Source organism: Lygodium microphyllum, chromosome 20 (genome assembly GCF_053477565.2).
Source record: "Lygodium microphyllum isolate KBCC chromosome 20, Lygodium_microphyllum_v1.1.10, whole genome shotgun sequence".
NCBI lineage: Eukaryota > Viridiplantae > Streptophyta > Polypodiopsida > Schizaeales > Lygodiaceae > Lygodium > Lygodium microphyllum.
Window position 1 is genome coordinate 121,274,378 of NC_141154.1, and position 144,179 is coordinate 121,418,556.

The 144,179-nt window shown below is 41.8% G+C and overlaps 1 protein-coding gene across 5 annotated transcripts; it reads right to left on the reverse strand.

The window, feature by feature from the left end:
* Positions 1–31,032: 31,032 nt before the first annotated feature.
* Positions 31,033–107,045, reverse strand: LOC148019326 (Pyridoxal-5'-phosphate-dependent enzyme family protein). Of its 5 annotated transcripts, XM_087660936.1 has the most exons (9): positions 106,916–107,045; positions 61,912–61,957; positions 33,920–34,018; positions 33,479–33,793; positions 33,323–33,365; positions 32,862–33,179; positions 32,620–32,746; positions 31,987–32,163; positions 31,033–31,850 (listed from the first exon to the last, which is right to left on the reverse strand). In XM_087660936.1, exons 1-9 carry the CDS (start codon positions 106,951–106,953, stop codon positions 31,631–31,633), a joined length of 1,383 nt encoding a protein of 460 aa, XP_087517062.1. In that variant the 5' UTR covers positions 106,954–107,045; the 3' UTR covers positions 31,033–31,630. The 5 variants fall into 5 exon arrangements, with proteins under 5 accessions (XP_087517062.1, XP_087517063.1, XP_087517061.1 ...); XM_087660937.1 differs by lacking the exon at positions 106,916–107,045 and having other exon boundaries at positions 33,920–34,106; positions 61,912–61,940; XM_087660935.1 differs by lacking the exons at positions 61,912–61,957; positions 106,916–107,045 and adding an exon at positions 34,221–34,336 and having other exon boundaries at positions 33,920–34,106.
* Between the last annotated feature and the right edge of the window lie 37,134 nt (positions 107,046–144,179).

Sequence of the window (144,179 nt, forward strand, 5' to 3'; positions counted from 1 at the left end):
TAACACGAAGTAAAATGGAGCAGTAGAAAGAGGTTGAAAAAGTCATACCTGAGCATGTTATGGAGGATGCACCTCAAGAGAAGAAATAAGGGAAGAAAAGGGGCAAGCAGCCCCGTTACAGGTTACAATAGGATCTTGAGACTACCACAAACCTTAAAAAGGTATTGGAAGATTGCATACTTGGCAGTAGAGTGGAATTCACACTTGGCAAAGTTCTTGGAATCGCGAAGCGTGAATTTCATGATGCAATCATTGATATGTTGAAATGAAAAAGACGATTTGATGGTGAACTGTTGTAAGCATTGATGTAGGTTGACAAAGACATAGAGAAACAACTTCAAAGGAAATATGATGATGCATGTAATGTTGATTTGGAGCAGGCTGATATTGAAAATGGGTTAAATGGAAGTGTAGACAGCAAGCTTGTGGCTGAAATTGGTCTTATGGGCAACAGTAAGCATAGAGAGAAAGCTATGTATAATGGGATGTCCATCAACAAGTACATGAAGAAGAAGATGCTCATTTTATTCTAAGTAGTCATTATTCATGAACACATTGGGCTTGTGCTACAATAGAGACAATTATTAAAGTAGGAGAAAGAGAGACGCCTTGCATAGCTCTCTTGGATCATGGTTCCAAAATCAATTTTATGGCATGCAGCTTGTATAAGAATGGAGGTTGGACGATTGATGTAGATCCGGGATGGCACATATGGGCAGCAAACAATTCATTAAGGGATCTTTATGCAACTTGTCAGAATGTACTCGTGACTATTGGAGATGTTAGGGATAAATATCATTTTTTTGTGTAGGATTCATATAGTTATCCGGTGATTTTGGGGCATCCCTATATTTTAAAATCAAGGCTAGAAACAAAAGCCTTCGACGATGCTTCTTCATATGCTTGGGTTTGGAGTAAAGGCAATACAATGGTGGTACATTTTCTCACTATTTGTGTGAATCATCCCCACAAGATAGGCTACAAGATAATCCCATGCCACCTAATGCACGAGAGTTTAAGGGTTTTTAGATAGCATTGTTGTAAGTGAAGGCTATGCTAGTGCCTCTAGGAAGATAATTATGCCTCCAAGAAGGGGGGAAATTGTGTTTGTGTCTGAATTGCAGGAATGGATAGAATGTAGTTTGATAGTTTTAAGAATATTTCAGCCATATGCAAGGCTGAAAAGAAATATATAAGATGAGCTGAAAAAGAGTTGAAGACATATGGTTTGATGGCTATAGATGAAGATATTTCAGGGTTGTTTTCAGGGCTGTTTAATGTTGATACAGTGGCTGAAATTTTTACAGCAATTAATGTTGAAAATAGGGTAGAAAAAGAGGTTGTTTATGTTGACACTTTAGATATGTATGAAGTAATTCAAGAGTTTGTTGAGCATGGATGCTATGGGCTGCAATATGGGTTGCAAAACAGGGCTAAAGCAAGGATGGATACAAAGTACAAAATAATTGCAAAAGTGTCTCAACAGCCTAGTTTACGGGATCCCCATGGAGTAGGACATAAATTTACATATGAAACTTTACAAGAGCTGAAAATTGGTGATACAAGCTTTCTTTTGCATGCAGAAAGAGCTTGTTTTTTGCAAATGTTGGCAAGGCATGGGAAAGCCTTTGCATTTCAACCAGATGAAATTGGATGTGTTGACCCAACCATAGTTGCACCTATGGTGATCTTTACAATACCTCATGTGCCATGGAATTTAAAGCCTATTCCAGTACCTCGAGCATATTTGCCTAAGCTGCTAGAGCTTTTGAATGAGAAGATTAGGATGCAGATTTTGGAGCCCTCTTCAACTTCATATTTGAATGGGTGGTTTACTGTTCCAAAGAAGAATGGTTCTTTGAGGTTTATACAGGATTTACAACTAGTTAATAAGGTCACCATAAGGAATGTTGGATTAGGCCCAATAGTGGATGAATTTGCAGAAGTATTTGCAAGCAATGTAATTTACTCTATGGGAAATTTATATTCACGATATGATCAGTTCCAGCTTGCATTGGAAAGCCGGGATATCACTGCCATGAAGACACCGCTTGGATTGGTTAGGATGTGTATGCTTCCACAAGAAGCAACCAATTCAGTGGCACATATGATGAATACTATGCATAAAGCCTTAAGGGAGTATATCCCTCAGTTGACTTTACCCTTTCTTGATGGTGTGCCGCGATCAAAGGATGTGATATCTATGAGAAGAATGAAGAGTTGAATGAGCATGGATGTAGAAGATTTGTGGCTGATCATATTGTTGATTGTGATGGGATTTTGAGCCATCTTGAAGAAGTGCATTTGACTCTGTCAAGAGAAAAGTCCATTTTTGGAGTGGAGGAAGTATTAGTTGTTGGGCACATGTGTGGACCATATGGAAGAAAGCCCTCACCAATAAAGATTGATGCCATAAGTAGGATGCGGGAGACATGTTTGAATATATCTTAGGTAAGAATATTTTTGGGTGCATGTGTCTTTTACTTGATATGGATTCTGCATTTTTCTCGTTTGGCTGAAAGTTTATATCAACTCTTGAGAAAAGGGCTGAAGTTTTGGTGGGGTAAATAGCATACAAAGGTAGTTCAAAAGTTAAAGAGCTTATTGATTTCAGCCCCAACACTAAAGAGAGCAAATTATGAGAATGGAAAGCCTATTATTCTCACCGTGGATACAAGCCCAATTGGCATTGGTTAATGGGCAGTGGGTCAGGATGATGCTGATGGGAATAGGTATGCATTCGGTTTGGAGCAAAGATCCTCAATGAATGGCAACGGCAGTATTCTCAAGTCAAAAGAGAGCTTTGGGGTGTAGTGATAGCCCTTAAGTGTGATAGGGAGTATTTTATGGGAGCTCATGTGGTGGTAGAGAGACTGATTGTCTACCTCCATTGGGCATGATAGTAAATTGCTCAACTCCCAATATTGCCATGTTACAGTGGATTGCATATATAAAGTCACTTAACCCTGATTTTCAGCATATTAGAGGTAGAGAAAACCCCGTGGCTAACATGCTTTCACAAGCAAGGTTTGAAGATGAAGAGGAGCTGATGAAAGATGAAGAGGACGATGTGATAGGTGTTGAAAATGACTTTATGACAACAAGGAATGAGTATGCATCTGTTGTTATTACAAGTACAATTGTTGTAATAGGGATTTCAGCATTAGTAAAAAAAGATCTTTTAGCCATGAAGAAGAGATGGACAGTAGGGAGAATGCATCATCAGTGTTATGCTTTAGTGGAGAACACAATTTTTGGAAGAGTTGTATGAGGATGAATGGCTAAAAATATACCAATATCTCAGTCTCATGGTGACAAAGAAGACTGAGTGGTATAAAACTGAATTCAAAAGGATTAAAAGAAAAGCTGATGTGTTTTTCTTGAAAGATGGATATTTATGGAACATGCAAAGAAAAAAAGAGGAGTTTCAGTACATGTACTGGGAGATACGGCTTCTCAACAACAGGTGATGCAGGAGTTTCATGAAAGTTTATGGGCTGGACATAGAGGAGTTTGGGGGCACATTTGCCAAGATCAAAGAGAAGTATTGGCAACAGAACATGTATAAAGATGTGGAGCATTATGTGGAATCATGCAGTGACTATCAGATGTATTCCATGGTAAAGCATAGAGATGGTTTGCAACCGACCTATCCATTGTCTATGCATTACAAATGGGTAGTTGATTTGGTTACTATGCCTGCAGGTTTATGGAATATTAGATATCTTGTGCTTGCACGAGAAGACTTGACAAATCAAGTGGAAGGTTGAGCTATTAATACAAAGACTACTCAATTAGTTTGCAAGTTCTTATTAGAATAAGTCTTTTGCAGGTATGGTTGCGTTGGTAAAGTGATTGCAAATAGAGGATAATTGGATGCAGATGAGGCTCATGGCTTCTTTTCACGATTGGGTATCAAGTTGGCTTTAACTTTAGCCTACAATCCTGAAGAAAATGGAAAAAGTGAAAGAGGTCATCAGCCTATCATTAAGGCATTAGCAAAGTCATGCAAGGGGGGGGAGGATGAAAGAGTGGCCAAGAATGTTACCCTTTGCTTTATGGACTGATAGGACCACTCATAGTGCAGTTATAGGGTATATACATGTTGAATTAATATATGGACAACAGCCAATCATGCCTATTGAGGAGACTTTTACTACTTGGAGTGTTCTACCATGGGAAGAGGGTTTGAATAGAGAAGAGTTGCTGGTCCTACACATTAGACAGTTAGAAAGAAGGCTTGAAGACATTGAGGTAGCCATGAAAAAACTGAAGACTACAAGGATCAAGAACAAGAAGAGGTTTAACAAAAGCAACAAAGACTTTAACCATGAGCTAAACAAGGGGACTAGGTGCTGGTTTATGCCAACAGCTTGGAAAATCAAGATAGTGCCCGTCAAAAGACGGCAAAGCGATGGTTTGGTCCATATGTGGTAAGGTTTGTTTTTGACAATGCTAGCTATGCATTAAATAAGATGGAAGGGATAGCTCTAAGGATTCCAGTGGTGGCTAGAAAACGTATCAACCTCTTTAAACGTAGAGAGTCTTCAGCATATGAGTTGAAGGAGTTGGATATTAAGCATGAACATGAGAATATGGAAGAAAAAGAGGTAGAAGATAAAGACATTGACATGGCAGAGGATACTTCTTCTGACACTGCCAATTCATAAGACTTTGGCACATTTCAGAGGTTGTGCAGGTTAAGAGAGGGTGCATGTCGTGCCGCTACGTGGCCAGTGTGAAAAACTCTAGAGTGCATCGTCATTTGGCTTTCTTATTGATCTAAAGAGTCAATGCCATATTAGTCATTAGAATCAATGTCTATAGTGCTGTGGATCGTTCAAAAATACTAGATTTTTGGATAAGTTTATCCTATTTTAGATATTATTTCTTGTAAATATCTAAAAGTTGTAGAAAAATTCAAGAATAGGATGACATGCAAAAAAAGAGACTTTCAATCATTTTTTGGGGGATTTTATGCAAAAAGAAGGATTTGCAAAATCATACGATACACGATCACAATTTACATGTAGAAAATAGCACTCCAAACTGGGAGAAGAAGGAGTGATCTGGGAGAATTCTGACCAAGTGTCTTGGTATTTTACCCCCCTTTCAGATCCCACAGAAGCATCAAATTGGCAGTCAGGGTAGTAGAGAAGAAACTACTATTTGATGCACATTTTTTGTCTACAAGGGATTTATCTTCTTAGGATGTAGAAATAAATTGACAGGTTTCACCTCTATGAGTATTTTTCTACATCTTCTATTTCTTCGTCGAATCCCTTCTCTTTCGTCTACTCCTCTCCCTGAATCTCCCTTTACCCTACTATCTCTTACCTTAGTGGTAGACTTTCGACCCAAACACTCTGACACTATGGCATCTCCTCCATGCCCTTAGGATATCCAATCGGTTGATGGTGTATATTGCCTCAAAATTCTGATCGCACTTCTTCCCAATCTTTCCCAAGGCATGCTCATACCTAGTGAGCCACTTCTCCATGGATGCATGATGCAACATACAAAAACGATTCACTTTCTCCTCCATTGCATCATCCATCATTTTTTCTACCCCATTTTCAACCATCACATCTTTGGTCAGTCTATCATCGTCCTTCATTAGCGACCATAGCATACTGTTGTCTGAATCCACCATTGGTAGTATTGTGAAATATGCTCTAATGCCTCTAACACCAACCAACCTTCAGCCATGCTACCTTCTAGCTAAGCTCATTGTCGCACAAATCCCTTCAGGATTTTCATAAAGCACTCCAAGAAAAACATATATCGTGTATGGATGGGTCCCACAATCTCCACTTCATCTATGAGATGCACCAAGAGGTAAGTTTATATTGTGAGCATGCTGGTGGGTAGGTACTTCTCAAATAGACAGACCGTCTTCACTGTTCCCCGCCTTGTGGATTCAATAGAGGATGTTTTGATCTCCTTCTATGAGATCCATTGCACTAAATTCAACAACTTGTAAATAGCCTCGTGTATTTCTAGAGTGAGGCATCCCGCAATCGTGATCAATAGTACAAATTGCCACAAAACAAAGAAGCATTGAGAACACTGACTAGACACTAAATAGAAAAATACGCAGGCTACTTGCAACCAAGGTTAAGACAAACCTGACATATCTTATGCTAATCATGGGATTTTAGCCCTGATAAAACTATTCATCTTTAGAGAAAGTGAACCTGAGGGAATGCATCATACCTGTCGGGGTGCGGATAGACCAGATAATTTGCTTCACAATGCATTTTTCTTTAGTGGACAGGACCCAAGGAGCACGAGGTAGTTGTTGCAAGCGACCATTAATGCTCAACTGTAGCCAAAGCGCCTCCATCTTGCCTACCTCCTTCAAATCCATTTGTGCCCCTGTAGTGTCTCTCTTTCCTGTGATGTGGTCCCACAATAAGCAGCCCACATTCTTGAAAATATGCATGGGATCTAACAAATGGTTGATCTATAAGTGGGTCCAATACTACAACTCATAGAAAACCGAGAACCGTCGCATTCCATTTGGATATGACTCCTTATGGAACATTTTTAACTTGTATTAACTTTGGGCATTTATTCGTGCTAGAGATTGTCCAAGAAAACCTTCCCTCAGTTCATGACCCTCTAGCAAGAAAGCAGTGTGTCCTTGATATACCACCTTCTTCATGGTTCGTGACCTTCGATAGTCTAACTGTGGCCCACAGAATGGACATGCATGATAACCTGAGGTAACCAGACCTACCACAACACCCATGTTTAGTCAACACAAACTTGAACGAGCTAAGTTAGATATCACCTACAAGAACAGAAGCCCACTTACTTGAGCACTCCCCGAATCTCGAAAAGTCATGCATGGTCCACATGAGAATGGCTTGTATATTAGCAGACTATCAACTATCGTGCTTGCTCATGTCTTCCACAGCAACCCCCTCTCATCCCACAAAATCTTGATTTCATTAACTAATTGGATGGAGGTAGTTGTCCATATTCTTTACTTTGTAACGCCCAGGAATGAGCAAGCTAAGGATCAAGTGTCCTTTCTTCGTAGAAAGCCATGGCAGGATGTAGTAGTTAACAAGGACTATAGGCCACACACTGTAATAAGTTGAGCGGAGACCAAATGGATTCACACCATCCATAACAAGACCAAGCCAAAGATTCATTGGCTCTTATGCAAAGCATGGAAAGGTGGAGTCAATGTAGCTCCATGTACATGAATCTGCTGATATTCGTTGGACTCCATTTGTGGATCTATTCTGCACATGCCACGTTGTCAAGCTCGCCATGTCCGATGTAGGAAACATGTGACGTATACGTGATATAAGTGAAAAGTGTGTAAGAACTTTATGAGGGATGGTTTTCCCTTGTAAGTCTTGTCGATACCTATGAGCACCACACTTTGGACATTTCTCCATAGTCTTGTAGTCTCCTCGAAAGAGCACATAATCGTTGACACATGCATGGATATTGTTGCAGTCCATGCCAAGCTTTCATAATACTAGTTGCGCATCATCATGGGGTTCACGCATCATGTCTCCAGGTGGTAATATATGATACTTTAGCAACTTGAAAAAAAATTAGAAGATGCCTTGGAAAAGCACAATAAGTGTTTTTAATAATGGAATCAAAAAAATCAATGGAGAGTAGAATGTATCTGAAGAACTCAATCACACACATCACTCCACCCGTACTTTACCTACACACTTAGGAGTACAAGTAGCATCTTCAAGTGAGATGCTCAGCACATATCATATAATGGTATGAACACTTCCTCTCTCAGTGGATTAGATGACTCGGCATCCATGGGCATCAATGCATCAATCATTGCCTCCATCTAGGCTCCAAAATTGGAGGAAGGTTTGAAAGGCTGATTGTCTCCTCTAGTATTGAGGGTGTAGACTGAGTCGTGCCCTCCAATTGGTATATCGTCTTAGATACTCCATCCATCACATGCCCACGAACTCTTCTAACTTGCCACAATAGGTGCATTCCTTGGGATGAGACATCACCTCCCTATACTACAAATTTTACTTTGCGAATGTAAAGCATGATGGATACACACTTTTCTTACCGTTCACTCAAAGTTTGAGATCGCCTAATCAATAATCTCCAATTGAAACTCATCGAAGCATCATACTTCGTATTCTATAGTGCTGAGATGGCAAGCTCAACACGTGCAGACATTGATGATGGACCGCCTGGCTAGATGAGTCCGTGCATCTATACTTAGCACGTTGTGGGAGCTTTCGCTCAACCGCCAAGACCCTCGGACCGCTTATTGTTTCAAGCGTTCCGAGCCGAGCACTAATGGCTACCTCTCACATAGCCGACGCGCCATCCATATCTACGGGTGTAGTGAGCTTACCTTGATGCCGTTCGAGTTACCTCCTCTCCCGCGCACTCCGATAGCTCCACGATCCAAGTGCAAGCTTCAAGCAAGCTCCATCCTCAAGCTCCAAGCTCCAAGCTCCATTGCCGCGAGCAAGACAAGACAAGAGAAGAGAAGAGAAGAAGAGAGGAGACGATGGAGAGCTTCTCCTCCTCGGTCCCTCACCCTCACACACTCACTCCCTCACACTCTCACACTCCCTCTCTCAAGCACAAGCTCAAGTAAGCAAGAACAAGAAGAAGAAGAAGTACAGGAGAGCTACTTTTGGCCACACACAAGAATGAGCTTCTCTTTCACTTTTCAACTTTATATACAAAACCCTAATTCCCTTTGGGCGGTCATCCCCTTTTCCCCTTTTTACATGGCTGGCCGTAGCCTAGGCCCTTTTTCCCATTGTCCTTCTATCTTCCTAGCTTCCTTTCCACTGCCCATCTACATTTACAAATTGCACGGGTGAGAGCCCGGCGCTCTTTTACAAGATTTTAGGGTGCGTCTTTTTATTTTAAAATGCGTATTTCCCCTTTTGTATTTGCCTTGGCCTTTTAAGGTTGCCCTTGCGCTTTTGGCCTTTTCTCCTATTCTTTCTTCAGTTGGGCTACCTTTTTTCCGCCTTTTCCCTGCGTCTTTTTTATTTCCTTTTGCTTTCTTCGTGTTGGGGTTAACATTACCCCCCTCCTAGACGAGTGCCAGTCCCATGGCACTCACCGTCGTAGGTAGCAGGCTATAGCATGCACCGAAGATGTGGGTGACAAGGACGCCTGTGGTTTCCATGGAGGAGTGTTGGTGGTGGTGTGACAGAAGGTCCTGGGGGCCTGTTGGTAGCCAAGGTGGCTGGTGGAAGGTTGTTGGAGTTGGTGGTAGGGCTATTCTTTGTTGGGGATTGCATTGATGGCCAGCACAAGTGTTGGTTTGTTGGGGATTCTGCTCATGACGATTCATTGCGGGCTTATCGGATAGTAAGGGATAAGCATTTAGAGTTGGGTGTTGATGAAGATCGAATGACACTTTCTGTGGAGTCTTCAACACCTGCAATTTGAAAACCTCTCGTGTGGTCTCTCCCTAAGGGGTAGTGCTAGTCTTCTTATCGTGCACAAGACATATTTGATTCGTTTGGGAGACAGGTTGAATTCTAAGCAAGCTGAGAGTATTGTCCTGCACTTGAGGACCCAAACTGCGTATATACTTTGGTGCAAATATTAGGTGAGTGCTCATGCATACTTAGATATTACGTAATTAGAAGACTGTCGACCTGGTTCCTTGTATAGCAATGGGTTAGTGTAGCAAGGGGCTAAGTTGATGGAAAAATTTGTCGATGAAGATGGGAAAAGTACACTTGAATATTGCTTGAGACATCATTATGGTCTTGTCAAGGCCATGTAGCATAATTGAGCTCCTTGATGTCTAGCTCTTGGTAGCTAGTGACTACCTGTAGTGCTTGAAAAGTATGGTGTACTTTCCGTTGTCTTTCATGCCTTGCTTACCACTGTGGATTGTAATGGCATTGAGATGAGTGCAAAAGGATTGTGCAAGTGGTTCAGGGTGACAGGTCTAACCATAGGCGAGGCGAGCTCCCTAGGTATGTCCTGCCCTTAATGTGCCCTGAACAATTGTGGGGGATGTACAAAGGGCTAGGGGATTAGGGACGGAGCCAGCCGACCAAGGTCACTGGGCGTACCTAATTTGAGGACCCCTAGGTGCGGTGTTGTGATGGTGTGTTTTTTTTTTCTTTCTTTCTTGTTTCTTTTTTCTTTTTTCTTTTTTCTTTTTTCTTTTTTTTTCTTTCTTTATTTCTTTTCTTTTCCTTTCTTTTTCTCCTTTTTTTTTGTGTGAGAAAAGTGAATACAATCAATGCCATACATTGAGACTGTTAGCCTTTCATTTGGATTGAGAAATGTTGGGATCCAAAGGCTATGAAGAATGGATATTACAAAGATGATTGTGTCACCAGTGTTGATGCTAGAGGAACTGTTGTTGAGATGAAGAGATACACTTGAGATTTTGCAAACCTCTTTGTAACATGTGAGACATGGAACAAGTGAGGTAGCACTTGGAGTGAGCTATGCATGGACAAGGGCAGAGCATCTTGCGAATTGAATCTTGGATGATGAAGAGACGTTCACCCTTGTTGAGAGCGTGGCTCCTGCCCGAACATAGAGTTGGCCAAGAAGGAGGAGGTAATCGATGATTATGCCTTGGCCATGCTCACTTGCAATATGTGCTTTTTCTGCAAAGGTGTCCTTGGGTTCCTATCCAGTGGCATTTCCATCATGGCTTTTGTTTTTTGGTATCCTGTCACTTCCTCCATAATGGTTCTTTGTGGGGTTGGTGGTCTTGTGGTGACTTGGATATTAAACGCTTCTAGCCCTTGACCTGTGTCATTCTGCATCCACTTGTCACTTTGTGAGAGTATATGCTCGCTTGTGTTAAGTACATCGGACCAATGCAATCATGTTAAGACATAATTTTTCAGAATGCTATGATGCCTATCCCATTACTTGTTAAGGTCGCATACATTAACGGTAGGTGAAGGAAGTGTGTACAAGTGGGGATCTTGCCCCTTTACTCATTAAAAATAAAAAAGTTCTGGCATGATGACTTGCCAAGCTACTTGTACATCATAGGGGCTTAGTCGATAGGTACTACATCCTACCTACACCATCAGAGTTGTTGGTCAAGGCTTCCTAGGGTGGTAATGTGGGTTGCATGCCCTTCACTTGGAGGTGGGGATGGTCACACGGCTTTTAAATGCGTGATGAGAGGAGGACTTGAGGAGCTTAGCCTGTTAGACCCAACTCTTGTCCCTGCGCTTGACTATCATTGCTTGTGTGTGTTGATATTGTTTATACAAGGTGACATAAGAATCAGTGTTTATTTATATACATATCTATGAATCCATGTCAGTTCACGAGGATAAGAACCAAGTGTAGAACTCGGGGTTGTATCGGAGCGTGGCACACGCATCTAGTATTCGTCGCAGCTGACTTAATACTGATAGATATTTTGCCACGTCGAGTAGCATGGAACCTTGACCAAGTCTACTGGCAATATGTAACTCCTCCTCAGTGAGAACCTTATCAATCAAAGGGCCCTGTAGCCTAGTCCCAGCTAAGTCCGTACCCCGAATGTTAGTGAGCACTCGAAGGGAAGTTGGTGCTACGTAGGTTGGGTCTCTTTGAGACCGCCATTTGGCCAATCACTCTTCTGAGACCATCATGATCTGAGCCCCTAGTTCGGCCATTACAACGCGGCTTTCGCACCAACGCTGCTCAAATTGACTCTGGCCTGCTGACAGTCGCTTAAGTAGCTCTATGTCTACGAGATTCGGTCGGCAGAGCACTTCATTGAACGTGACGATTAAGCGCAGTTCGTCAGCCTCCTCGTCGGGGATGAGTCGCATCTGTTCATGCAGGAGCCTATCGTAGTGCTCGTTAAGATGTTCTTGTTCTTCCCATGATAGAGGAAAGGTCAAGTAATCTCCAAGCTGCTCCTTAGGGATCGTGCCCACATCCGCAAGGACGTAGACATGCGCGACCACTTTGAGCTTAGCATCCAACTCAGTTAAGCATTCTGTGATACTTCTATGTTCAACAAGGGCTTGCTCGGTTGCCATCTCATGCAAAGTCCTAAGATTTTCCTGGGGGCTCAGGTCTAGATGAAGATTGGTCAACGCTAGAATTTATTATGCTCTTGGGGTTCTCACGGTTCTCCTGAGGTTTTACTGCTATTTTGTCATGGTTCTCCTCGGATGTGACTGGTACAGATTGGTCACCCTGTTGTGACAGCGTTGTATCCACTCTTGCTTGATCAATGTGAGTTCTATTGTCAGTGGATAGAGTATTGCAAGTAACTTTTGATGGCAACGGTTGCTTTGGTTTTTCAGAGCACACGGATGTGTCTGAGGGTTCACCGCTATTAGGAGAGGCATCAATGGGTTCATTGGTGGATGGACTCGATGCTTTATTCATCAGCTCTCCAGCGCCCTTCGTCTCAATGTTCTTGGGGTCCACAACCACCTGCAACTGTTGTTGTTTTCGCTGTTTTCTCCTCTTTTTCTTGGTCAGTGCAGGTGCATCTAATGGCTCAGGACCTTGGGCTAGGTTGACCACTGATGTGCTTAGTTGAGCCTTAGCATTTCCCTTCTCTAGTGTGTCCTTATGGGACCTAGTTGTGGCCTGCAGAACAGCCTCGCTAGGTTGTGAGAGCACAACTGCCTCCCTCTTCGGAGAGTCTAGCTTTTCAACCAAGTCCCTTGCATTTAACTCCTCCGTCCTAGGCTTTAGGCACTTTGAAAGTGCTGGAGTTGTCAAGGGATTTGGTTGCGACACCTCCTCCATAGGTAAACTACTAAGGACACGTTCCACATAGGGTATTGTCACGGCCAAGGGCTATGACTGCTGTGATCCCTGATTGGAAGTAGTAGCAGCTAGTTTAGTGGGCTGGCTACCCTTGGTGGATTGCGGTGTCAAGTCCCTAGGGCAATCAGAAGTGGTTGTGTCTTTTGTTGGCCTTTGAGCACTCATCTGTGTAGATCGAACATGAGCTAATCTAGTCACATTAGGTGGCTCAGGCATATCCTTGGGTCGAGAGCTACAGATGGCATCATGCCCCACCTCTTTGATGGTTGGATGCTTAGATGGAGGTAGAGATTGGAATTGACCAGTCGCCCTTGACAACTGCTGTAGTGCTTCTTGTGTCTGTTTGGGAGAAGAGGGCGTAGGAGATCTGGGACTCCTAGGTGGATGTGGCACTAGCTGAATGATTTTCTCAAGGCTATTAGATGATTGTGCCATTTGCTTTGTTGAGCGAGTAGCCTTGCCATGAGCAATGTTGTGTCTATGATGTTTGTTCTCCCCTTGGGAAATCAAAGGCTCATTGGGCACTAATGGCTTTTGTGCACGCTCAATGGTTACATATGACATCTGCTTATTGAGCATGCTAGATTGAGGCTCTTTTTTTTGAACACTCATGTCCGATTTCTTACCTCGAGACCTAGAGTTTCTCTTAGATTTCCTCCTGTGCTTTGTTGCTTTTGATGCACTCTGGCCTTCAGTCGACCAGGGAGGTTTGGCAAGGGGTTTTGGCACCCAAATCCATCGGTTGCCTGCATAATACCCTTGAGCCCGAAGCAATGCCTTAGATATCCATCGTGGTGTTGTGCTGGCTCTCCATCGACTCCTCCTTCTATAAGGCTTGGGCTTCTTTTGGGGTCTTCTACGATATTTGTAAGTCCCAAGCCCGTCCTTGGCATTGTCTCTTGACCTTCTTGTTTCAGGCCTGGCCTCACTCACTGGTTCTCGTTGTTCGACCTGTGCTTGTATTAGTTTTTCCAACAAGTCCTTGCTCTCGTCAGTAGGGCCTGACTATTATGTCAGCACCTTCCTTGCCTTTCCCTTGAGGTTCCATGAGGTCACCCTTGCTAAAGGTGGTGACTATCCTCACACCCGGTAGTGTCAGGTGTATCCTCTGTGCTACATAGTCAGCCTCACATTTGGTCGCCCTTTTGAAGGGTCTTCCTAGGAGGGTTTCTTTCCTGCAACTAGCACTTTTTGGAGGAACATGGAATAGGATAGGCAAGCTTTCCGTTTCAATTGTCGCAAGGATTTTGCACTTCCCCATGAGTGCTTGTGGGTGTCCCCCATAAGGGCTAAGAGTTGCACTAGTCGATGTGAGCTCTGGTTGGCCTAGTAGGGTCCATGATTCATAGGTCAAGATGTTAAAATCTACTCCTTCATCAATCAGAGCATCGATAGTATGCTCTCTTTTCGCGGTGAGTTTGACCCTAAGATAAGCAGGTGGTACTATGTCTTCATCTTCCGGGTCCTGGCTTGTAAATTTAAGCCTTCTGACAGATGCCCTTGAGTTCTCGACGGCACGACCAGATGTGGATTCTCCACTGCTGTCTTGGATCGTCAGTGCAGTGCTATTCAAGGTACATCTCTCGTCAAGAGTGTCATGTCTAGTCATCTTCGCATTTGTAGCTTGCTGAAGTTGCATTTTGCTCTGACTAGACACGGTCTAAACACAATGTCTTTGTGTTCTCGTGGTGTGGCCTTTTTGCCCTTGATGGCTAGATTGGCCCATTGATGTTCTAGGGTCTCTGTTTCTCTCTGTTCGGGTATAGGCTTTTGGTTGCTCTATTGCAAGTGAGACTCCATGCTGGTGTAGAGCCATTACTTCACTAGGGTCCAATTTGGAAGACCTGTCACGCCATGCGTTTTCTCTCCAACCTACTCGGGGGAGGTGTGGAGGGGGCAGAGCCCCCTCTGCGGGGGTCTGGGGGGGCAGTTCCCCTCGGCCCGCAGGGCCGTTACGGTAAAAGCCATGCACAATTTGGAGGACCGTTTATAACCAAATTTTGAACTACGTGCTCTAAATTTTAGCCCAGTGATGGATCTATGATGTGCCTTTAGCTCTACGTAGCCTTTGGGGTCAATCTTGGGGTTTAGATGTGTCAAAATTTGTGTTCTACATACCTGTCCGATTTTGACAGTTTTCTGTCCGATTCTCAGATGTCCGATTTTCAGGAGTCCGATTATCAGAATCGGACGTCCGATTTTGGGTTCGTCCGATTGGCCCAGTGGTCCGATTTTGCTCACGTTCGATTCTGGGAATCGAATCGGACAAGGTGGTCCGATTCTGGCTGGTCCGAGTGTCTGAGTGTCCGAGTCGGACGGGTTGGTCCGATCGGACGGGGTTGGTCCGATCGGACGACAGTCCGAGTGTTCGAGTCCGAGCGTCTGAGTGGTCCGATTTTCAAAATCAGACGGGTTGGTCCGAGTGGTCCGATCGGACAGGATGGTTCGATCGGTCGGTTGTCCGGGAGTCCGATTATGGACTGGTCCGAGTGGTCCGACTACGCAGCCGACGGCCCGCGAGTTGCACGCGATGCCACTAGACTGACGTCTACTACACCGAATCGTCCAGCGCCTTCCAGATAGGTGCAAGACACTACAAGGGAATGCCAGACATGCCTGGAACCACTGTGGTGCTCGAATCGAATGGCACTCCAAGGATCTGTGCATCTATTTCCCTGTTTTAGCCTGTTATACAGCAACAGAGAACCCTACTGTTTGTTTCTCTTTTTCTTTGTTTTTTCCTATCCTAATGCATCCAAATCACAAAATAAATACCTATACTACTCCATTCCACAATCATAAATCTCAGAAAGAAAAAAACCTACTTGCCAAGGAGATCGAATACCATCTTCAACCCCCTCACTTCCTACCTATCTCAAGCACCAGTTCACGGAAACCCTTACTTTGATGCTCGATTCAAAGTGCGCAAGTGCTGAAGGCTTGAATCCCTTGGTCCTGGCAACGGAACCAAAATGTGGGAGCTTTCGCTCAACCGCCAAGACCCTCGGACCGCTTATTGTTTCAAGCGTTCCAAGCCGAGCACTAATGGCTACCTCTCACATAGCCGACGCGCCATCCATATCTACGGGTGTAGTGAGCTTACCTTGATGCCGTTCGAGTTACCTCCTCTCCCGCGCACTCCGGTAGCTCCACGATCCAAGTGCAAGCTTCAAGCAAGCTCCATCCTCAAGCTCCAAGCTCCAAGCTCCATTGCCGCGAGCAAGACAAGAGAAGAGAAGAGAAGAGAAGAAGAGAGGAGACGATGGAGAGCTTCTCCTCCTCGGTCCCTCACCCTCACACACTCACTCCCTCACACTCTCACTCTCCCTCTCTCATGCACAAGCTCAAGCAAGCAAGAACAAGAAGAAGAAGAAGAAGAGAGCTACTTTTGGCCACACACAAGAATGAGCTTCTCTTTCACTTTTCAACTTTATATACAAAACCCTAATTCCCTTTTGGGCGGTCATCCCCTTTTCCCCTTTTTACATGGCTGGCCGTAGCCTAGGCCCTTTTTCCCATTGTCCTTCTATCTTCCTAGCTTCCTTTCCACTGCCCATCTACATTTACAAATTGCACGGGTGAGAGCCCGGCGCTCTTTTACAAGATTTCAGGGTGCGCCTTTTTATTTTAAAATGCGTATTTCCCCTTTTGTATTTGCCTTGGCCTTTTAAGGTTGCCCTTGCGCTTTTGGCCTTTTCTCCTATTCTTTCTTCAGTCGGGCTACCTTTTTTCCGCCTTTGCCCTGCGTCTTTTTTATTTCCTTTTGCTTTCTTCATGTTGGGATTAACACACGTTGATGGTCATTATGATACTCACATGGCCACTGACTTATCACTTATTATATTTAGTTTGTTACACCTACCTACAACTGGCAAAGACATAGCGCCAGTCGATTAGTGTAGTCAGTTATACACTGTTTGACTTAGTAGGCCACTTTCCTTTATGTTGTATCTTATCTATACTTTATGTACATTGTATAGTGTGTGAAAGAAGAAGAAGAAACCAGCAAGAAAACGTTTTGGCCTCCATCTCTCTTCTTGTGTTCTTGAGTGAGCTTCCTCTTATGTATACAGTGTGTGTTTGGTGCAACAGCTCAAGCAAGTTCCCCCACCACGCAATTCTTGACATGGTATCAGAGCCACGCCACTGAGAGAGGCTGATTTCGAAGGCTGAAGTGAAGGAGAAGAAGCAAGGTTCAAGCAAGCAAGCAAGCAATGGGTAAGAAGCTCTCCCATTCTTCCACTCTCTCTCTCTTGGATAGTTCCTGTGGAGGCACCAAAAGCAGGGTCGAGCAAAAATCTCAGATTGCTATGAGATTTGGTGTGCGAGCAGATCACTGTATATTCTGCAATTAAGGCCTTCTGGACTTTTCCATAGTTATTTTGGGCATTTGAGGCCATTTCAGGCCCCGTTTTAGAGCCACAAGGTTGCGGACAGCAGTTTCAGGGTACACTATGATTTTGGTTGTACTGACCGAAAGTGGGTGCATAGGTTACAAATTGCGAATTTGTAATTTTTGAGGCGTTTGCAGGAAGCAAACATAAGTTTTATCTGCAAACAGGTTGCAGATTACATGTACTACTGAGCAGTCAGGGGAAAAAGTTGCTTGGTGTAGTACTGTGTACGTGTTGTGAAAGATTGCAGAAGACTAGCTTGCTGTGTTGTATCCTTGTTTGTAATAATGGCAGAGAATAGTGAAAATCCCATTATTGAGAAGCTCAATAAGAAAAACTACCCTTCATGGAAGTTTCGTGTGACGAACTTCCTCATTCGAAAGGGCCTTTATGAGTTTGTTTCAAGCGAAGAAAAGGAGCCATAACTGGGTATCCCTCCAACTGCAAATGAGTTAAAAGCATGGAAAGAGTGGAATGTGAAAGACAAAAAGGTGATGTACTAGTTATCTATAGTCATTGATAATACGATGTTGGGGCATATCAGGAATGCAGAAACTTCAAATGCAACTGGGATAATTTTTGAAAACATGTTTTCAGTAAATACAAAGGCACGAAAGATTCAACTAAAGCAAGAGTTGAATGCCTTGAAGAAAGGGAAAATGTCTGTCAATGAGTATGTGTTGAAGGTGAGGAGCATTGTAGATGCTTTAGCAGCGATTGATGCAATGCTAGATGATGATGATTTGGTTTCATCCACTTTGAGTGGCCTTAACAATGAGAAGGCATGGAAATCATTTGTTACTTCAGTATATGTACAGAAGCCATTTTTAGATTTTGATGAGTTGATCTCTCTCATGATTACTGAAGAGATCAATATGCAAGGTGCTTTGTCTGAAAGAAATTGTGAACATGTCCAAGCATTTTACTCGAGTTTAGGAAGGGGACGTGGTAGATCCTCTTCGAGAGGCCGTAGTATGGGACGTACTGGCGATAACCAGCAAAACAAGTTCAATCAGCAATTTGGTGAAATGCAGGTTTCTGGAGGCAGAGGAAACTTTAGAGGCAGGGCGAGCTCTAGAGAAAGAGGTGGATGGTAGAATAGAGGTTCTAGAAATTCTGCTATTGTTTGTCATTATTGTGGCAAAACAAGCCATATTGCAGCCCATTGCTATGCAAAGAAGGATGATATTCGTAGTGGTAAATTGCAGCAAGGAAACTATGCATCGTCTTCACGACAAAATAATGAAGATAAAAATGAGTGTTTGTTTGTTATGCAACATATGATGAATGCAGTTATAGGAAAGGGAACACATGATGATGTATGGTATGTCAATTCAGGTGCATCTAATCATATGACCAGTCATGTTGAATGGTTTGGAGAAATGCAAAACTTACAAAATCCAGGTTATGTGCAAACGGGTGATGATTCATGCCACCCAATTTCACACATTGGAAAGGTTCCCTTTTCCTTGTACGATGGCCAGACAAAGAGTCTGAGAGATGTATTACATGTGCCTTCAATTACAAAGAATCTAGTGTCTGTTGGCCAAATGGTAGAGCAGGGGTTGCAGGTCCGATTCAACGCAAAAGGTTGTTTTGTAGAAGACTTTAATGATAAGTGCAGGTTGGTCGCAAAAGGAAGTAGAGTTGGCCGAATGTTTACCATAGATGCTGGAATTCCTACAATAGATGTTGCTATGTATGCTAAAGGAAAAGGAGTAGTTGCAGATATTGAAATATAGCATAAACGTATTGGACATGCAAATGTGCAAAGGCTGAAATTAATGCAGTCCAGAGGATTGGTTACAGGGTTGCCTTCTTTTAGAGTTGCAGAATTGCATAAAGTCTGTGAAGCATGCCAGTTTGGTAAGCAGGCAAGACAACCCTTCTTGCATGACAGAGAAGTGAGTAGAAAAATACTTGATGTAGTGCATACAGATGTTTGGGGGCCTACACAGAATGTATCTCTTGGTGGCAGCAAATACTTTGTTACATTTATTGATGAATGTTCAAGGAAGTTATGGATACACTTCATGAAGGAAAAATTTGATGTATTTGAGCACTTCAAATCTTTTAAGGCAGCTGTTGAAACAGAAACGTGCTTAAAAGTAAAGTGCTTGAGATCAGATGGAGGGGGAGAGTACCTCTCTAATGAGTTTAGTGGCTTCTTGAGGACTCATGGGATAAAGAGGCAATTTACTTGCAGGTATACCCATAGCAAAATGGTGTTGCACAAAGAAAAAACATGCATATTGCAGAAGTTACACAGGCATTAATGGATGAAAAGAATATGCCCAAACATTTTTGGTCTAAGGTTGTCCATATTGCTATTTACATTATGAACAAAACTCCCACAGCTACAGTTCATGGGATGACTCCTGAAGAATGCTTTACTGGCAAGAAGCCTGATGTATCGCACTTGAAGGTATTTTCCTATGTTCCATACGTTCATGTGCCAGATGAGCTATGGAAGAAGCTTGATCCAAAGGCAGAAAAATGTGTTTTTATTGGATACTCTTTAGAGCAGAAAGGGTATCGTTGTTATAACCCTATCACATGTGAGTTCAGAGTGAGCAGGGATGTTATCTTTGATGAGATGGGCAGCTGGTATGCACCTATTGGTGATGTATTAGATGATGATAATGATCATGACAACTATGTGCAAAAAGAAAAACAAGAATCACAAAGTCTTAGTGGACCAGAAACATCATATGGTACTATACCTACAGTGAGCCCTTGGTCCGGGAGACTAAGGAGTAGTCCCACATCTTCACGTGGATCTATAAGTGTTGCGGGGAAGGACAAAGGAAAGAAGAAAGTGCTGGATGGTAATGATACATCTACCAGTCATTTGGGATTGGATGGAGATTCTAGTGGTTCGAAGAGTTTGGATGATGAGCTTGGCATTCCTTCAGTCAGGACGCCAGGTGTACAGAGAGCTCATAATAATGTAAAGGCTCCATTGAGTGATCCGGTGGTATGCAAATCTAGCACGGTCAGATACCCTATTAAAAGATTTGGTTTTGAAGGTTATGCAGCTCACCATTATGTTTATATGGTGAAACTAGTTGATGATGTTGAGCCCACTTGTTTTGAGGATGTTGTTGGTCATGCTCATTGGGATACAGCAATGGATGAGGAGATGGCTGCATTAGAAGCCAATTAGACTTGGGATTTAGTACCCTTATCTAAGGGTAAGAAAGCTATTGGCTGTAAGTGGGTTTACAAATTCAAGTATAATGCAAATGGTTCAGTTAGCATGTATAAGGCTAGGCTGGTTGCAAAAGGCTATGCTCAAACATATGGCATAGATTATGAAGAGACATTTAGTCTAGTTGCTAGGATGGCAACTGCTAGGTGTATGATTGCCTTGGCAACATCCAAAGGTTGGAGTTTGCAGCAAATGGATGTTAAGAATGTCTTCTTACATGGTGAATTGCAAGAAGAAGTATATATGGAGCAGCTAGCAGGTGATGAGAATTTAGAGCAGGTTAAAGAAGGTCCTCTATGGGCTAAAGCAAGCACCTAGATCATGGTCTGACAAGATTGGAGAGTATCTTGTCAATATTGGATTTTGTATTTCTGATGCTGATCACTCACTTTATGTGAGAAAGGGAGATGTAGGTTTGGTCATCATAGTCATCTGTGTGGATGACTTGATTATTACAGGTGACAGTGACAATGGGATTGCTGAAGTTGACTTCTTGAAGAAGAAGTTTGAGATAAAAGATTTGGGTGAGCTGAGATAGTTTCTTGGTATTGAGGTGATCACATGTGATGATGGTATATGGCTATCCCAAAGGCAGTATGGCTTGGATATGTTATCCAAGTATGGTGTGACAGCATGTAAGCCTCTTTCAGTACCATTGGAGCAAAATGTAAAGTTGAGTGCTGACATTGGGGATGAGGTAGAAGACCCTACTATGTTCAGGAGGATAGTAGGGAGTTTGATTTACATGACTATCACAAGGCCAAACTTGAGCTATGTTGCTAGCCTTGTCAGTCAGTTTATGCAGATGCCTAGAAAGCCTCATTTGGATGTAGTTAGACGTATATTGAGGTATGTGAAGTCCACTTTACATTATGGACTTTTTTATGATGCAGATAAGGACATACACAGATGTAGATTGGGCTGGTAGCATGTCAGACAGAAGATCTACAAATGGATTCATTTTTTCCCTTAGTAGTACAGCAGTTACATGGAGCAACAAAAAGCAACCTACAGTTGCTTTATCGAGTACAGAGGCTGAGTATAGAGGTGTTGCTATGGCAGCATGTGAGGTGGTATGGCTGCAAAAGTTATTAGGTGATTTGGACGTGCAAGGAGATGGTCCAATTGTCATTCATTGTGACAACATGAGCAGCATACAGCTAGCTAGGAATCCAGTGTTCCATTCTAGGACAAAACACATTGAGGTGCACTACCACTTTGTGAGAGAGAAGGTACTTGCAGGAGAGATTGACTTGGTATATGTCAGCACACAGGATCAGATAGCTGACATTTTCACAAAGGCATTGGGTGCAGAGAAGCTTCGGAAGTTCCGAAGCTTACATGGAGTTGCAGAGATAGAGTTGAGCTTGAGGGGGAGTGTTGAGATGGCAAACTCAACATGTGCGAACATTGATGATGGACCGCCTGGCTAGATGAGTCCGCACGTCTACACTTAGCATGTTGGTGGTCATTATGATACTCACATGACCATTGACTTATCACTTATTATATTTATTATGTTACACCTACCTACAGCTGGCAAAGACATAGCGCCAGTCGATTAGTGTAGTCAGTTATGCACTGTTTGACTTAGTAGGCCACTTTCCTTTATGTTGTATCTTATCTATACTTTGTGTACATTGTATAGTGTGTGAAAGAAGAAGAAGAAACCAGCAAGAAAACGTTTTGTCTTCCATCTCTCTTCTCGTGTTCTTGAGTGAGCTTCCTCTTGTGTATAGAGTGTGTGTTTGGTGCAACAGCTCAAGCAAGTCCCCCCACCGCGCGATTCTTGACATACAGACAAGCAACGCTTTTGTCTGATTGTCAGCTTATATTGAGAGCAAGGACACGCAACACGCTAATTAAGACTGGTGATCTTGGACATCACGACCATCATCTTGTCCATTTTTTCAACATTATGACAAAGAAAAGGTTTTTGTTCCTCTCAATGATAATCTTCCTTCGCTTTAATCTCTACTCCTCTTTCTCTCCCTTTCCCTTTATTTATTTTCCTCCCTCCATCTCTCTTTATCTATTCCTTTTCTCTCCATGTCTCTCTGTCTTTATCTATACCAACACCGTTATAGATGAGATAGATTATTTTGGAAGCTTGCAAAGTGTTATCTCAGTGGATTACCATTGGTTCTCCATGATCATATTCAATGTACAATGGTTCAAAGTGGTATTGGAAGAAGTTGGGGCAACTATTTGGCGAGGTCCATTTAGATTTTTGAAAATAGATTCCGAGAAAAGATAGATAGATCTGTGTGACATGTTTTCCCTATCGGTCCATTGTGAACAAGTGCATGACCTTTTTTTAAAAAAAAATTCATGGCATGAAACAATTAAAAAAATTTATTTACTCTCATATGTGATATTGAACATGTAATATTTTATCCAAATCCCCAACCACCTTGATGGTGGTATGTTGTGTGGTCAACTCCTCGGAGTGCGAGAGTGTATGATAAAAGCAATGTTCCCAGCGTAGACGAGGAGAGTATGTAGGTAGAGGGGTCGATATTGTGGAGGGTGGAGGCCGAAGAGGGCTTGGAGCATGTAGAGGAGGCAAACAACATGGGTAATGATGACAAAGAGACAGGAGGCGATGAATTCTTTAAGAATGAAGTGGACTCCTCCTTCTCTGATCACCTATCTATAGACCTTCCAGTGTATGTAGATTGTGCCAGGAGATTGACATGGGGCCATAGGCTGGGTCATATTTGCATTTTCCTACTCAATTCGTTGATGATTCGGTTTTAAGAACACTTTAGAATATATATTTTAATTAGTATCATTTTTTTCAAAGTTATACTATTGTGCTTTACCTAAATCTTTATATTGATTATGCTAACATTATTTCTGTATGTGCAGGTTACCTTTGATGATACTTGAAGAGCAGGATGAGTCAAGGGATGAGCGATGAGGAGTTGTAGGAGATATTTACATGTATGTCTCTCGATTAGATGACCCGATTTAGAGATATGGCAGACCAGGAACTATCTCCAACACCATCATGCCGTTCTATGAGATCTACTTTGGCACTCTCTGATGCTTCGGTTTTTAGTAGACGAAGTTGATGCTCTAGACACTCGGTACGGACAGAGGGAGTGGTTCTAGGGGGTGTTGCAAAGGTATGGATGCTATGAGCCCATGGTCAGTTCTAGATAGGGGTGCTACTCCTCACTCTCATAGAAGTTCCAGAGAGGGTGACTCAGGTGGGTGTTGTGGAGGCACCGATGCAATGTCTCTATCTCGTCATTCTAATGGATACTTGTCACCTCCAGGATTTTTCACACCTCTAAAGACATCTACTCCAGTGACTCTGGGTTTTTCACAGTCGTCCGCAGGTGGCACTCCTATGGGTGCTACTTTGAGAGATACTACCCCCATGGGTACACTAGTTATGCAGGGGTCTCCTAGTTATGCCCAAGAGCACTGTCATAGGTGGGAGAGGACACACCTTAGATGTACCCCAGAGGGGTATGGATACCTAGTAGATGACAGGACAGGTGGTGTGATCATGAACGATGAGAGGAGGGTGATGTCTCGTGTGAGAAAGTTGTATCAACAAGTTTTTAGGCACAACATCTTGGACCATTGAAAGAATATATCGGAGGGAAGCAAGAACACAAGGACTATATAGTGGTATCCTTGCACAAGAAGTTTTCGGTACTTACTACTGCAGAGAGGTTTTTCACTAGGTGGATGATGGAGTGTATGCATACATACATGTCACATAGACAATCGGACATATGCAAGGCACTCAAGAGTGGCACCTCAAAGCCCGAGTGGCTATATGCAGATGGTTGGTGGAGACTCAGGGAGGAGGCTACAGATTCTCCAAGACGATGGCGACAGCAATGAAAGATAGCAAGGGCACGATTGGAGGTAGGGATCATGCGTCATCTAGGGAGTGGTGGCCACAAGACTTATACTAATAATCATATTTCTAACAATTGTATTTTGTTTTCTTTGCAGCACTCCACAAACTGCGATCCCATAGGTTTGGAGACTCAATATACAAAGAGACACGGTCTCACTACGCTCATCGATAGATTGTACATGCGTGGCAGCCCAAAAAGTCAATTTTTCTTGTCCCTATTCACTATTTTTTTAAATGCATTATGTATGGTGGACTGATGTGTAGTTGTTCATTTTGTAAAGTCCGTTCAATGCTCCTTTGCATCAAGACAAGTGTTCTAATGGCGAGGATTTGTAGCTCGCACTTGGATTTGTGGAGCGCACACCCTCTTCTTTTTTGGTCTTGTGATCTGTGCAAGCATCTTCCATGTACTATTCCTTAGATGTACTTATCATCATTTGTATAAAATTGCATATTGTGATAATTACATATAGATTTTCATGTTTAGTTGGTTCTCCTCTCTCTCCATGGTTCCATGTAATGTCATGACTTGTCATCACTAATCTTGTACTTATTCTATGAATTATCAGTCTTATGGGTTCAAGTAGTTTTTGTACTCGTCTTGACAATCATTGCGTACCCAACATAAAATTGCTTTGGAGAATATTATACATCACATAGTGATATATGTGGCAAGGCAGCTTATTGCCTTGCCACAAAGAAAAAATCATATGTAACCGTCGCTATTAGCATCATTGATTTCTCTACACACATCACTATTGCCGTCGTCCCTATGCACATCACAAACCATCACTATTTGCATCACAAATGCAACTCAAATAGGGACACATATAGTGATGCAAATAGCAACGGTTTCTGCATCAATTTTGTAGAGACGTTTATACCAATACTTTTAGCGATGACGGGGGTAATTTTTTTTATGAATATTTGTGTCGCTTTGAACATTGGTATGAGGCCTGTATCTTGTAGTGTTATCATGCCCAAATTCTTAAATTGGTGATAGTATATAGGCCATGGATAGTGTGGACTAGTATCATCATGTCACATGGTCATTTGTTTTCAATGGTTATCCTAACTTCTAGATCACATGCTACAAGGTTTTACACACATCAATAACATTTAATTTTTCAAAGAAAACCTCCTTTTAACTTTTGTAAGTGTTTATCCACTTTACATAGCATTATTTCTATGTAGGTTTATGATAAGTGTGCTTTTGTTATATTATATCATAAAAAGGACAAATTAGGTAGCTTATAAATCAAAACTATGGGTTAATATTACACCCATATGATCTTTGCATTGATTCATAAAGAGATCAGAGATAGCATACAAAAGTAGATTATTAAAATTAGGTGGATGATAAATATAAACACATGTGACTATGTATTGACTCCTTATAGCTTAATTGGTGTATGAATCTATATTCCACCTACTATAGCTCTTTATAATTGTTGCACTTTGGGACATGTTGGACTCGCACATATTTTTAAGGCATTTTTTTCTATAACAGTAGCATTCCATGCCTTCGACGTCCAATAGTGTATCTCATTTTGTGTTGAACTTCGTCGTCCAATAGTTTTGATGAAAGTTTATATAGATTTGAGTGTTGGTGAGGATAAGTTGCTTAGGCACTATGGCATCCTCAAGAGAGGAACTAATACCTTAATCCAATGGTTAAGAATATGTGCATTGAAGTGGAACATAAGAAATAGGTACCAAAGGCATTATGAAGCACATACTTTTCAATTAGAAGATCAAAGGTGTGGAGATGGTAGCTCAAAGAAGAGAGTTTATAACGTGAAGAGTATGTGAGAAAAGAGGATGGAGGGCTAAGCACAAGAGAATATCATATTTTAGAAAAAACAATTGGTTGGAGGGTCTAAAGAGAAAGAAGATGTTGCTCGAGAGGCAACTTGGTGTTAGGGAGTAGATGGGATCCATTTCCTTATGGAGTAGCATGTCTACTTAGATGAGGAATTACTTCTTGGAATACCAAATTTTTTTTACTAAAGATCTCTCCACACCTCTTCTAACTTGTCCCAAAGCTCTCAAGTTGTCTCACTACAAAGGTAGCCATATAGATTGTATTCCACTCAAGAATGAATATACAAGGATAACCTCTAGTTACTCCTAGATAAGCTCATTTGGGTTTACAAATCTATCCTTACTTGTAACTACTTTCTACAAATGTTTGGAGGTAAATAAAAGAAAACAGCCAAGATCACCCTGAGATATGTCACATAGTGATGTTTCAATACTCTCTCTCTCTCTCTCTCTCTCTCTCTCTCTCTCTCTCTCTCTCTCTCTCTCTCTCTCTCTCTCTCTCTCTCTCTCTCTCTCTCTCTCTCTCTCTCTCTCTCTCTCTCTCTCTCTCTCTCTCTCTCTCTCTCTCTCTCTCTCTCTCTCTCTCTTAGAGAAGGAAATCCAAAGAAGGAAAGAGGTGGATCAGCAACTATAGAAGGAAATCAAAACAAGGTAGAAAAGAAATCAACAACATATGACATACGCCATCTTCTTAGTAGTTAATGAAGCTATATTGCAAAAGAAGATTGCATTCTATACAAATTTAGGAGGCCTTCTTAAGGGATGACATGAAGAAATATGAGAGGAACTAGCCAATGATTGAAGAGTGCCAAGGATGTCAAAGATATGTAGGCTGGAGAGCAAAATAAGGTCAATATTGAATGAAAATTTGTTCGAGTGGATGATACCATGGAACACCATCAGGTAGGGAAAGAATTAAGCAAATTTGAGGTTTGAAAGCATGGAAGAGAAAGGTGAAATATTAAAGCAATCAAAATGTTTAAGGAAACAAAATTATGGATCATAGATTACACTATCACAACTCACAACATGACCAAGTGAAATTGCAAAGATGAAGGCAACTCGAAAGGAGGGCAAATTGGCAATTTATCAAGGTGGTAGAGGAGTTCAAAAAGCCTAAGCATTGAGTTACTTTTTGGTCGTGATGTATTTAGTAACTTTGATAGCTTTAGTAGTTGGTTTCTTTTTTGTGCTAATGGCACCCTGGTTTAGTTTGTGTCAATGGCACCTTGAAGTGGATCACTAAAAACATTGATGTGTGTCTCTTTGTTCTATACATCTTTAAGGCATCTAAAAGGTCATTAACACAACTCTCTCTCTCTCTCTCTCTCTCTCTCTCTCTCTCTCTCTCTCTCTCTCTCTCTCTCTCTCTCTCTCTCTCTCTCTCTCTCTCTCTCTCTCTCTCTCTCTCTCTCTCTCTCTCTCTCTCTCTCTCTCTCTCTCTCTCTCTCTCTCTCTCTCTCTCTCTCTCCACACACACACAAAGTTCTAATGGTTGTCCCCCTCCTATTTTTTTCACGTTTACACTCTATCCTTGTTCCCTTTTGTATAAGATTGTGTTCACATGTACACACTCAGTACTTTCTAAAATCCCTATTTTTTCCACATTTACACTCTATCCATGTTCCCTTTTGTATAAGGGTTTGTTCACATGTACACATTGAGCACTTCCTAATCTCCCTAATCACCTCTCCCTACAGTGCAAGGACAACACCTAGGGGTGAGCATCAAACCTAAGCTATTGTCCCCCTCCCCCTATTTTTTTTTCACCTTTACACTGTATCCCTATTCCCTTTTGCATAAGGGTTTGTTTACGTGTACAATTCGTAATCTCCCTAATCACCTCTCCCTAGAGTGCAAGGGCAACTCCTAGAGGTAAGTGTTAGATCTAAGCTCTTGCCTCAATAGTGAGATGCAAAAACTCTTTCAATGATCTTGGCATCATTGCCTAAACCAAATTGAGAGCCACGCCCATGGGAGAAATATCTATGTCAATAAGTTTGGAACTGGGAAGTAGAGAATGTGGTTTTGAAAGACTCACTTACCAAAGTGCTTATGCACTTAATAGAGCTAGAGGAAGAGCTACAAATGTTGTTGCTACAACTAATGAGAAGATTGAAGATGAAACCAAGGAAATGATAACCAAAATATAAAAGAAGGTACAAAAGGAAATCGAAACAAGAAAGGAGGCAAATAAGCTAGGTACAACTAATGCTATCTTTTTAGAAGTTCATGAAGCTAAATTGTAAAGGATTCCATTCCATGCCCATTTTAGCGGCCTCCTTGACAAATAGCATGAATAAAACACAAGAACTATAGATTGCCAATGATATTCAAAGACATGCAAGCTAGAAATCAAACTAAGGCCAATTTTTGAGGAAAAAGGTTCAATTGGATGGTACCATGGAAAGTCACTAAGATAGCAAAAAATAAAGCAACTTTGGAGTTTTGAAAAAGCAAGATAGTGTTGAACTATTAAAGCAATTAAACTGTATCAAGGGAACCAAAATATGAATCCCAAATGAACCTACACCAACACAACTCAAAGAATAGCCAAGTGAAATCGAGAAGATGAAAGCAACTAGGAAGGAGGACAAATGGAGAATTCATTGAGGTGACAAAGCTATCATAGAGGAGGTAATACACAAGTGACTAGGCACATGCACCTTTATCTCCAACAAATTGACACCTTGATGGCTAATTTTTCCCCTTCTTTTCCTTTGACAGATATGGATTGTGGCTTCTGTTACTACTGCTAGGTTTCTAGCCTTCTATACTACAGACCTTGAAACCCCTTGCTCCTCAACTCAAGTGGTCACTCTAGTGCCATGGCTTGAGCAACCTCAATATTAGTTGTTATGTACCTAGGCTAAGTTGCTTGCTATTCTCCAACTAAGCTTGTCTCAAGGGGGGGCTTCAATTGTAGCTCTTTTAATAGGTGCTTTCTTGGTTTGGAGCTTCTACCATGTGGCACTAAGTCTTCTCACAGCCTCCTCTACCTCATGTTGCAATATTCTAATTTCCTCTTCCTCTTGCTCCTTCGAGGGTCCCTCCTCTAGAGTTTTAAGTGTGGATGGATAAAATCTCCTATATTGCTATGCATTACGATTGATGTGCTAATGATTTTGCTTGGATGTGATTCTTTGGTGACTTCTTGTATAATGGCTCTTAGTTCCCCACCGAATCCTACCAAAATGGCCTTGGTTGCTACCTTCCTCCTTTCTACCTCTCTACTTGCTACTGACATAGGTTCTGATTTATTGGACTCTGGTGTGCTAGAGCTCAATGCCTTTGCCACAATAAGGATGGTTTTTATGATGTAAGCATTGAGGTTTTTATTATTCATTGCCCTAACAGCCACACTTTCCAACATTGCGACCTAGTTCCAATGGCACCTAAATGGGTTTCTTCTTTTCGTGCCAATGGTCTCCAAATTGGGTTGTGACTAAAAATCTTATATTGTATCCCTTTGTCCTATATGCTTTTGAGGCATCTTAAAAAAACGTTAATACAACTTTGTCTTTCTTTTTCTCTTACACAAATGGAACTACTTAGCAAGCAATGGAAAACAATTGTATTATGCCAAATAGAGCCCTACAATGGGTCAACACTCCCTCACTTTGGTGCCATTCCAACACAATTCCATTGCATATTGAAGAGTTGGACTCAAACTAAGAGAGTGGGTGTGCGCGCGCATGCACGTACACGTGTGTGCACACGCACATGCTCACATGCAAGAGCAGTAGAATGGCTGGCAGCATATGGAGAGACCATTCATTGGTGATTATGATAGCCTGAATGACTTACAGCTATGCATGAGTTCCTCACGAGACCATTAGAACAGAGCTAGGTGCAGTGCTCGTGGTGACATAGGCTTTCTTTCAGGGGGTGACCTCGAAACATTGTTGGCTGCAGAGGGACACGCTGCCGGTATGGACAAATGAGCACGTGGCTGAGCTCAACGTATGTACAATCAGAGCAGAACCAGGTGATTAGAAAGAACATTGTACGACCACGCAGAGGACTCGGATGAACTGTGCAGCCACTTGGTAGGAAGATTCGCATATATATCTTCACGTATCAGAGGATGGTTTCATCAAATGGCCAGCACACATCGATGCCCATATTTCACATGGCCTTAGATGCACCATTGGTCAGCTCTGCACCTTGTCACACCAGCTGAGGTTAGAGACAGGGAGGTACAAATTTATAAGCCCAAGACCATATAGGCCAGCTATACAGAATTGGGGTCGAGTCAAAGCAGCACTGCACTCACAGAAGTATGGTGCACTATGAGATTAGAGCGAGATACCACTACCTCTTTCGGAGTGAGATACCACTGCCTCTTTCAGATCTTCTGTGACATAGGGAGATGCTTGATGCAGAGAGGAGCAGCCTCCTCGGATCCATCTAGATAGAGAGCATGGGCAGACTTCTTTTCTGCGGTGAGCAGCATGGCCAGCAACCCCCACCTCAAGCAGCAATATCCGTAAGCAAGGCAATATCTTCGTCACGAGGCATTGCTGTTGGAGCAAACCACAGCTTTCCACGTGGCGGGACACCCTAGCCCCTCTAGGAGATGACAATGTTGCCTTACCACCAAAAAATTTGGGCCATTTTTACCTGCCATAGAAGGTGCGGACTGAGAACCCTCACCCTTGACATGCCACCAACAAATTTGGGCCATTTTTACCTGCCATAGAAGGGGCAGACTGAGAACCCTCACCCAATCTTAACATGGTGGAGCAAATACTACAGCAGCTGGTGAGATGGATATTGGAGGCTACGTTGGCCTTGCAATGCCATCATTTTAGTCATTGAGAGAGGATTACATTAGATCTTTTTACTCAACAGTGGTTACTTTGCTTCATTGCTTTCATTTTCATTTTCATTTTATTTTCTTATCATAGTTTATCTAATTTCATAATGCCCTTTAGGTATGAACTACTTTTGTATACCTTATGGTGATATCTCATCACATTTGTATTACATGCTTGAGTCTCATATCTTGATTCTTACAAGCAATGACCAAAAAAAACAAGAGAGTGGACTCTCAAAAGAAACAATATAACCAATTCACGGAGGCTTATGCATGCCCCTAACTTATTTCATAGCATGTGGCTGATGGTTCCCCAAGCTGGCTTAGCTTTGAAGACTTCAATGCACAATGTACTCGTTTTGCCTTATAAAGATGCTTTTGAATAACACATGTTCCCAGAAAGGCCTCTTCAGCAGAAAATTCTCAAAATTGCAGACATGGCCTTTGATTGATACATAGGACCCTTCTTTTGGCATTTAACCAGGGTGGTCACCCTCACAAGTAGTCCAGATTGCTGGCTGTTGATACAGCGCCTTCACTTCCCCTAAGGTGGAGGAGCTTTCATATAAAAGACATTACATAGAATTGCCAGATCTACAACAGATGCTGGTGCAGAGTTGAACACAGCAGCTCTTGCTTGAATATCTGCAAGTGGAGATTTTGGTTACCCTTTAGACAGTCTACTTGCGATAGATTCTGAAGGGCACTAATTCCTTCCACATAAAGTTTCTAGAACTACCAATGCACATTCTGGTTTAGAAATCTGCTGGGAATCTTTGTGCAAGCCCAAACAAGCCCAATGTGCCCCCTGTATGGAGGACTACAACCATTTTATCTTCATCTTTTTGTTTGCTTATTGTAAGCTCGCTGGCAATTTCCCAAGCAGCGAGTGTGTAGATTGGATCTAGCAAAATGCCAGTTCCTTTTGCAATTCTCCGACAAGTCTCTATTTCTCCTCCAAAAACTTTTCCAAATCTGCATGCCACACAAGCCAACCAACACATGACGTGAGAAAGTTCACAAACAAGCAGTGTGCAGGTTTGTAGCAGGAGGCCCCCTACATGATGCAATAATGGACAACCCCTACTTGTACAAATGGTGGGGAGCTTACTTCCGGGGTCGTTGCCGCTCCACCCATTGGATGCACTTGTCAAGTCTCCCCACATCCAAGCCACAATGCCCTTTCTTTGCCAACATTTTGTTGAACTCATCCAATAACCGCCTCATTGTACAGGTGTAATCTTCTGGTGTGCCAGCCAGTGCAACACTGACAACTTCCCATGGCAGCCTGGAAAACAGTATAGCTCTTGTGACTAGGCAACGGTGTCATCCGAATCTATCAATTTATTCACCAGTCATCACATTATCACAACTCTTAGTGAAGTGCTGTACATCGAATCCATGACAGGTAACACCCAGGAGCCCAAAGAAAGTAGCAATCCTCTGCTCGAAAGCAAGCCATGTAGGATTTTGGAGTGTGTATGGCAGCAAAATGGAACTATGAGATAGCCCTCTCTTTGCACCAAATGACTGGTTCCATCAATTAATTGTCCATCTTAAACTGGTAGAAGCCATGAGTTTTGTTTATATTATTGATCTTGGGTGTTTTGTTCATATTATCAATCTTGGGTATATTAGGCATAAAAAAATCAAAGAACAGTGAATAGAACACAACTTGGGGCTTTCCCTATTTATGACACGAACTCCTAAACAGCAAAGTATCAGAAGGCAACAGACCACATACCCCAGTAACAAGATTCCAACAGCTAATCCAATGGCTGTTGTTCCAGTACCACTGTCAACAACAAGCTGCAACTTCTTGTTTTTACTGAAGCAGGACTGGGCTAAGTATTTTACTAGCCTTACCAATCCTGCATATAAAAATGTTGTCTCAGACAAATACTCTCAAGCCTACAATATTTATCCAAGCTTTTGAGATTCTTTCCAACAGTATGTTAAAATAAAAGGAATTTGCAAGAGTCTCACCTAGCAATGCCATACCATCACCTGCTCCCTCTCTGACTATTGCTACTTTCTTTGAGCTGTGAGAACAATTGTGAGCCCATTTCGAATTCGTATCATCAAGGTCAATCTGCATGTCTTGTAACCATAATACAGGTCCATTTTCAGCAATCTTCTCAGCATAGCTGCTAAGCATGGCTTCTCGATTGGCATACTCTAACCGCGAGGCATAGATAACATTACTGTACATCCCTGAGAGTAGATGGTAACCTGTTGGAACCGAAAGCTTCTCCCCTCGAAGCAAGGAGTGTGCACGAAGACCACGCTCAGCACATGCAACAGCTACACTCACAAGTCACCAAATAGTTTCCAGAATCAGCGCCATGCTTGTAAGACAACTTAACAAAGATTCTCTCACTCAAGACATGCTCTATGCACTGGAATAACTTCATGCTTGTAGGAATGCAGCTCATGTTTCTCCATACCCAGTGCTGCTGTATGTGCACTTTGACAGCCTCCACAAGTGACCTGAGTGAAGACAGCCATGCGATACCTGAATTTACAAATAGAATGATAAACCATGAACATTACAACCTCTTGTACAAGTGCAAGGAAAATGTAGTTCCAGAAGTTCTACTTACCACATCTGTCACTGATGTAGACTCAAGAAATGGTAATAAAGCATCTAGTTTCCTGAGTTTATTCCCTCCCATGAGTGGATGAAGTAAATCATCTCTGATTACATACATTTTACCATAATGTTTCATCCTCCCCTCAGCCTCCACAGGTTCTTTGCAATTGGAAAATTGAAGCCTCTCCAAACCACGCATACCCTCACTTTCAGGCCTCACAGAAACAAGAACTGGCTGTATATTTGTGTCAGGCCTTGTCAAAAACCATCTTCTTTGCAGAACTTGTTCACTGTATTCTGAATCCGTGTAGAGACTTCTTGATCCCTGTCATTTTTGCTGAATCAAAAATAGAATCCTCTCTATATATTGAAAACCAACTCAGAGTGATTGCTTTCTAATTACCAGACACAATCTGGAGGTAAATGGTTTCACATAAAAATAGTTCCAAACCTCAGAACACAATCTGAAATCAAGCATTTTCGGACATGCCAAACGCAAATAACCACTTGAAACAATACTTCTGCTGGGATAAAATATGCCGTATTCATGCTTCATGCCAAGAAAATAATGTAGCGGCCCTAGATCAGTGACCTTAAACTTTATCCTCAACTGGTACATATGATACAAGTCAATTTGGCTGCATGAAATCCATCATAACAGAAAGGATCATGAAACCATGAAGTAAATCAGAACCAAAATAATAAAGATTGGTGTCGTGCAGCCACAGTATAGGTCTCTCAGTATTCAGTACCTGCTCATTGTGCATGGCCCTTGGCCACAATCCAGCCTCGTACGTCTCCAAGGTATGACCAGAACAGAACTCCACTATGAAGATCCACTTCACACCAAGTGACAAATGAAATGATATTGATTTCTGTCCACCAAGACCCATGTGTGATTCCAAACAATGCAATCCAACTCCTCCCTAGCTTGTTCATACTCAGATTTAGATATATCTAAGCCTCCTATCATGTAGATAGGAACTTTACCTGCTGACCCAAGTTGTCAATGGCCAAATATACGTGGGTGAGGGTGCGGGGTGAGGAACACATCCTGCACATTGCCATTTGCTACTTCTCTCCCATGACGCCCAAATATACGTGGGTGAGGGTTCATCTTGCCAGGGGACTTCAATGCCCGGACATCTTGTCACAAGTATCCCGTTTTGATAGATCGGAGGTTACAAGAGCAGGACTTGGCAGAGTCAGGGATGGAGCATGCCTCACATGACGTTTGGGAATGCATGGAGTATGGGGGATACCTCATTGAGATGGGTTTGCACATGGACTAGCCATAATCAATAACCTAGCCAAGACACCCCTTATCAGATGCACTCACTTGAGTTGCTACCCTCACATGGTGATGCCAGCATGGTAGTCTATGTACTAGTCCCCCCATATTCACAACCTTACACTATCCCCCACCGCATTGGAGATGCAATGGACCGTGCCTACCTCTCATCTTCGGTTCACACAAGGGCAAGTCCACCATACACTTTGCAAGCACCGAAGATACTATTTTTCTAGAGATGGGTGGAGTATCTACTCAAGAGAGATCTTCAGATTACTATATGAAGTCAATCCCCACATTACAATACCTAAGCTCACATAGTCTCAATGAGACCTTACATGCAGAAGCAGGTACAGCCTTCCCCCATTCACAGCCCACACAGTCCCTCAAGGGTGATACTCCAAAACAGTTGGTATTGTTAGAAAATGGGCATAGAAACCCACTGTAAGCAAGGGAGTATAAGGGCAGATGGGTGTGAATAGCCATAAGGGCAGGGGAAACCCTAACCCTAGCTGGCAAAGGGCTATATAAACAGCCTATGGGTCACTATCACTTGTGAGAGAGTGTACCCAAGTTGTACTCTAAGCAACTTAGTAAGCAAGATTTCATTCTTGTACTTTGAGCTCTTCTCTCCCTCTTGTGCACACATTCTACTGCTGCAAACTCTGATTCTCAACATGGTATCAGAGCCATCTCTGATCCCCTCAGCTTCCCTCAGCATCAGTCATCACTAAGTGCACATTAGCTATCATTTTCTTCACTCTATCCTTCTTTCCTCCATAGCTGCCTGCAACCTACCTCCATTGGAGGACTTGAGGAGGACAAAGGAGGCCATATTAGCCTGAGACTTCTTCTGGAGATCTTTTCCCCACATCAGGGCGCAACTCCCTGTCAGCTCAAACACTGACATTGTCCACGTGTGAGGCCAGCATTGCCAACATTCAAAAAAACGGTGCAGTCTGGACAGGCACAAATCTCGGGCTGAATCGTGGGCAGCAGGCGACGCAATCCCAGCCACTATCATAGGGGTTTGATAGCCCCCCAAGTGGGCTATCCTCAGCTAAGAGGGCTCTGGGAAATTCCTCTTCTGCTGGCTGCTACAAGCCAAACCCTAACTGTGTTTTTTGGGCAGCCATAGCCAACAAGCTCCAAGCTTGACATTTTGGGTTTTTTACACTCTGAGCTTCATTAACAGTGATTCTAATCACTGAAGCAGAGTCTCTAAATCCTATTCCAGAGTCTAAAGCTCTTGGGCATGATTAACGGACATCACCAAGCATTGGGAAGCCAACTTCCAACCGGGTTCCATTCAAGCACTTCACTAAGCTTGACAATAGTGTTCTCTTAACACTAATCATAAATCATCAGTTGAATAGCTTGCTGGGCATTCACTAAAACCCAGTGAGTTTTTATTCATCTTCATGTATTGTTGTAAGGTTATGTGTAAAATGAACACATAGACCATTATGCACAAGAAGTGTATTGCATACCGTAAGTGACATTGTCTCAAGTACTTTGGTCAGTAAAATCAATAGCATGAGTGTCATCATACTCTCCTCGGAGTCATCAGCAAAACAAGCATTGAGATCATAGACAAACCGTGTCCAACACAAGCTTCATCCACTAAGCCGTACCACAAGGAGGAGCCTGAAGTCCAGTCTAGGTTTACTTCATTAAAACCTAAAAAGACTATTAAACCACGGAAGAAGTTTGCACATAAGAAAGGACCATCAAAGTCATACCTGGAAATATTGCACTTATATGATTTTCAGCCTTTCTCTTCATTGCAATTTTGACTTCACTTTGTCTAATTTGCTTCCGCATTTAGTGAAAGGTTTGTAAGGGACTAGACACTGCCCTTGTCTTAACAAGTGGTAAGACCTTTCCAATGACCACAACATATGCTGATGTCCGTCCTCAAATTCGAAAGTTTAATGGTAAGGATTTCCATCCATAGCAGGTACTAATAAAATACAAAATGATGGAGAGAGGGTATTGGCTCTTATTCAAGGCAGTACAGTTATAAACTCTGCAAATATGATTGATATAGAGGATGACCAACGAGCTCAAGCAATCATAATGCTACACTTAGATGAATCCCTGATTCATCATGTTGATCAACTAAACACTGCTAAAGAAAAATGGGATGAACTTGAAAAGCTCTATGGAGCCACTGGGAAGAATACTAAAATCTTCCTTAAAATTGAATTCTTTAGCTTGGAATATCATTCAGGAGAAGATTTGGGAAAATTCATTTCTCATATGAAGGGACTTATGGCAGAGCTTGCTTCTGTACAAGCTCCAATACTTGAAGAAGATGCTATTGCTATTCTCCTAAAAGCTATAAAACAGGTGTTTCCTACTCTTGTAACCACTCTCACCAACATTCCAGATCCTACTTTGGCAAGTACCATTCAATCCTGTTTGGATGAAGAAAAGAGGAACCACAAAGAAAGTAGCAACAGTCAGGCAACTTCAAATTCCCGTGAACAAGTATTGGTTCATACAGTTCTCACTAAATGTTCTTTCTGTAAGAAAAAAGGACATCTTGTAAACAACTGCTGGAAGAAGTATCCTGAGAAAATGAAATGTAACAAATGCAAGAAGACAGGGCATATAACAAGTAAATGCCCCAACACTCCTGAAATACCCAAAGAATTGGTGGCCAACTATGTCTCCAATTCATCTGAAGATCGACTGTTTTGACTATTTAAATCATCTACCTAAAACAACCTTGTAAGCCTGATTTATAAAGGCATCCAAAAAGGGGGGGATCTTTTACATGTCTTGTAATCCAATGCCACCCTGGCATTGAGGGGGGGTGTTAGAAAATGGGCATAGAAACCCACTGTAAGCAAGGGAGTATAAGGACAGATGGGTGTGAATAGCCCTAAGGGCAGGGGAAACCCTAACCCTAGCTGGCAAAGGGCTATATAAACAGCCTATGGGTCACTATCACTTGTGAGAGAGTGTACCCAAGTTGTACTCTAAGAAACTTAGTAAGCAAGATTTCATTCTTGTACTTTGAGCTCTTCTCTCCCTCTTGTGCACACATTCTACTGCTGCAAACTCTGATTCTCAACAGGTATGAAGGTAGCACTAGGATCTCCGACCCACAAACAAGCAAAGCTACTGTTTAGATGCCTCACATTGCAGAAGAAGAGAGCTTTCCTAGATCAATTGGAGACCCCGCCACACCTATCACATTTCCTACATGGACAATTATGCAACCAGCCTCAACATAGTATCAAATCAGCCCTAAAACCAGACTTCCTTTTAACAAAAGGTGGTGAAATCCTGAATTATACCGGTTATGGCAAGCAATTAACACATAAAATAAATATTAACTTGAAAATTCAACACTCTAGCACTTCAATCTAGATTAGCTCATGAAATTGAGATGAATCAATCCTTGCCTCGAACTCAAGAGATACGCCCTTGAGTTCCCAACTTCCTCTATTGACCGTGCCCTTTCTCTTACAACATTTGGAATATCTCGTTGTTCCCTTTAACTAGAAATCATAAATTCAATTTGCCCGTTGACTCCATAGGTAGGGAAGCTCAAAGTGAATCCTTTCCAATTGCATGCAAATCATAAAATTCAATTTTCCCATTGATTCCACAAGCAAGGAAGCACAAATTGAATCCTTTTCAATTGCATGCAAATCACCCCTCTTTATAGACCTCCAAAATCTCGCCCATTATGTTATCCACCAACCAAATTTATATCAGCAACCTTCCTCAATCATTAAGGCATGCATGCACACATCCAAACAAAATGCATGTACGCATCCGAAGACACCCATGCAGACCTAGACCTTGTTGGTTTCAGATCGAAGGCTAAATTCTTGAATTTCCATTGCCACATTACACATGCATGTAGCCAAGATAGAGAAAATAAGCATAAGAGTGAAATCTCTTATTTCCAGAACCAAAACAGTAACCAACATCAATTTCTACCCTAAAATAGTGACCAGCATTATAAATCTTCAATTTGACCCTTGATTCTAAACACTTTGGGAGCCAAATTAAGTCCTCATCAGTTGCGGTCACCCTTATTGCAAATGACCAAATCTCTTCAAATCTTCCTTAAACTTCACATTTGCAGCAAAAGATGACGTACCAACGAGACAGTAGGGTTTGCAAGGAGGAACAGAGAGTGGACTTGGCAAACACTGAGAATAGAAGGGAAGAGAGAAGAAACTCTGATGAATGGAATGATGAAGACTTGAATCATGGAGTGAATGTGATACAAGGAAATAAGGGTGTCGTAGCACAAGGAAGATGATGAAGACATCCACGAACTACGAACCGCAATTTCCTCCTAAAGGGATGTGAGGGTAGTGGAGAGGCTGTAGAGAAGAGGTGATAGACTAAATGAATCAACTGTGAGGAATGAATTGCTGGAGTGGCCTGTAAATAGGCACAACCAGTCTAGGATAGCGCCTCTTTTTGGGATTGCAAACCCTAAACGCAAAATGCAGAAATGCAAAAAACACAAACTGCGGGTGAAGGGTGAAGGGTTTTTCAACACCCCCTCTCAAGCCCAAAAAGGGGATCAAGAGAAGAGTGAGGTGCAAATGGAATGCTACATGCTGAAGAATGCTCATGCAGTAGGTGCCACTTGGATTGTCCCTTGTGGGAAAATTGTTCACTTGCCCAAGCGCCCCTAGTACAAAGATGATAAAAACATGCAATGCATAGAAGGAATGTCGGACTTTGTGTGGTGCCGAGAACCAGAAGGATATGCCCATACTTGATCTCAGAAGATGGCTCCATGCTGACCAAGGGACAAAGAAGATCCACCCTGTAATCTAAGAATACCATCTGAAAGGAGACCTTTAAAGATAGTCAGGAGACTGGATGAGCTATAGAACCCGAAACTCAACCTCGGGAGAGAAGCCACTAGCTCCGTGACTCCATGCTTGAAGGAATACAAACACCTAGTCAGCAAGTTGCTGCTAAAGATCCAAGGGCACCGATCTAGGTAGATCCTCTAGATCCTGGGTAGGAGTAGTGGAAATGACTGCTCAAAGGAGAGCCACTCCTCGGAAGTGAAAGGAGGTGGTGTGTGAAGAACTTCATGGTACATAGGGTCCCTCTCAAAATTGAAAGAAGTAGAAGTAGGAGCCCCCTCTGAAGCCGAAGAAGAATTGGAAGCCCCCTCTGAGGGCAAAGTAAAAAAATCCCCCTCTGAATCCCAGTCTGAGAGAAAAAGAAAATCCAACCACTCATGGCTCACGGACTGCGAAACATCTAAAGAAGGAAGTGCTGCCGGTTGTGCCGAAGAAGGTATCTGGGGCTCGAAAGAAAAAGCCAGAAAGCACCCAGAAATGGCCTCTTAAACCTGAGTGGAAGAGGGTGGGGAAGGAGACTCAGGATGAGCCAAGGGTGGGGAATAGTCGCAGGCTCTCAAGAGAGTGGACTGTGGAGGAGATGTGGGTCGTGGAAGCCACTGTACCCAGAAGTGGGTTGGGGAAACCTCCGCGCAGTGGGGTGGTCTCCAAGAGGGCTTATCACCTTGGAAGGTCTTAGAGCCTCCGTGTGCTTGAAAGGACTTAGTGCGCATCAGGTGCGGCTTATTGCCTTGAGCATAATACTCTGATAGCTAATGCACAAATCTCTGTGGCCCAGAAAGAAGAGGTGGCACAAGGAGCGCCTGGTGGAAGACGCATATACTCTAGAGGGGTGGGGAGCAAAGGTCGATGTCGACAGTCTTCGGAGGGATGACTATTCGTGCTGCAGTAGAAGCACCGAGTAATTTGGTCATCTGTTGGTAAAGAAGCCATGGATACCATTGTGTCTTGCTGAAGAAGGAAGAGATCAGCACAAACCATGAACCGCAATGTCCGCCTCAAGGGTTGGAAGGGCTGGAAGTGAGCTGCCAACAGCAGAAGGGTGTTGTAGCAGCCTGCAAACGCAGGTTGCAACAAACCAGGAGGAGCCGTAAGCAGTCTGGCTGAGCCGCCAGCAACAAAGAATAGCCACCAATAGCAAGGAGGAACCGCTAGTAGCAGAACGCCGAAGTAAAACATGGCACTAAAACGCAGCAATAAAATGCCGCAGTAGAACGCCGCAGTAAAACATCACAGTAGAACGTCATAGTAGAATGCCGCACTCAAACGCCATAGTAAAACACGACAGTAAAACGCAGCAAAGGGGAGGTGGAGGTGGAAGCAGTAGCCCTAAATGCAGGCTGGAAAACAACAAATGCAGGAGGGAGCAGTCGTCAATTAGAGTGTTGATGCAGCGGAAGAAGAAGAGAAGTGGATGCCAAACTTGCCACCGATCTTTGCCTTCACTGGAGTGGAGAATCTTTGCCACTGTTTGAGCAAATCTGGCTCTGATACCATGTCAAAAGATTACGTACTAATGAGACGGTAGGGTTTGCGGGGAGGAACGGAGAGTGGACTTGGCAAACACTGAGAATAGAAGGGAAGAGAGAAGAAACTCTAATGAATGGAATGATGAAGACCTGAATCATGGAGTGAATGTGATACAAGGGAACAAGGGTGCCATAGCACAAGGAAGATGATGAAGACAGCCACGAACCATGAACCAGAATGTCCTCTTGAAGGGGTGTGAGGGTAGTGGAGAGGCTGGAGGGAAGAGGCGACGGACTGAATGAATCAGCCGTGAGGAATGAATTGCTGGAGTGGCCTATAAATAGGCACAATTAGTCTAGGATAGTACCCCTTTTTGGGGCTGCAAACCCTAAACGCAAAACGCAGAAACACAAAAAACGCAGACTGTGGGTGAATGGTTTTTCAACACAATAATCCTTCATACATGGCTGAGATTCACTGGCATGCATTCCAAAACAGTCATCCAAACCCTAATTACTGCAGTAACTAGGTCTGAAACAGCAAATGAAGGCTGAAAAAATTCGAATTTTTAGGGGAGAAAGAGATGAGCAGCAAATTAGAGAGGATTCTCCAATTTTCTTGCAAGAGAAGCATGTGTCAGTCACCCTCTGTTTCCAACCCCAGAAAGTGTTGTGGATGATGTCACCTTGCAGAAATTAGGGTTTTCCTGCTGTCTAATCCTCCAAAGTCAGATTCAGCAGCTAATTGCTCCAGAATGTGGATCAGCTGCTGTATATTATTCCAAAACTGACCTCCATAGCCTTCTCCAGCCTTGCATGGCCCAAAAACCACAGCAAAATGAGGAAAAAAAGAGCTTAACATGGAAGTTACACTTGTATGTGGCCCAAAACTGACCCAGACTTCACACATTGGGAAATTTCCATTTTTGCTACGGCCTCCACATGCAAATTCGAGCTGAATAGAACTTTGGCCTTGCCCTCATTTAAAATAACATTAAATGCTACCCAATCTCACTTTTAAATTTTTACTCCTTTTGAACCTAAAAGTATTGAAACTTTTTACAAACCTTAGTCTAGGGCATTAAATCATTCAAATCCTAACCTCCATAACACCAAAATTCATTTCCAAGGGGCTATTCAATGTCCCTAACCAAGATCACACTCAAGTACCCCAAAAACACCTATCCATAACAACTTTTGCCAATGTCCCCCACTAGCACCAAACTAGGACTCACTTGTCATCGTAGACACACATTCAACGTAATACCACACATGTGCACAACTTAAGTGTCCAAAGAGCATTCAGTTAGAAATTCACGTCCTTGTGACAAAAACCCCCCCTTTAATCCTTGCAATCATCCCCCATTGCACTGCAGTGTGACAAAGCATGTGGAATCACTAGCAAAGCATGCAACACTATAATCAAACAACATGTACACTCATTATTTGACCCAACTAATGCTCATGGCATGCTGAAATTTCCAGCCAGCAAAACCAAGTTATAATTCACAAACATGAACCATAATTGTTGTCAGAACCATAAGAGATACATCCATTTACAAAAAACCAACACTGTTCTTGAAAGATAATGAGAGAATTAATCGATGCACAATGATACTCAACCACAAAATGAAAACCAATGTATTAATGAATGAATGAGAATAAAATACTCGAATGACCACAATGAATATTGCCACATTTAAGATGCTAGAGTTGCACACACTGTGCTTTTATAGGAAAACCTAAACCTAGAACTGTCTAACCATCATAAGAACCCCTAACCGTAGTGTCACTAGGATCCTAGAGCACTATGCGTAACGATTGTTTTAATAACGGTTTAAATACCTAGGAATCCCAGAACATGGATCAAAGGACATCAATGCGAGACCCATTAGCTGATCTACAAAATCCCCTCCATGGAATGGATTAACTAATCTAAAAACAATAACAAAATCCTAGAAAATAAAAATGAGATATATAGATCATGGTTATACAAATTCATCCAAGTGGATATAGCAACCTATGATAGTATAGAGTATGACAGATCATGGAACAAATGGAATCAAGTTAAAGACTTGCCCAAAAACCTAGAACTTTGGTCAAGGAAAAGCCTTCGTGAAGAGATATGCCAAGTTGTATTCTATGGATATGTAATACAACTGCACATCTCCAACTAACATCCATTCACAGACATAGTGATAATGAACATCTATATGCTTTGAACAAGCATGGAACACTAGGTTCTATGCAATGGCATGGTGCACATGGAGATTTGCAAGTAGTTTGCAAACCCAAACACAATCCACTATAGCTTTGTACTCAGCCTCATAACTTAAAGTAGCAAGTGTATTCTATTTCTTGTTGAACCAAGAAACAAGAGATATACCCAAGAGGAGCAATTGCCACTATGAGAGACACGGAAATTTGAATATCCAGCCTAAATCACTATCTAAATATCCATGCAAACAAGAATGAAGCATCAACCTTGTAGAAAAGGCTGAGGTGCCTTTGAGATATCAAAGCCATGATTCACTACCTACCAGTTAAATCTACACTATGAAGGGAGTGAGACATAGTCCTATGGGCAAAGGTGTCAATGATGAGGGAAAGAGCTGCTTTCTACGGAGGGAGCGAAACGTGGTCCTCTAGGCATTGAAAGATGAAGAGTAGCAATAGAGGGTGCACAAAGCAATCCTCAAGAATTATCAGAGATGACAGATATGCTGAAATCTCCCCAAGATGATGGCTGCTACCAAGCCAGTGCTGAGCAGCCAACTGAAGAAGAAAACACAAGAATATCTTATGAAGATCTCTCCGTGTAAGTGGCTACAGATAGGCAACTGCTGTGGGCAGCCCTTCAAGAGTGAAGAAAACACAAAAACGCAAGTATCTAATGTAGGGCCAATAAAGAGTGTGTAATCTATTGTAGACAGCCTGAAACTGCTGCAAATGCAACCTCCATAAATTGGCTAATGGCCAGAACTATTGCTTGGGTGCTAGGGTGGCAGAAGAGCCAGAAACACACAATAATGATGAAGATGATCCACTGTACCAGTCCAAGGAGGAGTGAAACCAGCAAACACAGCAATAGGAATGATGAAGAACAGGCTGCCAAGCTGAAAACGCAGCAATCTAGAGTGTCTAGAGCTAATGGCAATGTGAAGAAGACCTCTAGAAGGTGTCATGATCAGTTGGACAGCACCATGAACTGAGATATCTGCCAAGGTAGGGGCATGGACAACAATGGTAAGAGGGTTGAGGCTGAAGGTGTGATGGAGAAATGATGAAGAATGAATAAGAGAGTAAGTGAGGAGTGAAGTGGAGAATGGATGAATGCCCATGCCCTATTTATAGGCACACAAGCCATTGAACTCTCTCGGGTGGCACCCCAACTCTCTTGAGTGGCACCCACCGAAGTTTCTCGGGTGGTGCCCTAGCTCTCTCTAGTGGCATCACTAACTAATGATACAAATAAAGCCTTCTTAGGGCTGTAACTGAAAACCAAAATAGATCTCATCTTGTATAACATAGATAGATCAAGCATCCAACAGTCTGTTGATATAAGGTAGTGTCAAAGGATCCACTTGTAAGAGTGCGCAACGGAAGAGGAACACGAACACAAAGAGAAAGGAAAAGAGAGAGACAGCTGAAGAGGAGAGAGTGAAGTAATAATCTGCACTGAATCTAAAATGAATGCTGAATACATAAGGAGATAGAGAATAGATTGATCAGTCCCTACATGTAGCCCACAGTGTCAGTGAGGGCATCAGATCATGCTGAAGACGATGGCAGCACTGGAGATGGAGAAGTATGTTGGAGACAGAGTGTGCTCAACAACCTGTAGAAGAAGAATATGGTCTGCCCAGCCAAGTGATTGCTATAAATAGCAGAAAACCTACCAAACTAGCAGGCCTGCTGCCATAATGCCCGACCTGGTCTGGCCAACTGTATTTAATGCAGTAGGCAGCAATAAAATAATGTGAAAATGCTGACATAGCCACTGTGGGGGAAATCACAGCATCTTGGAGCAAAATTGATGACTGGCAGAGCAGCACTCACTGACATTTGATTGGCAAACACAAGAAATGCACACTAACTATGCACAGGGGGAATAAATGCACACAAAACTGGAAAAAAACATAGTTAGAGCTCCAATGTCTCCCTTAGACTCTGGCAGAGCTCACAACCAAGAGACGACAGACTAAACTACATAAACTAGGCAAGCTAATACCACTATCATCATCAAAAGTGAATCTAAAACCAGGCATGTGAAACCTCCTTGAGACTGATCATGGAATCCCTAGACTAGCAATGCTTGGGCTAGTTCCTAATTGAGATCCAAAGGCTACGCACAACATTACTCTAGTTGGGCACCCTGCAGATGAAGTAAATAGTCATTTCCAGGTAGCAACCACACACACTGCACCTACCCAGACAGGGCTGACAATCCAGAGAGCAAAGGAGATTAGAGTTGCATGCCAGTCAACTTTCAAGGGTGCAAGGGTACTAGACATAGAGGCTACACCACAAAGAGATAATGGAGATTCGTCAGCGACATAAGCACCACATGACCTCGAGCTAAGGATCCAGCCCAAATGCTACCTGTAACTTGCCCACCTAACGGCTGTCCAGGCACGTTTTTAGAAATCCATTGAGAAACGAGTTACGAATCTAAGCGTCGTTGCTCGGCACTCCCATGGAATGTTCCGGGGTTTTTTGCCTAGGGTTTCCCGAGTCTGCCTCGCAACGGAACATTTGCGGCCAAACCCACTAGGATCAACCTGAAATCTGGGTTCTTAGTTACCAAGGTCTCATAACAGCATTTTAGAATCAGATCCTAGACATCCTACTTTACGCAGAGATACCCACACCAAAGCAGACCCATCCCGCACTTGGTTCAAAGAGAATGGAAAACGAGAGGGATGCGCCGCTCAACCTCTCTACCCGTAGGGCATAGTCCCATTCCAATCCCCTAAAACAACATAAATGGGATTCTAACTTACTATTACCTAAAGATCATACGACCATAGAACTTTGTGAGAAGCCTCCCAGTTTTCTCGGACCACCCTTCCATAGGACGGACCCGTCGGGGGTTCCACCCATCCGCTTCCCTCAATAGGCGTTCTTTAGTTATCTAATTAGGTCCTATCACATTTACGTGTGACATTTAAAATCAGCTTCCTTAGTTAAGCCTTTTAGGGAACAGGGTTCGTTCATGTAACATACGGCACTGATATGAAAACAGCTCAAACAGGTTCCTTGAAAGCAAACTTTATATTAGCATTTTAACTGAGATACAAATCTTGTCCAAAAAGGACAATTCCCACAATCCATGAGTATGCATCTTATTTCTTTGAAGTTTCCGCCCTTGCACTAGTCAAGAGGTAACTGGTGGAGAGATATCAAGAAGTGTCGATGGGGAGAGAGGGTACTCTAGGCTTCGTCCAGGTAAGGAATTGTTCTTGGGCCTCTTCTCTCTCTCTCTCTCTCTCTCTTCCTCTCTTACTCTAGGTTCCCCTTCCCTCTCCCTCCCTCCCTCCCTCCCTCTCTCCCTCTCTCTCTCTCCTTCACTACCTCTCCCTCTCCTTCTCTCCACAATTTGGCAGCACCAATTGGCATGATCAAGCCGTCGTAATATTATTTACAAGGCGTCTTTGCTTCTTGTTGGCTGGGAATATTGAGGCGTCTTCTCGTGTCGGATTGCAGAATTGATTTAATGCGAGACTCAATATTACGTACGGTCACTTATATGATAACTTAACAAGTAATTTTTTAAAACATTTCAAGCCCGAATTTATTTCTTGATATGAAGTGTTATGGCGGGAAAATTACATCCTCTCCTCCTTAGAGGAATCGATATATCCTCATCTCAAAAAGAATTAGGGAAATTGTTTTTCTAGAGCTGTCTCTTCTATCCAGGTAGATCCTCCTTAGGATAGTCTTTCCATTGGATAAGATACTCTCTAATGTTTATGTTTCTCAAAGGTTCTCTTTTACATCTAGGATCTTATTAGGCTGGAGTTCAAGGGGTCCTTGACTAGGCATTACAATTTGCTGGTCATCAAGAATATGATCTTGATTTGCCACATAAGCTTTCAGAAGACTAACGTGGAATACATTGTGAACTTTCACATAATCAGAAAGTTGCAGTTTGTAGGCATTAGCTCCTAGGCATTTGAGAACCTTGTATGGTCCACAATACCTTAGACTCAACATTTTGAACTTTCCCAATGACAGAGAACTCTTCTTTGGGCGTACACGGATGAAAACCATGTCTCCCTCTTGGAAGATATGCTCTTGCCGTCTTAGATCAGCATAAGCTTTCTGGCGATCTTTGGCAGCTTGGATGTCTTGTCTAATAGTTTTGACTTGATCATCCATGTCTTCTAGCATTTTCTTAGAAGCCTCAACCTTTAGGATTGGATCAGATAAATTCAGTTGTATCAAACAATCTTGCCCATACAATGCTTGAAATGGAGTCATTTGAATACTCTGGTGATATGACGCATTGTAGAAAAATTCTACTAAGGGCAAATATTGTATCCACCTTGTCGATTCTCTCGAATAGTAAGCTCTCAATATATCTTCAATGACCTTATTAACCTGCTCTGTTTGACCATCAGTTTGGGGATGGTAAGCTGTGCTAACGCAAAGCTGGGTTCCAATTGCTTCAAATAGGCTTCTCCAAAAATGTGACGTAAACAAAGAGTTGCGGTCACTAACGATCCGTTTAGGCAATCCATGAAGCCTAAAGATTTCTTTCACAAACAATCGTGCAATATCTGAAGTTTTGTAGTTGATCTTGACTGGGATAACATGAGTGACCTTTGTCAGCATATCCACGATCACCATGATTGAATAATACCCTCCTTGAACAGAAGGTAAGCCAACTACGAAATCCATACTAATGAACTCCCATTTCATCAGTGAAATGTCAAGTGGCTAGAGCTTGCCTGGCATTTTAACACGCTCAGCTTTCACCTACTAGCAACTTAGACATTCAGTAACATATTTAAGTACATCATGTTTCAGCCTTTCCCAGAAGTAACTTTTCTTGACTGCATTAAGAGTTTTTGCATAGCCAGGGTGTCTTGAGAACGTGGAGTCATGGGCTTCCAATAATATCTTCTTTTTCAACATTTGATTGAGGGAAATGCAAAGCCTTGTTCTGAAATAGACAAGTCCATCATCCACAGTGAAATTTTGGTATTTGACTTTGAGCTTAGGATCAATGTCCTTAACTAGGATTTCTCTAAGCATTAGCTGATACTTAGGATCCTTATCTACCTCTTCTTTGGCTAGCTCAATGACTAGATTGCCAGGTACCGATATTATGGTAGCTAAAGTCTCTCCTTTAGATGGCTCTTCCATGATAAGTGCATTCAGAAAAGCTTTACTACTTAATGCATCAGCAATCACATTCTCTTTCCCAGGTCTGAACTTGATTTCAAAATCAAATTCTTGTAAGACCAATCCACCGACGCTGCCTCATGTTGAGGTCTGGTTGAGTAAATATCCATTTGAGACTTTTGTGGTCAGTGACCAAAGTAAACTTGCTTCCAAGCAGATAGTGTCGCCACAATTTGAGAGCATGGATTATAGCTAACAGCTCGAGATCATGGGTGGCGTAATTCCTTTCATGGATTTTCAATTTCCTTGAGGAATAGGCTATTGGATGACCTTGCTACATAAGCACACAACCTAGTGCAAGAGAACTTGAGTCTGTTACGACTTCAAACTCTTAACTTAAGTCAAGTAGCTTTAAAATGGGTGTTGTTACCAAACTTTTCTTGAGCTGCTCAAAACTGGTTTGCTCAATGGGCGTCTACACAATAGTAGTTTGCTTTTTCAGCAAATCAATGAGAGGTGAAGCTATTAAGGCGTAATTTTTATGAAAATACCATCCAATCAGTCCTAAGAAACTTCTCACTTCCTTAACTGTCGTTGGAGGTTGCCACTCTTGAACATCTCTAACTTTGGTTAAATCTACAAAGATTCCTTCAGTAGATACTATGAATCCGAGATATTCCATCTGTCTTTTGAAAAAGGCACACTTCTTTTTCTTCGCATAGAGCTTGTACGTCCTCATTGTGTCCAACACAATGCGCAATTGCAGCTCATGGTCTTCGTCTCTCTTGGAGTATGTTAGAATGTCATCAAAGAAGACTAGGACAAACTCATCAAGATAAGGTTGAAAAATATCTTGCATTAATCTTTTAAATGTAGCAAGGGCATTAGTCAAACCAAAAGACATTACAAAAAATTCAAAATAACCATATCTGGTATTGAAGGCAATTTTGGGGATATCTTCTTCCTTGATCCTTATTTGGTAATAACTAGATCGGAGATCAATCTTGGAAAAGATTCTCGTCCCTTGCAGCCTATCAAGTAGCTCGTCTATTCTTGGGATCGGATATTTATTCTTGATTGTTACCTGGTTTAGACCTCGGTAATCAATGCAAAGGTGGAGAGTTTTATCCTTTTTCTTTTGAAATAGTACTAGGGCTCCCCATGGCAAATTACTGGATCTGATGTATCCTTGATCCAATAACTGCTTGAGTTGCTCTTTTAACTCAATTGCTTTAGAGATAGACATTTTATACGGACTCTTAGCGATTGGAGCGGCTCCTGATTCAAGTCTAATCTTGTGATCAACTTCTCTTCGAGGTGGTAATTCAATCAACTCTTCTTGGAAGATGTCATCATATTCCTTCAGCCAATATGGCTCTTCCTCGTCTTGTTTATTCTACTCAACCTTATTTAATTTTATGAGATACACAGGTAATCCTTTTCTTAATCCTTTTATTATGCGAGATGATTTGGCTGGTTGAACCTTGGGTTTTCCTACCTCACCTTGGGTCATTATTGTTTCCCCCTTTAGGTTTTGAAAAGTCACCTGGCCTTTTCTACACTAAATATGTGCGTCATTGGGGATTAACCAGTCCATACCTAATAAACATTCGTAGGCCCCTAAATTCATGATCCAAATCCCATTTCAAAAAGATTACTTCCCGCGCTAAATGTCACTTTGCAAGTTTGTTGAGTAGACAGGATTTCTTTTCCATTAGCAAGTTCCACAAGTAACCTAGATGTAGGTATTGTGTCTATACCTAATTACACTTTGGTGGTATGAACGAGTGTCTGCTTCCACAGTGAATCAAAATTTCTAAAGGACTTACCTTGATATTCTGCTAGTGTTTGAATCACCGAAAATTGGCGATTTTGGCCTTTCTTATGGAGGGTGACGTGAACTAATGCCCTCTCCATATCAACTTCCATAGTTGGGTTTCCCTCTTCTTCAAGCTCTTTAAGAATTACATTAGATGCTTTTCCTTTTGCAATTGAAGCTTGATTCTGTCCTTGGCGAGGAATTGGGCCAAGCTTTGGACACTGTCTTTTAAAGTGGATTGGCTCATTACAATGGAAACACTTAAGTACTCCTGAATTACTTCCTGTACGTATGAAGTTCCGGACTGCTTTTTTTTTTTTCCCCTCTTTCCTTGACCAAGTGGACGCTGACCTTGGGCTCGCTTAACATAGCCCCATGAAGTTCCTTTGTTTTAATTCTAGAGCCTATTATTCCTTGGCTTTGACTGAATCTCCTAAACAAGAGATGCTGTGCAAATCAAAGCATCTTGTAGATCAATTGGCCGCATAGATTCAAGGCGTGTTCCGAGGAGCATTCAATCCGTGACAAAACTTAGATACCTACTGAGCAATAGTCGTGGAAGGTGCATATTTAAGCAGTGAGATAAACTTTGAGTAATATGCCTCCAAGCTCATTCCCAGTTGTCTTAAGTTAAAGAACTCATTCATTTTTAGTGTGCGATAAGCTCGTGGCAAATATCGACCACACACAGCTTCTTTCAGCTTTTTCCAGGTAATAGCTGTCTCAGTAAGTCCCAAATCTTTACACCACTATTTCCACCATAGGGGTGCCTCACTGGTCAATTTCAACTTGGCAATCATAGCTTGATTAGCAGGGGTAATTCCCACGGCAGTAAAGTAGTCCTCCATAGTCTCAATCCAAATCTCTGCCTCAGCTTCAACGTCTTTGCCCTTGCCATCAAATTCCGATGGCTTAACCTGCTTAAGGAGATACTTCTTCTTCTTAATTTCAATCGGACTAGCGTTAGTTGTATTACCCTTGGTTATCATAAGTTTCACGAATTAGTTTAGTGCTTTAAACTTTTCAACTTCGTTTCCACATTAATATATCTTACTAGTTTTATAAAACAATGATGGGCCAAAGAGCACAATATTTTTACAAAATCTAGCCGTTGTTATCTTTTATTATCAGTAGCCATATGCTATGATTTTTATAAGGGATATTTATAAGTGATAGATGTTTACAAGTAGAGATACATCAGCATCAATAGGATAGGTTGGATGCTATGTACAATTTCCAAAACAAGATATCATTATATCTTTCTTTTTCATGGATGGATATCAATTACATTCATGTAGAAGAAGGTAGGCCAATTACTGTCTATGTCTAGAAACCTATACTGTGAAAATGGCAGATCTAACAAACCATGGATACGGTAATCTTGATACTTGTGACATCCTTGGATTATAATCCTATTGCCTGGGATTACCTTCAGTACCTTATCATAGACATAACGGTCTAGACATATCTGCCGACCACTGGTAATCATAAGTGGATTCCTTCTGGACGGACAAAAGATAAAGGCCTCAAATACTTTTAAATTTTCCATCCATTCAAGGCGTTTTAGATTAGTCTACATGTTGAAAAATCAATCGGCCTCGATGTAACAATAATACTCATCCCAAAACCATCTTCTTTCGCGATTTACGGGGGATGGATCATATAGGTGATTCAGTATCCTCATCATTTCTCTTCTTCACTCGTCATCCGCAGAGTTCAACGCAAATGTGTACATTGCTTGAAAAACGAGGAACTAGTTCCAAGCTTCATTATTCTACCAAAGTTTATCCCTTAACAATCAATAGACTGATTATTACTTAGAACAATTAGTCTTAAAAACCATAGATATTTTTAATTTCAATTATACTCTGATACCACATGTCACATGCCTACCTAACAATTCCCTGGCAGCACATTTTAGTGGTCCATCAGGAAACTATCCTAGACAACTTCGCTCGGCACTCGCTCAAATGGATAGGGTCTATCGTCTAGGTTTCCCAGAGTCCACCCCATAATGGAAGATATCGGTCGTCCCCACGAGGATCAACCTACAAGCTCGAGGTCCTAATTTGACAACTAAGGTCTCGATGCATTAGCTAGCTCCACCATTGGAGGTGTCCCACAAGGGCTTCTTGTCCGACTAGAGCGATCATAGTTACCCTTGGTTCATGGAGTGCAACGCTTTTTTCTAGCAACTGGTTAGGATTCAGGGAACCTTAACAAAGTTCTAGCACAGCCACCATACCCTTCCCCTAAGATAATTTCTGATCAAGGTTTTAAGACCTGACCCTAGGTAAGTCAACGCTCGGCTCTACTTTTTCTAATTAATGTTTCATTCAATCTCTTGAAAGAAGCTCACAGCTTACCGAGACCACCTATCCGTAGGACGGATCCATCAAGGATCTCGCCCACCTACTTCCCACAAATGGTTTTCTTTAGTTTTCTAATTATCTATCATATTAAGTTATGACATATGAAAGCAGCTTTGTTAATTAACCCGTTATCATAGGTTCTTTCGCGTAATTTTACGATACAACACAAAGACAAAGAAAAACAATCTTTTGGCAAAACATATTTATTTATTATTTTGCAAAGTTATTTACAATGCTTTTCCCCTTCTGTCTACGCAAAAGATAAAACCTCTATTCATCGGAAAATCCCTTCTGTCTATACAGAAGAAAAAAAAACCCTCCAAGATTTTCGTCCCTTCAATAGTACCGGGAACTCCAGGATCCCATTCTAATTCTTGTGAGGATCAGGCAGTTCCTGTTAGATTTCATGGAAGCAGGAAAAAGAGCAACACGGAGTGAAGCAACATGCTTATACTCTCTATTCTTCTTCTTATTCATTTAGCACACACATAGTGCATATACAACCTAAGGTCATAAAGACCATTCACACTAGAAGTAACACCGACTTATTTAATACACCTAACTGATCTAGCCAGACTAGCTGTATCCAGCTCATGTCGGTCAAACACACATGTACGAGCTTGATATTCTAACACTCCCCCTCAAGCTCAATACAGCATATGTACTCCAAGCAGCTGTCTAAAACCACAAAACTTATCTTTACCCAAGGACTTGGTAAAGATATCCGCTACCTGTTCATCAGTCTTCACATGCATAAGATCAACTCGTCCTGCAAGAACCATCTCTCTGATGAAATGGTAGTGTACCTCTATGTGTTTCGTCCTGGCATGATAGATTGGATTCATAGCCAGGAGTACACTACTCAGATTGTCACATAGTAATTTCACTGGAGCATCTACCTGTATGTCCAAATCAGCCATAAGCTTGAGCAGCCATGAAATCTCGCATGCTGCCAATGCAGCACCCTGTACTCTGCCTCAGTACTCGACAAAGCAACCGTAGGCTGCTTCTTGCTGCTCCAGCTAATCATGCCACTACCAAATCCAAATGCATATCCACTCGTAGATCTACGATCATATGAGCAACCTGCCCAATCTGCATCCGTGTATCTAGTCAATATCAAGGGCTTATCTCTGACATAGAACAGCCCATACTCTACAGTGGACTTAACATATCTCATAATGCGTCTAGCTGCATCCAAGTGCGGCTTTCTAGGCTTCTGCATAAACTGGCTTATGAGCCCTACAGCATAGCTCAAGTCAGGCCTAGTTATGGTCAAGTAAATCAAACTGCCAACCATCTGCCTGTACATAGTCACATCCTCTACTTCAGCCCCAGTGTTCATGTCTAGCTTGACATTCTGATCAAGAGGTGTATCCAACTGTTTGCATTCAGCCATGCCATACTTCTTCAGCATCTCTATGGCATAGTGCTTCTGCATCAGCCATAATCCATTGTCAGCTGGAATTACCTCAATGCCTAAGAAATATTTCAGTTCTCCCAGGTCTTTCATGTCAAATTCAGATTTCAGCATCTTCATTACATGCTGTATGCCCAAGTCATCATCACCAATGATTATCAAATCATCAACGTATATGACCAGCACTACTAAACCACTGTCAGTCTTCTTTGTAAATAGGCTATGATCAGCCCTGCCAACAGCAAAACCCAATCTCTGCAAGTAGTTACTGATCCTAGCATGCCAAGCTCTCGGAGCCTGTTTCAGCCCGTACAATGCCTTTTTCAGCCTGCATACATAATGCTGAAAATCAGGGTGAACATACCCTTCCGGCTGAACCATATAGACATCCTCTGCTAGGTCACCGTTAAGAAATGCATTCTTAACGTACATCTGCTGCAATTTCCAGCATTTAGCAGCAGCCAAGGCAATCACAGTGCATATGGTTGCCATCTTGGCAACAGGGCTGAATGTTTCCTCATAATCAAGTCCATACTGTTGGGCATACCCCTTTGCAACCAGCCTGGCTTTGTATCTCTCCACACTGCCATCTGACTTGCATTTGATTTTGTAAACCCATTTGCAGCCAATGGTCTTTTTCCCTTCAGGCAGTGGTACTAAATCCCATGTTTTATTTTCAGCCAAGGCATTCATTTCTTCATCCATGGCTACACACCAATTCTCATCTTTCACTGCTTCAGCATATGTACTTGGTTCTTTGACCTCCATCACTTTTGTCATGTACGCATAAAGCTTTGCAAAGTAGCCACTGTATGTCAACCTGTCAACAGGGTATCTGACCCTCTGCGAGCGTCTAAGCTGTGGTGCACTACTCGATTCCCCTCTCTCATGAGGCGGAATATACCTGCTCTGCCTTGTGCCAGGCGTATAGACAGTCGGAATACCAAGTTCGCTGTCTAGAGTATCACTAGACTCATAGCCAGAAGTCATTCTGCCAGGTGTCATCATCCCAGATGCATCCTCAATAACTTTCTCTTTTCCTTTACTGTCCAAAACATCATGTCTCCCCCTCACTGACATATTGGTGACAGTGGACGGCGAGCTCCTCAATCTCCCTGTCCATGGGGATACTGTCTTACTACGAGGTCCTGTCATAACAATACTCTGCTGTAAATCAATTGTAGAGACATGAGTGGAAGGAGTATCCGCTGGCACTGCAACTGGTGATACATACCAAGAACCCATCTCATCAAAGATAACATCCCTGCTTACCAAAGTCTCCCTGGTAGAGGGATCATAGCATTTGTATGCCTTCTTCTCCTGCGAATATCCAATGAAAACACACTTATGTGCTTTGGGATCAAGCTTTTTCCTTTTCTCATCTGGAATATGCACATAAGCAAGACAGCCAAAGACTTTCATGTGACTTACATCTGGCTTATAGCCATACAACTTCTCAAACGGTGTCATATCATGAATGCCTGCAGTGGGAGTCCTATTCAAAATGTATACGGTTGTCATAACAGCCTCTGCCCAATAGTAAAGTGGCATATGCTTTTCATTCATCATAGCCCTAGCAGCTTCCATCAGAATTCTATTCTTCCTTTCAGCTACTCCGTTTTGCTGCGGAGTGTAGCTGCAGGTGAGCTGCCTACGAATGCCATTTTCAGCTAAGAACCCATCAAATTCATTTGATACATACTCCCCACCACTATCAGATCTCAAGGAAGAGATGTAGCATTCAAACTCCTTCTCAACCTATGCTTTAAATTGCTGAAAAACAGCAAAGACCTCATCTTTTGTTTTCAATATGTAAAGCCAGGTATATCGACTGTAGTCGTCAATGAAGGATACATAATATCTAGAACCTCCCATAGATACATTATGAGCTGGTCCCCCAAACATCAGAATGCACTAACTGCAATGGACGTGTACTCTGTCGTACATGCCTGATAAATGGCAATCGTGACTGCTTACCGAACTGGCAAGCCTCGCATACATGACCAATATCTGAATATTGGAACTTCGGCAACCCTGTAACCAGCTGTTTCTTTTGCATAATTTGCAGCCTTTGCAAATTGACATGCCCCACTCTCTTGTGCCATATTTCCAAATCCCTAACAGTGCCAGAACCATGGGCAAACATAGCTGAATTCAGCTTTGGCAAAGAAGCATCAAGAGTAAACATTCTGCCATTCCTGTGACCACGAGCTATCAACTTGCAGCCATTTCCAAATTCTTCAATAAAACAGCCATGCTTATTGAATCTAACCTGCAAGTTCTACTCCGTCATCTGACCAACAGATAACAAGTTCTTCGTAATTGAAGGGACATGCAATACATCATGCAAATTTTTCTTTCTGCCATTATGGACCACAAGAGGCACTTTGCCTTTATGCTCAATGCTATGCTGCGTGTCATCACCTGTGCATACATAGCCATGCTTTTCAACCACCATATCCGTAAACCAATCACCCTGAGGGGTCATGTGATTCGACGCCCCTGAATCAATGTACCACACTGCATCATCAGATGATTTTTCAGCAGCCTTATCTTTGACATACTGCATGGCAAACAGTCTATTACCAGAGTCATCTGCCTGACTGGACATAGCATAATGTCCATGCTGCTTGCCCTTCTGATTTCCCTGCTTCTTCCAGCAGTCCTTTGCAATATGCCCATACTTTTCGCAGTAGTGACAATCCTTATCTTTATTTGGATTATCTGACTGACGCTGCTGCTGCCATGAGCCTCTGCCATGAGAGTTAGATCTCCCCCTGCCTCGAAAGTTTCCACCACCTCTTGCATTTGATGACTGATGATTGCTATTACTATAGGATGCATTCTGCTGGCCTCCTCTGCCCGACCCATAGCCTCTACCATGGCTACCACGACCACGCTGATTCGAATAAAAAACTGCATCCTTATTCTTTGAGTTACTTGACCCTGTAGCTAAGCCAAGCTTCACCTCTTCATGAATCAATAATGTAACCAGCTCATTAGAGTCAGGCATCTCAGCCCGCACAAATACTGAAGTGTCAAAAGACTTGTACTCCGGACCCAAGCCATTTAAGGTCACTGCAACCATATCCTCATCTTCTACCTGTGAGCCAACAAATGCCAGCTGATCTGCTATGGTCTTAACCTCTGTGACATAATCTTGTATGGATCTGTTCTTCCTCTCCATGTTATTGAATTTCTGCTTCGGTTGTATCTTCCTTGCACTTGTAGTTGTGCCATAGTATTTGACCAATATATTCCATGCATCTGCTGGGGATTTACAGTTCATGATCTGCATCACCATAGCATCCGAGATACATAATGACAACCAATGTAAAACTCTGCGAGCTCTTTCCGTCCAAGCTCGATGCGCTCGTCTTTGATCAGCTGTAGGATTCCTATCTGGAACTTCAGGTTCAGCCTCAACACCTGTCACTAAGTCCCAGTATCCTTTGCCTATCAGAAAGTTCTCCATGCGGAACTTCCATATTGCATAATTGTTGCTATCAAGCTTTTCTCCCACAATCTGGGTTACATTATCAGTTCTATCAGCATTTGCCATGTTGTAAACCTTGCCTAACTACCTGCAAACCAAGATCTTCTTAACAGTTTAACTTCAGCCCGGAACTGTTTATGATAGTTTTCTGCAATTAATTGCAGTAAAAAACCAGGGTATTTCAGCCCACTAACAGTCCAAAACAGCTCACAACCAAGTGGCTTAACCTGTGAGTAAAACAATCAGTGCAAATACTATGTATTCACTTTGGTTTGAACTCCTGCAACCTCACTGCTAGGGTACATATATGCAGTCTGAAAACTGTAATTCTGTGAGTGACCAGCAGTGATTTCAAGCCCAAAACTGAGTAGTATACATGTCATACATGTCCCAAACTTCCATAGATTGCTGCTAGTATATGTGTCAAGCCATGCATAGGCATAGAACCTCAAAACAGTATATAACCAGCATATATAAATATCGTAAATAAATTCCCAGATTTCAAACAGCCAATGCACTCGCAACAGGGATTAATTTCACTCCCAAAAACCCATAAACCATTTGCATCACTTCCGTTTCCAATGCTCAAGCATTCAACAGTCATAGACCAAGTCTTCAAGTACCTATGGAACAAACCCAGCCAACTAGTTCTTCAGAAATAACCAATTTGTGCTTTATGTCTGCAAATTTTTTTTTCCAGTTTTCAGCCTATCACAGGCTCTCAGATCAGCCCATTCCAAGCTCCAAGTTTATGTCAAAATATCCAAGAAATATGACGTGTCTTCTACCAAGCATCAAGTGCTACATTCAAGTTCAATGTACATGCCAAAAAGCATCCAAAAATGCAGACTTCCCAAGTGTATAATGTCACTGTAAGTTCAATGACAGTTCAGCCCTGTGTATTCAGATCTGTACACCTCTATTACAGCTCCCACATGAGCTCCCACAAGAGCAATAGTAAGGTATACCCTTCAAGAACCTTCCTTGGTATGCATCCAAGCTCTATGCCACCTGACAAGTGCTATACTTCTTGAATCTCAGCCAATGAGAGCAGCCTGTTCATAGGCACAGTCCACACAGACTGTTCAGAGTATATTCAGATCAGATTTGCCCACTTGTTGATGCTCAATGGAGCTTTGGTGAGTCTCCAGACAAGCCACACTCTTGGTGATGCTCAATAGAGCCTTGGTGAGCAGTCCATGCGCTGAATCTCAGCCATGGAGTTCAGCCTGAAAACAGGCGCAAACACGCTGGCTGGGCAGATCTGTGCTGCTGCACATCTTGCTCATTACTATAATAATAATGCACTCATTGGTGCTCAATCAGTCCTTGGAAGACTCCTCAGCAAGCCACAGCTCCTGCTTCAAGCAATGAGGCTCCAATGCTTCACAGTACATACCTCTGTGTGACCATTGATGGAAATGACAGTCAGTCCTCTTCCTTTTCCAACTCTTCAGGTCACTCTTCAAGTCTTCTTCTTGAGTGCATTCCACCAATGAGCCCATTCATGGCTCTGATACCATGTTAGATTTCATGGAAGCAAGAAGAAGAGCAACACAGAGTGAAGCAACATGCTTACACTCTCTATTCTTCTTCTTATTCATTTAGCACACACATAGTGCATATACAACCTAAGGTCATAAAGACCATTCACACTAGAAGTAACATCAACTTATTTAATGCCCTAACTGATCTAGCCAAACTAGTTGTGTCCAGCTCATGTCGGTCAAACACACATGTACGAGCTTAATATTCTAACAGTTCCTAGGAGCGATCGAGAGATTTACGGCCAGAGCCCCCCTGGCACTCTCGCCTCCTCTTTCCTAACGGATTCCTCATCGAGTGACCTCTCGCTGTCGAGGCTAGTCCAAAGCTCCTCACGGTGGTATAAAACAATCCCCCTTGGAGCAGGGATTCGCGTCTAGCCGTAGGGGAGGCATAGCGCAATCTTTCCTCTTATTATCTTGATTATATATTTATAATTAGATCTAACTATTGGAAGCACAATCAATCTTTCCTACGCAACCATCAATACATGCACAAATCAAAAAAGAAACAGCAGCAAGTATTTTTAGCATAGGAAGCAACTCCATCCAATTCTAGGGTTTCTCTTTTAAAGTTCCACCTTATTCTTAGGGTTACGCTTTCTACTTGCAACTCTTTTTTCCGGATCTGCAAGTTATTTCGCCAATCTGAAGTCTATTTTATCCTTATGAAAACTTGGTATTTTCGCCCTAAAAGATAATATGGACATTTATACCTATGGCAGGCAATTTATGCACCACCCTGCCCTAACCGGCGCTTAGCAGGATTTCAAATGCTTTTCCAAGTCTGTTTAGATTTTAGAATTTGTATCGATAAATTCTTATCAATGTCCAATAAGACTTACAGACTTCCAATATTTATTTGATTTTCTGATACTGATAGTTTTAGGGTTGTCGAGTATTTCATAGTTATTTTTGCTTCAACATTCTCGATATTTTAGGTTAGATTTTCTTGCTGACTCATACGTGGGTCAACTCATGATATTGATGCTCTCGCTAATATAACCATTAATATTAACATTGCATGTATTTTCAATAAGAAAATAAATTTTATTTTATTCTACTCATATTCTAAGGTTTAATCGACGATGTCCCACCATTTATCGAGCTTTCAACATTATCTAGAAAGATCAATTTCCATTTAGCTATATCCTAAGTGCAATGCTCATTGTTTTTCTAAAAAAACTTTATTCTAAGCAATGCAAAAATCATAAGTGCAATTTTTCTTTCATCTTTCATGCATCGAATTATATTTTTACGCACCTAATTTATGCGCATCAAGTATATATTTTACTATGTAATTTTTTTAAAATTTAATACATTGATTATTTCATGATATTATCTAAATGATTTTATATAAACTATTATAAAATCCATATGCGTCTGTTTATCATTAGCAAAATAAAATAGAGATAGTCACTTTCAAGAAAAATTTATAAAATATTTCCTTCTCTAACACCGTCTACCTTTTTTCACTTATTATAATCACATGTATCATTAACAAAATAACAATAAATATCACGAAATAAACCATAATTACGATATCTCTCCGTAATGATAGGCATATATTCCTTTTTCAAGTGAAAGAGTCTTTTTACTGAATAGTTAATTATTGTATTACTTAGGCTATTTTTCTAAGCGACAGTTCATATGCATTTTCTTTAAAATGCATTTATAATCATTTAAAGCCAAATATAGCGATAAGCTTATAAAACATTAATTTTTTCCAAACCAACAAGATGTTACCTCTATCAGGTTTGTAGTAACGAGGGTTTCGCCAATTCCTACCACATCATTTTCTCCATCGGCCGCGTTTCTTACTTCTTTTACTTCAAATGGGCTTCTTGAATTTTTACGACCTCTTGGAGCCATGGATGTCAAGCAAAATCAACGTGATAGTTCAGGGAGAGTTGGTGGTCATCCACAAAAATATCACCAACATTTTGCTTAGCGATTGGCTATATGGAAGAAAGGCATAACAAGGGATAGAGAAAATGGAAATGAGGTAGAATAGTGGTATTTTCCTCCTTCAAGGCTTAAGCTAGAATGAAAAAGAGATGTAGAGAAATTTTTCCATCATTAGGAGGCCTTCCTTCTTGCTTTTTTTGTGAATGAGAGGGGGTGTATTTATAGCCATGAGAGGGAGCATACAGTTCACTCATTCTTTTGACTACTTGTCAAGAGCTAAGTAAGCTTTATAAAAAATACTTTTTGATTGCCTACCTGTTGGATGGTGACATGGGAATGATTTTAAAATGCTTTCTCTCCCTCCAGGCATAAAAAATGTTATGATTTTTTGTCTTTTTTTTTAAACGTCTTTTTTTTTCAAAACGACTTCATCTGGTGGTTTTTGGCCAAGTTACCTCATGCTCTCTCTTTTTTTTTCATAAAAGGACAAAAAAAAAAAAACCTCTCTCTCTCTCTCTCCCCCCCCCCCAAAAAAAAGGACATCATGTCAGCTAAATACCTATGTTCCTATTTTTTATTCAACATGTAAGGAGGCCAAATCCACAAAAGTCTATTCTAAACACTCAAAATGTCTAAACACTACCTATATGGTATAATAAAGAGTCACAAACATTGAGAATGCCCTCTCTAGAACCCAATCTGTTTTGATAACTACATAATGACTCAACCAGCCACAAATATAAATGTAATTTCATAAGGCCAAAATAGAAGCTCCCCTAAATGGCATAATGTGCATTTAATTAATATTGTAGCCTAGTTCTCATAGTTTTGAAGGATAACACAACCAACAAAAACTAAAATAGATAAAATAACCTCCTATCCATGCTCGAATAGCTGAGAATATAGTGAGAATGGCACCTTTGTTGCAATATATATCCATGACTTGTGATGATGCATTGAAAACCTACACACCAAAATGTACAATCTAAGATGAGAATATTTGTTTTCCTTTTGCAGTTTCTACATTGTATTAGGAGAGTAGAATTTAACAAAATTCAGTAAGCACCAAGGAGAAAGGAAAATGCAAGCAAACAAACAATCTATGAAAAGGAAGAATAAGTTGAGCGGGCATCCTCTTTCAACAAATGAACAATTGAGATTGATGAGCTAAAAATGCATTACATGCTGATTTGCCACAAAACAGCCCCAAAACAACCTTAATTCATCAAATTATCGAAATTTTCATTAAAAGAAACATGGTCCTAGAGAATGTTGGTGTCCCATAAGTCAAACCCTAATTTGGGAGGACCCTGCCATCTACAAATAGAGAGGCTGGCCACCACTCAGCCTCAATCTCATTTTTGTAGCTTGCGAGTGCCTTCTCTTTGCTGTCCACACCCCGTTCACACAACATAACTCAGTTTGAGCTGCTGCCGACTACTACCTATCATCAAGCACTTATTGTCTAACCTATTTGTTGTTGTTCACAAGCGTTTCCAGCCTTCCAACTTGCTGTCCAACTAGGCAACTGCAAACTGCACCTTCTCCAACTGCTGTTTGCTATCACATGGCCTGATTTCCTATGTTTGCAGCTTGTATGACCAGCCTGATTTGCATTTTGTTGTTCCTAGAACCACTTGACATGCCACACCATCATTCACATCTGTGTTTTCTGTTTCTAGAACCGCCTGATCTGCCACATCATCATTTCTGCTGTGTCTACCAGAATTGCTGCATCTCTAGGCTGCCACATTACTAGTACTTGATGTGTTTGCTGTCCATTTGCTCCAAATGCTCCTCTGTCGTCACTAATCCAGCCATCATAGAGCTGTGTTTGCTGCCAAACATATTCAAAGGCTGCCTGCTGCATTTCAGGATCTATCATAGTACAACACACTCTTCTCCTCATACTCTATTCACAAGTCCTTGGGACAAGGGAGTCTGGGGATCTGTTTTTACCTTGCCTAGTGTGTTTGCTACATGGAGCATTGTATCTATTCATTTATTATTCAGATTTTGTTTACTTCTGTGTTCATTGTCTCTGTGTTAACCCTAACCCTAACTATGTTTCTTTATCAATTTATTCATTTGTTGTATGATTGTGTTTGCATTCTGTTGTTGAGCATTTCTTTACGTGGTATCAACGCTAGATACTCATTGAAGAAACCTAGTCTCTTGATTGGAAAACTCTATCTTTAGAAACAAAAACAAAGGGAAAATAACATTGAACACTTCCACCCCAACTTAGTCTCCAAAGCAACCTTTGCTAAGAACCAAGCAGGAGTGGGTTCCACAACCTACCCTGTAAGAAGAAGGATGAAGATGCACCCTAGCTACAGGAGCTAGGGAGAAGCAGTCGCTATGGTGGCATTAAGAGAGTTGCAAGATCCACCTTGAGAGGAAAAGCCTCCATGCTTATAGAAGAGCAAGTCTCCAAAGAAGATGAAACCACAAAGAAACGGTGAGCAATCCATGTCTCCAGCCCAGAAAGGACCATTGCAAACATACATGTTAGGCCAAGATTGAAATATGAAACCTTGCAAAAGAGATTAGATTTTGCAAAATAGAGGTTCATAGTGAGATGCGTCAAAATAGAAGTAAAGGGAGAATCAATGAAGAAAAGAAGTAAAGACATGTCTAGATGTGTGAATGTGTGAGTGCAGCGGAAGAAAAGGAAAGGAGAATCCTAAAGCAAAGTAATGCAAAAACTAGCATTTAAACTCATAGAAGGTTGGTAATTGGTGGGAACAAAATGATGTGCAACATAAAGTGAAAGTATTTAGAAGGCTGATTGTTTAAAAAGTATGTAACCTAATCATCATCTGATTTCGGAGAGCAGTAGTGGCAAACTTGATAAGTAACCCCCTATATTGAAACTCAAGAAGTTTTCCCTACATCAATTTGACATTTATTGTAGCATTGTGAGCTCTCCATTGACAGATATGGTCAAGGTGAGCCAATTGAGGGTTTGGTATAGGCTCTCAACTAACTACTAGGTTCCAAAGATTCTGAGACTCTAGTACTTGTTGCATAAGGTTAGACCAAGTGGTACAATTTCACCCGTTAAAACAAGTCTTATTTGTAAAGGCATTCTTGGCCGTAGCAATTGGAGTATCAATGTTGAATGAGTAGGGTGGGTAGGGTGAATAGGATAGAGAGTGGAGTATACTTGGCAGGAACTACAAAGTACCCACCATGTATGTGAGGTGTCTGCACACTGGATCCATAAGTGGGTGTGGACTAATTGGGCATGGACATAGTAGCCTGAGGGGAGATAGCCACATTGTAAGCAAAGAATGAACATCCCTACTTTGAAGTGACGTATGGAGCATGTGATGGCACACCATAAGCAAAGGATGGATATCCCTACATCTGAGAGGGCGATGAAATAGGTGGTGTATGTCCAAGGGAAGTGAGGGGGCATCCAACACAGCAATCCCACAATAGATAGGTGTGCTCACTTGTGGATGTGTGTAAGGCGTAGTGTGAATGGGTGGATTCCCCCCTAATGATATACTAGGTTACAAAGTGGCAGCCACTTGTGGGTAGCTAATATGTGGTGTTGAAAAAAGACGCAATGTCAATGGGTGGGTTTCCCACTAATGATATACCAAGGTGCAGAGTGGTAGTCGCCTGTGGGTAGCCAATATGTGGTGTTGAAAAAAAATGTACTAGAAATGAAAATGGATGATCCTAATCCTATTGTGTTGGATACAGATGTGAAACGTAATCCTAAGCTATCGAAAGCAAATGAAAGAGAATCTAGAGAAAAGGGCAGGATGGCAAGGAATTATAAATCAGCCATATCAACTCCATGCTTAATAAACAGAGGATACAATGTCAAGTATACCTATGGATGCATGTATGTGTCTAGAGCCTCCTCTATTGAAGTTAATATAATTAAACCTTTCATGATCCATGTAAGATATGCTAGGGTTTGCACATAGGAAACATAGAAACTACGACCACAACTAACACAAAGACTTAGAGAATGATATGCAAAACTCAAACCTAAATGCAAAACACAAAGCTCAAAATGCAAAAATGCAAACACAAACAAAGAAGAAAAATAATGAATCAATGTTGTAAACGAAGGAAAGAATATACAAGATGCTCAAGGGCAAAGCTATCCAACAGCCAGTGGCTCTCATGGAAGCAAGCTAAGGGAGATGTAGATGTGTGTCATTCTTCAAAGACAGATATCCCGAGCACAATAACCACCAATCGAAGCGAAGGCTAATGAAGAAAAGTATTGAAAACACAAGAAGGATTTGATGTAGATGATGAAACCTCATCACCAATAGTTGTGGAAGGCTGGGCAATAGCTATAGACCATGTAGTGGCAATCATTGGGGGTTGGATAGCTAGTGGAAGAGGAAGGCTAATGAAGACAAGTATTGAAAACACAAGAAGAATTTGATGTAGATGATGAAACCTCATCACCAATAGTTGTGGAAGGCTGGGCAATAGCTATAGACCATGTAGTAGCAATCATTGGGGGTTGGATAGCTAGTGGAAGAGGGTTGATGGTTAAAACGTGCAAGACAAGGATAGGGCTGAATGGTAGGCAGCCTATCTATTTATAGATGTGGAAGGATCCTCTGAAATTAAGGTTTTGCAAGTGGGACATAGAAATTCTCTAGAATTGCTTTTTGTTTAATGAAACTTTTGGTAATTTACTATTTTGGGGCTGTTTTAAAGAGCTAATTAGAGGATAATGAACTTTTAGTTGAACATCCTCTCTCAGGCCCAAAATTGGAACCAAGAAGGGACTGGAAGAGAAGCTCAAACCCATTTTTACCCCAAGGCATCCCATCCTAAAGTAGTCAGGGCATCAGGAAAAGGGTGTATGTCGGCTATCCAATGGCTTACCAAGACTATAGAGGTGATGGTTATGTTACCAAGGGAGTCCAAGTAGTCACCCCAGACAAGACAGGGCATCGAACAAAGGGTGCTCGTCGGCTCCCCGATGGCCTACCACATTCTACAAAGGCAAATGGAACCACATTGAACTTCTTTTTCTTTCGGGTTTTTTTTTTTTGAATGAGAATAGATATGGTTTGCAGCCTTTCAAGTAACTCTGCCCCATGGAGAGAATGAAAAGAAGTGGTCAAATCCAACACATCACAAAACAAACAAGCTAAGCCAACCACTCAAGGGTGTCAATGACGAGGGAAAGGATAATGAAGAATGGTAAGGTGGTAGGAAGCTAGTAAAGAACCGCCAATGGAGACAACTCAAGATCCACTGAAGTGTGCTCTGCACAATGAGATGCATAGTTATGTGCTACATGATGAGAATCTACATGTAGCAAGTGCCACTTGGACAATATCCCTCATGGAAAATTTATTCACTCACCCAAGCACTCTTTACAAAGATTATGAAATTATACAATGCGAAGAATAAAGTATAATAGGAAAGGGAGGCGATGTTGAAGAAAACTACCATGAGAACCATGAAGATAACAATAAGGATGAAGCACCCCGACTAGAAAAACAAGGTAGAAGTCGCCACCATGATAGCATCAAAAGAGATGTTACGCGATCTATCTCGAGAGGAAAAGCCTCCATGCTGGTAGAAGAGCAAATCTTCTAGAAAGATGAAATCTTAATGTGAAGAAGCTAATTCCTACAACAAGCTAAAATACTGAAAATAAAAGAAATACACTAAAATGCCAAGAAAGCCATAACCAAGGTAGCTAGGCTGCCATGAATCATATTACTACTTGATACAATGGCTGAAAATCATTCATGAGAGACTGCAACATGATATCCTCCTCATGCTATGGAGGGGCATGGAACTCACCCCAATGCCATGGTGGCCAAAGAGTATACACCCTCAATGGATGGTGAAAGGTGGAAACCTCAAATAAGAAATGTTTATAATTGGCCAAAAGATGCTTGGCAAGTTACAACTTAGCCCCTTTATATCTAACCCTAGACCTAAGGCTAAATATTGGCTAAAGTATTAATTTGCTTTAGTACAAGCCATCCCAGCGTAAAAGAGCTTTGTCCTCAAAGCTAAAATTGGGACAAGATACAATGAAGATTACAAGAATAGCTTGAAACATATGGAGCCATGCTGAAATGAAACTTCAAGTTGAAAAAGATCATATAAGTCAATGAGAAAGAAACACAAATGCTGAAGAAACTACTGTAGATTGTCCAAACAAGCTGCAATACAATTTTGGCCAAGATTTCTCCCGCTTCCCAACAATCTTTTCGGGTTCGTAAATGATCAAACTATCTTCATCAAGGGAAGGTAGTTGTTCAAGAACTTGGATTTCAGGACCAACATACTTCTTAAATTGAGATGCATGAAAGACATTGTGGATACAAGTAGTTAAAGACAAATTAAATTGACATGTAAGATCCCCAACTTGCTTGATTATTTTGTATGGACCATAAAACCAATGGGAAATTTTATTATGCCCTTCGTTAAAAGAAGTATAATGAGATTTTGGAACCTTAAAGAATGCCCATTCACCTTTGTCAAATTCCACATGCCTTCATTTCTCATCCACATAGGATTTCATTGTCTCTTGAGCCTTTCTAATATTGTCCTTGCATTGCTTTATAAGAGCTTCCATTTTCTCTAACTCTTCACAAGCATGAGGATTCACATCATCATGAAACAACATGGAAGGCACTTGAGCTTTGTAACCGTACAATGCTTCGAAAGGAGACATTCCAATACTCATGTGATGAGTATTATTGTAGCAAAACTCTACAAGATGAAGCCAATGATCCCATGCATTTTGTATATCATGGCAAAAGTGTCGTAAATAGACCTCTAGCCATTTATTGACCTTTCAATTTGGCCGTTCGTTTGTGGATGATAAGTGGTCCTAGAAGTCAAAATAGTCCCCATAGAAGAGAACAAACTCTTCCAAAAGTTGCCCATAAATTTAGTGTCACGATCGAACACAATCTTCATTGGCATCCCATGAAGTTTAAAGACACTTTTCATAAATTGATCAACCACTTGCTTTACTACCTTTATTGGGATGAAATGGGCTGATTTGGTCAACCGGTCGACAACCACATAAATGCTATTCCACCCATGCTTCGTTGTAGACAATCCCATAATAAAATCCATGCTAATGTTAGTCCACTTTCCATGAGGAATAGGTAGTGATTGAAGCAATCCACTTGGTAGAAATATGGAATCCTTGTTTTGTTAACGTGGAAGATATCTCATGACATAATCTTTAGCATCCCTGCAAATTCCTTTCAAATGAAAAGCTCTTATGAATATTATCAAATGTCTTGAACAAACCATGATGACACGATAAAGGTGAAGAGTGCATCTCTAGCAAAATAAGATCTTTGAAAGATGAATGAGGAGTCAAATAGACCCATCCACGATACAAAAGAAGAGCATTATGCCACTCATAACTTGGATACTCTTCTACTTTTCCTTGCTGAAATTCTTTCATCATTTTGGATGCTTGCTCATCAAGCAAGTACTTTTCTTTAATGTCATGGATCCAATCTTTATACACAATGGAAATAGTGGAAATGGAACACGCCCACATTCTTGACAAGGCATCCGCTACCACTTTATCTTTTCTAACCATATATGATATCTCAAAGTCGTATCCGTGAAGAGTGGCCAATCATCTTCTTTGCTTGGGAGACAAATTTGGTTGCGAAAGAAAGTATTTCAGTACACAATGATTGCTTTTGACTTTAAAATGGCTACCATAGATATAGTGATGTCACTTTTTAATAGCATGCAATATTGCTAACATCTCTTGCTCATAAACATATAGTTGACATTTCTTGTCATCAAGCTTTCGGCTCTCATAAGCTATGACTCCATGATCTTGATATGAAACAGTCCTTACTCCTCTTCCATAAGCATCCACACATGATAAACTCCTTAGAGAAGTCTCGGCATGCAAGAATAGGTGTTGAAATTAGAAGAGATTTCAGCTCATTAAAGCTTTTGTCGCCTATGGAGTTCTAATAAAAAGCTTCGTTTTTAAGCCTATCCATTAATGAAGCCGCCATCTAAGTATAATTCTTGATGAACCTCCTATAAAAAGGAGAGAATCCAAGGGATCCTCTTAAAGATATTGAATTCGTAGGGGTAGACCATTCTTTGACACATTTCACCTTGTTTGGATCCACTCTAATTCCTTGCTCTCCCATAATATGGTCTAAGTATTCCACTTCATCTTCCATGAAAGAATACTTCGTCATCTTGGCAAAGATTATGTGTCTTCTTAGGGTATCAAAGATATCCCGTACATGCTTCAAATGCTCATCCTTGGACTCGCTATAGATCAGAATGTCATCAAAGAATACAAGGACTGTTTTGAACAAGAATGACTGTAATATTTTATTCATAAGGGCTTGAAAAGTAGCAGGTGCATTGGAAAGCCCGAAAGGCATAACCAAGAAGTGATATAATCCCCTTTCAGTCCGAAAGGCTATTTTAAACTCATCCCCTTCCTTCATTCAAATTTGATGGTAACTCGAATGAAGATCTATTTTGGTAAAGACTTTTGCATCCTTAAGCTTCTCCACGAGATCGTCAATGCAGGAAATAGGATGCCTATCCTTAACCGTTGACTTCTTCAAATCCCTATAATCAATGCACATGCGAAATGATCCAGTACTCGAAATCTGCAGATTTCAGCCAAGTAGCAAGATACATCCAACAGTGAGTGTCAAGGGGCAAGAGGATACCAAGATTTATCAAACCAATAACCTGTCAAGCAAGAGACATCTCATAGGTCTAGAAGTCATACATGTAATAGGTCTCGGGGTAAGAGAAGAGATCAAGCACAAGCACAACTAATAGAGCAAGAAGCTCAATGCATAACCATCCAAGATGCATACAAAACTAACAAACCTATGACAGAGATAGATGCCTATCCCAATAGGCGTATCAAATCAGCCCACTACAGACTAACTGCAGACATAAAGCTCTCAAGAGAGCAAATGCATGTAACTGTCCCACAAGCTCTCAAGAGACCAAATGCATGTAACTGTCCCACAAGCTCAAGCTCAAGAGAGCAAATGCATGTAATTGTCCCACAAGCTCAAGCTCAAGTGTAAGTAAAACTGTGTGTACATCCAAATATACTAAGAGACTCCCACTGGAAGTAACGTCAGATGCAAAGAGAGCAAGAAACACTCTAATACATCGAATACATAGCATCAAGCATGCCAAATCCTAGTAGGGTACATCCGGAGCATAAATCCCAAGCTATCTCAAACTCGTAAAGCATAAGCTTGAAAGCATTCAAAGAGCATGTAACTGTCAACCCAATGTAATGCCCAATAGGCCCAAAATGCTCAAATATATCTGAAAAAGAAGAAGCTCCAAGTAACTATCAAGCATGGGCAAACCAAGTGGCATCCATATTTAACCAAAGCATAAATGCAAGAAGCCTAAATATCAAGCAATGACAATAGGCATAGACTGGTCCAAAGCACGCCAACTGAAGCCAAATGCCAATGAAGGACGACCAAGTTGGAGCCTAATCCAAGCTCAAAAGCATTCCGGAACCAAAAAGAAGGATTTGACAATCTCCAAATACATCGGTATGATCATTCAAACCTCCAATGAGTGCCCCGTATCCAAGAACCAATGCATACACCAAGTAAATGAGCTTCAGTCTACTGTATTACAGCAGCATATTTAGTGTTAAATGAAGCTCAATCCGTGCCCAAATCAGCTCCAAATCAGTCCCAAAGCATAGACATAGCATCCTATAGCATCTGGGCATCACCGGGCATCAATAGGCATCAAACGGGCAATGCCAAGAAGCATCAAACAATAAATGTCAAGTGCTGTCCTATTTTGACAGTCCTGGGATTGTGTATACAGCAATGGCTGAAGGGGAAAGCACTCGAATTAATCACCGGGAGCCAAGAGCTAATGCCGGGGAGTCCAACAATGATCGGGAAGGTTTCCAAGAGTGTCGTGAAGCCAGGGAAGAAGCGGGAAATGTCAAGAGCAGGTTAGTCCAACCCCCTAAAAATGAGCCACATTTTGCACTAGCTGTTCTTGGGGGCAGGGGGGTCTTCAACAGTTCTCCGAAGCACTTGGCAATGTTGAGGGGGCTCCAATGCAGCCTTGGAAGATGCCAATGGAAGTCCGGAAGCTCGAGGAGGAGGTAGGAGATCAAAACATACCTGCAAATGAAGGTGCCATGGCTGTCATTGAAGCTCGGGTTGAAGCTCTTCAAATCCGGGCTGAAGAGAATTCCGGGCAATCTCCAATGCCTTTGCTCTCATACCAGTTGAAAGGGAAGTGGAACCCAAGAGGAAGAAGCTTGGCAGTGAGAGCTATGACGGATGGAAAGCAAGAGCAAGAGGGAGAGTGAAACTCAAAGTGGGAACTCCAACAACCACAATGTGTGGCCGGGCCTTCCTTTATTCAAACTGTCACTAAAAGAATAAAGAATAAGTGACTGTAATGGGCGCCCGCCACCTACAGTGTGTAGTGGCGGATACTGTCAGTATAATAATACACGGGCGGCTAGGCGGAGGCGCCTTTACCCCCAACAAACTACACTAGGTAGAGACGACTATTCATGCAAAAATCTACAGTAACCAACCACCAACTAGGTTTTATTATAAGATCATGTTGGGAATTGTGTTTTATTGTACTCTGGCATATTATAGAACGAACAATTGGCATAAAAGATTACGCTTGGTGCATACTGAAATCAAGGCCTTTATTGATTGTGTTTGTAGAGCATTAACTTTATGCACTAGCATTGGCATGCTTAAGAGGTAAAAGAAACTGAAAAATGGGTTATCGGGTACGAACGCTAATTCGACACTCTAGAACCAAGTACCGTTACGATGTCAAGCCCTATGAATGGGACGGTAAAGCATAGTCATCATTAGAAAGAAATCATACTTTTGCATCGCGAAATTTGTATAATTGGAAAGGTAGGTGTAAAGGCTTAAATCAAGTCCATGATGATCATGAGTTGCCACGAAATGATTAAATATCTATGGGTTGTTACAATATTAAGCCGAGTATTAGGTTTGATTTTTTTTTTGCGAGTGCATCTTAGGATTATAATATATAAATATACAAGACTATGCAAGACAATGGCATCCTATAAACCTTTAAAGAGAAGTAGCTCACATTTGCATTAGGCATGACGATTTCATGTTCCTCATACAAAGAAAAATAGAAGTCACTATTTGTGATTTGCATAAGTGCATTAAAATGAATTCCCAAGAATAGAAGAGCCGCATTGCATCATCAACTTAGAAAAGACTCGCATCTAGATTTGCGTGGCATCATGGACAGCTTCAATCGCACTACATGTTAGGGATCCATCTTAAAATATAGATATAAGATGCGCATATGAATTGGTAAACTTAATTGTTTGAGGCATTTCAATAAATGAAACCCTATATGATACATAAAGCTAGGGTTTAATTCGACTTAATTAGAATTTAATTGTAAAAGTCAAGTTATTGTTACAAACATAGGTTGACCTGAAGACAAGTGAACTACTCATTGGTCTCTATCCTACAACTAGCCACAATAAATCCAAAACACCCTTGGAGATATTACCTTTAACCATGATACAATTCGATGTCAATACAAGAAAACTTAAGTGTCGTATCCCTAAAACAAGAACCCTAGACTAAAGGCTAGCAAATAAGGGTAGCTACCACCAAAGACTAACAGATACAAATCCAATAGCGTAATTGCTCGCTCCTATCACATAGGAATGAGGTCAGAACAAGGGTATTCTCTATCCCTTAGGAGGTCATGGCAATTGTCACCAAGGCAAGAAAGACCCAAGAAGGGTGAACACTAAGCATTCAAAGATGGGAACTCCACCTTAGTAGATGTCCCAAGCACTCGCCTCCTTCACTATTGTTTGTGCTTGTAAATTTAGGAACACCGTCTGTGAAAGGATTGTATAACCCCAAACTCACAAGAAATTGGAATAATAAATCACGTTGAATTCATGGAGGGCGCGCCAAGCCACCCCTAGCTAGCCGTCAACCCTATCCAAGGGGGTTCTAAATAACCATGAGACGGGAGCGTGGACCAAACCTGCTAGGAGAGGTCTCTCTGTGGGTTAATTTGAGCGTACGAGGACGCTTGGATGCAAGTGGACTCTGGCTATAAATTCCCTTCCTCCAAGTCCTACTCAAATGATCTACGTGACTCCAAATAGATTCTCGAGGCCTTGTTATTGGTACAAGGAAGAGAATAAGACACATCCTCACAGATTGCGAGAATCGTCCTTTTTGGACAAGACTTGTATCTCAATTAAAATGCTAATATTAAGTTTACTTTTAAAGAACCTATCTGAATTGTTTTCGTGTCAGTGCCATAAGATTATGTGAACGAACCCTGTTTTCTAAAAAGGCTTAATTAAAGAAGCTAATTTTAAATGTCACACATAAATGTGGTAGGACCTAATTAGAAAACTAAAGAATGCCTATTGAGGGAAGCGGATGGGCGAAACACCCGACGGGTCTGTCCTACGGTAGGGTGGTCCCAAAAAACTGGGAGGCTTCTCACAAGGTTTTACCATTATTCAACCTTTACGTATTGTTAGGTTAGAACATAATTCATGCCGTTTTAGGGGACCAGAATGGGACTATGCCTTATGGGCAAAGAGGTTGAGTAGTGCATCCCTCTCGTTTTCCATTCTCTTTGAACCAAGTGTGACATGGGTCTGCTTCGGCTTGGGTATCTTTGCATAAAGTAAGATATCCAAGACCCGAATGTTGTCACGAGATCTTGACCACTAGGGACCCAAGTTTTAGGTCGATCCTAGTGGGTTCGACTACGAACGTTCCTTCACAAGGCGGACTTCAAAAACCCTAGGGGATAAACCTCGTAACTTTCCATGGGAGTGTCGGGCAACGTCGCTTAGATTAGTCTCCCGATGGACCGCTAAAAACGTGTCAGGACAACCGCTAGGCGGGCACGTTACAGTTGGTATCAGAGCCAACCAATGATTAAAATACTCGGGATAGGAATAAATCGGGAGGAGTAAAGTAATGTTTTCACTAGAAAATATTTTTTCTTTCACTCACTTGTGGATTGTTACTACTAACAAACCTACAAGGCATGGAGCAGGTTCCTCGTATTTCATATCATGTTCAGGACGGCTATGAGCTCCTCAAGTTATTGTAGACAACATGATGGGGAATTTTGGATCGACTCTACAACCCTTCATCGTTGTATGTGTAAAGGTGTTGGACTTGGAGCGCAGGTTACTACATAGATGTAAACCCACGCACCTATCTTCAAAACAATCTGAAAAGACTAAAATGGTTGGAAGACTTGAAGATCATCAAGTTATTCATCTTCCATGAGGCACATGTGAACTCAATCCTACACATCACACACTGGCAAGTAGAACAAAATTGCTATATCTATGAGGAGGTGGTTAAAGTCTTGCCAGCAGAGGTAAAATTAAAGTAATAGGGTAAAATGAACATCATGGCTATCAAAAACGGGGATTTCTTGAACTTTCCATGACTTACCGCTTCCTGAGAATCCATTCTCCCAATCAATATTACTATTCTGTCCCCGTAGCTGAATCCAATAGGTAATTATTAACCTGGCGTTGGCGTATCACTTGAAAAGAAAATCATCACAGTAAATCTCTATCTATTCCCGAATAATTGTACTTGAGGCTTATGCTTCTTTATGGATAAATAAGAATTTTATGTTCATTCGATTTATTGCATAGTAGGGATGGAAAATAATGTGCACATTGATTTAAGTTGTGTAGAGATGTGTAAATACAATCTTAACGCGAAGGTTTTAATTGATAACCAGATACAACCCCAAGCGCAGAACTAGAATCTTGTTTTCGCACTAAGTCCGGCAAAGGCACAAGAGAAGAAGTTTCTTCTCAAACAAATTAAACCACCGGAATTTGACGGAAAAGGGAAGACTATTGTAGCCGATACGGAAATATGGATTGAATCCATGGAGGACTATTTCAGTAGAGCAAGAACAGCACCTGTAAACCAGGCCATGATTGCCAAGCTCAAGCTCACCGGCGAAGTTAGGCTATGGTGGAAGCAATGATGTAAAGACCAAGCAATCACGGAAAGCACAATAACTTGGGATAAACTAAAGGAAGCAGTGTAGGGAAGGTGCATGCCACCTACGTACAAAACTCAGAAGATGAATGAGTTCTTTAAGTTGAAACAATTAGGCTTGTCTCTCGAGGCGTACTATTCGAGATTTGTCTCCTTTCTAAAATATGCCCTGATAATGAGTATTTCCCAACAGGTCTCAACGTTCTGTGATGGGCTAAACCCACCGATGGACACTCGATTGGACTCAATGCATCCTTTGGATTTACAAGATGCATTGATAAGAGCGGGACCTCTTGCCCAAGAAGTCCAGCCAGGAATAATAGACCTTGGTCTCACAAAGACCAGAATCCAGGAATGCTGAAAGCTCAAACTAAAAGGGTGCAAGGACAAATCAAGACCAAAGGAAGAAGCCGAGAATAAATGCAATCAGTGACTTTGACCCCACTCAAAGAAGTGATCAAAGCTTGCGATGTTTTCACTACAATGAACCTAGGCACTTCAAAAGGGAATGCCACAAGCTTGGCGAAAATCGCCGTCAAGGAAAATTCAGTGGCCAAGCCAGGTCTACCCATGGTTATGGCCCTACAATATTGGGAAGGACAAAAACTTCCAATATCACCACTAAGAGAATCAACAAAGAAGAAGAGCCGTCCATGGAAGTTGAGATTGAGAGGGCATCCGTTCATGCCGCTCTCCACAAAAAGGGCCTGAATCGCCAATTCTCAGTGATCCAAACACCATCGGATTACCAAGGTAAGAAATTCAAAACCGTGATTGACTATGGCAGCATTCATCATTTCATTTCACCAGCTTGTGCAACAAGGTTAGGGATAGCCACTGTAGTTGCACCCACTTTGCTTGTCAAACTAGCAAATGGGTGAGAAATAACTTGCACTAGACAAACTACTAAGATGGAATTTCTACTTGAAAACGAGCCCACATCTATTAAGTTCAGAAGGGTAATGAATATAGGAGTCCATGAGTGCCTACTCGGGATGGATTGGCTAATCCCCAATGACACTCACATCCATTGTGGGAGAGGAAAAGTTTCCTTTCGGAATCCTAAGGGTGAGCAGGTGACAACTCAAGGAGAAGTAGGTAAACTCTTAACCAAGAGCACAAGAGAGGAAAACAGTGATTGACTTGACTGAATTAAGCCCATTTGCAACAACTCTTTGACTTGTCACTCCATCTCTTCCTTCTTAAACTTAGACAAGAGATAGGGGGGTTTGTTGATGGGCTTTATATTAGGCAGCAAGTCAATAGGATGGTCAATCTCTCGTGTAGGAGGCAAGGATGTGTTGAGAGTCAATTCCTAGATGGCCACATCAGTAGTGCCACATGGCAACAATCAGACAGTCTGCTGGCTACAATCGGCTACATTTAATGCAACCGATCTGATTCTTTCTGGCATTATTTTTCAGCCTTTAAATAGGTTGAGTTTCCAGCAGTCTAGACAATTGTCTCTGACACATTTCAGCCTGCTGACTCTACAAAGAATGCTCTCGCGACTGACGGAGATCAAGATCCTCGAGGAGGAGACATACGCAGATATTTTCTCTGCACCCGTGTATAGTTTTGCATCCTTATACAACATTCTTCGCTGCAAATTTTTTGTGTTTCACTGTCTCACTCTCTCTCTCTCTGTTCACTTTTTGTCACAGTCATTCGCTTCCACATTGCTTCACTCTAACATGGTATCAGAGCATTTAAGTACAAGCCTAGGGTGGACCTATCTGAAGAAAGAGGAGTTTTCAATGCGACACAAGGCTGCATTTTCAGCATTCAAGTGCGAGCAAGTGGACTGCCCATCAGAACAAGGCTAAGGCGAGTGTGGGGGTGAGAGAAAATAGAAGATTTGCTAAAGCTGCTGTTGTTTTTGCTGTTAGAAGAAAGAGAATCTGTTTCTAATGAGTTTGCTTGATTTTGTGCAGATCGTGGCATACACCAGGAGTTTGCAAATACAAACACCCCTCAAGAGAATGGCATTTTGGAGTGGAAGAGTCACAGTGTGATCGAGATGGCCCGTACTATGATGGAGCATCGTCAAACACCTCAGTGTCTATGGGCTGAGGCTATGGCTACTTCAGCTCACATCCTTAATCTTTCCCCTACTTCCGTTGTTGTTGGTATGACTCCTTTTGAGGTATACTTTGGGTCAAAGCCCGATGTTTCTTATTTCAGGGTTTTTGGATGTGATGCCTATGTTCACATCCCGAAGACACGACGTGATAAATTTGAAGCGGCTTCCAGAGAAGACAGGTGTTTGTGGGCTATAGCTCACAATCTCAAGGCTATTGATTGTATGATCCTATTAAGAGGGATGTCTACACAAGCCATGATGTTTGGTTCGTGGAGGTTCTGGCCCCAAAGGGAGGTGAGGATCACCCTATACTTGGAGACCCCAGTGATAGCTAGGCCCCCGCGACTGCTCCTCTCGAGCCTCTCTCTCTTGAGGACTCTTCTTTGGATGAAGAGCCTCCTACCCAACCACCCAATTCACTGATTGGTCCTCCGTTGATGGTGGAGCTTCCAGAAACTTCAGCAGATGGAGAGCGCCGAGGCGAGATTCGGCCTCCTCCTCATTGGGCCCATGACACGCTCCAAGATTCAGGGATGGGAGGGATCCCTGAGGAGTGGCAACCGCAAGATGGACCACGAAGGTCATGGCGGCACCAGGCACATACTATGAAGCTTGTTTGCTCTAACTACTGTTTGATGTCCCGTGTTTTTGCATGCTAGAGAGCCTAAATCAGTGAAGGAGTCTTTACAAAGTCTGATCATTGGCAGAAAGCAATGGAAGCCGAGTTGGAGGCTATTGAGCAGAATGGCACTTGGTACCTTGTGCCTCGTCCCTCTCATAAGAAGGTGATTGGTGTCAAATGGGTTTTCAGGACCAAGTACCATAGTGATGGCTCTTTGGACAAGCACAAGGCTCGCCTTGTTGCTAAAGGTTTTGCACACCGCCCAGGTGTTGATTTCCATGATGCTTTTGCCCCCACTGCTCACATGGCGACTATCCGTGATGTTCTTGCCTTGGCTGGTCATAGGAGATGGCCTGTTTTTCAGTTGAATGTAAAGTCGGCCTTCTTAAATGGTGATTTGAAGGAGGAGATCTATGTAGAGTAGCCTCCTAACTTTGGTTCCTCAGATGGGCAGGTTTACACGTTGAAGAAGGCCTTGTATGGCCTAAAGCAGAGACTCTACATGCATGGAACGAGAGGATTGATTCGTTTCTCCAAGCCAAGTTGGGATATCAGTACTTTAGGGCCGATCCACAGCTTTATGTGCACACTTCTAAGGGTGGTCGTATGTTGTTTGTTTTGTATGTTAATGACTTGATTGTTACAGGTAATCATACCCAGCAAGTCGACGAGACGAAGGCAACCCTACATCAGAAGTTCGAGATTACGGATTTAGGACTTCCCCATTTCTTTTTGGGCCACGAGATTTATCGGTCTCACAAGGGGATTTTCATCTCTCAGCAGAGATATGTACAGAAGCTCTTGGTGACTTTTGAGATGAAGGATTGTTGGTCCATTCCTACTGCTATGGATCTGAATTGGAAGGCCACTTCACATACACATTCTCCTTTAGTGGATGCTACCCGCTACCGTCACCTGATTGGATCATTGATTTAGCTCCTCAACACACGGGTTGATCTATGTTTTGCTGTAGGTCTTTTGGTTGGGTTCACGAGTGCACCTCAGCAGGTGCATTGGCAAGCTGCTCAAAGGATACTTCGGTTTCTGAGGGGGACCACTGACCTCGAGATTTCCTATCTAGCAGGTACAGGTGCTTCTGATCTTGTTCTTGCAAGTTGAAGTGATTCGGATTGGGCTGGCGACGTGGACCAACGGCGGTCTACTACAAGTTATTGTTTTACCTTGGGTGCTAGTGTTATCTCTTGGAGTAGCAAGAAGCAGCCCACGGTAGCCCTATCTTCTACTGAGGCAAAGTATTAGGCTACGTCTTCTACCACATGTGAGACTATGTGGCTTCAACGGTTGTTGGAGGAGCTTGGCTGCTCCCAAGCTCGTCCTACTATTTTGCGGTGCAACAATGAGAGTTGCATTGCCTTGGCACGGAATCCCGTATTCCATGCCCCGACAAAGCACGTAGAGATCCAGTATCGCTTCATCAGGGAGAAGCTTCTGGATGAGACCATTGATGTGGAATACTATAAGATCGAAGACAATCTTACAGATTTGTTTACGAAGACACCTCCCCAAGCTTTACTTCACCGACATTCCATATCCCTCCAACTACTGACTTATCCAGGATCTGAGAGGGGGTGTTGAGAGTCAGTTCTTGGATGGCCACGTCAGTAGTGCCACATGGCCATAGTCGGCGGATAGTCTGCCGACTACACTTGGCTACATTTAATGCAATCGATTTGATTATTTCTGGCATTATTTTTCAGCCTTTAAATAGGTTGAGTTTCCAACAATCTAGACACATTGTCTTTGATCAATTTCAGCTTGCTGATTGCGGAGATTGCTCTCGGGGCTGATGGAGATCGAGATCCTTGAGGAGGAGACATACACAGATATTTTCTCTACACCCGTGTATAGTTCGGCACCCTTATACAGCATTCTTCACTGCAGATTTTTTGCATTTCACTCTCTCTCTCTCTCTCTCTCTCTCTATTTACTCTTTGTCACGGTCATTCGCTTCCGCATCGCTTCACTTTGACAGGATGATGGTGGCCAAAACAAATCCTTATATTTCTCCAATAGCTCTTCCAATCTTGGGTACCTTTTCTTTGGTGAAGAAAATGGATAATTTAGTGGCTGATCTTCATCTACTTTTGTAAGTAAAAGAGTGAAGATGTATGACTTGGCATTGCTTTCCTTCCGCAATGTTCCAAGTCCAAAGTAAATTCGCCAAGAGTTTTCAGCCAATTATAGCCAATAACAACATCAATTGGCCCCATATCCAATGTGACCAAATCCTCTTTTATTATGCAAGTAGAAGACAATTCAATAGAAGTACATGGACACACTTCTTTACTAGACTCATAGGCACCATTTGTAACTTGTATTCGCAAGGATGATTCCATATCAATGGGTAGTACTTTCAACCCACTCAAGGAGTTAGTATTGACAAAGCCATGAGTGCTACCCGTATCCATAAGAATCCATGCAATCTTGTCATTAATGATACCTTCGAGTCAAAGAATATTTTCTCCTTTATAGCCCGTCCATGCATCATGTGAAATAGCACATAAGGAAGAATGAGAATCATTTGTGCCACCTAGATCGAATGAGAATCTGTCCATAGGATCATAAAATTCCTCATTGGTGACATCCTCTTCTTCATGTATTTCTTCCACCATTGAATAAGCATCAATATGCAGTAAATTGCTCTCTTATTCCTCTTCTTCCTCAACTTCCACAACTTGAGTAATCACCATGTTGATTTTGGAATTTTTAGCTTTGCACTTGAGCTTATGATCCTGGGACCACTTCTCTCCACATTTAAAGCACAATCCTTTGGTATGCATTTTTCTAAGCTTGTCATGAGGAAGGAAGTTAATGTTAAAAGTGTTTTGGGTGAATTTTAGAGCACTTTCAGCCTTTGAAATTTTCCCTTTTGCCTCAGCCATATTTCTGAAATTTTATCCCTATTTGGAGCATAATTCCCACTTTGTTTTGAAGCATAACCAATAGGAAAAATGGATACTTTGCTGTAATTACTGTTATGACTGTCAAAACCCTTGTTTTTTTGCTTGAAATCCTGTCTCAGTTGACCAAAAACTTATCCATATCTTGTAGGTTGATTGGAAGAATTACTCCCCAAATTTCTTTGCTGAAAATTCCCTGCCTCCTGTATTTTTGAGAATATCTTTCAACCAACTGAATTACTTCATGCAAAGTTTTTAGTTGTTGAGCTGTCACCTCCTATGACAAGGCGGGGTCAAGACCAAAGATATTGTAACCATCCTTCCTTCCGTGGATGAGTGGTAAATCCTTGATTACAACTTAATTACAGCAGCAAACAATTAATGCAAATCCGGAAATACAATTTTACCTATTGATCTTGGACAATGCACACCCAATTGGCCCCAAAATTGGCGTCCCTTTTGGTATTTCTTTAGCTTTATTGAAGAAAAAGTTGATTTACAATGGGATTCTCCCGATCCCCTTCGCGATCCAAACTTCCCTTGGTGTCCAAAGTAACTAGCAAGTCTTCAATCTATTCTGCACCTTGATTCGGGCACTTAATTGGCCTTCACCCACTTCATAGATGATGGAAATGCCCCGAATTCAATGGCTGGCTAGTCCTCTACTTGAATTTAGCTGAAATTCACATTCAGCCCTGTTGAATCCAAGTCTTGGAGCTTCCAATGTCTGGCACGCTTCCCAAGGCTGTTGCTAAACCCTAATTTCTGCTATAAATTAGGGTTTACAGCAGAGAAATTTGCAATTTCTCAGTCTCCAAGGGTCCAAATGCTGAGATCTTCATAACTTATAGCAACTTTTGCCTTAACATCTAGTGATTTCTTCAAGTCTTGGGCTCGTAAATTTACTCTAACCCCAATTACACCTCACATGTGTAACATTTACTTAACCATGTGATTAAAAATTAATCCACATGTTAAGTGAGGTTTCAAAAATACATCTCCTCATAACAGATGTACTTGTTCAACTTTGCAAAATCTGAAATGCCCTCAACACACAGAGAGATCCAAATAAGTATTTGAATAATCTCTAACGGACATCCCCCTTTGGGCCCATGCATACCATCTTTTTTTAAGTCTTTCCTTTTCTAAAGGGGAAACAAAAATATCAAGTTTGAACTCTTTGCATGTAGATAAGTGTTGGTCAACCTTGTGTTAGCAATCATGTTTGTCATGCCTTGTCATCTCTTGCCTGTGAGCCTCAGTTTGAGTCATACGAGGACTTTAGGAGCTCTGGCCTATCTATCACTTGTTTTGACGGAGAAGGTAGCTCATTCTAGAGCACTCAATTTATTGCATTTCAGTACATTTCCTTCTCCAGTCGAGATTTTATGTGCATCTCCCGAGGCAGTTTCTGCATTCTTCAACTTGCCTCACCTGCTGGACATTGTCCACCCTTTCCAAGATTTTTCTAAGCATTTTTGGCATTTTCACCAACATTAAATGCTAGTCAGACATATTTTTTGCTCCAAATTTCAAGTCGGCTAATTTTTGGGATTTTTGGCTATTTATAGTCATTTTCCACTTATTAGTCAATTAGATTATCATCTTTTCTCCTTCCTTAGCACGTGCACACTTCGACTCCGTCATCTTCCTCCCTCTTCCGTGCTGCCACCATCATCATCAGCATGATCTAGTGCCTTCATTGACACTGTGGATTGCATGCAAGGACTGATTCGTCCTCTTGTATTCAACATTTGTTCCTTGTTCAGTGCAGGTTTCTTTTCTTCTTCTCTTGCAGATTGTCTCTCTCTTCCTCTGTGTTCGAGTTCCTTCTTCCATTGCATACTTTCACATAGAATCAAAGCATGGTATCATTGCCTAAGAGCGACACACAACTGACTTCTTGTGGAGGAGACCACCCCAGACTGCCAAGCGGCCTTGCCACATCAGTGTTTTGCTGAAAACGCAGCTTTTTGCTTGGAGACATCAGCTTTTCTTGTGCCATGTACCCGTTTTGCTGCCCACTTCCTCTCTTGCTGGAGGCGACAGGCTTCCTTGGTCAAGCGATAGCTCTCCTCATCAAACGCACATGGCCCTTGTGCAGGCGACAGTCTATCTCCCCTAGGTGGACCCTCCACGTCGACTTCCTTGTGATCCTGTAGCTATTTCCTCCTATTTCGAGGCTATCTACTACCAAAATGCAGATTTTTTGTGGGTGTTTTGCAAATACATACGAAGATATCTAATCACCAATTCTTTGCTGACTCAGAGGATGAGGTCTCTGTTCCTTCCTCTGAGAGATGGAGTGATTTTTCTGCTAGTTCACATGACGACTGTAGGTCACCTAGCCCGTTTGTACGAGATTCCTCTCCTCCCCGTTCTCTCCATATTTCACAAAAGGCTCATTCCGTTGGCCTTCATACACCTTCCATGGCACCCTCTATCCAGGTGCCCATACTCCCTTCTTTGCCCAAAGAAGACCGGCTTGATGGCTTCAACTACTCGCTTTGGTCATGTAAGGTGGAGTGTATCCTTGAGATCTTTGATCTTTGGGAGTTTGTTACCCACCCTATTCCCCGTCTAGTGGAGGATCCCACCGTTGGATCATCGACGGATCATGCGGCCTTATGGGATCGGCTCAACTCAAGAGCTCAATCTTTCCTCTTTATGAGCTTATAGGATTCTATCTTAGTACATCTGCGCAGGTTGTGAAAAGTAGCAGAAGTGTGAACAAAGCTTGCTTCTTTGTACCATCAGAAGACATTTGCCCATTAGATTACTCTCAAGAAGAAATTACAGATGCTTGCTGTTGATGATTCTTCTTCCATGAAGGATCATATCAACAAGTTGAACGACATGAGGGATGAGCTTGGGTCCCTTGGTAGGATGATCTCTTCAGAGGATATGACCATGATTCTTTTGACTCAGTTGCCATCTCCCCAGTTTGATGTCTTCTACACCAGCCTTTTTATATCGAGGACTCATGAGAAGCTTCTATGGGAGGAGCTTTCCCCGCTTGTTTTGGAGCATGACGAGAGCGCCAAAGAAGTGGCCAGTGGATCCACCTTCATCAAAGCTTTTGTTGTAGGTTCGAGGGGGGAGACGCAGAAGAAAGGGAAGTCACAAGCTAAAAGACAGGAGAGTTCTTCAAGTTTTGACTCCGACTTAGAGAAGCTTAAATGCCCATATTGTGGAAAGGGGACACATCCACAGAAGAAATGTTGGAAGAAGTACCCTCACCTTAATCTGGGAGCGAAGGATGGAGCTAAAACACTCGAGCTTTCTACCTCTACTCCAACGGTTACCCGAGTCAGTGTTCCATTGTATTCTTAACTTGGAGAAGCCTTCTTCAGTGGTTGCCTCATCTTCTGAGAGGCCTTGGCTGGCTAAAAGTGGAGCTTCTAGTCATATGACTCCATGAGGTGATTTGTTGCAGGATCCATGATCTTCTGAGGGTTCAATCAATGTTGGCGACATTGCTTCGGTGTCTATTTGTGGTGTTGGCACTTTTTCTTTATTTCTTGACCGTGAGTCGAGCTCCCTTTCACTGACTCTTTATGTCCAAACTTGGGCTTTCCACTCCTCTCAGTTTATGGCCCTTACAATGCTTGGTACCCGAGTTGTCTCCCCTTCTCTTATACAGGGTCCTCCGAGGCAATTGTCTATTGCTACACCCATTCTCACTTGTGCACCCTCTTTTCCACAAGTTCCTTCCCATCCCCCACCTTCTCCTCCAGTGGTTCCCTCGTACCCCCCTTTCCTTTCAGAGGGGAACGATCTCGATAATGCGGCTATGGATTTTTTGGCCCCTACTGTTTTAGAGGGGGGGTTCCCAAGATTGCGAGAAGCTTCTTTATCGGCGATCTTTATCGACGAACTTCATCGACATTGGCATTCTCCTTGCTATCCCAAGATCCGCTTCTTCCTTGACTTTCCGCCACATCTAGAATCTAAGAGGGGGTGTTAGCACTCATGTTTGTCATGCCTTGTCATCTCCTACCTATGAGCCTTAGTCTGAGTCAGACAAGGACTTCAAGAGCTTTGACCTGTCTATCACTTGTTTTAATGGAGGTAGCTCATTCTAGAGCACTCAATTTATTGCATTTCAGTGCATTTTCTTCTCCACTCAAGATTTTATATGCATTTCCCGGGCAATTTCTACATTCTTCAGCCTGCCTCACTCGTCGGACATTGTCCACCCTTTTCGGGATTTTTCTAAGCATTTCTGGTATTTTTACCAGCATTAAATGCTGGTCAAACGTATTTTTAGCCCCAAATTTCAGGTCGGCCAGTTTTTGGGATTTTTTGCTATTTATAGCCATTTCCTACTTGGCAATCAATAAGATTATTATCTTCCCTCCTTCCTTGGCAGGTGCACACTCCAAATCCATCATCTTCCTCCATCTTCGGTGCTAGCATCATCATTAGCCTGATCTGGCGCCCTCACTGACGCTGTGGGCTACGTGCACAGACTAATCAGTTCTTCTTCTGTATTCGGCATTTGTTCCTTGTTCAATGCAGATTTCTTTTATTCTCTTGCAAATTGTCTCTCTCTTTCTCTGTGTTCGTGTTTCTTCATCCATTGCACACTTTCACACCTTGCACATATATTGCCACCAAGTATGAGCATAGCCTTCAAGGTGAAGAGCCGCAAAATAAATTTTCCCTTTATCACTTCGAGGATAGAGAGTGAAATACATCTCAAGTTTGTTTATCCACTCCTCCCCTCCAAAGGTGAAGAATTTTCCCCCTTGAAGTTGGTAATAATGATCTTTTCTTTGTACTCCTCATTGTAAGATGGTTGCAAATTGTTATTTGGCTATCCATAAGAGTATTGTCTCCATGAATCCTTATTCCAAGAATGTTGCTTACAGTAGGGTTGTCCAAAACCAAGTGACGGGGACTGACCATTTGAGAAGTGCTTTTTACTTGAATAATCTTGGACTGATCTTCTTCCATCATTCTTCCCATCACATGAGCTTGGTTATTGACTGCATTCCCTTTAGGCACATTAGTGGACTAATGGTAAAAAGATTTATAAAAGGAGTCACATCCATGATAATCTTCATCCATCCTAATGTCATCTTGTTCATCCACATGTCTATGATCACCTTTAGGACTGCTAAATTGAGGTCTTGAAATATAATTGCTATGAGCTTATGATGAAAAGAAGTTACCCCTCACTTTTGATGGTTCATCTCTTTCAAAAGTAGGCATAACGAGCTGAGTACGCTCCTTAATAAGATGGGCTGGATTGGCATCATGAGAGACTCTATTAAGGTCACCAATAGGTTAGGACTCTCTTTATGATTTGTCGTCCATGTTTCTTATGGCTGAAATAAGCTCTTCAAATAGAGATTTGTTGGTTTGCTATAGTTCAATAATCTCCTTATTCATTTGTACCACTCTTTGAGTCAACCCTTCATTCATTTGTGTCGAACCTTCATTAAATTTCTACAAGTCATTACAAATCCCTTCATTCATGCCACCCAGCTCTTTGGATAATAACAAGTAGTCATTGACTGCATGTGGCTCATGAGTAGCTTCAATCCTTTGATGCATACTATAGTCAACTCCTACACTAATGTCTTCATCTCCTTGCTCATGATTTTGAGCCTTATTAGTGTAATTTTGACCCTCATGAGACTCTTTGACATTCATCATTCTCATTGCTTCTAAAATGAGATCCTTCTTGTTCTTGGCCATTGAAAGAAGAGTGCTGAAATAGTGAATTGCATGTCAGTAAATCCTTTGTTTCTCCCCAAGTATAGCTCCAATCCAAGTGTTCTATAGCTCAATAAGAAGCTTATGAGGTAGAGATATATATATTTAAAGAGATTTCAACTTGGGATAAAGGCTTGGGTGAAATAATGACAAACAGTGTTACCTTGTTATGCTATCCAAGTGCTATCCCATGTGAAGGAAACTGCTAGGGTTTGCACTGAGGATACACAAAGTGTACAACCACGACAGAAACACAAAGAGACAGACACAGACACAGAGGGCAAAACTCAAACCCTAAACGCAAAACTCAAAACTCAAACACAAAAACTTAAACACAAACAAAAGAAGAGAGAGAGAGAACACAACTCTGAAGTGAATGAATGTAAGAGTGTACAGCGTGCTCAAGGGCAGAGTAATGTTGGAGTGTGACGTCCACCAAAGACGGATCCCAAGTCTGTGACCACCAGTCGGAGTATAGGAGTGTTGAATAGTGAATGGCGACAGGCTGGTCACCAAAACGCAGCAATCTGGAGGCTGGAAACTGGTAAACGCAGCAGTGTACCACCGATCAGAGGCTGGAAATTGTGCATAGTCTACTGTAAACAGCAGGCTGAAACAGTGTCTGAGAGTGTCAGGGCTTGCAATGCTGAAAACGCAGGTTGGCTAACCCTGGAGACGATGGACAACAGGCTGAACAACAATCTGGGACAATATAGAGCAATCGCCAGCAGCTGAGAGCTATCGCCTACAACAATGGACAAGCTAAAGATAATGTGGCTGCAGTCGATGATGGCTGGACAACAAATGGAGTCGGGCTGTAGGCTGGAAACTGGGCACTAACAGCAGCAAAGGGTGTGTGGGCTAGAGTATCCTGCAAACAAGGATGATGGCAAGATGGGGGCAGCTTGTCTATTTATAGATGTGGAATGGCGCCCCAAAAATTAGGGTTTCCATTAAACTCTCTCGAACCGCTCCCCATTTTAGGGTTTCCATTGAACTCTCTCGAACCGCTCCTCGTTTTAGGATTTTACTCTAAAAGAGCATTTTTAGTGTGTTTTGGGGCTGTTTAAGAGGCTAATCAGCAAGTAATGCATATTTTAGCTCAACACATTGTACCCCTGTCAGTAAAACTGAAATATCTTGAGCTCCCGATATCGAATCAATGAGATTTTTTATTCAAAACAAAGCTTAGTATCCCCTTTACGTATGGAGCTATCAAGATCCAATAATGGATCAATACAGAAATTTCTGTAATAAGATCTTTACTGCTGTACAGAAGTTCCCTGCACCTTGTCTACTACTTGTAAATGCCTTGTTTAGACCTATAGGAGTTCCCTAGGTACAACAAACCCTGCAAACACCTATAGGGGCCTAGAAAGGGTTATGGGGCACCTATGGGGATCAAAGTAGACCTGTAAAATAGTGGATACTTGCTATGTAAACCTGTAAGACCTGTAGGAACTTGTAGGTATCAAGAGAGCAACAAATATCCTGCTCCTCTTCCACTGTTTGTTCCAATGTCTGAATAAACTGAGATACTGTTGTACCACTGCCAAAGATAATGTACCTACACCAAACTTGGAATTTGTGTGGATTCCGACACTTGAGAGGTGTGCCAAGTTTCTCCTTAAGCCAGTTGATGCACCCCTTTAGGGTTATAATCAAGAAAGGAGAATCACCTCTCTATTGTCTTCCTGACACACCTAGCATCCTCTTTTTCCTCACAGGAATGAACATGTCAAGTACATGCTACTTGGCTAAGAAAATAGTGATGCTATACATTAACTGAAAATTTCTTTGAACCTTTAATGAAATGCAGCAAGGCTATGAAATGGCTGGGATGTGAGAGAGAAAGCTGTAGAGAGAGAAAATTCAGAGTCTTGTCGCGAAGAATGACTCAAAATCAGTCAAATGCAGCTGTTGCCTTGCCACAATAGCTTGTAGATGCAAAGAACTAAAGAAAATCAATCATTTACTACTGTTGCCCTGTCTCAACAGCTTGTAGATGCTATCACCTGCTATTGATTGGTCTTATCCTGCCCCTAGCTACCTCAAAAGGTCCTCCAATGGCTGCAAATCAAACCAGCAGTATCTCCTCCCTCTCTCTTGCAAGCTGAATACACTAAAAATGCCCCTCTCCAGTCTCTAAAGACATTTTTCAGTCTTGCATGGGCATTTTTTGTTGGAAATAAAGGGCCATTGTGCCTTTTATATGTGCACGGGTGTAAACACACACCCTCAACACATTTGTACTTTCATATATATCTATCTAAAACCTAAAGAGGTACACACAAAAGATTGTACCTAAAAACATCGTGCATCTCCCTCTCTCTGACTCTCACTCTCTACTCTTGCTCACATTTTGCTCTCTACCTGACATTTTCATCGCAGAACATTACATCGCCATTGCACATCGCTCACTTCAAACTAGTATCAGAGCGTCAGGTTTCGCACGCTTCCCAAGATCTGACGGGGTCAGCTAACGTGCTGATGAACAACAACGTTCGAGCCCTTGACGAACAGCAGCAGACAGTTCAACCCCTAGCGTCCAGTGTGTCGGACAATTGACACAACAGGCAGGCACAGTGGTCACATACAAGGAGCAACCAGGAGTGCTGGTCGAGTACAGCCATCTACTGCACGAACAACGACTGGCAGGTGACCATGGGCTAGCGACGGGCAGGCGAGGGGCAGGCGAGGGGCAGGCGACGACCTGCAAGCGAACGAGCAAGCATAACTAGCGGACGGCATGAGACAGGTGCGGACAGTCAGACAGGAGCCGCGTAAGACTACAGCACATGCGACACTTGATGGGTCAACAGACCCACGTTAGGTCACACAAAGCCATTACTTACTCTTGGCAAGCGTTCATGCGTGTAAGCACAGTTCAAAATTTTGGGCAAATTTGTGCCAAAATTTTAGGGATTTGTCCAGATTTGATGCGAGCAATACACAACAGTGATATTTTTCTCAGAAATTTGCAGGAATTTGTGACATTTTGCCTCCGACATTTGTGGCTTTTCATGTACACGCAAGAATTGGGCTGAAATTTACCCAATTTCTCGACATTGATGCACATTGGACCCGGTGCAATTTGGGGCTTTTGCTGTTTGGGCAAAATTTGTGCGCCATTTGGTCATTTTATGTGCATGCGGGTTTAATTCCATGCAATTTGGACATCTAGCACTTCGAAAAATTTGGGGGTTTTGCTGAAATTGCTCTATTTTGGAAAAATTGGCTTATTCTATGCACATCAGAGACAGTGCAGATGTATGGTTGATGCTTTGAGCACAAAGATTTTGGGGCTTCTGACCATGCATGTCAAATTTTGTGCCTGTGGGTACATGTACAACAGAAATTGCAGCTAATGTTGGGAATTCTCATGTAATGTGATGTATTTGTCCTTGGAACAGCTGTAATCAGTTGTGGAGTGCTATAGCACAAGGTTTAGTGCTTCTGAAAATTTATTTGCAGATCTGAAATTTCTGCTTTTACATGGTTATTTATTGCTAGTTGGTACTTGTTTGTACCTTAGTCACTTGTGTGACAGTTTGGGCCTGCATTTGCTGAATTTTTTTCACATTTGGGCTGAAAATCATGGCTGGCAACAGTGACAGCAGTCATCTCATGCACATTAAGAATTGAAGGAGCACATAACTTTGTAGTTTGGCAAAAACAGTGCTATAATATCCTGTTACAGAAGAAGCAAGCAAGGCCAATTAAGACCAAAGGGGCAAAGCCCGCAGATATGGAACAGGAAGACTGGGATGAGTTAAATGAGCTTGCACGCTCAGCCATCGAGCTATCAATTTCTGATACCTTGCTATTTAACATTGAAGGTTTGGATTCTGCCTATGCTATTTGGACTCGATTGGAAGAACTATATGCACAGAAGAGTGCCGCAAAGTTTATTGGTTGAAAAAGCTTATGGATTTGCGTATGAAAGAGGGTATAGCAATGTCTACTCACTTGAGTGAGTTTAACTCCATTTTCAGCCAACTGGTTACCTTGAAGTTCTTGATTGATGAAGAATTTAAGGCTACGTTCTTGCTTTGCACTCTGCCAGAGAGTTGGGATACATTCAGGACTGCTATGAGAAATTCTAATGTGATACTTTTATATGCTGATGTAGAGAGTGCTCTACTCATGGAAAAAATGAATTGGCATAACAATGCATCCAGTAAGTCTTTCGGTGATTTGCATACTAGGGGCAGATCACAGCAAAAAGGCAAATCTGATAGCAAGGGACGCAGTAAATCACGTGGTAAGGATGTTGAATGCCATCATTGTAGCACAAGAAGGGTCACTTTGAACGTGACTGCTACAAATGGAAAAAAGAGAAAGAAAAGGACAAGAAGACAGATGATAGCAAGAAAGAGAAGAAAGAGAGTCAGCCTAAGAAGAGCAATGACAAAATTGAAGAGGTAAATGTAGTCACTCGTGACAGTGACAGTGGGAATAACATACCCTTTGTTTCTTCACACTTTAGTACACATGCTTTACTTGCAGAAACGGATGATGACATGCACACTTGGATTCTAGATTCAGGTGCTTCCTTTTATGTCACCCCTCATCATGAGTGGTTTTCTAACTAGACAGGGGGTCGACATGGTGTTGTCCATCTTGAGGACAACTATGCATGTGACTTTGCAGGTATTGGCAGTGTGCAGTTGCAGTTTCAACATGGTTCTGTCTTCACACTTCAGCATGTACAACATGTACCTCAACTCAAGAAGAGCTTGATTAGCACAGGGTAACTAGATGACGATGGATTTCATACCACCTTTAGTGATGGGAAATGGAAGATCTATAAGGGATCTAGAGTGATTGCCAGAGGTTGTAAAAGTGATACCTTGTATCCTCTCCATGTATCTAGTGTGCGTGACCATGTTGTTGCCATGACTGAGAACCCAAGTGTTCCTTTGTGGCATGGCCGGTTGGGACATATTAGTCAAACTAGAATGAAAGTGCTTTCTCGTTTGGGTTACTTGCCTTGTCTTCATTATGATGATTTTAAGCATTGTGATCATTGTGTTTATGGCAAACATGCACAAACGTCTCATAAGAAGTCTCTTTCGTTGAAATCTCCTCCTCTAGAGTTAATACATTCCGATATATGTCAGATGCCAGGGTTATCTTTAGAGGGAAAGAAATACTTTGTCACCTTTGTCAATGATGCTACACGGAAGGTATGGGTTTATCCTATTCGTAAGGACAAAGTACTTGACAAGTTTCAAAAATTATTGGCATTGGTTGAAAATCAAACTAATAAGACACTTAAGTGTCTTCGCTCTAACAATGGTGGGGACTATGTGCCCAAGGCCTTTCACGCATTTTGTAACAGCAAAGGGATAAAGAGGGAGCTCACTGCCCCTCATAATCCACCCCAAAATGGAGTTGCAGAGCGTATGAATCGAACCATACAGGATAAAATCCGTACTATGCTATCTCATGCTGCATTACCCCCTGGTTTTTTAGCAGAGGCCGTTGTGACAGCTGTTCACTTGATTAATCGGTCACCGAACAGGTCTTTGGGGGGGGGGGGGGGGGATCTCTCAGGAAGCGTGGTCAGGCAAGCCATCTTTATATGCTCACCTTAAAGTGTTTGCCTGCGAGGCTTTTGTGCACATTCATAAAGAAGAACGTAGCAAACTTGAGCCAAAGTCCTGTAAATGCATTTTCCTAGGATATGGTGACGAAGGTGAAACGGGGTATAGATTATGGGATCCCAAGAAAATGAAAATAGTACGCAGCAATGATGTTATTTTCTGGGAAGATCGCATGCATAAACAACCCAAAAAGACTAAGGAGGTCCGTAGGGTTGTATTCCGGGAAGAAATACCTTTTGGACAGCAAAATGTGCCCGCTGTACTGCAGCAAATACCTGCTGTAAATAAACCTGCAAATGCAAAAAATAATATTCGAAATGATCAGCCAGCCATTGCCCATAATGATGAGCCACTGGATATGCACGAACAGCCAGGACAGCAAGCTGTTAATGTTGATTTGCAGGCTGAATGCCAGGATAGCAATCTGAAAATGAAAATTTGCAGGCTCAAAAGGCCAACAAACAACGATCATTGGGTTAGGAGATCGTCTAGGGCTACTAGACAACCTGATAGATTCGTTCCTGATGTAAACAATGTAGCTGATTATGTCATGTTGACAGACTGTGGTGAACCGTCTTGCTTCAAGGAAACAATGGACAAACAAGACAGCAAGAAATGGTATAAAGCCATGTTGTCAGAGATGGAATCTCTTGATAAAAAAGGCACTTGGGACTTGGTGCAGTTGCCTAAAGGGCAGAAAACCCTTCCATGCAAATGGGTTTACAAGATGAAAATCACTTCTTATTCCTCACCAAAGTACAAAGCAAGATTGGTTGTGAAGGGGTACAAGCAGGAACATGGAGTTGACTTTGATGAGATCTTCTCTCCTGTAGTCAAGATGACTACATTGAGAACCATTTCGGACTTGGTTGCAGCTGAAGATATGGAGCTCATACAAATGGATATAAAGACTGCATTCTTACATGGTGATCTACATGAAGACATATATATGCAACAGCCTGAAAGGTTTGGGGCAAAAGAGAAAGAGACGATTGCCTCCATATTGTGAAACTCGGTGTAGAGGATAGTTCTACATCTGATGATGAGAAGGCTGAAATGGCCAAGATACCATATGCTTCAGTTGTTGGCAGTTTGATGTATGCTATGGTTACTACATGTCCTAACATTGCCTTTGTAGTGAGAGTGGTTAGTAGATACATGGCAAACCCTGGTAAAAAGCATTGGGAAGCAGTGAAAGGTATTATGAGATACCTCAAAGGCACAAAGGATTTGTGCATCTGCTTTGGAAAGCCAAAGGTATCTGTCGTTGGCTTTACTGATGTAGACTATGCTGATCATGCAGACTGCAAAAAGTCCACTTCTGGATATGTGTTTACCTTCACAAGAGGAGCAGTCTCTTGGATCTCCAAGCTACAAAAGTGTGTTGCATTGTCTACTACCGAGGCAAAGTATGTGGCTGCCACTGAGGCATGTAAAGAGGCTTTAAAGTCATGTATGGTGGAAGAGCTTGGCATTACAAAGTTACCTATTCTCCATTGTGATAGTCAGAGTGCTATCATGCTAGCATGGAATCCACTCTTTCATGCAAAGACGAAGCACATACAGGTGAAGTATCACTTCATTAGAGATGTACTTAACAACAAGAGCATTGAGCTTGTCAAAGTGCATACAGATGATAATCCTGCAGCTCTTCTCACAAAGGGTCTTCCAGCAGAGCGGTTTGCTCATTGCCGACAGATAATGGGAGTTGGATAGGTATATGCATTTCAGCTTTGTACATACCTAGACTTAGTTGATTCTTTTCTCCTCTTAAGGCACATTGTCTTTAGGTGGGAGGTTGTTGGAAATAAAGGGCCATCATACCTTTTATATGTGTACGGGTGTGAACACACCCTTAGCACATTTATACTCTCATATATATCTATCCAAAACCTAAAGAAATACACACAAAAGATTGTACCCAAGAACATTGTGCATCTCTCTTTCTAACTCTCACTCTCTACTCTTGCTCATGTTTTGCTCTCTACCTGACATTTTCATTACAGGACATTGCATCACCACTGCACATCGCTCACTTCATTTTTGACAAGTGGTAGCCTTCCCAAATGGTTTTTCCAGCATTAGCCATAATTAAATATTAATTTTCAGTCTTTAAATATTGAAAATTAATCTAATAATTATTTTGGTGCCCTAAAAAATAATTTGATTGGCCAATAATTAAATTGGCTAGGCAACTTCCATTCCCGAGTGTCTTTGCGCCATCTTTGACCATCAGATTGGCATTAGATACCATTAAACGCCACTTCTCTAGTGTCACCAACTAACACTTACGACCAAATAAATGACCTAGGCCAACAACTAGCACCAAAGACTTCAATCATTGTTTCAAGCATCCAAGAGAGTGAAAATGCCACTAATCTTGATGATATACCTCAATGTTAGCCAAATCTTGGTGGTATGGTTTGATTCCCACCTTTCTTTCATTGAATGCATCATAAGCCCCATGGATTGAGCCAGATTGAAGCTAAAATTTGAAGAAATTTGTAGCTGCCCTATTTTCCCCCAAATTGGAATGAAGAAATTGCTTCAAATCTTACAAAAAAGCTCTGATATCAACTCAATGATAAATGTAAATACTTTCTTCAACTTTTTGAGGCCAAGGAGCATAAAAGCCCTCTCAAATCTTCAAGAAATAGTCAAAATATGCTTATTGCCCTGAATCTACCATAGCTAGGGTTTCCATAAAGCTTCAAGAGCTCAAGAGAAGAGAATGAGCTTGAATGTAACAACCAAGAGCTCTTTGTTAGAGAGTATAAAGCTTGATTGAAGCACAAATGAAGCTAGAGAATGTTTGCCTTGCTGAAGATGAAGCAACTAAATGCTGAAGATTAGCACAAATCATGCTAATGTCTCATGAGGCCACATGGACAGCAATGCTATGTTTCCCTTGCAAGAATGGTACTCAATGGATAGGAGATATGGTAAGGAAGAAACCTAAGTCATCCTTGAAACTCAGAAGGAAAAGGAAAGAAAGATTGAAGCAAGAATCTCCATGAAAGCTTCTAAGAAAGCTTGAGAGAGAGAGAGGTAACTCTTGATTAGTGAAAATTAAACCTGTTTAAGCCTTTTCCTAATCTTCATTAACCCCAGTAATATGAAGTGCCTCCAAAATGGGCCTCCTCTTGACTACAAATTGCTAAAATGTCCAAGAACCCACCATTTCTTCTTTAGATCTTCTCCAAGAGCTCTAAAATTGATCGAGGCTAGCTGCAAAAAACCCGAACTAGTCACAATTTAAACTATATTAAATCCTGTAATCAAATCTTGAACCCCGGTTACCCTAAATGGTGCTAGTAACTAGATCTGGACTTGAAAATGACCTTGCCAAGGATCAAATTCAAGGCTTTGATACCATTGTAAAGAAGCTAATTCCCACAACAAGCTAAAATACTAAAAATAAAAGAAATACACTACAATGCCAAGAAAGCCATAACCAAGGTAGCTAGGCTGCCATGGATCATTTTACCACTTGATACAATGGCTGAGAATCATTCACTCATGAAGAGGTACGGGGCGATAAGAAGTAACAGGCAACAATGCATTCCAAAACTTCTTATTATATTGCTCCAAATTCTTACATTCCTTAGCATACAGCTTATTCCAAGCTGTCATGATGTCCACCTCAAAGGTACTTGTCAACCAATTCAATGCAAACATTTTCTTGAATTGTACCCACGTTGACGGTGCTCTACCTTGCATCAAAAGAGTGGACCACCATTGTAATGCATTTCATAACAAGAAAGTGGCTGCCTTTCGAATCTTTGAGAACTCCATGAAGTTCCCCCCTGAATAGGCTGCATCAAACTACTGAATGAAAGTCAAAGCTTTCAGCCTATCTTGTATAGCGTTGAAAGACTCAAACTTCACTCCTTTTCCACCCTCATCATAGTCTTTTGCTGCCCCTTTGGGTGTCAAGTTGTCATACACTGGCTGTTGCAAAAAGGGCACATTTGCTGAATTTACATCAAAACCAATGCCAAGCGGAGCATTTGCATGACCAACATTCATTCCTTGAGTCCCATAAGCATTCAGGGGTGTAGATGTAGTACCAAACACGCTACTTTGTGCCCCAAGCATCAAGCCAATGCTGCCATACATAGGGTTTTACATATTTCCAGCCATACACGAATACATTGGGCCTTGCACATCATGCATTGGTTGCTGCATACCATAGGGATTTGTGCCAAACATTCCCATATGCGGTCCTTGTCCAACCATAGCATGAAAAATCGTGCTTCCACCAAAATATCCTGGCTGCCCCATCATAGCATACATGCCCACTATCCAAAGTCCATTGGATTGGCACTTCCGTGATGGCCTTGCATTTGCATTCCTTGCCCTGTAGGTACCAACTGTTTTATTTCATTAGCATCTTTGGGAGCTTCAAATGAAGGGTTTGGCATTATCTTCGGTGCATCTTGCTGTCCCGAAGGTGTAGAAGACGTATTCTTCTTCTTGCCTCTGCTGTCCTTCTTTGGAGCATTCAAAAATCAGGTAAATTGAGGATCATTTGCCAATTCAGCAAAGAGATTTGCAGCTCTCCTCATCCAATTCTTGAACTGGTCATCAAATTCCTCTTCACTTTGCTGGTCATCAGCCTCCTTATGCCCTGAAGGCTGTGTATCTTACCCAACAGCAACATTTTCAGCTTGCTGTCCATGGTCTAAGCCTTGTCCAAGGTCAAGCATTGCATTTCCTTCATTTCCATGTGAACGTTCATACTGAGAGGCATCATCATTGCTTAAATCCATCTTACTGTATGAAAACATATTGCTGTAATTTCTCAGCTAAGAGTAAAAATCAGCACTAGCACAAAGCTTTGGCTTGCAATCAAGTGCCTTGGGCCCACCTAATCAAGGGATTGAGTGGTGTCACGGCAACGGAACCATGTAATCAGCCTTCCTTCCATGGATGGGTGGTAAATGCCTGGTTATAACTTAATTACAGCAACAAACAATTAATGCAAATCTGCAAATACAAATTTACCTACGGATCTTGGACAATGCAACCCGATTGGCCCCAAAATTAGCGCCTCTTTCGGTATTTCTTTAGCTTTATTGAAGAAAAAGTTGATTTACAATGGGATTCTCCCAATCCCCTTTGCAATCCAAACTCCCCTTGCTGCCCAAAGTAACCAACAAATCTTCAATCTATTTTTCCCCTTGATTTAGGCACTTAATTGGCCATCACCCACTTCATAGACAATGGAAATGCCCCAAATTCAATGGCCAGCTAGTCCTCTACTTGAATTTAGCTGAAATTCACCTTTAGCCTTGTTGAATCCAAGTCTTGGAGCTTCCAATTTCTGGCACATTTTCCAAGGCTGCTGCTAAACCCTAATTTATGCTGTAAATTAGGATTTATAGCAGAGAAATTTGCAATTTCTTAGCCTCCAAGGATCCAAATATTGATATCTTCAGAGCAAGACTATGAAATGGCTAGGAGATGAGAGAGAAAGAGTTTTGTCGCGAAGAATGACTGAAAATAAATCAAATGCAACTGTTGCCTTGCCACAATAGCTTATAAATACAAAGAACTAAAGAAAATCAGTCATTTATTGCTGCTATCCTGTCTCAACAACTTGTAGATGCTGTCACCTACTATTGATTGATCTTCTCCTACCCCTGGCTACCAAAAGGTCCTCCAATGGCTGCAAATCCAGCAACATCTCCTCTCTCTCTCTTACAGGCTGAATACACTAAAAATACCTCTCTCCAATCTCTAAAGACGTTTTTCAGTCTTACATGGGCATTTTTGACAAGTGGCAGCCTTTCCAAATGGTTTTTCCAACATTAGCTATAATTAAATATTAATTTTCACTCTTTAAATATTAAAAATTAATCTAATAATTATTTCAATGCCCTGAAAAATATCTAACTAGCCAATAATTGAATTGGCTGGGCAACTTTCATTCTCGACTATCTCTGTGCCATCTTTGACCATCAAATTGACGTTAGGTACCGTTAAACGCTACTTCTCTAGTGTCATCAATTAACACTTATGGCCAAATGAATGACCTAGCCCAACAAGTGGCACCAAATACCACCAAGTACTTGTGCGACATAACTTATAGCAACTTTTGCCTTGACTTCTCGTGATTTCTTCGGGTCCTGGGCTCGTAAATTTACTCTAACCCCAGTTACACTTCACATGTGCAACATTTACTTAACCATGTGATTAAAAACTAATCCATATGTTAAGTGAGGTTTCAAAAATACATGTCCTCATGACAACAAACCTGCATGTTAGCCCTACACTGAAATACAAAACCTTGCGAAATAGAGGTCAATAATAGTAAGATACTCCAAAGCAAAACAAAATAGAATAAAAAAACAATGCAATGTGTATATATGAGTGAATGCAACAGAAGACTAAAAAATGACAACCTAAGGATGTGGCCACACTTCACGTCCTTCCCTCACAACAGGTCTCTGCCAATGAAACGCATCACAAGGTGAGAAATGAGACCTTAGAATGGATACAAAGAGTGTAATGGGTGAGAAACTAGCAAACCAATCAGCTAATCCTTCTAGAGTACTAAAAGATATAGGCTACTAAGGCTCTCTGCATACCATATGTACAATGGCCATTGGAGTAGAAGGAGCAAATGGAGCAACAAGTGTAGCCCCACTAGACTGTAGTAGAAGTGGAGGCAATTACAACTGTCTACTAAGGTTTCTTAGGAAAAGACCTTGGGCCTTGGTACAACAACACTCCTCATCCACATGGCCCAATCTCTGACTGTGTACAAAACCTATTTTTATTAGGGAGCTGTTGCCGGATGGGATTTGTTCCTTTGTTTCAAGGGGTGTCACCCTTATTTTGACTTGCCTTCACATCTTGTGATTTCTTGCCACAACAGGTTTTTCCTTACGAATAAGAGGCAATCAAACCCCTCTCTGAACAAGAGTAAGTAAAGGATTTCTTGTGGACTTGATCATGCAACCTTGCATAACACAAGAATTGGCACTTGAACTCATAGAAGGTTGACAATTGAGGCAATGAGATAATGTGCTTAATAAAATAGAAATACTTTTCATGAAGCTTGTTTAAAAAGAATGTAACTTGATCATCATCTAACATCAGCGAGCCAAGAGTGACAAACTCAACAAGTAACCACCAATATTCAGCCAACTTGACTTTCAAATTATCCCCTTCCTTAATGGAAAACTCTTGAAGCTCAAAGTCGAGCTTTATGCGCCAAGTGGGATCTCATGATGCATAGTGGTCAATGAGATGACTCCAATACTCAAATGCGAGGGAAAAATATTGTAACGAAGAGTGGAACTCAAGAGCAATGCCTACATAAGCTCAACATTGGTTGTGGCTTTGCGAGCTCTCCATTGACGGATGTGCTCAAGATAAGTCAGTTGAACGTTTAGCATAGGCTCAAGGCCAACTACTAGGTCCCAAAATACCTTAAATTCAAGCACTTGTTGCATGAAATTCAACCAAGTAGTGAAATTTGACCCATTGAAATGAGTATTATCCATGAAGGTGTCCTTGGCCGTAGCAACAAGAGTGGAAGTGGTAGTGTTATAAGGAGAATAATGTGAGTAGGCTAGATAGGGTGGGTAGAGTGGGGGAGTGGAGTACACTTGAGAATTAATCCCAAAGTCCCCACCATGCATACATGTGCACGGTGGATCTAAAAGTGAAAATGGACTGACTAGAACCACATGAGTAGCCCATGGAAGAGAGCTAGGGACACGTGGAGCAAAAGATGCACATCTCTACGTAGGAGTGAGCCATGGAGTGCATGACAATGCACCATAAGCAAAGGATAGAAATCCTTACATTTAAAAGAGTGAAAAATGGGGAGGTGAGTGACCAAGGGTAGTGAGAGGGAAGGGTAGGATGGAAGGGGTTTGAAAAGAGTGGTTGACATACCTAATAAAGGATGTCTACTTTGAGAGTCCCCTCTATTGTAGCTTACATACTGAGAATCATCTGGATCTTGCACACCAAAAGGAGAAACAGGAGAGGATTTTGATTCATATAACTCAAAGGAGTTGTACAAATTTGACAATAGGCCTAGCTAAGATTAAGAAGATGGGTCGGCAAACATCCCAAATGTCGTATGTCCTCCATGATCGAAGAGGTGATTAGTCTCACCAACCGGTTCAGATGTAACAACAAAGCTGCTAGGAGAGGTGTAAGCTCAACTACATGATGCGCAAGTACTCTTCAAACTCCTCTATCACGTGATTGAGATCTGAAATAGGAGAAGAAAAAGAAGGTGAAGGTGAAGATGGGGTGCCTTATTCCTCATCGAGTCCATAATGTCAAAAGTGGATGTAGCAATGGAAGCATGAAAGAATGCTGAAATAAACCACTGAACACAAGACATAAGAGAAAGAAAAGAGAAAACACAATGCAAATGAGAACTCAAAGATATGCTCGGAAAATGGAATCCATATGCCAAACATGAGACAGTCGCATACAACAGTGAGTCACTGGTTGTGTGGGCATTAGCACTAACTCCCTCTCTCCACAAGGCATGCACTAGATTTGCAAGTGATGAATGGATGAATGTGGAGGAGAAGCTTGAATAAATAGGCCAAGAATAATGCAATAATTGCATCATATCGGCCAACATTTAATGTTGGTCAACCAACAAAAAATACATAAATCACCAACTATATAACCAATAAAAATCACCTAAAATACTCTAAAATGTCCAACCCACTGGAACACATGTCGGACTCACACATGAGCTCACTAGACTACTAACACTCTCTCTCAGATCATGGGCAATCTGATACAATACAATGATACAATGATAAGAACTCATCATAAACAACAAAGACTACTAGAATAGGACCATCGATATCCAAGCAATGGATTGTCAAGCCATCTATGTGTCTGTCATCAATGCCTTGCAATAGCATTAATGACCATCTTGTCAAAAATGCATCTGAGCATGTGAACAAGGATTCCCTGCCTTTGGCCAAGACAGCCAAAGTGTCCCCTCATGTGAGGTCAACTGGGAGCCAATCCTACTCTCTATCAAGTAACAGCACATCATGAACCTGAAAGACAATCCCAACTCCAAGATTTCAAAATCTGCTAAACTTCGGTTGATGCATCAAGGAAGTCTCTCTATGGAACCTACCAAATTTTGGTCAATGCATCACAAAAGTCCCTCTTAGAAACCTGTACACCTTTATACCTCTATAGATAAGGCTCATTGACCCCATCTCACCACCCCTTCACACTCTCTCTAAGTCACAAATGTGGCTCCAGTTAGACCAATAACTAGCACCAAATACCACCTAGAATCAGTATGACACTACAACTTTGCTTTTGACATCCGCTACTTCACTCGGGTCTCGCGCTTATTAATTTACACTAACCTCAGTTGCACCTCACATGTGCAATAGTTACTTAAACATGTAATTAAAATTAATCCACATGTTAAGCTAGGGTCTACACTAAGCAAAGACAAAAAGTACTACCACAACTGAAATATAAAGGCTCAAACAATGACAGCAAAACTCAAACCCTAAACGCAAAAAGCAAAATACAAAACTCAAAATGCAAAAAGTAAAAATGCAAACACAAACAAAGAAGAAAGAGAATTCTAAAGTGAATGAATCAATGTTGTAAATGAAGGAAAGAAATGTACAAGTTGCTCAAAGGCAGAACTGTCTGACAAACAGTGGCTCTCATGGGAGTGGGTTGAGAGAGATGTCGATGCTTGTCGTTTACCAGAGACAGATCCTGAGTGCAATAACCACCAACCAAAGTAGAGGCTGATGAAAAAAAGTGTTGAAAACACAAAAATGACCTGATGTTGATGATGGAAGCTTATCACCCGTAGGAGTGGGAGGCTAGACAACAGCTCTAGACCACATAGCAACAGTCCTTGGGGGCTAGACAACTAGTGGAAGAGGGCTGATAGTTGAAACTTGCAAGACAAGGATAGGGCTGAATGGTGGGCAACATATCTATTTATAGACGTAGAAGGACCCTCCCAAATTAGGGTTTTGCATGTGGGACACATAAACTCTCTAGAATCACTCCCCGTTTAATAAAACTTTTGGTAATTTACTGTTTTGGGGCTGCTTTAAAGAGCTAATAAAAGGATAATGAATTTTTAGCTCAACAATCTAGATCTTGCATACCAAAAGAAGAAACAGGGAAGGGTTTTGTTTCTTATGACTCAAAACGGTTATAAACTCGACATCGAGCCTGGCTATGATGCAGAAGATGGGTCACTAATCATCCCAAATGCAACATGTCCTTGAGTGGAGAGGTGACCAACCTCACCTACCGATCCTAACTGGTGCACAAGGCTCCCAAGAATCTCAAGAGCAGCAAGTATATATGATACACAAGAATTCTCTAAACTCCACTTCCGTCATGAATCCTACATCTAGCCAAGAAAAAGAAAGAGATTATGCATTGTCCTCCTCATTGAGGCCATAATGTCTCCTCAAGGCCTCCAATGATGGAGAAGCCTAAAAAGACACTATAGGATCCCAAGAGGAAGGAGTCATAGACATTGTGAATTGTTTATGTGTCATTTGTATATCTCGCACAAATCAAGCCTCAACGATAGCTGCAAGGTACTCGTTAGAAAAGCACCAACTTTGATACCATGTGCAATTATGCTAGGTTTTGCAGAAGAAAACAAGGAATATACAAAAACGATTAAAACACAATAACTCGGTCAAAAATGCAAAAAACACAAATAGAGAAGAAGAGAATGAATGTTGTAAATGAAGGAAAGAGTATACAAGATACTCAAAGGCAAAGCTATGGGAGTAGTTGAAAAGTGACATCCACCAGAAATGGATCCCAAGGGCTGTAACTGCTAGTCACAGCTAAGATGGTGCTAGAAATGGAAGGGCAGCAGGCTGGAAACCAAAATGCAGCAATCTTTGGGGCTAGAATCGGTAAATGCAGCAATGTATCTGCCAAAGGATGATGGCAGCTGATCAACAGAAACTATCTGGAGCTGAGCAACAGCTGAAAGGTGATGATCTGATGTAGGGCAGCCTACTGCAGTAGTAAATGCAGGTAGCAAAGGCAGCAACCAGGCAACAGCTGATGATGTCAGTACAAGGTTGCAAAATGCAGCATGGAACAGGGCACCAAGTTGCTAGTAGCAACTAGAATCAGGTTCCCAGGTGCTAGTGATGACGGAGCAGCAAGATGAAGAGGGTTGATGGTGTGGACCTGCAAAAAAGGGGATGAATTGGGTGGCCAAGCAGCCTCCTTATAAATGTGGATCCTTCCAAAGTTTAGTGTGTGCTTATGGGACATGGAAACTTTTGTAAAATCTAAGTTTTGGGGCTGTTTTAATGAGAGAATGAAGATTCAATGTGTGCATCTTTTTTAGCTTGATAGGGGGGGAAATCAATATTTGTAGGCACCCATCCAACTTCCAAGGATGAAAAGTCCTTACAGCTATATAGCATACTCCCTTTTACCTCATCGCAGAGTAGTCGACCTTGGAGTCACCATATTCATGGCATCTCACATAGCAATCTGCTATGGCAATGTATTATGGCAACACATAGCATACTACCTTACCATTTACTTCATCATTTCTCACATCAAATACCTCTTCACCCATGCCTTGCCTTGCATGGCTTCTATTTATGGAGGATGTATTTTATTTTCCCCCTACTATCATTAAAAGCCATTTTTTAATAATGGAAGACAAAAAGAAAATAAATATCTTAATAGGGCTATCCAAAAGAAGATATCCATCACCTCTGTAGTCTTTTCAAGTTCATAGGCAACCAACAAACACCTTTGCATTAATGCCCTAGCTACTTTGGGGTGGGACCTTTCAAGTATTGAAAAAAGTTTAGAGATTGACTTTCATTCGGTCTTGGGCACATTCCTTTTGGGTGTGAGAGGGGATATTGAGCCACTAAATTTAGGGTTTTCATTGATCTATAATTAAGTCTCTTTAAAAACCAGACCTGAAGCACATTAATAACAAATTATTATTATTAAATGATTTATTTTTGGTAGTCAAATGCATCCCCAATTCTCTATAAATAGGTGCCTATGTGAGGGCATCTCTATCCCTCATTCATTATTCCAGTCAGCTACCATCAGCCCTCTTCACACCCACTGCTGTCTACACCATTCTCCCGGCAGATACCTCAGTTTGTGGTGCTTCCCGAGTCTTGCATCAGCTAGCCATACAGTCTTCCAGGCAGGTGACCTGATTTGGAGTGCTTCCATCATGTCTTTCTCTGTCAAATACTCATCACCCAGCTGTTCTATACCTATTCTGAGCCAGGCAACCTGTTTCAGCACCCTTTGCAAGCTGCATTTTCACCATCTGATCTGGTGCTACCTACCCAGGACCATCCAGCAGTTGTCGCCATCAGTCTCAGCTGGGTTTCAGCTGTTCAAGGCAGCCCAGCAGTCCACAATGCTCCTTCAGCAATTATCCATCAACAAACAGCTGCATTTTGCTTCCAGAGATTGATTTCAGACTGCTGCACTTTGCATTTTTCTGCCAGGTAGGCTGCCCTACTATAGCCCAGTCTGCAACTGCTGATTCAATCAGCTGACATCATCGTCTTCTTGGCTAGACTTGTATTTTCAGCAGTCTGGGCTGACTCTCAGCTTCTGCCATCTTTCTGACGTCATCAAAGACTGCTTGCTGTGCTTTGGGATTGTGCATGGTACAACACACTCTTAGAGCTGTCATCAATATCTTCAACTCCTCTTCCAAGTCAGCTCACCTTTAGTCCACCCAAGACACAGAGTTTGAGGCCCATTGTATCATACCAGCATACAGTTTTATTAGTCATTCATTTACTCACTACTCTAAGTTCTCTTCTTCTTGAGTTCTATTGCTTTCACTTCGTGTGTCGTACAGTTTGAGTTTTCTATCTCTGTTCGAGCATTTCTTTAAAGCTTATATCCTTTTGGGCCTAAGAGGGGGTATTGAGAGCCACTAATATTACGGTTTGCACGAATCATTAATTATAGTGGATTAATTCTTATTTAATTCTCATTAAAACAGCCCCAGAAAGCATTTAATGCTGATTTTTTAAAATAAATGGCTCTATTTTTCAGCATTAGGACAAATGCACCAAAATCCTCAACAAATTCCGTCATTAGAGGAGGATCTGCTCCAACTGCTGCCACAAGTGTGCATGAGCTGTCCCACAGCTGTCCACATCCCAATTTTAGAGCTCTTCTCAACCAGGCAACCTCTCCATCAGCAGGTGCCCTGATTTCCTTTACTACTATTGCTGCATTTCTGGTTTTTAGTAGCCGCTGGCTTTCCACAAGCCCAAATAATCAATCGTCTTTAAGGACACACCTGCATTTTATCTTCTTGTAGTCCGTTCCATCAGGTGACCTCATTTATTCCTGCATTTTGAACATTCTGGAGGCCACCCAACAATCATCTGCCATTTCCTCACCTTTCAAAGTGCTGACATCATCATTCACACAGCCACATCTGCATTTTTGCTACTTCACCTGTGTATGTTATCATCCTCATCTGACATCATCAAGCCTTGTGCACTACTGCTGCTATGTTTTGGGATTTGTCATGATTACAACATCACTCTCAGAAGAAAGCATGCATTCCTCCTCTCAGCTTCCTCCTCAATTAGGTTCACCCTAACAAACTCATCTCCCCTCCTCTCTCTCCTTGGCCAAACCTGTCACCACCACCTCCACCTTCCACCAATTTCCACCATCTTGCACGTATCTCCCTCTATTGACTCTTAGACACCCCCACCCACAAAAGAGAACCTCCTCTTGGTGCATCTTCATTCCCCCTCAACCCTAAATGATTGTATGCATCCCAACACACTTGCCTTTTCCATCCTAACGAGACAACCTTGCCCCAACTCATGACAATGGCAAGATACTACTGTCACAAGCTCTTCGAGAGCAGTAGGCATACCAGATAATGCCCAGTTAGTTCACTACACGAAAGAGGATTCCTGACCTTATTGGATCATGCATAGGTGAAGATAAAGGATCTGATTCTGATTCTGGGCCTATTGAAAACCAGAAACTACTGTGAATCAGTGTTTGTTGACGAAGAAAAGTCCACTAAAAGAGGTACTTGCTAACAGTGATTGCATGGCTCTGTTCTATTAGTTGTGTTGTAATCGACATGAATCTGGAGGAAATTTGGAAATTCAATTAATCCTTATGAGATCAAACTTGTGTTCTTGTCTTGTTCAAAGATTAATCTCCATCATGCAAATGTACAAACATTCTCTACAAACAAACTCGTGGCATCAAAGGATTTGCCTACTCAATTACGAGAATTACTGTCCATGTGTGTATATGGAAGCACAACACACTCGAATCTCAACTTGTCATATGGTCATGTCATTGCATGAGTCATGCATAATAATTGCTTTCAGTTAAAAGGGCATTTATTCTAAGTTCCTTCGACAATAAGGCAAACAACACTACAAATTCAGGGAATAGACACAAAATGTGGAAACAGGGGCAAAGTTCTCATGCTTTTCTCCCAAGCATAAGACATGGTAAACTAGCATTGGCTGTATAATAGTAAGGGGACCTATTCCTGGGCTTGTGTAGGCATGTCCAACCTTATTAATACTTACATCCTTTGCACTCAGCCAACGCTGGTTTTCATGAATCATCGGCCACTTGAAAAGACAAAGCCTCTTCTACAGCCTATCTCCTGAATCCCTGCATCAAGTCTCTCTCTACTGGCGTCGGAAGCTGATTATAGAACAAGTTCTTAAGCTTCAGATTGTCCTCAAAAGCTCAATAGTGAGAAATTCTAATGTAACGGCAGCACTGTATGGCTGTTCTGTTAGCTCTTTGAAAAAGCCCCCATGGCTCTATCCTGTGACCATGACAAAACCGCCTAAAACTCTGCCAAATGATGATAAAAGACAGACCTGAAGGAGGACGCTCTCGCGTCCATCCGGAGCAGCATCTCGTCGCCTCCCTTGATATCCCAAACAACGTCCTGACAGACAATGTTAAGGGTGATGTCACACGTATACCCGCCAGATCTTTTAGATAGTAAATATGTCGAGTGTGTGTGACATGACACGCCCTTTTTCCTGGTTAGTTACTATATCTATAATCTATAATCACTTTTACTTTGAGATGCAAGTACAAGACTATACGTGCGGCATGACCGGAACAAAAGCAAAACCCAATAACATTTGGAGCACTTGTTAAGGCATCTATCTGTGTTGCATGGGAAGCCAGGTTTGATTCCTAAGGACAAACGTGTAGTTTTCAAACTCTCCCAATAGTATGGGACACTGTGAGTGGATCTAATAAACTGCAAGTAATGGCATCGCATTTTTTTACAAACGAGGTTAACAAAATTTATAATCACTTTTACTGTATCTATAATCACTTTTACTTTGAGATGCAAGTACAAGACTATACGTGCGGCATGACCGAAACAAAAGCAAAACTCAATAACATTTGGAGCACTTGTTAAGGCATCTCTATGTGTAGCCAAGTTTGATTCCTAAGTACGAACGTGTAGTTTTCAATCTCTCCCAATAGTATGGGACACTATGAGATGCAAGTACAAGACTATACGTGCGGCATGACTGAAACAAAAACAAAACCCGATAACATTTGGAGCACTTGCTAAGGCATCTATGTATGTTGCATGAGAAGCCAGGTCTGATTCCTAAGAACGAACGTGTAGTTTTCAATCTCTCCCAATAGTATGGGACACTGTGAGTGGATCTAATAAACTACAAGTAATGGCATCGCATTTTTTTAAAAACGAGGTTAACAAAATCCAAAGTTTTGCTATTTTGATGTGGCCCTATCATATTTATTTATTGATTTATACATATAGATATATCTATCTATCTATCTATATACCTAGTATATCTATATCTTTCTATCTATCTATTATATATTATTTTAATTGTAGGTTCAATGATTCCCGAACATCCACATTCATGCCTAAACCTTTACCCAGTCCCAAGCCTCCTCAAATTAAAATTTGAATTTTAAATCTCCATTTTTTCCCTCCTTGCATCTAATTGTTGCTTCTCCTCTCTCACATGCACACACATACTTAAGTACATCTCTCTCTCTCTCTCTCTCTCTCTCTCTCTCTCTCTCTCTCTCTCTCTCTCTCTCTCTCTCTCTCTCTCTCTCTCTCTCTCTCTCTCTCTCTCTCTCTCTCTCTCTCTCTCCCGTCCGTCCGTCATCGCCCGGCCCATCATCGCCCGCCCGTCCCGCCCCGTCGTCGCCCGTCTCTCCTCGCCGTCCGTCCCTCGCTCTCAATCTTCACCGGACAGGCCTTCAGGAGCTCCTTCACATCGTAGGCAATGCGGACCATCTATCTCTCCCTCTCTCTCACCCCGTCAGCGCCCCATCATCGCCCGTCTCTCCTCGCCGTCCTCGTCCAAGTCCCGCCCTCGTCCGAGATCAGCCCCCGTCCGAGTTCCCCCCCCCCACAATCTCGTCCGAAGTTCCCCCCACATTCGGACGTCTCTCGTCCGAGCCCCGCCCTCGTCCGAGTCCCCCCCCCAACAATCCCGTCCGAGTCCATTGAAAATTGAACGCCCTCTCGTCCGACTCGGACACTGCCACGTGGACTAAACTGTCCGAGTCTCCACAATCGGACAACGCTCGTCTGAGTCTCCGCCCTCATACGACTCGGACACTAGTCCTTCGTCCGAGTCGCACAATCGGACGCCCCCCCTCTCCACGTGACCACGCGCCTCGTCCAAGTCGATGACCGGACCATACCGTTTGAGTCGCCGGACCACGCACGCTAGCCCGCCCCGACCATCGCCCTCCCTGCTCCCTCAACAGGAGCAGTCGCCATCTCTCCTCTCCTCGCAGACCCTGGCCTCGGCACCCATATCACCCCACCGCCACTAGCCCTGCCCATACCCGACTTTTCTGCCACCTCCCACCACCGCCCATCACTCATCCACAACCACAATGAGGCCGGATGCCCACATCCCCTGAGCAAGCCCCGGAACCATGAGGAAGGGATGGGCTCGAACAAGACATCCCCGTCACCAAGCAGCCGCACAAGGGGGGAGAAGAATGAGAAATACTCAGCGATTTGGAGCAGCATTGATAAGGTGACAGACTACCACACAAGGAAAGGCATGGAGGCCCTCCGAGATGTATGCAAGGGGCATGACCAAGACATCAGCAACATCAAGGAAATCATGGCAGCAATGTGCGCAGAAACTGCACACCAAATCAAGGAGGAAATAAACACGAAAGTGCAAGAATGGAAGAATGAAATCTACGCCGAGATCACATCACACTTCACCTCCTGGAAGGTGGACATTGAAACGTCCTCCAGGAGAGAAACAGGGTGATCGAAGAACTGAGGCATGAGCTCGATGAATATAGAAACCAGCTGGACCTACTCAAGAAGGAGGAAGGAGAAATCACCGAAACAACACCCACCAAGGTGCAATCCGAGATCAACGAGCTGAAGACACAAGTAACAAAGGAGCTCAACACGTGGGCGAATATAGTGAAACAAGCACAAGCCGAAGTGGCCGAGAACTCCAAATGGATTGAGGTAGCCAAGAAGTCGCCAACAAAGAAGGAGGATTTTGTGAATGCAGCACTGGAGGAGGAGAAAAGGAGAAAGCTTAGAGAGCTCCACATCTGGGTGGTCGGATGGAAGGAAGGGGATAGCCCCCTGGCAGATGCCCAACAGATATGTGGAAAGCTGGGAGTAGAGGACCCTCAAATAGTGGAGAATGCATGGCGTGTAGGGAAAGACCTCACCAAGGGAAGGCCTCTTATCCTCAAATTTGCCAACTTAGAATCCAGACGAGCCTTCCTCTCTAAAAGGACAGCTCTAAAAGAGGAAAAAGTCTACCTGGAGGATGACCTCACACCCGCACAGGTGGCACACCGTAAAGAATGCATGCCACAGATCCTGGAGGCTCGCAAAGCGGGAAAATGGGCAGTATACAGAGATGGTCAGGTCATTGTCACAGATAATCGCCAATGATGGGGCGCGGCCTATGAGACCCACCTGAGTTTTGCAGTGTGGAACTGCAACGGAGCTATGAAGACAGATGCAGGATTATTCCAGGAGACCTTCACCGGCAAGGACATCGTCCTCTACACAGAAACCCACCAAAGCCCAGGCACCTACTTACCAGAAGTGGGGGGATATAGATGGGAGACGGCATGCCGCCCTAGAGCTTGAACAAAAGGAGGGACCCGAGGGTCCGGAGGGGTGGCTGTGTTGTACAGGGAGGAGCTACAGCCCATGGTGCAAGTCATGCGGAAAGATGAGGAAGCCCGGTTCATGTGGATCCGGATACACACAGATCGCCCCCGAGACATATACATGGCGGTGTGTTATTTCCCACCAGCACACTCCCCATACGCACCACAGAAGGGCGAGTCACCATACCTACCACTGTACGAAGATAGCATGCACTACTCCAGCATGGGGGATGTCATGTTGGCTGGAGACTTCAACGCACACACAGCACAAAGGCAGACCCCCTTCTTCGAGAGCGAAAACCACATGTACAAAGAGATTGCACCGGAGGAGATAGGACTCAACCAGGCGTCACAAGACACAGCTGAGTGCACCGAATATGGCGAACACCTACTGGCGTTAGGGGGGGCACACGGACTGGCCATCCTCAATGGCCTCGACAGATGGCCCGGGTCGGATGCCCTCACATGCTTCCCGCACAAGCATGCGGCCAACTACATCGGATGGGGGGCACATGGAGCACCCACACAGAAACTGGGAGCAAGCACAATGGACTATATCCTCGGCCCTCTATCACTTATCCCCGACATCCAGTCCTTTAAAATATCACCTCGCCCACTCGCAATGGCTGCCAACCATGCATACCTACAATTTGACATAACCTGCAGGTATGACCTAACCCCCCCAACAAGCAACCCCCCAAGATTCCCCAGGTACCACTTTACCAGGCTAACTGTGAGCGCATACTCCGACCATCTCTATTGGAGCCTGCAAGAAATGAACCCCCATGCACCCCTGGAGGAGGTCACAACACAATTGACGAGCACACTACACAACTCAGCTGCCGAATACTTCCCCCACACATCCCCCTCCCCCCACCCCACCCCTCCGAACAAGAATGTCCCACAGAATAGCTGGTATGACCCAGAGTGCAGGGAAACCCGGCTCCGTCTTCAACAGGACGAAGCACGGGGAGTACACACGCATAAACAGGCACACTTGATCTTCCGTCGCCTAGTGGGACGGAAGAAACGAGCCTACCTCTCCAAAGTGGAACACGAATTCTACCAGCTATTCTTAGGACAGGACAGCAAAGAGGCATGGAAGTCGTTTCAAGAACCTCGAGCCCAGACGCCCATCACCTCCCCGGACACTTGGCACACATATGCAACCTCACTATACCAAGTACCCAAGCAGCCCCAGCTACCCCGGCCCCCAGGGAGCAGACCCAGATCATCCATATTCTTCAGCACGGGGCGGGTTCGGGACGCCATTGACAGACTCCAAAATGGCCGTGCCCAAGACCACGAAGGCTTGGTAGTAGAGCATTTGACCCATGCTAGAGACATACTGGCACCTCTCCTGGCACACATGTTCAACAAAGCCCTATGCAAAGGCTTCCCAGCCAGTTGGTCAGCCAACACCATAATACCTATCCTGAAGGCTGGAGACCCCATGGTTCCCACGAACTACCGAACAGTCATGGTTGGCCATGTACTAGCCAAGCTCTATGGATCCATACTGGACCATGAGCTGAGCAAGTGGGCAGAGCAACACCAACACCGAGCAGCAGGACAAGCAGGGTTTAGGAGGGGGTTCTGCACCCTTGACCGTATCCTCACACTGAGAGCCATCATAGAGGAGGGCAAGTGTACTACTGCTTCGTGGACTTCCGCAAGGCCTTTGACACAGTCCCACGAGCGAGGCTCACGTAGAGACTATAGGAACTGGAGGTACCAACCGAAATACGATGGGGGATATTGGCACTATACGAATCGGTAATGGGCCGAGTTCGGGCACCGGGAGGGCTGTCAAAGGAGATCACCAGCACCATCGGAGTCAAGCAGGGATGCCCACTCTCACCCACCCTATTTGGCCTCTACATTGATGAGATCTCAAAGTACATAGATAGATTGGGCGAGGTGGGATCGAGCCTAGGAGGGACACTGATACCTATCTTACTATATGCGGACGACATAGTCCTCATCTCCAGCACACCCAAAGGGCTGCAGCGCCAACTGGACGCACTACAGGCCTTCTGCCAAGACAAAGACCTAACTGTGAACCTGGGGAAAACCAAGGTCATGGTGTTCAACACGTCAACCCAATGGCTCCGTCGGTCGGTACCCCCCTTCACATACGGTGGAGAAACCGTGGACGTGGTCCAAAGATACGTCTATCTGGGGATTACATTCTCTGGACCGAGATTTACCTTGAGAAAAGCCGTGGAAGATAGACTAACCCGAGGCTATGCAGCCCTCGGGTCAATGGGAGAACCAATGTGCCCGCATACAGTTCCAGGAACCCCAAACAAACTCTGGCTTTTTGACACCTTGGTCACACCAACCCTCCTGTATGGGGCTCCCATATGGGGGTCCAATCTCTACCACACGCGGAGGGCCCCACAGGATCAGCCACTGCCTGAGGAGGAGGCCACCTATGAGGGATGGGACCAGATGGAGAGACCCCTAGTACTTATGATCTCACAGATGATCCGAAGCAAGCCCTCCGTACCACACGAGATCATCCATGCAGAGCTGGGGGCACCGCCCCTCGTGGCTGAGGCCCTCTTCCAGACCGCGACCTTATTGCGCCGAATATGGGACCTGCCCCGACACCGGTACCCCAGACTCGCCCTGAATTCATCCAAACAGCTAGCAACACAAGGGGACACTGAGTGCTGGTATGCCCGAATAGAGACCTGGCTATGGCTCCATGGCCTGCACATGGACCACCTCCCCCCACTACAATTCAGCCTAGACTGCCCACACCTGGAGCTCAGCCGAGAGGAGGTAAATCGCATCACCAGAATGGATATCATCCAGACAAACACCGCCAGGACATGGGTGACCCCCACATCGGAACTAGGAACCAAGAAGGCTTTCTACCGAGAACACTTTCTGCATATCTCCCCGGACGGCTTCATCACCCGCCCAAGCTACATGGACACACACCTGTCTCACGGGGTCAAAAGTGCCATCGGACAGATCCGCACGTCCTCACACCAACCACAGGTCGAAACGGGTAGATACGGGGCCAACCCCCTCCCCCCAGAAGACCGAATCTGTCAGCTCTGCCATCTCGAGCCAGAGACAGAGGAACACTATATCTGTAGATGCCCAGTGTACTACGAAATCCGGGGACGCTTCCACTGCCTATTCAGTGAAGGATTCGGACCGCTCTCCAAGGTGATGGAATTCAAAGACCAGAGATGCCTGGGGCTCTTTCTATTGGAAATACGACGCCACAGAGACCACCTCCTACGAACCACGGAGCAAAGACAAGGAGCTACCAACCAACGCACACTCAACGACTTCTACCAAATACCAGCTACCCTCCCCACCACCGAGGCCCCACCAGCCCAACCGGCCTCCCGGCCCCTGGGGACCACCTTAGAAATAGCCACAGTGAGAGGTAAAGCCCGGCGACCACGCCCTGCCGGCCCCTGTCCCCGCAGAAGACACTGGTCGAAGATACAAGGGATACTACGCTGCCATCGGAGGGCCCTGCCCCGCCGCTTTAGCCTCTCCATGCTAGACCGACCCATGCGGGACATCTTAGGATGAACACCCCAGGAGCAGTTCCACACCGCACTGGGAGTACCTCTAGATTGTATCTAGTCCAGATATCATTTTGTACCTACTCAATTTAGTTCAACATAGCATAAATGTTAGCTTCACTGGGACTTTTGAAATCTCCCAGACATTTATATGTAGCATTTTGGTATCATAGGCCAACTTGGCCTGTTGTAGACGTTAATATAACTTTCTTTCTTTCTTTCTTTCTTTCTCTCTCTCTCTCTCTTCTATCAAAGACTCTATATGGCCATGGACAAGAGATCAAGAACAATAGGACATGATTGTAGACGTGTGTGACATGGGCAGAAGGCACAGGGGTAGCAGCACCAGCACAACCAAGAGGAGAGAGAGAGAGAGAGAGAGAGAGAGAGAGAGAGAGAGAGTATAAATGTAAGTGCATGAGAGAGAGAGAGTGTGTGTGTGTGCATGTGTGTGTTTGAGAAAATATGAGTGTGACAAGAGAGAGTAAAATGAGAGGGAAAGAAGAGAGAGGGTAAAAATGAGAGAGAGAGAGAGAGAGAGAATAAGAGCAAGAGAAGAGAGTAAAAAAATAGAGAGAGAGTATGTGTGTGTAGAGAGAGAGAGAGAGAGGTAAAGAAGGAGAAGAATAAGAGGGAGAGAGAGGTGTAAAGAAGGAGAAGGCAAAGAAAACGAAGAGGGGGAGAGAGAGGAGGAGGAAGAAGAAGAAATGAGAGAGACAGAGATAGAGAGATAGAGACAGAATTTAAAAAAGAAGAGAAAAAGGAAGAGAGAGAGAGAGAGCAACAGTGTTAGACTAAAGTCACAAAGAGAATAGGGACATAAAAAAGGGCCGAAGGGAGAGGGAAATAGGGAAGAGAGAGAGAGTGTGTGTCATTATGAAAAAAGGAAAGTTGTCCAAAATTGTAGATGAGAGAGGAAAAGGGGAGAGATTCACACACATATATATAGAAAGAGAGTGTGTGTGGGGGACAAAGAGAGAGGAGAGCGGTAAAAAGGGGGGAGAGAGAGAGAGAGAGAGAGGTCACAAAGAGAGGAGAGAGATAAAATTGGGAAAGGGAGAAGTGTGAGAGAGAGATAGAGAGAGAGTGTGTGTGTAGGCAAAGAGAGATAAGATAGATACAAGAGGGGGATAGAGAAGAGAGGTAAGACTAGAGAGAGAAAATTTACAAAGAGAGAAGAGGTAAAAAAGAGGAGAGAGAGAGAGAGATAGAAGTCACAAAGAGAGGGAGAGGTAACAAATAGGAGAGAAAAAAGACACAGAGAGGAGAGGTGTAAAAAAGGATAAGAATAGAGATAAGGAGAGACAAATATTGGTTTTGATACACACACACACACACACACAAATGAGAGAGAAAAAATTAACAAGAAATATAAGAGAGAGAAGTTGAGGAAAGTGAAATACAATGTGGGGGGAAAGAAGTGAGGGAGAGACAATGTCATTTAGTGGCAATGTTGCATGATAGTGTGACTATATGGCCTAGGGCTTTTAAATTGGAGAGAGAGAGAGAACAAATTGCATGGCCAACAAATACTGCAAGCTAATGGCAAAATTGTTCCTTTCATAATGTTATTTATGGTAGCTTCATGCAATAAGCTACCATAAAGCAAGCTAGCATTTTTTTACTACAGAAGATAAGAAAAGTAAAATACAATGTGTGGGGAAGAAGTGAAGGAAGCAAAGTTAATGCTAGTATATATAGAGTAAGATAAAAAATAGAGAATATCATGGGGACAAGCATTATAACATTTCAAAAGCTAGAAATAAAAAATAAAATGGGAGCATGAGGAAAAGGAGAAAGAGAAGATTTCGTAAAATACATTTGAATGAAAAATCACTACAAGATATAGGCCTTATAACGACGTTTAAAGCGACGAAAATGCAAATAACAAAATTTGCCCCCGTCATCGCAAAAAGCGTCGTTATTGGTGATGCCATAGAACAATCGGTATCACCGTCGCTATCAGCGTCGGTATTGGCGTCGCTATCAGCGTCGGTATTGGCGACGCCAATACCGACACTGATAGCGACGGTTTGCGACGTAAATAACGGCGCGAGCAGTAAAATTTGCGACGCTAATAGCGACGGTAACATGGAAAAAAAAAAATTGTGGCAGGGCAGCTTGTGTGCTTTATGAGAGCCATACAAAGTGGTTTCTGCACTACTGTGTACAATGCGCCTGCAAACAAAAACAATGTATACTGAAATCATAAAACTGATACATGAAATAAATACATGATCCCATAATAAGCGATTGGTACAATCATGATAAGATATCACTAATACATAGAAAATGTCTACATAGATCAGGCAACTCAAAAATAAAGGTGTGTCAGCTCCAGGGATCCAAGGGCGAGCTACATATCCTCGTCCCCCGAAAGCTCGTCCCGCCGCAAAGGAGCATCGAACGGACTCTGCAAAAAAAGAAACAACACATCAGTCCACCATACAATAATGCATTCAAATATCTCATGGTAACTACGGACAAGAAAGATGAGTGACTTACAGGGCCGCCACGTCTATACAATCGGTCGATCAATGCAGTGAGACCGTGCCTCTCTGCATATTGAGTCTCAAGGCCAGTTGGATTGCGATTTGTAATGGAGTGTCGCAAAGAAAATAAAATGCTAACTGTTAGAAACATGATTGTCAGTACAAAGAATATAAAACAAAAGAAAAACTTACAAAGTCCTCCAAATATGTCATGTGGCCGCCACTCCCAAGATGGTGGACCACTTCGGCCTCGAGTCATGCCCTCGCCTCCTCGCGCTGCTGACTCCAACGTCTTGGAGAATCTGTAGCCTCCTCCCTCAGTCGGCGCCAGTCTTCTGTATCTAACCACTCGAGCTTTGCAGCCCCACTCTTGATTGCCTTGCATGCGTCGGATCGTCTATGTGACATATATGCATGCATGCAATCCATCATCTAGCCCATAGAGAATCTATCTACTGAGGTTGGCACCAGAAACTCCTCGTGCAAGGATGCTACTTCCAATGATCCAAGACGTTGTGCCGAAAAACTTGTTGGCACAACTCTCTCATGCGAGCCATCACCCTCCTCCCCTCATTATTCATGATGATGGCGCCTGACCTACTATTGACTAGATATCCATAACCCCCTGGAGTCTACCTAAGATGGGTCCTCTCCCATCTGTGTCCACGCTCCTGGGCATATCCAGGAGACCCCTATGCATCCGGTGTACCCACCGGGGTAATATCTCTTGGAGTGGCACCCACAGGGGTGCCACCTTGCTGATGACGGCTGTGCAAAAGCCGAAGTAACTGGAGTAGACGTCCCCATAGGTGTGACAAATACTTGAGGTGACGCAGCTCTAGCTGAATGATGAGATGGAGATACCGCATCCGTGTCTCCACAACATCCACCTGAGCTTGAGCCACGCTCCCTGGAAGGGCCACGAGAGCGAGGAGTCGCACTTGTATCCCGTGTCGACCGCGGGCTCACTGCCTTTGTATCTCTGCAGCATCCCCCTGATCCCGATGCACTCCCTCCCTCTGGCCCAAGTCGTGAGCATCGAGCTCGTCTGCTCGAAGTTGAAGCATCCGATCGCGCTGAAGCATATCTAGCAGAGCGCCCTGACGAAGACCGAGACAGCTCTTGGTCTGCCATCTCTCTGAATCTCGCAATTTGGTCTGGAGACATGCGTGCGAAGATGTCCTGTAACTCCTCATCACTCATCCCTCGACTCATCCTGAAAATGTCACCTGCACAGACAAAAAATGATGTTAAAATAATCAATTTAAATCATACAAAGCATAGTAATATAAATCATTTAAAAAAATTCTCACTTAAAATGCATATCTTATGTACCCTTATAAGCGATTGGTCAACGAATTGAGTAAGTGGATGCTCCAAGTATGAAGTATCCTATGGTCCCATGTTAATCTCATGACACAACTCCTCATACACTAGAAGGTCGATAGACATGTCACCCCAAAAGAATGAGTCCACCTTGTTCTCAAAGAATTCTTGGACTCCTATATTTCCATCATTGTTAGCCGATGCTGGCTCCAAGCTTTTGACGGCCTCCACCCCTTACAATATTGACCCCTCTATTTGCATATTATCTTCATCTATGCTCAGAACATCGCTTTGATCATATACTCTCGCACTTTGAGGACTTGAAGGTATAACATATCACCATCGAGGTTGTCAGGGGTTTGGATAGAAGATTACATGTTCACAAACACGTACAAGAGAGTTCAAACCATTGTGACATAAACCATGTCGTAATACAATTAGCAAGCAAATGAGTCCATGCACCTGTTCACAATGGGCCGGCAACACAAAGGCGTCGTGCAAATTGGTCCTTTTTTTTTCAAAATCTATTTCGAGAAATCTAGATGGACCTCGTCGAACTGTTGCTCCAGCTCCTCCAAGTACCACTTTGAACCACTACACATTGAATAGTATCATGGAGAAGCTACGGTAATCCACCGTAACAATACTTTGCAAGTTCCCAAAATACTCCATCTCATCCACAACCATGTTTGGATCCATTGCTCGTCGCTGGCTCTCTTGCTCGAACCTTGCCATGATACCACAGTCCATTGTGGAGTGCATTTTGTCAATACGCTCCATGCAAAAATGTCAATCTGCGCGACCATGCTGCACTATATATTTTGTATTGTACATTGAAACACTCAAATTAGATGTCACATATAAAATTTAGATACGACAGATTTTAAACTCCTCATCACCTTTGGACTACATCCCCTTGAGAATTCCCACTCCTCCATTGAGACCTCTGTCCCTTCGTGAGACGCTGTGGTCAAAGCTCAATGCAACCATCGCGTTGATATAAACTGTGGCATCTCCTTCATGCCTTCGGGATATCGAATCGGTCGATGATGTGTACTACGTCGGAATTCAGCTCGCGCTTCCTCTCGATCTTGCCTAGCGATCTGGTACTTGGCGAGCCACGTCTCCATAGAGCCATGGTGCAACATATAAAAGCAATTCACCTTCTCTCTCATTGAGGCATCCATTCTTTTTTCTACCCCATTTCCAACCACCACATCTCCAGTCATTCTATCATCGTCCTTTAGCGACCATAGCATTTCATTGTCAGGTTCCACCGTTGGTAGCCATTGTGAAATATGCACTAGCGTCTTAGACACCAACCAACCTTCAGCAATGCTACCTTCTGGCCGAGCTCATTGTCGCACAAAGCCTTTCAGGATTTTCATGAAGCACTCCAAGAAGAACATCCATCGTATATGGACAGGTCCAACAATCTCCACTTCATTTACAAGATGCATAAGAAGGTGGATTTGTATCGTGAGCATGCTGGTGGGCAGGTATTTCTCAAAGAGGCAGACTGTCTCCATTGCTCCCCGCCTCGTGGATTCAATAGAGGACGTCTTAATCTCCTTCTGTGAGATCCATTGCACCAAAGTCAACAACTTGTTAAATGGCCCCGCGTATTTCTGGAGTAAGACATCCTGCGATCGCAATCGGTAGTACAAACTGCCACAAATGAGAAAGCATTATGAATAATAGCTACATTCCAAATAGCAAAATGTCCACGCTAATTACAATCCATTCGTAGTACAAACCTGACATATCTTATGCCAGTCATGGGATTTTAGCCTTGATAATTGGTCGTCTTTAGAAAATGCAAACCTGAGAGAATGCATCATACCCATCGGAGTGCGGATAGACTTGATTACTTGCTTCACAATGCACTCTTCTTTAGTGGACAAAACCCAAGGAGCACGAGGAAGCTGCACGCGACCATCAACACTTGACTGCGGCCAAAGCGCCTCCATCTTACCTACCTCATTCAAATCCATTCGTGCCCCTATAGTGTCTCTCTTTCCTGTGATGTGGTCCCATAACAAGCTACCCACATTCTTGAAAATATGCATGGGATCCAACAAGTGGTTGACCTCTAAGTGGGTCCAATATGTCAACTCGTAGAAAACTGAGAACCGTCGCATTCCATTTGGATGTGATTCCGCATGGACCATTTTCAGCTTGTACCAGCTTGCGGCATTCATATGTGTTGGAGGTCGTCCAAGGAAACCTTCCTTGAGTTCATGATCCTCTGGCAAGAAAGCAACGTGTCCTTGATATACCATCTTCTTCATGGTTTCTAACCTTCGGGAGTCTAACTGTGGCCCGCACAATAGACATGCATGATAATATGAGGTAACCAAACTTGTTCCAACACCACAACTTAGTGAATACTTGCTTGAACAAGATAAAATATAGATATTACCAGCGAGAACGGAGGCTTGCTCACTTGAGCACTCTCTGAATCCTGAAAAGCCATGCATCATCCACATGAGAATGGCTCGAATATTGGCTGACCGCCGACCATGGCGCCTGCTCATATCTTGCACGGTGACCCCCTCTTCCCACAAAATCTTAAGCTCATCGACTAATGGACGAAGATACACATCCATATTTTTGGCTTTGTAGTAGCCGGGGACGAGCAAGCTAAGGATGAGATGTCCTTTCTTCGTAGAAAGCCATGGAGGGATATTGTAGTTGACAAGGACTATAGGTCACACACCATAAGAAGTTGAGCGCAGACCAAATAGGTTCACACCATCCATTGCAAGACCGAGCCGAAGATTCCTTGGCTCTTGGGCAAAGCCTGGGAAGGTAGAGTCAATGTGGCTCCATGCGCATGAATCCGTTGATATTCATTGAACTCCATTTGTGGACTTATTCTGCGCATGCCACATTGTTAAGCTCGCCAAGCCGGATGTACGAAACATGCGGTTTATGTGGGGATAAGCAGAAAGTGTCTAAGAACTTTTTGAGGGATGGTTTGCCCTTGCAAGTCGTGTCGATACCTGTGAGCACCACACTTTGGACATGTCTCCATAGTCTTGTATTCTCCTCGAAACAGTATGCAATCGTTGATACATGCATGGATGTTATTGTAGTCCATGCCAAGCTTCCGTAAAACATGTCGTGCATCATCACGAGACTCAGGCATGGTATTTGTAGGTGGTAATATGTGATATTTTAATAACTTGAAAAAAATCATAAAACACCTTGAAAAAGCACAAATGTTTGTAATAATAGTGCCGGAAAAAAATCAATGAAGCGTATGTACAAGGTACTTGAACAACTCGGTCACACTCGTATCGCTCCATCCGTATTTTGCTTGCACACTTAAGAGTGCAAGCAGTATCTTCAACCGAGATACTCGGCACCCATCATATAATGGTATGGATACTTTTTCTCTAAGCGGATCAGAAGTCTCGACATCCATGGGAATCAATGCATCGATCATTGCCTCTATCTCAGGCTCCAAGATTGTAGGTAGGTCTGGAAGGTTGCCTGTCTCCTTTGGCATTGACGGTATAGATTGGCCTTGCGAGTGGTGGATTGGCTCCTGCACTCCATCCATCGCACGTCCATGTACTACTCTTCTAATTGGCCACAAAGGGTGCACTCCCCCTTGGGACGAGACATCACCTCCTTGGATAGAAAATTTGCCAGTGAGACCCAATCTTATTGTATATGGTATTCAATTAGCTTGCGAGTATAATGCATGATTGATATTAACTTCAAATTACCGTTTGTTGAAAATCCGCAATCGCCTGATCAATGATCTCAGATTGAAACTCGCCAAATCATCGTACATATTCTATAGACAATCGACATTTTCGTCTAATTGCCAGCTTGCATTGAGAGCAAGGACATGGGACACGTTGATTAAGATACGCCTCGTGATCTTGAACAACATGACCTTCCTCCTTTTCCATTTTGTCTACGTTACAACAAACAATTTGTTTTTGTTATCATTTTTTCCTTTTCTTAGATTGTTATCCTCTCCTTCCATCTCTCTCATTTTCTATGACCTAGCATATAGTATCATGGAACACTAGTATTTAGTACCTAGTACTCAGTACCTAGCACATAATATTTCGTTTTCTCTCTTTCTCTCCCTCTCTCATTTCCTCTCCCTCCCTCGCCCTCACCCTCTCTTTCTCTCTTTCCCTATTAGGTTTAATGATATTTCTCTTTTTCTCTCTTCTCTCTCTCTCTCTCATTTCCTTTTCTCTCTCCTCTCCCTCTCATTCCTCTCCCTCCCTCTCTCTTTTTCTCTCTCCTCTCTCTCTCATTCCTCTCCCTCCCTTGCTCTCTTTCATTCCTTTTTCTCTCTCCTCTCTCTCTCATTTCTTTTTCTCTCTCCCCTCCCTCTCTCATTTTCTCTCCCTCCCTTGCCCTCACCCTCTCTTTCTCTCTTTCCCTATTAGGTTTAATGGTTTTTCTCTCTTTTTCTCTCTCCTCTCTCTCATTTTTTCTCTCTCCTCTCCCTCTCTCATTTACCTTTCTCTCTTTCTCTCCCTCTCTCATTTCCTGTCCCTTCCTCACCCTAACACTCTCTTTTTCTCTTTCTCTATTAGATTTAATAATTTTTTCTCTTTTTCTCTCTCCTCTTCCTTTCTCATTTCCCTTTCTTTCTTTCTCTCCCTCTCTCATTTCCTCTCCCTCCCTCACCCTAACTCTCTCTTTCTCTATTTTTCCATTAGGTTTAATGATCTTTCTCTCTTTTTCTCTCTCTCTCTCTCTCTCTCTCTCTCTCTCTCTCTCATTTCCTTTTCTCTCTTCCTCTCCCATTTCCTCTCCCTCCCTCGCCCTTACCCTCACCCACACCCTCTCTTTCTCTATTTGCCTATTATGTTTAACATCTTATCTCTTTTTCTCTCTCCTCCCATTCTCTCCTTTTTTCTTTCTCCTCTCCCTCTCTCATTTTCTTTTGCTCTCTTCCTCTCCTTCTCTCATTTCTTCTCCCTCCCTCTCCCTCTCTCATTTCCCTATTATGTTTTCGTCTCTCCCCCTTCTCCCTCTCCCTCTCCCATTCCCTCTCCCTCTCCCATTCCCTCTCCCTCTCCCTCTCTCATTTTCTCTCTCTTCTTCCCCCTCCCTCTCTCATTTCCTCTCCCCCTCCCTCTCCCTCTTTTTAATTTCCCTCTCTTTCTCCCTCTCCCTCTCCCTCATTTCTTCTTCCTCTCTCATTACATACAAATTATACAATAAATAAATAAAAAAGAGAGAGAATACACTCTCCCTTCCTCTCGTTCTCTCATTTCATCCCCCTCCCTCTTCCATTTCCTCCCTCTCCCTCTCCCTCTTGCTCCCTTTCCCTCTCCCTCTCTTTCTCTCTGTCTCCCTCCCTCCCCCCTCCCTCTCCCAATTTCCTCCCTCTCCCTCTCCCTCTCTTTCTCTCTCATTTCCTCTCTCTCTCTCTCTCTCAATATATATACACAAATCATATAAGCAAAAATAAAAGAGAGAGAGAGAATGCACTCTCCCTCCCTCTCTCTCTCTCATTTTCTCCCCATCCCTCTCTCTCTCTTTCTCTTTCTCTCCCTCTCTCATTTCCTCCCCCCTCCCTCTCCCTCTCCTTCTCTTTCTCTTTCTCTCTCCCTCTCTCATTCCCTCTCTCTCTTCCTCCCTCTCGCTCTCATTTCCTCCCCCTCCCTCTCCCATTTCCTCCCTCTCCCTCATTTCTTCTCCCTCTCTCATTATATACAAATTATACAAAAAATAAATTAAAAAGAGAGAGAATACACTCTCCCTCCCTCTCGTTCTCTCATTTCATCCCCCTCCCCCTCCCCCTCCCTCTTCCATTTCCTCCCTCCCCCTCCCCCTGCCTCTCCCTCTCCCTCTCTTTCTCTCTCATTTCCTCTCCCTCTCTCAATATATATACACAAATTATAAAAGCAAAAGGGAGAGGGAGAGAGAGAATGCACTCTCCCTCCCTCTCCCTCTCTCATTTCCTCCCCATCCCTCTCCCTCTCCCTCTCTTTCTCTTTCTCTCCCTCTCTCTTTCTCTTTCTCTTCCTCTCCCTCCCTCTCTCTCTCCTTCTCTTTCTCTCTCATTTCCTCTCCTAAACAAGCAAAAGAAGGAGAGAATTAAATCCTAAACAAGCAAAAGAAGGAGAGAATAGACTCACCGATGAGATATGGCGAGGGTTTGGCGGCTCCTCTTCGCGATGAAGGCTTCTCCTCTCCTTCGCGAATGGTGGCGGCGGCGGCGGCAAGCCTTCTTCCTCTCCCTCTCTCACCTTATGCAAGACGGTCGCTCTCTTTCTCTCGCTTTTCCTCTCGAAATGTTCGATGAAAATGTGTGAAATGAACCCGCGCTCGAGTTTCGGCCAGTTTTTTTCCCTGTGGGGCATCGCTATAGCGACGCCGCTACCTGCGTCACTACTCGCCATCGTTATACATTTCAATCCTTGTAGTGAATGAGAATAAGAAGACAAATTATCAAGAACATTAAATGCCAAACCTTGCATATAGGAGTTATTATTTTACAAAAATTATATAAAATAATTAAACAATCCAAGTAAAAACCCAACAAGTAAATGGAAAATGAGGTGAACAACAAGAATAAGAACTCTATTTGTGAGAGCATTCAATGGGAAAGTCTCATATGCAAGAGCAAATATTGTTGTTTTATTAAATAGTTAGTAAATAATATACAAATTCAAGTAAAAACTACATTGGTCAACTTTAAAATATTATTATTTATCATACAACTAATCAAATATTAGTATTTAAATATTCAAAGACTAATCTCTATCAATGTGAATGACTTTGATCATTTAGAGGCATGTGATGCCTATGTTCCACCTTTTCAACAAGACTAAAAAATTGGCTACTATCATCACATCTACAAACATGTGACACTAAATCACTTGACTAGATTTTCATAGAGTCTAGTATGTAAAGTGAGCCTAGAATTTTTAAAGGAATGAGAATTCACGAAAGAAAGACCATTTTTTGTGATTAGCAAGTCAAAACTCTAGCTAGCACAGTTGTAAGGGTGGACTCAAACTCTAAATAGTATAAGCATATATGTGAACAAGAGCTATGAATGTGGGAGTAAAAAATAAACTAAAAACTAATATGTAAGTATGGTGTAGAAGCAAGATAACCCCAAAGTGCAAAAAAACCCAAGAATCAAAACGTTTATCATATAACCAACCAAACACTACAATGTATGAGTATAAAGACTACTAGTGTTCCACGTGCACTTCGCGCGCACGGAACGCTAGGCCGCTTTGCGGTAGCTTCGCTACCTCAAAGCGGCAAGCAAATTACCATGCTATCGCACGGCAACTTCGCTCAACAATCCAATTCTCATCTTTCTCTCTCCTCTTTTTCCTCTCTCTCTCCCAAATTCCCTATGTTTATTTCTCTCTCTCTCTCTCTCTTTGCCTTCTATTTTAGTTTATTTTTCTTTTCTTCTGGTTCTCTCTCTCTCTCTCTCTTTCTCTCTCTCCTTTTATTCTCCCCCCTGCCCCTCTCTTTTCCTTCTCTCTCCCTCTCCTCTTTTTTCCTATTTTTTCTTCTTCTTCTCTCTCTCTCTTCATTCTCTTTTAAATTTTTTCTTTTCTCTCTCTCTCCTCTCTTTTCTTTCTCTCTTTCTCCTTTATTTTTTATTCTCTCTCTTTTTAAATTTTATCTTTTCTCTCTCTATAATTCTCTCTGCATGCTCTCTCTCTCTCTTTCTCTCTCTTCTTCTTTCACTTTCTTCCCCCCCCTCAATCTCTCTTAAAGTATGTAAATTTTATCTTTTTCCTATCTATAATTCTCTCTTTATGTTTATATTCTCTCTCTTCTTCTCTCTCTCTCTCTCTCTCTCTCTCTCTCTCTTTCTCTATCCCCTTTTCTTCTTCTCCCCTTTCTCCTAATTTTCCTTTTTTTCTTCTCTCCCTCTCTCCCTTTTAAATTTTATCTTTTTCTTCTCTCCCTCTCTCCCTTTTAAATTTTATCTTTTTCTTCTCTCATTCTCTCTCTTTTAAATTTTATCCTCTCTCTCTCTCCTTCTCTCTCTCTCAAAGAATATTTAAAATTTAAAAAGAATTTTCTCTTTTCTCTTTTTCCCCATCTCTCGTCCTATGTTCCTCTTTCTTCTTATTCTTTTTCTCTCTTTCTCTCTCTCTCCTCTCCTTTCCTTCTCTCTCCTCTTTTTTCCTTTTTTTCTTCTCTTTAAATTTTTTCTTTTCGCTTTCTTTTAAATTTTATCTTTTCTCTCTCTTCTTCTTATTTTCTCTCTCATTTTCTTCTCTCTGTCTCTGTCCCCCCTCTCTCTTCTCTTTTCCTTTTTTCTTTTTCTCTCTCTCTCTTAAATTTTATATTTCCTCTCTCTATGATTCTCTTTCTTTCTTTTCAATTTTATCTTTCCTCTCTCTATAATTCTCTCAATGTGTTCAAACTCTTTCTCTTCTTCTTATTTTCTCTATCTCATTTTCTTCTCTTTGTCTCTCTCCCCCTCTCCCCTCTCTTTTCCTTTTTTATTTTCCTCTCTCTCTCTCTCCTTATTTCAATTAAACAAAATGTTTACATTAAAAAGTTTAATCTAGCAAAGAGAGAGAGAGAGAGAGAGAGAGAGAGAGAGAGAGAGAGAGAGAGAGAGAGAGAAAACCTAGGCCCTACGCATGAGAAAGAGGGGGGAGGGGGAGAAGAAAAATGTTTAATTAAAAAAAGACTATTCTCTTTCCTCTTTCTTCCCCTTCTCTCTGCGTCTTCTTCTTTTTATCATTTTTCTTCTTCTTCTTCTTCTTTTCTCTCTTTCTCTTTTATTCTATCTCCTTCTCAAAGTGTGAAAAAGTTCAAAAAATTTTAAACTAAAAAAAGCTTTTAACATGTTTAATTAAAGAAAAGTTTAAATTAAAAGTTTAATTTGAGAGAGAGAGAGAGAGAGAGAGAGAGAGAGAGAGAGAGAGAGAGAGAGAGAGAGAGAGCCTAATCCCTACATATGAGAGAGAGAGGGGGAGGGGGGAAGAATTTAATTAAAAAGGGGATGGGGAAAAGAAAGAGAGAGATTATAAGTGAGAGAGAGGGGAAGGGGTTTTAATTTTAAAAAGGGAGGTGGGAAGGGGGGGGGGGGGGGTGGGAGCTTTAATGAAAAAAGGGAGGGGGAGGAGAAAATGAGATATTGCACTTGAGAAAGAGAGGAGGCGAGGGGGGTTTGATTGAAAAAGGGAGGTTTGGAAAAGGGGGTAGGTTTGGAAAGCCCTCTGGAAGTTCAGGGCTTTCCGAACCTATAGCTAAAATAATATAGTAGTAAGAATATGCATTAATTGGGATGATATTGGCTAAGTAAAGGACGTGTTGATTTATGTCTAGCCTTTTTGGCAATAGTGTCAATGAGAACATTGAGACAAATTTAATGGGCAAGCCAAAATGGGAGCAAAGTGTCAAAAGGAGCAAACATACTCTTCACATCAAAAGGGTGCAAACATACTACTTGCATCAAATGGGCAAAGTGTCTAAAGAACCAAGCATACTACTTACATTAAGAGGGCACAAGCATTAAAAGGAACGTGACTTAAGATTTGAAGGGATGCACTATCACGTGCAAGAGCATTGCCCTTGTATTTTATCTTTGTTTTGCTTGAAATAGTATTTGGAGTAACTTGATTTTACTTGCTTGTTTTCGTATCTTAAATAATTTTTAAATACCCTTGATATTCAATGCCAGAGTCTAAGTGTTGAAATAAGCTAAGCACAATATTGCTCCATCACTAAGGTGTTGAGGAGCTATGAGCTTGTAAATGCTTTAAATGGATGAGGATAGGGATGTGACCATTTCATGATCCCCGTTGACTAGTTTGGAGAGTCAAATTCTTGGCTAGATGAGAACCCACCCTTTTAAGGGAGTTTCTTGCATAGGAGCATTAGAAAACAATATAAGGAGAATCCTAAACCCCTAAACCTCATCCAAATAATTGAAGAACTAGAGCTTTATTTTATCAATGATATATCAAAGACTAGTTAAAAGTGTTCAATCTACTAATGTTTCTTCAATATGTTTAAAACTTCAAGTGTAGTAAGGGCAAATGCTAGACACGCCAACAACATGATACATTCTATTCACACAACCTAGCTTGCCCAAAGCATGCAATTTATATGGTCTTTTTCAAATCACTAATTCCCATGAGCCACTTAATTAAAGTTAAGTGAAGTTAACTCTAGGTAATTTTTTGGGGACATTCACCACCTTACCACTGCACCGTTATAATAGCATATGCCCTAACGGGCAATGCTAACAAAAAAACAAAGAGAGAGCTCTCCTTTTAGCTTGTATTTGATTGTATTCACTTCTTTTTATCCAAAAGTAAGCCATTTAAATACATGATACGTAATCCCACAAATTATGACTTATAATCCCTTGCAATTGTATTCTATAAATAATAAGTTGTTGATTGCAAAACATATTAAGAAGTGTACTGATGAGAGTTTTCTCCAAGGTTGCTTATTGTTTATAAAATAAATCAACATGCCTTATTGAATAATTGATTAGCGTCATTGTAAGTCTTGGAAAAAATAATAGTAAACCTTGAGCCCATAGTTTTGTAATAAACCTTTTGAAGTAACAAATCAATACCATTGATGCTAATGTGCCCCTTCATAACTTGTGCTCCGCTTAATGAAAATGGAGAGAGGTCTCACCAAAAGCCATCAAGTGAGTGGGTGTTGAAGGCAATGCCTTTTTGCTTGTAACGATGATGACAACAATGATAACATTGACTTTGCAAATAGATGAAGAAGAGGGAAGCATACCTAAGAAAAATTCTAGCGCATGTCCATTGTTGTGCTAATCAAAGGTACCCCAAGCCCAACAATCTTGTGTTGATTGATGGAGAATAATGAATGGGAGATATACAACCTATGTCCAAGAAGACCAAAAGTTGATTTTCTACAAGGGGAAACTACTTTAGTTTACCCTCATTTATTTATACAACAAAGATGCATAGTTCAAGCTACATTATTGTTGGCTTCAATTCATCTTTAGTACAAATAACTAACAGTTTTATCTTCAACTAAAATAACCAAGGTTTTTAGATAATTTCTTTCCTTGTGTAGCCATTATTAGAGAGGATGGATGTCCACCAAGGTATGTGGGTAGGCAAGAGGAGAGCATAAGGAGAAAACTAGAGTCAACAAGTCAAGTAAGTGTAGACAATGAGGGGGATTGGGGAGCCAATGTTAGCCCAAATGTGTAGAATACACATTTACATTGAGGAGTTTTCTAAGCTTCATCAAGTGTCTTATGATGCATCTAACCTAGACATCCACCTCAATTTCAAACTTCTCTATTAGGCATTGAAAATTGATCGACTTGTACACTTATGTTTTTACTTTGATCAATTATACATCAACAATATGAGTTTCATTAGTATGAAATTTAAATAGCCAACTCTCTATGTAACTCAGATAGATATTTATGAAGGCCTACACCGATGGGAATATGGTAGCTTTCCATCTTCTTGGCATGCTACAAGGATTGGATGACCTCATGGATGATGGCTCTGCAAAGACAAGCCTCTTTGCTTACCAATCATGAGTCCTCTCCATGACTCAAAATGCAGCAAAGGTAGCTATGAAGCCAAGTAGGTTGGAAATTGGTTGTAGCAAGCTCTCCTTCAGCACCGACAACATGTTTTCCCTCTATAGTCTTCACATGGGGGGAGAGAGAGAGAGAGAGAGAGAGAGAGAGAGAGAGAGAGAGAGAGAGAGAGAGAGAGAGAGAGAGGAGTGGAACATCCGTAGCAGGTCGAAAGAGGGAGAGAGATAGGAAGGATGAGTGGCAATGACAAAAGAAAGGACAAAGGAAATAAACCCTATGCATGGCGGGTTGGGGGTTGTGGCCGAATTGTGGATGGTGGGTTGTGCAACTATGTTTTGCTTCGACTTGGGTGGCTAGGTCACATAGGCATGCATGTGTGCGATCATGAAAAATAGCTGAAGTTGTGCACCACATGGAGTGACTTGAAGGTTTTGTGGGGGGCTTTGTGTACACCACATAAAACCTTGCTAGAGACTAGTATAGTAAATGTTTCAAAACTTCTTAGTAGTAGCAAGTGGAGAAAAACACCCAAACTAGGTTGTAGTACTACCAGTAAACAATGGCATGTACAAAACAAATCACTACATGAGGGTTCTCTAGAAGGTGGACTTGATGTCTCACATAATACAAACATCTAGTGAGTCTTTGACTATAAACATCCTTTTTGTTGGGGGATACCCTTGTCTCATCCATCCAAAACTGAAATACTAAGTCCTTGATAGTTTAAGAGATATGAAATTCTTCATCCACTTGTGGTATGCTAATGTTAGTGCTCAGTTTCTCCATTCATCAACATCAATATTGTTGATTTCTTTACAAAAAACTCATCTAAAGATCTTGGGATCTTCACATGATTCAAAGTGTTGTGGATGTTTCCCAACATTATTACTTCCAACTCTTTCAACTTACACTACATAGGATGGAAGTGAGGATGTTAAATAACTTCATCAAAGATTTCCTTCTCTTAGCACATGTATCCATTCCAATGGCTAATTTCTCAAAGTTTTCTACCATGGATTGACTTGCATTTCTTTTGTTCATCAAGCACCACATTATTGCATTCTATCCCATAGCTCATTGTTGCCACTCGTTGCTTCCACTTTTGAGATGCCCAATATTACCTCTTTACTTTTTTGCACTAAAGTACAGCCTCTCTATTCGATGATGGAGAGATAATGGAGTGTTTCATTGTTGCAAGGGATTTACCTACAAGACTAATGATATAGATCATAAGTACATGCTTCCCTTAGAAGCATGAAAACCTAGGGAGTCCACCTTATAAAACATATAAGATCCCACGTGAGTTCAAAAGAATGCATATTATATTTAGTAAAATTTACAAGATTATATTTACAAATGGGGTTTCTTAATTACAAATTGAAAAAAAATTTCAAGTTTAGTAAAGTAAAAGGGGTTATTTTAATGTCGTATAGCATGCAAAGAAAGAGTATTTCTTAATATCCTTTGAATGCACGTTATATAGATAATTTCTTATAGGTGAACCTCCCAGGCATAAAAACATATTTCTCTGATTTGCAACTATATTGTCAATGCATTATGAGGTAGGGAGCTTAATGACATCCTAGGTAGAATGCTTTCAAAGAGAAAACCTAGATAGAGGATGGCATCCCTTCAAGCTCTATAGATGTGTGAATACAAAGACAAAGAAAGAAAGAAAGAGAAAGGACAGAGAGAGAGAGAGAGAGAGAGAGAGAGAGAGAGAGAGAGAGAGGGCTCATGCATGATAGCCATCATAATTACCAACCTCCATTGCAGGCTCATGCATGATAGCCATCATAACTACCAACCTCCATTAATGGAGGAAAAATGATTTGTGTATGTCCAAATGATCAAATTTACCCAAGGAATTCATTATATGTATACCCTCTATATCACATGTGTTCAATGCCTATTTGTAAATATCCTGATTTATGAAATTTTTCTTAATGAAACATAACCCTTTTCTATTCAATCTATAAGTAACCCCTTTATATGGGACACTTTTGTATGTAAAAATTGTATTTTTAAAATCCCTTATGTTGAAGGGCCATGTGATACACCATATATTCATGAGATTGAACTCCTCGGGGAAATTTACTATTAAGTTAGTCTTGACCCACTTTTAAGTGCCAAAAAGCAATGTCCTAAACATCACTTTCCAAGCCATGGTTTCACCCTTGTACAATGAAATTAGCATTCATTGGATCCACAGCTTATTAATTTTAAAATTTCAAAAGAAACAGAGATTCAATTGTACTACTCGTCATCATATATGTACAAATAAGATTACATTGTAATTCCCAAGCAATGTGATTCCTAAGAAAATTTCAATCAAACAAGTTGCAGATAGCACCGAGAGTACTCTCTTATCACCTTCTTGAGCCTATCTATGAGAAATGCTCCCTTCAATCTGTGTATGAGATGTTCTAAATATCATGTGTAAGGATTCAAGAAAGAAGGTATTGTATATGGGACACATTACATAGAATCATTTATCAAAGTAGGCAAGCAAATTGCACATATATGACCATAATCAAATATACCTAAAGAATACAGTAATATCCAAACTCTACATAGAAGAATAAATACTTAAGGTACATAATTGTATTGCTTAAGAATAATAGAAATAGATCACAATATAGACAAATTCTAGAAGAGTTTTCTTGTCAACATTGCATTTTATTGTATTGGGTATCATTTAGAATACATCAAAATACATTAGATTGAATACATTAGTTGGTTACATATTTCTCGATCGGTAGATAAGTACAGATACACTATCATGACTCTTGACTTCTCAAGATGTGAGTCATGATTCCTGGCGACCTATTGGCCCCGCCCACTATCTGGAACCCAACCCATGGCATGCATTGGTGGACTTGAACCCACTACAAGACTTAGCCTTTGATATCACCTTGGCCATCTAAAGTTAGTTCATCTTGAGAAACAACCTAGGAAGCTTGTGCAAGAACATTCAAAGCCCGACTTGCAACATGAACTAGAGCTAGAGGAAGAGATAGTGGAACTACAGGAGGTAGAGGAGAAGAAGGCCATTGGTTGCCCACTTGCTTACTAGTCGACCGACAAGGTAACAATATCAACGCATGATAATTCAAGAGATACTCCTACATCCATTGGTCCTTGCAATTCTAGAGTAGCAATTGTGGAACATTATAGAAGAAAATGCAAAAGCTAGAACTTCAATGTATAGAGCATCTTAGCAAACCTCCCACTATAAATTATTCAATTAGACATAGGCCAATGCTAGGTATTCCTCTAGATTATCCACTATCTGAAGCTAGTGGGTGTAATTATCATCCAAGGCATAAATCCATAATAAACACTTTCATGCAAACATCTCCATTGAAGCAAGTTGCCTATGCATCAGGACTACTTGAGAGTGTTTCATGACATCTGGATTAGATACAAAGTTAGCACTCTACATTTGCCCCTCCTACTTTTTCTCCCAAGCTCCTTTGCTAAATTCTCATTTTTGCAATCTCGCGACGATGATTAGAGACCATGGCCTTGAAGAGGAAAAATACAAAGGTCGCGGAGGCAGGAGCTGCCAATAACACTGTGAACACAATTACTACAAACGGAATGGTGAGTACGGGAATCACAAACAAATCTGCAAATACCATCAACCAAGCATGTGTTATGGATCTTTACGTACTATTTTTCTTAAATAAAAATAGCTAGCAGGCCTTTATTCGTGAACATGCAATAGAAGCTGTGTGCATAAAATAAGATTTTATTCGATTCCTGCATACAATTTCTTTGAGGAATTCTTAACCACGAATTCCAAGCGGTAACTTGGATCTGTATAAGATGCACCTAAGCAAGTACAAGGAAGGTATTGCATTCCTAAAAGATTTAATATTTTTGATTTTTTGTGTGTTGATCAAACGAAATCTTTGATGGGTAATCACGAACGCTAATCCTCAAAATATAAGAGACCTTGAGATGCAATTTCCAAATGATATTGTTTGTAATTAAATTAACCAATATATTCTTTGTGGACAAAGACCCATGAAACTCTAAGGGACTTATCTTCAAGTATGAAATTCTTGCTTAAATTCAATCCAAAATATCCCCAAGGAAGAGGAAGTCTAAGAAGACTATTGGAAGGTATTGCCACTCACACTTATTTTGCCATCTATGTTAATTTGTCTCGAAGTTATTTTGTCATCTATGCTAATTTGTCTCGAAGTTATCTTGCCATCTATGCTAATTTGTCTTGTAGCTATTTTGCCACTTATATTGATTTATCTTAGTATTATTGTTTTTGGAAAGAGAGATTTATCTTGGAAATAAACTTGTTAAAATTTTGTGTATAATGCATTCAAAATAAGATGTTCGTGATTTTAAGCTAGGTACTAATCTTTCCTAAAATCATCAGGCTAAAAGATGGATGTTCGAGTATAGATTGCTACCAATTGAGGCAATATTCCAATGAGCACAGAATGCCGACTGAGGCAACTTTCTTGATGGTGCTAGACCTCCCCAAGGCTAGCGTGAATAAAACCTACTCCAAGGGATTTTTCTTTTTTGTTTCGCGTTAGTGAGTTTAGACCAATCATGATGTGAAAGGTCTTGTCGTAGGGAACTCTAGTCGCTAGGGGGAGGTGAAGATACCAGGGGGCTTTGGTCACAAACTCCTTATGCGCTTACAAATTGCCAACTACCCTTCGATTTCGAGACTATGTCATAGAAGTTCCAATACTAATTGGGGAACGGAACTTGGAGAGAATAATACTTTGAATAGAAAATGTTGTAAATGTCATTTTTTTTTCCGACAGGAACTAGTAAGAAGGAATTGCTTTACTTTGGTTTTTTGTGTCGTGAATAAAAGGCACGTAACGAATTTGTATAAGGAGATAATTCAAAGGAGCTATTTTTATATGTTGAACCTAAAGTGGTAGGTAATTAGATAACTAAAAATACTCTCTCGAGGGAAGTGAAAGGATAGATCCCGACAGATCCAGACCTATGGCTGGGTGGTCTCAATAAGCCGAGATCTTTCCTAAGAAGGAATAAAAATCGCACTTGATGGACCATTAGAAACCAGAAAGACTGAATCACATCACTTTAGAATCTGCTAATATTAATTAGCCACTATTAATAGATTTGACTAAAAAAACTCAAGTCGATCCTCGTGGGAGCAGTCGAAACTTCCACTGTAGGGTAGACTCAAGCGAGCCTAGTTAGCAAATTCCGAGAGAGAGAGGATGTGATATCCTAACTTTGATTTAAAATCTTCTTGACTTCTTGCAAAATGGGCTTGAAGAACTCTAAAATCATTAAATAGAGAAGATCTTGAGTAAAAAGACCCGAGGAGCGTAACTCGACATTTTTCCAAATTAACAAGGAATGTAGCCACCCACCATCACGGAAATTACCACGTGAATGACAGTTATGAGCCATATTAGTCATTAGTATTAGTGTCTATAGTATGGATGGTTCAAAAATACTAGAATTTGGGACAAAACTAGCATATTTTTTATATTATTTATTATATATATCCTAAAAAGCTATGGAAACTTCTAGAATAGGGTGTCATGTAAAAAAAAAACAAGTGGATTTTAAAGTTAGTTTTAGATATTTCATGCAAAAGGAAGGATTGGTGAAATCACGCATGTTGCGATCGTAGTTTACATGCATCAAACAACACTCCGAATGGGAAGAAGAAGAATGAGCGATCTAGCAGAATTCTAACTTGGTGTCATGGGGTTTTACCCCCCTTTCGGAGCCAACAGAACCAAACAGAACCATCAGATTTGCAATTTGAGCATTAGACTGCATCTTGGAAGCTTTAGATTGTTGATTTTGCCAAGATCATCTCCATAAAGAGCTCTTTTTCTTAGCCACAACCCTTCTTCTCTAATTTAGCTATAAATAAGAGGCATGGGGAGCCATTGTTGAGAGTAGTCTAAGCAAGAGGGGAGAGCCCTTCTCAGGAGTATAGAGCAAGAGGGAGTGGGGCAAGAGAAGTGTGAGCATGGGAATTTCTCGTCAAGGAGACAAGGAAGATACTCCACGAGCTCTCGAATTCAATTCCTTCATCCCTTCTATCCTATTCCCCTTGGGAAATCAAGACTCTTCTTTCTATTTGATGATGCCTGTAAACCACAATTGCGACGTGTGCGATTTCACCAATCCTTCTTTTTGCATGAAATATCCAAACCAACTAAAAAAGCCACTTACTTTTTTTGCATGACACCTTATTCTAGAAGTTTTCATAGCTTTTTAGGATATTTATAATAAATAATATCCAAAATATAAAAAATATACTAGTTTTGTCCAAAGACCATCCATACTATAGACATTGACACTAATGATGACTAATATGGCTCATAACTCTCGTTCACATAGTAACTTCCTTGACAGGTGGTTACAATCCTTGTCAAATCTGTCGGGTTATGATCCTCTGGTCTTTTTGCTCAAGATCTTCTCTATTTAATGATTTTAGAGTTCTTCAAGTCTATTTTGCGAGAAGTTAAAAAAGATTTTAAATCAAAGTCAAGATATCACATCCTCTCCCCCTTCCTAGGACTTAGCTTCTTGAATTCCCCCAATGATAAGGTTGGGTGAACTCGTAGGAAAACCATGTCACCTTCTTTGAAGATGCATTCTTGCCTTTGTTGATTGGCATATGCCTTCTGTAGATCCTTGGCAGCTTGAATATATTGCCTTATAGCTTTCACTTGTTGCTGATCCATTTCTTCTAGCATTTGCCTAGATGCTTCTACCCGCAGTGTAGGATTGGAAAAATTTAATTGGGTAAGACAATCTTGCCCATATAATGCACCTGAAAATGAGTCATTTGAATACTTTGATGGTATGATGCATTGTAGGCAAATTCAACTAAGGGTAGGTATTGGATCCACCATTTGGGTTTCCTATTACAATAAGCCCTTAGTACGTCCTCAATAACTTGGTTGACCCACTCTGTTTGACCATTGGTTTGGGGATAGTAAGCAGTACTGAGTTCTTAGAGCTTCGAACAGACTCCTCTGAAAGTTTGAGTTGAAGAGAGAATCACGGTCACTGATGATTCTTTGGGGTAATCCATGTAACCTAAAAAATTCCTTAATGAATAGCCTAGTGATATTGGAAGCCTTGTAATTGGTTTTTACAGGAATAAGGTGTGTAACTTTTGTTAGCGTATCAATGACTACCATTATGGAGTTATATCCTCCTTGTACGGAGGGTAATCCAACTATGAAATCCATGCTGATATACTCCCATTTCATTTGGGGGATATCAAGTGGATGGAGCTTTCTTGGCATCTTGACATGCTTGGCCTTAATTCGTTGCTGTGGTTCATGGTCTTCTTCATTCCTAGAATACATTAAGATATCATCAAAGAAGATGAGGACGAAGTCGTTAAAGTAGGGTAAGAAAATATCTTGCATCAACCTGTTGAAGGTGGTAGGAGCATTTGTTAGCCCAAACGACATCACATAAACTCATAATGACCGTACCTTGTGTTAAAAGTAGTTTTAGGGATATCTTCCTCCCTAATTCTTATTTGATAATATCCTGATCTGAGATTGATCTTTGAAAAGACCTTTGCTCTTGGGAGTCGGTCAATCAACTTATCTATCTTGGGGATTGGATATTTATTTTTCAATGTCACTTGGTTTAATCCATGGTAATCGATACAAAGGTGGAGTGTTCCATCTTTCTTTTTTTGAAATAAAACTGGGATTTTCCATGGTGAATTACTTGGCCGGATGCATCCCTGGACTAATAGTTGCTTGAGTTGTTCTTCCAGCTCAATGGCTTTAGGAATTGACATTTGATAAGGTCATTTGGCAACGGGGACAATGCCTGAAATGAGTTGAATTTCATGATCTACTTCCCTTGCTGGTGGGAGCTCTATTAGGTCTTTTGGAAAAACATTCATATATTCTTTTAGCCAAGATGGTTGATCCTTGGCTTCACTATCCTACTCACCATTGTTAAGTTTAATTAGATAAACATGTAATCCTTTCTTTAGTCCCTTTACTATTCGAGAGGCTTTAGCTAGTTGAACCTTAGGGTTTCCTACTTCTCCTTGAGTGGTTACTTGTTCTCTCTTTGAGTTTTGGAATGTGATTTGACCCTTTCCACAATGGATATATGCATTATTTGGAATTAACCAATCCATTCCTAGCAAACACTCATAAGCCTCGAGATTTATAATTCAGAAGTTCATTTTGGAAGAATTGCCACCCAAGCTAAATTCTACCCTGCTAGTTTGTTGTGTTGATAGAACTTCTTTGCTGTTTGCTAATTTGACAAGCATTCTAGGTGTAAGAATAGTACTTATGCCTAGCCTTTTTGCACATTTTTGTGATACAAAAGAGTGGGTACTTCCACAGTCGATTAAAATTCGAATGGGTTTATCTTAATAATCTACTAGTATTTGAATTACTGAGAATTGGCGATTTTGACCCTTCTTATTAAGAGTGGTGTATACTTTGGCTCTTTCCATATTGGATTCCATAGTGGGATCTTTATCATTACTGATCTCCTTTAGGCTTATTCCAGCGACCTTTCCCTTGGCATCTTGGCTTTGCCCGCAAAACTTTGACCTTGGCCAAAGCTTCGGGCATTGCCTCTTGAAATGTCCTAGTTCCTTGCAATAGAAACACCTTAGAGTCATTGCTTCTTCCTGGGGGTATAAAGCTTCCCACTGCATTTGATTTGGCATTCTTTGTCTTGTTTAATCGGTATTGTCCTTGGGCTCTTTTTGCATAGCCTTGAAAGTTACCCTTATTCTAATTGTTTCTGTTCCGAATTTTCACATTTGTTGGTCTTTGTTCAATCTCTTGAACTATTGGAGTTGCTCGAATCAATGCATCTTGTAAATTCGATGGTCTCATTGATTCAAGACGAGTATTCATGGGTGGATTTAGACCATTGCAAAATTTGGATACTTGTTGTGAAATATCCATTGTCGGTGCATATTTTAGGTGTTAGGAATTCGGAATAGTAGGCTTCTAGGCTTAGGCTTAATTGCTTTAGATTGAAGAACTCGTTCATCTTCTAGGCTTGATATGTGGATGGAAGATATCTCCCATGTACCGTGTTCTTAATTTTGTCCCCTTCAGCCATTCTTTGGTCCTTGCACCATTATTTCTACCAAAGGGGCATCTCCTGTGGGTTTTAGTTTGGCAATCATGGGTTGATTTAACGGTGCAGTCCCTGCAGTAGTGAAATAGTCTTCCATAGATTCTATCCATGTTTTTGCTTCAATTGGAATGTCCCTTCCTTTACCATTTAACCTGTGACTTGTACTGCTTGAGAAGAAACTCCTTCTCTTGAGTTTCCATAGTATTGAGATTTGGGGTGATGTTTTGAAGAATTATGCAATTTTATGATCAATCTTCTCTCCAATCATATTCTAGAAAAAAAAGACATTTACTTGCTTACTCTACCTTATTAATTTAGAAAGGAAATTATGTACTAGCCGTCCTTCCGATAATGATCAGGGTTTACACTACAAGAGAGAGTTTTAATTTTAGTAAAAAAAAATCAAATAGATAATATATTTTCACTATTTCTAATTATCAAGGAGACAAATAGATAGACAAAAAATAATTCTTTACGTCAATAGGAAGGTAATACATTATTCGAGTAGTTTAGGAGCTCATATTATTCTTGGAAAATGTTTTTCTACCACAATCTAGGCATGGCATTGCAATACATCTATTGCATAGTAATTAGGATTTTGAGAATAGATATCCAAAAATCTATATTTTAGAGGAAGGTCAGGTAATCCATCTTTCTTGTAGTTGCGGCAATTGGAGAGTCCTACAACCATGACTTGATCAGCCGGTATAACCCTTGTAACCTCCTCATAGACGTACCGATTTAGTTTGACATGTCGCCCTCTAGTGAACATGTTTGAGTTTACTCTAGCCTCATAGAAGAGATAAATCTTGGCAGCCTTAAGGGCTTCCATCCACCTTAATCTCTTTAAATTATTTTGGAGGTAAGCAAGACCATTTGCGTCAATGTAACAATACCCTCCTTTCGTAATACACGAGTGAAGGATTGTATATCTGATCTAATATCCATATCATCTGGTTTCTCCCGCTAAAGCTAGAGGAGTGCATTGCTGACATAAACACAACTTGAAAAATCAAGAATCGTTTTCAAGGTTCGTCTTTCTATAAGAAATTAAGAACATATATCAACAAGATAAGATTTCACTATTTAAGGGTAATATATTTTATGTTGTAAATATAACTAGTTTTTCTAACTTGCGTCATGTCCTACATCAACGTGTACTCTGATACCAATTGTAACTTGCCATTAGAGTTATTCCTTGATAGTACGTTCTTAGTAGCCCATCAAGAGATGTCCTATGAAGTGCCATTCGGGATTTTGATAAAACCCTTGGAGTTTGCTAACTAGGCTCGCTTGAGTCTACGTGGAAGTTTCAGCCGCTCTCACATGGATCGACCTGAGTTTTTTTTGTTAAATCTATTACTAGTGGCTAATTAATATTAGCATATTCTAAAGTGATGTGAGTCTATCTTTCTGGTTTCTAATGGTCCATCAAGTGCGATTTTTATTCCATGTTAGGAAAGCTCTCAGCTTACCAAGACCACCCGTAGGTTTGTATTTATTGAGGGTCCATCCTCCCACTTCCCTTGAGAGAGCAGTTTTAGTTATCTATTTACCTACCACTTTAGGTTCAACATATAAAAACAACTTCTTTAAATTATCTCCTAATATAAATTTGCTACACGCCTTTTATTCATGACACAAAAATAGAGTAAAGCAATTCCTTCTTAATAGTTTCTTTCAGAAAAGGAAAAAAAAGACCATTACAATGTTTTCTATTCAAAGTATTATTCTCTCCAAGTTCCATTTCCCAATGTGGGAGCTCTCGCTCAACTGCCAAGACCCATGGACTGCTTATTGTTTCAAGCGTTCCAAGCCGAGGACTAATGGCTACCTCTCACATAGCCAACGTGCTACCTATCCATGAGTATAGTAAGCTTAGCTTCATGCCAATCGAGTTACCTCCTCTCCCGCGCACTCCGGTAGCTCCACGATCCAAGTGCAAGCTTCAAGCAAGCTCCATCCTCACGCTCCATGCTCCAAGCTCCATAGCCGTGAGCAAGAGAAGAGAAGAGAAGAGAAGAGAAGAAGAGAGGGGAAGATGGAGAGCTTCTCCTCCTCAGTCCCTCACCCTCACACACTCACTCCCTCACACTCTCACACTCCCTCTCTCAAGCATAAGCTCAAGTAAGCAAGAAGAAGAAGAAGGAGGAGGAGAGGAGAGCCACTTTTGGCCACACACAAGAATGAGCTTCCATTCACTTTTTAAACTTTATATATACAAACCCTAAAAAGGCGCCCATCCCTTTTTACATGACCGGCCATTGTGGCAAGGTCCCTTTTTCTAATTCGCTCTTCTTGCTTCATGCCCTAAGTCTATACTTGTCTATTCTTTTACAAGTGGCACAGGAGGGAGCCTGGCGCTCTTTTACAAGAGTTTTTGGAGTTTTTGAGGCGTCTTTTATTTAAAATTACACTTTTGGCTCCGGCTTAGATTTAGAGGCCGCCTGCGTTTCTTTGCTCATTTTCCATCTTCTTCCCACATTTTCATTCATTCTTCTGCCTTCTTGGCTTGGGCATTCTTCCGCCTTCCTGGCTTGGGGTTAACACCTAACTAGTATTGGAACTTCCAAACACAATTTGGAAATTGAAGGGTAGTTGGCAGTTTGTAAGAGCCTAAGGAGTTTATGACTAGAGTCCTCGGTATCCTCACCTCCTCCTGCCATGGCTAGAGTTCTCTAATGACAAGACCTTTCACGTCATGATTGGTCTAAACTCACTAATGCAAAATAAAAAAAGAAAAACCCCTTGGAGTAGGTTTTATTCATGCTGGCCTTGGGGAGATATGGCGCCATCAAGAACACTGCCTCAGTCGGTGTTCTGTCTTCACCAAAATACTGTCTCAGTTGGTGATTTGTACTCAATCATCCATCTTTTAGCGTGATGATTTTAGAAAAGATCAATATCTAGCTTACAATCACAAACATCTTATTTTGAATGCATTATACACATAAACTTTTAACACGTTTATTTTCAAGATAAATATTTTCTTTCTAAAAATAATAACATCGAGGCAAATTAGCATAAGTGGCAAAATAACTTTGAGAAAAATCAGCAAAGGTGGCATAATAACTTCAAGACAAATCCGTATAAGTGGCAAAATAACTTCAAGACAAATTAACATAAGTGGCAATACCTTCCAATAGTCTTCCTAGACTTCCTCTTCCTTGGGGATTAGTTTGGACTGAATTTAAGCAAGGATTTCATACTTGAAGATAACTTCCTTAGAGTTTCCTGGGTCTTTGTTCGTAATAAAAGAAAATCTTGGTTACTTTAATTATGAACAATATCATTTGGCAATTGCATCTCAAGGTCTCTTATATACAGAGGATTAGCATTTGTGATTACCCATCAAAGATTTCGTTTGATCAACAAAAAAAAAATAAAAATCTTTTAGGGACGCAATACCTTCCTCGTACTTGCTTAGGTTCATCTTGTACAGATCTAAGTTACCCCTTGGAATTCGTGGTTAAGAATTCCTCAAAGAAATTATAAGTAGAAATAGAATAAAATATTATTTTACGTATGCAGCTTCTGTTGCCTATTCACGGACAAAGACCTACTAGCTGTTTTTATTTAAGAAAAATAGTACCTGAAGATCCATGACGGGTACTTGGTTGATGTATTTGCGGCTTCATTTGTAATTCCTGTACTCGCTATTCCATTCGTATAATTGTGTTTGCAGCATTATTTGGCAGCTCTTGTTTCCACGACCTTCATAACTTTCTTCTTTGGGGCCATGGCCTTTAATTGTGAGATCACAAAAAGGGGAATTTGGCAAAGGAGCGTAGGGGTAATTATATTGACAGAATTTTGATTGGGGGGGGGAAAGCAATCACTAAGAATTTTGAGAAATCGAGAAGAGTCTTGATTCTACAGGGGGGGTTAGGATAGAAGGCATGGAGGAATTGAAGTATTCTCCTTGTCTTCTTGATGAGGAATTCTCGTGCTCGTGCTTCTCTTGCCCCACTCTCTCATGGTCTATACTCCTGAGAAGGGCCTCTCCTTTCTTGTTCGAATTGCTTTCAATGGATCCCCATGCCTCTTATTTATAGCTAAATTAGAGAAGAAGAGTTGTGGCTAAGAACAAGAGCTCTTAATGGAGTGGATCTTGGCAAAATCAGCAATCTGAAGCTTCCAAGATGCAATTTGGTGCTCAGATCGCAAATTTGATGGTTCCATTGGCTCCGAAAGGGGGGTAAAACCACATGACACCTGACAAAATCCTTCCAGATCACTCCTTCTTCTTCTCCTCGTTCGAAGTGCTGTTTGCTGCTTGTAAACTACAATTGCGACACACGCGATTTTCCAACCCTTCTTTTTGCATGAAATCTCCAAAATTGACTGAAAAAGTCATTTTTTTAAATATGACATCCTATTCTATAAGTTTTCATATCTTTTTAGGATATTTACAACAATGAATAATATCCAAAATATAAAAAATATACTAGTTTTTTGTAGAATTCTAGTAGTTTTGGACCATGTATACTATATACATTGACACTAATGACTAATATGGCTCATAACTATCGTTCACGTGGTAACTTTCGTGATGGATGGCAACAACCCTTGTCAATCCGAAAAAATGTTAGGTTACGATTCTTAGGTCTTTTTGCTTGAGATTTTCTCTATTTAATGATTTTAGAGTTCTTCAAGTCCATTTTGCAAGAAGTTGGAAAGATTTTAAATCAAAGTCGGGATATCACATCCATCAAGTAGTGAGTGCTCAATATCTTTAAGTGAGAGACTTGGAACATTACTCAGGGTGGACACAAAATTCTCATATGGGTCCTTATTTACACTTGCAAGTAGTACAATTATTGCTTCATCTTCATCATTAAGAGTTGCAAGCTCGGTTTTTAGGCTCTTGAACTTGTTAATGTGTATAGTCACGGATGTACTATCTTTTATATCCAATTTATAAAATTGCATAAGTAATTTTACCTTTGAATTCTTTGCTTGGGTACCAAAGATCCTATCAAGTTCCTCCCAAGTAGTTCCAGCATCTCTAATGCCAAGGATATGATGTAGCACATCATCACTTAGTCCCCAGGCAATGATGCCTAGTGCCTTGCTATTCATATTCTTCCATTCTTTGGTTTTTGGTGGAGCTATTGCAAGGACCCCGCTTTCTAAATCTTCTTTTCCGCCATCACTTTCATCATCTTCAAAGAGATCCCAGAGGTCTTTCATCATCTTCAAAGAGATCCCAGATGTATTTCCTCATTAGGTGGTACATGGTCTTTTCCTTCCAAGAATGGAAACCTTCTCCATTGAACTTTGCTATTTGTTTGGGCTCTACCATTTTTTATCAACAACCAATCAACTAGCAAGAGAGTTGTTTTTCAATGTGTCAAGAGACATACAAAGATTAGTGTCAAATTGACACTAATTGAGTATCAATGGGGGATACTATTATTTGAGCTTAGTGTTAGATGTCGATGCTTGAGGTCTTCAAATCTTCCAAGGTCTCCTCTCCTTGGGTGAATCTTGCTATGGACTTTAGTGCTTGTAGCTCAGTGATTAAAATCATTGTTGATAGCTTCAGTGAGAATAATTAGTGATAAATGTCAAGCTTTTGAGGTTTTGGCTATGGAGTCTTTAGGGTTACTAACAGACTTAACTGATTTTTATATCACAGTAGCTCTTGTAGAGGCAACCAATTGATGAATCCTTTGATGGGGAGTAAGCTCATTAGCCCACCTTTGATTGCCTTATGTTTGTAGGGAGAATCGCAGCTTGTGTGTGTAGTAGCAACAGTACGACCAGAGGAGATGCAGTTCTAGATACCGAGGATAAATTTTCATAATGCTGGCTTATAGAGGGGTTAATTTTGAGTTATGACATGATACAGAGAAGTGCCATGAGGTGTAGAGGATATGTCTAGAAGAGAGTTTCAATAGGATATTGTCTGGTTTGGGAGATCTAAAGGCTC

Excerpts from the sequence above, each read along its gene's own strand:
- LOC148019326 (XM_087660935.1), bottom strand. Across the intron at positions 33,794-33,919 it reads ATTTCAGATTGTGTTCTGAG|GGATCAAGAAGTCTCTACAC; the intron begins GTTTGGAACTAT and ends CAAAAATGACAG. Across the intron at positions 33,180-33,322 it reads TGCACATACAGCAGCACTGG|CTGTTGCATGTGCTGAGCGT; the intron begins GTATGGAGAAAC and ends TTGTGAGTGTAG.